This window comes from Dipteris shenzhenensis, chromosome 4 (genome assembly GCF_047967505.1).
Source record: "Dipteris shenzhenensis isolate YYH24624 ecotype China chromosome 4, Dip_SZ_1.0, whole genome shotgun sequence".
In the NCBI taxonomy this organism is placed as follows: Eukaryota; Viridiplantae; Streptophyta; class Polypodiopsida; order Gleicheniales; family Dipteridaceae; genus Dipteris; species Dipteris shenzhenensis.
In genome coordinates, this window is record NC_141599.1 from 24,704,258 (window position 1) to 24,848,436 (window position 144,179).

The following is a 144,179-nucleotide window of genomic DNA, read 5'->3' on the forward strand; positions in this document are numbered from 1 at the left end:
GGTAGGCAAGGAGGCAGGAGGGAGGAGGGAGAGGAGGTAGGTGAGAGGGAAGGGAGGGTACAGACAGGAGGGGGAGGCGGGAGGGAGGGGAGGGGGTCAACGAGAGGGCGCAGACAGGAGGGGAGGCAAAGAAAGAGGAAGGGAGAGGCGGGATGGGGGGAGGCGAGAGGAGAGGAGGGGGTTAACCCCAAACCTATTACACACGTAATAGGTTGGGGGTTAATCCCTCCCCTACCTTAAGCCCCCAAAGGGCTTTAAATTTTTATTTTGTTTTTAAAGACAAAAAAATAAATATAATTTAAATTAAAAAAGAAAAAAAAAGACGAAAAAAATTAATTAACTTAATTTATTTTAAAAAAATAAAAAAAGTTAAAATAAATAAAACCTAAATTTTTTTAAAAAAATTAAATTAAATTTTAAATATAAATATAAATAAATTAATTAAAATAAAATAAAATAAAATAATTGAAAAAAGATGAAAAATAAAATAAATTTAAGTTATTTTTAAAATTAAAAATTAATAAAACTTAAAATAATATTTAATTAGAAATTGACTTAATATTTTGAGTTTGAAAATCATTGTAATTCTCAATTTTTATATTTGATTGTTTTTCAGAAAACTATGGCTTCCAATTTTGGTTCCAAGGTGCCTTTCAAATACCTTGAACATGCTTGGTATTTTATGGAGCGCAAATCAAAGTATTTTTTGGTGATCACTACAGAGAATGTATCAAGCGTGAAATATTCTCCAAAGGCAGTAAGAAATGGTGGCATGGTCTCAAACATCAACATTAAAGAAAACAATTTGATAGAAGTTATGTGCAAAGGAAAGAATGATGAGGTGGTTTACAAGTTACGAGTTACGCACAAGCACTTCTTGAAGCCCTTACCAAATTCAATTGAGGGATCCCAAGAATTACTGAGTGCCTTAGAAGCATTGAAGAAAATGTGGGATGCATTTCCAAGTGGTGGTGTTGTACCTTCAGCAGCAGTAAGTGCAGCAGTAAGTATGCCATCTATAACATGTAACCCTTAAGTTGTTCTGCCAATATCTGTGGCGATAACTACGATAACTCTAGCAAGAGTAACTACAATATCTGCACCAGTAACTACAGTATCTCCAACTGTACCTACACCATCAAGTGCTACAACTACAGGAACAAGGAGTGATCATGGAGCAGATTCAGGTTCTATAGCTATTCCTAGAAAGAGAGCAAAAATAACTCCTACTCCACATGTAGATCGTTCAAGTGCAAGTTATTTAAAACCAGGCGAAAAATTGGATAGCGATGAACAGGAGGATCCGCAAGAAGAAGATACAAGTCTCGAAGACTTTTCTATAAGTGTGGCAGACTTACATCCTCCAGAGGATGAGGGGTACATTTGGGGATTTTCACAATTCAGCGTGGCCACAATGCTTATTGATCGAGCTTCATTGTTCACAAATCAAAGAAAGCTAAGTAAGACATTTGCATGCAAATTGTATGAAGATACGAGGAAAACAAGAACTCCAGTTGCCACTAATATCACTCTTCGTCCTATGGTGTTTAAGAGACTTCAAGAAGATGATCCTTCATTGCTTGATGTCACATTTCAAAAGCATGTGGACTTTCTTGATGCTTTTGAGAACTTTAGAAGGAGTGACTTTGTTCGTGGAGAGGCTTTGTACCAAAGCCAATATGGGATTGACATCAAGAAGAGATACATGCTGGCAAAGAATAGATTCTTGGAAAGATGCAGGTTTGAGCCCATTGATGGACAACACTTTTGTGAAGCTTGCAGGATTGCCCTTGATGAGGGAAGAAAAGGAAACTTGCCATAGATTGATTGGATGGAAAAGTTTCAATGGGTCATTTGTCATATATGCATATTTAACGATGACTCGAAGTACATTCTAGAATCAAAAAGGCTGAATTCTGCTCCATTTAGGTTGAAAAAAAGCTCTTCTCTTTCTGAGATCTTGATAAAGGCAAGGGAGTTATGGATGGGCTGTGGAAAGCCACAAACAATGAAGGGCAGGAGACCTACATCTGAGAACATGGCAAAGAGGACTTGGTTCTATAGATGCTTGAAAGGTGTTGTAAGTAATATGCAAGGCATACCAAGTAATAAGGTTGAGGCAAAGGATTTGAACATTGCCGTTGCAAGATACAGGGATGTTACCTTCTGAGATCTTGATAAAGGCAAGGGAGTTATGGATGGGCTGTGGAAAGCCACAAACAATGAAGGGCAGGAGACCTACATCTGAGAACATGGCAAAGAGGACTTGCTTCTATAGATGCTTGAAAGGTGTTGTAAGTAATATGCAAGGCATACCAAGTAATAAGGTTGAGGCAAAGGATTTGAACATTGCCGTTGCAAGATACAGGGATGTTACTTGCATTGTCTTCCACAAGGACTCAGTGTTTCAGAGCATGGTGGATGTTTGCCAAGCATATGAAACATGGAAGATATCCTTTGAGGCACCAGAGCACACTACAACTCAAAGGAAAGAAATAAAGAAACCGATGTCTATTGTTTGGTGGAGAGCATTAAGGTTTGTTCCAGATGCAATAACAAAAGAAGTATGCAACAAGATCCTAAGTGGTGACTGCTTCTTTGGAAAGAAGAGCAAGCATAGCAACTTGGATGAAGTGGTCACCCGAATGATTCAAAGTGAGGCTGCTCTCTCGGCACTATTATTTTGATTGAAATCTGATGATGAGTTAGCTGGCAAGTCAATTGATGTGGATAAGAAGAAAGCACTTAGCCTAGGTCAACTCCTTGATAAGACATGGGCTAGAAAGTGGTTGGCTTCAATGGATGCAGATGCCACCCCAACAAAGGATCTAAGAGCTAAAATGCCAAAGGTTGTTGAGACAGAATATATGGACATCAAGAAAAAGGCCTTGCCGTGCACTGCCCAAGGTAGAGTAATTGATGATTTAGATGATGGTTCTCCATTCAGTTTCTCCTATGATATCCTACTATCAGAGAATGCTACAAAATTTGCACACATCAATGGCATTGATACAGAGCATTTCATAACAATGAGTGGTCATGCTTGGGAGAAGCCATGTGTATTTTTCATAGATGAATTGCAAGACCTTGCAATGTCATGGATAGTTGAACTTGTGCGGTTTATCATAGAAGGTCCTATGGCAGATAAGAAAATATCAACGTTGGTCCTGTTTGTGATAGAATCACAAAGGGATGCCTTGCATGCGAGTTTGACATCTGCATTTGGGTATTTACTTTCAAAAGTATACCATGGTATAGTCCTACGCAATCATATGACTGTCTTGGAAGGCACTGCCATTCAAGTCTTGCAGCCTTTCTTGATGTGCTTCTTATCTAGGGGTGGTGGAAATCTAATCAAAATTCCTTTAAGGACTCTCGGGCTTCATTACTTTGAGGACAATAAGGTTAAGCTTGATGCAGCAATGGTGGATTATAGAAAGTCGATGGATCCTGATGTGATACTAGAGATGACAAAGAATTTACTGAATGATGGGTGGGAAGTAGCATTGTATCGAATGGGTTTTGCTACTGAGAAATTGCTATGCCAAGGTAGAAATGTAAATGTCATTGATACCCCCCATCAAATTGAGTTCTTTGACACATATTACAGTTGCACTACCTTCTTTGAAGAGGAAAATGTCAAAGAAGAGGGTAGTGAGAAAAATGTCGAAGACGAGGGTAGTGAGTCTGAGGGTGATGATTCTAGCTCAGGTGATGATGAGGATGAAAGCTTTGCATCCGATGACTTATGCCAAGAAGAAATCCACACAAAGAATAAGGGTGATCAATTGTCAACTAGAGTCAAGGAGGTTCCACTCATCATATGGGAAGGCTCGCGGTAGCAAGAAGTAGTAGTACAGCACATCACAGGAAAGGTAAGGCTAAAGAGGTGGAAGCACTTCCCTTGAAATTAAAAGTGAGGAAGGCACCCTTGATCTTGGGTGAAGGACATGCAAGTGGATCAAGCAAGGAAGCCTTACTCAAAGAAGGTATGGACGAGGAAAAGCATGACTAGGAGGAGCTACCAAGAGGCATAGATGGTTCTTCAACCATGACCTTACAGACTCTAGAGTAGCCTACTAGTCAGGAACCTAGTAGCCAGGTCCCTACTCACCAAGAACTTGGTCATGAGACTCTAGAGCAACTACTAGTCAGGTGCTTGGAACTGAAGAGCAAACTACTACTCAGGACCTTGATACTGAGACTCCAATCTTAGAGCAGCCTATTAGTCAAGACCCTGGTAGTCAAGGGCCTGGCATTGAGGACATTGGTACTGAGTAACATGATGGTTGGCAGCTTTGTAATCACAACTTTTGAACTTCTATGTAATGCGAATATCTAATAAAAAGTTTACTACTTTTTTTATTTCTTTACTCTCATTATTGTGTATAAAGATTGTTTATGAGGTGTACTTTATACTTAATGGTGTATTTTAAACTTATGTCAAATGTATTTTTATAGTTAAGGATGTTTTTTAATACCAAGTGAGGTGTATATGTACACCACTTACACATAAAAGGATTTATCTACACTACCTTTCTAAGGGGTTTATGTACACCACCTTTCTAAAAAGAAATGGTCATAAAGGTGTGTGCACACCACTTATACATAAAGGTGTTTATTTACACCACCTTTCTAAGAGAATTGGTCATCTATTATTGGTCATCTATTGATGTTCTTAGGTGATAGTAGCTCAATTCACAAGAAGTTATGAAGATGTTTATGTAGACCATCTTTGTAAGAGATTTTTGTGAAGTTATGAAGATGTTTATGTAGACCACCTTTCTAAGAGATTTGGTTATGCATTGATGTTCTTAGTACTTAATCATCAAATCTTTTGTTTTGGGTTGTCAAATCTAGTTCAAAAAACAACATTACTAGTATATTCAAAAATTTTGGACTATTTTTTAGTCCATTTCTCAAATTGTACTTTACACAAGTCCAAAAATTTTGAATAGTGTGTTATAGCAAGTGAGTAATGGGAAGTGGAAATGGGAGTGAGGAGGGAGGAGTGGAATGGGAGAGGGGAGGTAATAGGGGTGTATGATAATAAGTATAGAAAATATATTAATAGTTTACAAATGGCAAGTGAGTAATGGGAAGTGGAAGTGAGAGTGGGGAGGGAGGAATGGAATGGGAGAGGGGGAGGTAGTAGGGGAATAGGATAATGAGGCAGCGAAATGACTGAGGGGAATTAATAGGGGATGAAAAAGAGGAGGGTGAGATGGGGAAATATGGGATTTGGGAAATGGGAGGAGTATGGGACGTGGTGAAATGTGGGATGGGAGTGGTGGCAATGGGAGAGGAAGAAGAAATGGATGGGGGGAGGGCTAATGGAAGATTGGGATGAGGGATGGGGGTCCATGGGAGAGGGGGAGTAATGGGAGCCAATGGGAGAGGGGAGGAATGGAAAGCCAATAGGAGAGGGGAGGAATGGAAAGCCAATAGGACAAGAGGAGGAAAACTAGTTTTCTTATATATAGTCTTCCTTCTTCATTCATTCTCCCCTCATTTCATTCATTGAGCAAAAAAGCAAGGACGAGCAAGAAAGCAAGGAAGGGAGAGCAAGAAAGCAAGAAAGAGCAAACTTACAAATTTTTTCCAGGTACTTGTAAATTTTTTTGATTAATTCTTTATCTAAGTTTTGTAGATTTTTTTAAAAAAACTTGAAGAGAGAGAAATAAAGAAAGAGAGAGAGAGAAAGTTTAGAGAGAAGGAGAGGAGCCTTGGGGGCCATGGCCTCTAGGAGGAAGAGGGAAGTGGAGGGGGGAGAGAGAGGAGGAAAGGAGGGAGGGAGGAGCGACGGAAGAGGGGAGGAAGCAATGGAAGAGGGAGGGAGCGACAGAAGAGGGGAGCGAGCAGCGAGAGAGGGAGGGAGGAGCGGCGGAAGAGGCAGAGGTAGGGAGATGGAAGAGGGGAGGGAGCAGGGGTAGGGGGAGGCGGCGGGAGGGGGGAGAGGGGGTAGGGAGGTAGAAGGGGGGAGCGGGGGTAGGGGGCAGTAGGGTAGGGGGAGGTGGGAGGGGGTGTAGGGAGGCGGAGGGGGGGAGGTAGGGTAGGGGGTAGCGGGGTAAGGAGCAAGGGTAGGGAGGTAGGAGGGGGGAGTGGGGCAGGGGGCGGCAGGCTAGGGGGAGGTGGGAGGGGGGAGCGAGGGTAGGGAGGGGGGGAGGCGAGGTAGGGGTCGGCGGGGTAGGGAGCGGGGGTAGGGGGAGGTGGGAGGGGGGAGGCGGGGTAGGGGGCGGCAGGGTAGGGAGCGGGGGTAGGGGGAAGTAGGAGGGGGGAGCGGGGTAGGAAACGGTGAGGTAGGGGGAGGCAGGAGGGGGGAGTGAGGGTAGGGAGGCGGGAGGGGGGAGGTAGGGTAGGGGGCAGCAGGATAGGTGGAGCGGGGGTAGGGGAGGCGGGACAGGGAACGGGGGTAGGGGGAGGCGGCAGGAGGGTGAGGGGGCGACGGCAGGAGTGAGGGGGAGAGAGAGAGAGAGAGAGAGAGAGAGAGAGAGAGAGAGAGAGAGAGAGACGGGGGGGGTCCTGGCAACCGCGGCCCCCAAGTTCAGAGGGAGGGGAGGGAGAGAGAGAGAGAGAGGAGGGAGGGGAGGGAAGAGAGAGAGCGAGAGAGAGAGAGAGAGAGAGAGAGAGAGAGAGAGAGAGAGAGGGGGGGGGGTCCTAGCAGCCAAGGCCCCCAGGGTGAGAGGGAGGGGAGGGAGAGAGAGAGAGGAGGGAGGGGATGGAGAGAGAGAGAGAGAGAGAGAGAGAGAGAGAGAGAGGGTCCTAGCAGCCACGGCCCCCAGGGTGATAGGGAGGGGAGGGAGGGGAGGGAAGGGAGAGAGAGAGAGAGAGAGAGAGAGGAGGGAGGGGAGGGAGAGAGAGAGCGAGAGCGAGAGAGAGAGAGAGAGAGAGAGAGAGAGAGAGAGAGAGAGAGAGAGAGGGGAGGTCCTGGCGGTCATAGCCCCAGGGTGAAAGGGAGGGGAGGGAGAGAGAGAGAGGGAGGGAGGGGGGAGAGAGAGAGAGAGAGAGAGAGAGAGAGAGAGAGGGGGGGCGGTCCTGGCGGCCGCGGCCCCCAGAGTGAGAGGGAGGGGAGAGAGGGGAGAGAGCGAGGCGAGGGAGGGGAGGGAGAGAGAGAGAGAGAGGAGGGAGGGGAGGGGGAGAGAGAGCGAGAGAGAGAGAGAGAGCGAGAGAGAGAGAGAGAGAGAGAGAGAGAGAGAGAGAGAGAGAGGGGTCTTGGCGGCCACGGCCCCCGAGTGAGAGGGAGGGGAGAGAGAGAGAGAGAGAGAGAGAGAGGGGGGGGGTCCTGTGGCCACGGCCCCCAGGGTGAGAGGGAGGGGAGGGAGGGGAGGGAGAGAGAGAGAGGAGGGAGGGGAGGGAGAGAGAGAGTGAGAGAGAGAGAGAGGAGGGTGAGAGGAGGGAGGAGAGGGAGGGGACGGAGAGAGAGAAAGAGAGAGAGACAGGGGTCCTAGCAGCCGCAGCCCCAGGGTGAGAGGAGTGAGGAAAAGGGAGGGGAGAGAGAGAGAGGAGTGAGGGGGGAGAGAGAGAGAGAGAGAGAGAGAGAGAGAGAGGGGGGGGGAGAGGGGAGGAGAGAGAGAGAAGGGAGAGGGAGAGAAAGGACTCCTGGGGGCCACGGCCCCCAGGGATGAGAGGAGAGTGAGAGGAGTAAGGGAGGGAGAGGAGTGAGGGAGGGAGAGAAGTGAGAGGATGTGATGGAGAGGGAAACACTAGTAGAGACAAAAGAGAGATGAGAAGACTTTAGGGAGAGGGGAAGGTAAGTGACAAGAGAGAGAGGAGAGATGAGAAGACTTGAGCGAGAGAGGAAGGTACATGACTAGAGGAAGGTTGGAAAGGTATGCGACTAGAGAGAGACAGATATGTTCGACTAGAGAGGGAGCTCCATTAGAGAGAGAGAGAGCCACTACATAGAGAAGAGGGAGGAGTAGATGGAGAGAGGTAGAATTCTTACAACTAAGAGTAGAACGACCTTTCTTATTGAAATTTGTGTTCTAAATTTGAAAGAGAGATAGAGAGAAAGAGAGAGCTAGAGAGAGAGGAGACAGAGAGAGTGTGAGAAGAGAGCAGGAGATTAAGAGAGAAAAGAAGAAAGGAGGGAGAGAAAGTAGGAGAGAGAGAGAGAGAGAGAGAGGAGAGAGATTAAGAGAAGAGAAGAGGGCGGAGGGAGAGAGAGAGAGAATGAAAACTCAAAGAGTAAAAAGAGAGAGAATGAAAACTCTTGGCGGCTGTGGCAGCTAGAGGAGGGGGTTATTTGAGTAGGCATACAATTCTTTTAAAAATTAGTTTCTTATTTGAGCTTTTGAGTTCTATTTCAATTAGTTTTTATTGAAATTTGAGTTTGAAAATTTGAAAAGAGAGAAAGAGAGAGAGAGAGAGAGAGAGAGAGAGGAGGAGAGGGAAGGTAGAGAAGGAGAGAGAGGGAGGGAGATTAGGAGAGAGGGGAGGAGAGAGAGAGAGAGAGAAAGAGAGAGAAAGAAAGAAAGAAAGAAAGAAAGAGAAGGAGGGAGAGAGAGCGATTAAGAGAGAGATGAGGGGAGGAAGAGAGGAGTGAAAGAGAAGTAGGGAGAGAGAGAGATTAAGAGATAGAAGAGGGAGGAGGGAGAGAAAGAGAGAGAATGAAAAGGCCTTGCCGACAGAGGAGAGAGTAGAGAGTAGGGAGGGAGCTAGAGTAGAGAGTAGAGAGTAGGGAGGGAGTTCCTAAGGAGGGGAGAGAGAGAGAGAGAGAGAGAGAGAGAGAGAAATAAGAGAGGAATAGGGAGGGAGAGAAAGAGAGAAGGAGACAGGGAAAGAGAGAAATAAAGAGAGAGAAGAGGGGCTCTTGGTAGCCATGGCCGCCAAGGGAGAGAGAGAATCAGAAAGAGAGAGAGAATGAGAAATGAGAGAGAAGAGTAGGGAGGGAGAGAAAGAGAGAGAGGAGAGAGGGAGAGAGAGAGAGAGATTCAGGGAGAGAAGAGGGGCTCCTTAAATGAGAGAGAAGAGTAGGGAGGAAAAGAAAGAGAGAGAGAGAGAGGGAGAGAGAGATTAAGAGAGAGAAGAGGGTCTCCTAGCAGTCGTGGCTACTAGAGGGAGGGAGAGAGTAGGGAGGGAGAGGGAGACAGAGAGAGAGAGAAAAATGAGAGAGAAGAGAGAGGGAGACTAAGGGAGAGAGAAAGGGAGAGAGAGAGAAAGAGAGAGAGGGAGAGAGAGGGAGAGAGAGAAAAAAAAGAGGAGGGAGGGAGAGAGAGAGGGAGAGAGAGAAGTTTAAGAGAATGAAACTTCTGGCAGAGAGGAGAAGGGAAAGAGAGAAATTAAGAGAGAGAAGAGGGGCTCTTGGTGGGCCATGGCCGCCAAAGGGGAGAGAGAGAATGAGAAATGAGAGAGAGAGAAGAGTAGGGAGGGAGAGAAAGAGAGAGAGGGAGAGAGACATGAGATTCAGAGGGAGAAGAGGGGCTCCTTAAATGAGAGAGAAGAGTAGGGAGGGAAAGAAAGAGAGAGAGGAGAGAGGGAGAGAGAGATTAAGAGAAAGAAGAGGGTATCCTAGCAGTCGTGGCTGCTAGAGGGAGGGAGAGGGAGAGAGAGAGAGAGAAGAGAGGAGGGAGACTGAGGGAGAGAGAAAGAGAGAGAGGGAGAGAGAGGGAGAGAGAGAGAGAAAGAGAGAGAGGGAGAGAGAGGGAGAGAGAGAGAATGAAACTTCTGGCGGCCGTGGCTGCAGAGGGAGGGAGAGAGAGAGAGAGAGAGAGAGAGAGAGAGAGAGAGAGAGAGAGAAAAGAGAGGAGGTAGACTTAGGGAGAGGGAGAGAGAGAGAAAGAGAAAGAGGGAGAGAGAGAGAATGAAACTTCTAGTAGCTGTGGCTGCCGAGAGAGAGAGAGAGAGAGAGAGAGAGAGAGAGAGAGAGAGAGAGAGAGAGAGAGAGAATGAGACTTTTGGCAACCGTGGCTGCCAAGGGAGGGAGGGAGGGAGAGAGAGAGAGAGAGAGAGAGAGAGAGAGAGAGAGAATGAGAAATGAGAGAGAACAGAGGAGGGAGACAAAGAGAGATTAAGAGTGAGAAGAGGGACAGAGGAGGGAGAGAAAGGGAGAGAGGGAGGGAGGGAGGGAGGAAGGGAGGGAGAGATTAAGAGAGAGAATTGAGAGAGAGAGAGAGAGACATAGAGAGGGAAAGAATGACAAATCCTAGCCGCCAAGAGGATAGAGGGAGGGAGGTAGAGAGGGTGAGAGAGAGAGAGAGAGAGAGAGAGAGAGAGAGAGAGAGAGAATGATAAATCTTAGGTAGAGAGAGAAGAGGAGAGAGAGAGAGAGAATTACAAATCCTAGAGAGAGATCAAGAGAGAGAGCTGGAGAGAGAGAGAAATAATTACAAATCCTAGGGAGAGAGAGAGAGATGAAGTGAGAGAATGATAAATCCTAGCAGCCATAGGAGGGAGAGAAAGAGAGACTTGAGATAAACTAAGAGAGAGAATGAGTGGGATGAGGAGAGAGAGGGAAAGACATAAGAGTTGTTAGAGAGAGAGAGAGATTAAGAGAGAGAATGAGGTGTCTTGACTATGGCTACAGAGAGAATTAGGAGTCGAGTTAGAGAGAGAGAGAGAGAGAAAGTTTAGAGTAAAGAGAGAAAGTTTTATATATTTACGTGTTTATATTATACTTTTAAAAAATTAAAAAAGAGTGAATTTATGGTTTGTTTTGAAGGTGAGATAATATTTATATATATATTCATCTTTTAAATTGAAAAATGTTAGCTTTTCTTTAGATACTTGCACTTCATTTCTCTCACATGCAGGTTTAACCTCTACATCAAAACCCCTTTTTTTGCATATTTAAGCCTCTTAAACCCCAGCACATTAAAATGAACATAGAAAAAGAAATTATTTATTGCTTTTCTTCGCTTTGACGGTTGGTTTAGCATAGATTAGATTGCCTTAGAGGAGAGACAATTCTCCAAGTTGCCAATTGAAGCCATGCTCAAATTTTTCTAACTAGTTCCTAATCGTTGTCAGTCCCTTTGCTCACATGTAGTTTCACACTCATAACGTGCTATTAAATAAGACCTTTTACCATTTACCAAGAAGTTTATCAGTGGGTAGATTGCATGAGCAGATAGCAGATATCAGTGGACAGATTACATATATCAGTGGACATATTACATGTCGTGGGGCATATTGGAGCTTGATGATTATAGTAGTCATTTTATTTCATTGTAAATCTTTATTGGTTATTTTTATTGCATTTGTACAAATATTTAAGCTCATTTATTGTCATAAAAAACCTTGTAAAGCCTTCTAGGCTATTTTTCACATTTATTGCCATATGAAGCACCTTGTAATAAACCTGACCATTCACTATTTAATAAGTATCAGTGCACTGCATAAGTGGATATCAATGGAATAGTTTTTAGTGGGTAGATTGCATCAGTTGGGTATCAGTGCACAGATATCAACGGATAAACATATTTCATGTCATCACGAAGATTGAAGCTTTATCCTAGAGGAAAAATCAATGGATGGACAGATTACATGTCATCATGAAGATTGAAGCTTTACCACTAGAGGGAATTTTATTTCATTGTAAAGCTTTACTGGCTAATTTTCTTACATTTCTACAAATATTTAAGCCTTGTAAAGCCTTCTAGGCTGTTTCCCACATTTATTGCTATAAAATACTTTGTAAAGCCCTCTCTGCTATCGGTCACATTTATTGCCATATGAAGCCTTGTAAAGCCTTTTGGGCTTTTCCCACATTTATTGTATCAAGCATTGTATATTGTACTTTACTTGTATGTATCTAAATTCTTCATTATCTTTTCTTGTAGGATTATGGGGCAATCAACTAATGTGGGGGGGATGCGTCAATTTTACGAGCAAAAACCTATGAGCAGGTTTATCCGAGCGTGTTTTTCAAGAGATTTTTAAAAATGTTTTTCTTTAGGAAACATGGTTTTTACACTTTTATTTTCACTAAAACTAGATCCCTTTATCATAAAAATATACAGACCAGTCACTCATTCATTTTTACACAACATAATTTTCTTATTTAGAGACATCCCTTTGTACCCCTGTTATTACCTTAAAAAAGTGTTGATTCCTTTAAGAAACATTCCTCATAATCACTCTCAATGTAATAATACTTATTAACACATTTATATCATATGGCAATATTTTTTTAGTGTTTTTATAGCATATTTATGGACATGTTTCTAAAGAAGTCTAAATTACTATAAATAAGTATTAACTTGGGCTTATATATCACTCTCATAAAATACATGTAATATTTAATACTATATATGAAATATTTTCCAAAATATAACTCCATAGATGTGCTCAAATGGGGTGTTCCGATCAATTTGAGTGGTTGAATGACTATATTTGGACATTGGATATGAAAGTTATGTCACTTTTAAAAGTGTTGTCCAAGGTAGTTTCGCCAGCGAAACTACCTTGGGAGACTTGCTTCAAAGGGGTTTCACTGGCGAAACTACCTGGATGGCTTGCTTCAATGAGTTTTCTTTGAAGAAACTCTTTCATGAAGATAGGTTGAGAGAGGGTTTTCAATGTCACCCCCTATTAAGTAAAAGTTGTAAGAAGGATCATAAGGGAATTTTCATAGAGAAGTTTACTCTACATGTGGGTTTCTTCAAAAGCCATCCCATTATGCTCTCACCATTCCTACAGATTCACCTAAAGATTTTTGTATAAAATAGGCATTGCTATAATACTTTGCATATTTCTAAGTGAAACTATGTTTTCTTCTGATCGATTTTTGCCATATTTATGCATAGTTGGAAGCTTTTTTTTTCCTTTGCTTGGACGCTCGGAAGATTTCGCTCAGAAAATGCTCGTCCCCATGTGGGGGCTAGCCTAAATGACTCTGAGATTAGAACATGGGTCTCTAATGTTACTTTGAATTTGAAAGAAAAGGAATATAGCCCAAACGGCTTTGGTAGGTGGACTCGATATCACATGGGCAGAAAAGCTTGGTTTCTTCATCAAAAGGAAAAGAGACTCTTTCTACTTATGTCAAAAAGGGAGTTCAATGATGTCGATGATCCATGGGATGCTACATTCTTCAAAAAAGATATGACTTCAAGCCTTGTAGTAGGCATAATGATAGAGCCAAAAGAGAATTTTATGGATATTTTCACAAAGAGTTCAGATCCTGAAGTTGGCGGTCTTCATTTTGTTGTGTCAAGAAGAGACTCAAAGACGTTTGTGATGCCTCCTCCTCAACCATCAAAGTTTCGAGAGCTGGAAAGTGCATTGGAGGCTCTTGCATATAGTTGAGAGCAATTTCCTAGTGTGGTGGCAAAAAGGATGCATGCAAAGATTATGTTTGAGTACTTTCAGGATGCACAATATGCTCCTCAGATTCAAGAATCTTCACATGAAGGAGATCAAGCACAGACTTTGATGCAGGGGCAAGAAGAACATGCACACTGTCACAAATGTGTAGAACATGAGCGCAAACTTCTAGAGCAAGAAATGGTGGATGTCACTAAGGATGATAAAACACAAGCCTTGAGTGCACGGGAATTTAAACAAATTGAAGAAGATGAAGGTCGATCCACTACAAGGATGTGGAGGCCTATAAAGTACTTACCTAACAAGTATGCATCCATGGCAGCACAAAAACTTTTAAAGAAAGAATGGTTTTTTGGAAAGAAAGACAAAGACCACTGCTTGGAAGAATGCATCAATGTACAAGTAAGGCGTGATGTAGTGCATAGTGCCATTAAGTATTTGCTATCAGAGAAACAAATCACATAGTCATTGTAACATTGACTATAATGTGGTCAAGCATATAGCTTCTTTGTCAACATCCAAGGTAAAGCTATGGGCAAACAGGTGGATTAAAAAATGAAGATGGGTCAGAAATAGTAACCTCTTACATGAGAAGAGAAATCCCACAACAGGTGGTTACATATGTGGAAAGATTAATCAGCGAGATAAGGATGCCGACAGATATGCACCAAAGCTTTCAATTCAATGTAGAGGTTCCATCAGAGTCTGGAAAGCTTGTGAACTTCAGGGGAGTTTCAGAAGATGACTTCATCAAGAATGAGTCAGCATGGAACAATCCACAACTATTCTTCATCAATGAAGTTTCTAGCGATGATATCCATAACTTCATTGATAGAATAGTATATACCACCATTAGCAAAGTGGCAATTTGCAACATTGTCATTTTTGTTGATAAACAAGACAAAGAAGCCATGCAGGTTACTCTAGAGCGAGCATATTCATCAGATTTGAAGATCTATAGTGGTGTTCATGTAGCAAAGAGAGGCAAGAGAGAATGTGGCATAGCGATTCAATCTCTTGGATCATTCTTCTGGTGTATGCAGAGTCCCAACCCTGATCACTCCTTACAAAAGAACATAAGAGGGAATTCAAATAATTTGAGATTGATGCTAGAAGAGCAAGATATTCCTAGGTGCATACATTATCAAAAAAACAACTATGGAAGTCCGGCAAAAAGTGGGAGTCTCTTGCTTACCATGGTGGAGAATTTGCTACCGGTAGGTTGGGAGGTCACCTTGTACAGGATGGGATATTTATTTGAGGATCTCCTTAGAAAAGGGAACTCCACAAATATTATTGAAAACAAGCATTTCATGGCCTATTTTCAGCTTCAAGCAGATCTAACCATAGGCTATGAAAAAGAGGTAGAGCACAAGGAGACTGATGACATGGATGATGACCTTGAAGATCATAATGTCCCAGTTGAGGGAAGTAGCAAGCTAAGGGTGTCCACTTTTTGTTCACTCCCCAATCCTTAGGAGGTGGAAAAACAAGCTTTTTAGCACACAAAAATGCAAATCTCACCTACTTCCCTATGGATCTAATCTTTGAAGTCTTCAAACACAAAATCACACTTGATATTGTACACACAATCGTATAGTTTGATAAAAAATTTGATGCACACACAAAAAATTTCTTTGTGTCACACGGCATGGTTCTAGGGTGCTCACACCTTTGTCACGAACAGAGAGTGTAATATTAAATTCTAAATTTCTCATTCATTTTAGATTAAATGTTATTGCAACTTTGTAAGTGGTCTCTTTACATTATGTAGAGCTTAACTTTTTTTATTGGTAATTTTTTGAATGACTTATCTAATTATAAATAATTATTTATAAAAAATAAAGTCATAAAATACATGCATTTTAGTAGCACACCACATTTTTTTAGTATTTTGAATAATTAAGCAAATCCAATTCGATGGAAGGTTAGTAGGCACATAAGGGTGTGTGGTTGAATCATCAAATCCCAAATCCAACGGTTAGATTTAAGAAGATTGAAGTTTAATTTTTACTTTTACTCCTTAGAGGATCAATAAATAATAATAAAAATAAATCTAGTAATTCTCAAACATGACCAAACATTTCAAAAATGTCAATATTTTTAGTCCTCCAGATGATGAATAAGAGGAAAAAATTTTGGTTAAATTTGAGTAAGGGAAACATACGATATGGCCTCCAAGAGTGAAATCTCCCTTTTGTGGGGAAAAAGGGCCACCCAAGCCTAATACGAAGACAAGGTAGGCTTGGTATTAGGCTTGGTGAGGTAGGCTAGGAGCATCATCGACCCTAGTGGCAAGCTTTTGGAGTGTGCATGCTGCCCATGCGGAAGGCAGAGTCATCTATTTTTGCCTTGCAACCATGCCACATTGTTAGACCGCGTGGTGCCATGTCATCAAGGAGATGTGACATCACTCCTTGCCATGTCACCTTACATTGCCACACGTGCTGCCACATCAGCCACATGTGCCACCTCATCATTCCACATCATAGGAACTCTTGGAGCCATGTCATCACACCTTGCCACCTTGGCATACCTCGTCAACCTTGCCACATCACCAATCCCTCCACCTCAATTTGCCATGTCAATCTACCACCTCATGAATGCCACATCACATTTCCACATCATGGAAGAGACTCATATATTCCATGCCATATTGCCACATCATGACCATGCATGGTGCCACATCAACCACATGTATACACATCACGATGTGTGCAAGGCATAGAATACTTCGATCAAGGTTTACGACCGCGATGTGCGAGGCATAGAATACCTCGATCGAGGTTTATGAACTACATGAGGCATAGAATACCTCGATCGAGGTATATGACCATGGGGTATGTACCTCGATCGAGGTTTATGACTTGTGTGAGGCATTGAATACCTCGATCGAGGTATATGACCTAGGCATAGCATACCTTGATTGAGATATTTGGAGGTACAAAACTGAAATAAAATCAAACGATGCAAATATTCGAAATTAACGTTGGATTCCAGCGAATTAGTTTCAATCTTAGCACCTTCTCCACCAATAATAATGAAGAGCAATCTAAGAGCAATCTAGTGGATGAGTTGAGGCTCTCTATAAGACACCACGTTTTGGTTCATTTCACCCATTCTTAGCCATTCTTGCCTCCTCATCACTTTGTCACACCTTCCATCCTACTTTCATTGAGAATGGGTTCTCAAAGCCATAGAGCTAGTAGATGTGAAAGATGTAGGAACCCCCCCCCAAATCTCATTGACGAGGAGTGCAAGTGGAAGGCTCGTGAGTGCAAGAGAGCCTCTAGAGCTAGAGCTCGCGCTGCCACCACTGATCCACCTCCACCTCTACAGCCCACCTCCACCTCCACCTCCACCCCCACCCCCACCCCCACCTCCATTGTCCCCCCATCCTCATCCGCTCCCCTACCTCCAGCCTCCGCCCTTCCCCTAGCCACCTACATTTTGGCCTCCACCTCTACCTCTTCCCCCTCCACCCTCCCCCCTCCCCCTCCCCCTCCCCCTCTCCCCGTTCCCCTTGGTACCTCCCTTCCCCCCTCCACCCTACCATCTCCCATTGATCCCCTTGCCCCACCTTGCAATAGCAGTGTTGCTTCACGATGTGACTTGCCGAAGTCCACTACCCGACATGATTAGGAGGTAGAGTCTGGAGGATAGTGAGATTGATGCTCTTTGGGCTTCGAGTGGTCATGCACCTCGTAGCGATTCCACTAGTGAGATTGATGCTCTTTGGGCTTCGAGTGGTCATGCACCTGGATGATTCCACTAGGTCCTTCATACAACAGTTTTGGGAGGAGCATTGCAGAGCATCCCCGATGTTCAAGAAGGCATTGCAGAAGAGGGTGTCACACGATGTGTACATTGATCATGGTGCATGTTTTTTGGAGTGTACCCAGACTGAGTTGTACACTCAGTTTGTAGAGGTGCACCTGGAGTTCAGGATTGGGCAGAGGTCATTTGAGCGATGCAGGCCATGGTTTGTGCGATGCTCTCAAGAGCTGACACATGCTGTTGTCGCTACCATGTGGATTTTGGATTGATGTATGATGTATTCCACTCCCTTGATGGTCATAGGGGAGTGGTTCCTACTAGCCCTCGTGACTTCATTCATTCCATATTGTGTACACAAGATAGTGATGCTTTATTCCACTCCCTTGATTGTGTGGAAGGCAGGTGTACTTTGTGTGGTGACTTTGCTAGAGTGCCACGAGTTGCACTAGATATTTGTGATGTGCAGATGGTTCATTGGTAGTAGTATGAGTACCGTACCTTGACATTAGATGGTGGTGCACAATCGAGGAGGTTGCAGCTTGTGGGGAAGGAGACACCATGTGTTATATTCATTGATAGTTTTCGAGGGGAGGATCGTCAGTTCCGTGCATGTTTGAGGACATTTCCTACAGGGGTGGTTGTCTCAGTGGTGGACTTTGCGGAGAATTACACCTTTGGACCACAGTGTGAGATCCAATCAGAGTATTATTTCTCCAAACAGGTGACGTGTGATTGAGTATTGATTTTTTTATGGCCTCATTATATTGAATTATTTCAATAGTCATATTTTTTTTCAATGCCATATTGCAGGTTGCTATATTTGTGCACATTAGCTATCGTCATGCATAGGCTCATGTGGATGGCATTGATAGCACCATGGGCTCACACATCATTGTGCGAGAGTATCACTTCTACATTAGTGATGATCGATCACATGATGCCCATTTTGTGTAGCATTGCTTCACTTTGCATGATAGTTTCTTGAGAGATCATGGTATCACATGGCAGCGGCACTGGATCTGGTCAGATGATGGCTGTGGTGGTCAGTTCAAATCCACTAGATAGTTTTATTGGTTCTGTAGATGGTACCATGAGACAGGCATTCCGATCACATGGAGCTACTTTGAGACAAGGCACAGTAAGGGAGAGCATGATGGTGCAGGTGCTTGCCTGAAGCGTGCTTTGCATCGATACCAGTTGCATCACAGTGCCGATCGCTTCAAGGATGCACATGATGTGGTGCCATGGTGCAGCCATCACTTATCCACTAGTGCTATCTCCTCGTTTCAGTCACGTGACGATAGGGTGGTGAGCCGGTATTTTTGGTGCATGGACATTGGGAGTCTTGATCGGTCTAGGCCTTTTCATTGTCGTTCAGTGTGTGGCACTCTTGATTTCCATTCCATCAGGAGCATAGGTGAGTCTCACCCCGTGATCTTTTCTCGACGGTTTGCATGTTTTTGCTCTGCATGCATAATTTCATGATGATTGGGGAGGGTGCTCCATGATACCATGGGCCGATCCATGGGTACGGCGAGTGTTTTCTCCCTTCCAGCCTGGGAGGAGGTACATGATGACCAGGATGCGGTATTCAATTCCTCTAGAGATTATGACCAGCTTACAAATATGTTGGGTATTGGTGATATCTTCGTGGTTATTGCTTCGTAGGGCAATAAGGAGGGTGTGGATTATTACTTGTTGTGATGCTCTATGCTGAAGAGTGTGCTGAATGAGGATATAGTGGATGGGCATGGGATGCACTTCAATGCTCATAGCATGATCGTAGGTGGCCACTATTTTCAGTAGATAGAGAGGTGTGGTCGCTATATTGAGTTCTAGGAGTACATGGTAGATCAGGAGGCATACATGTATTCTCATATTGTTGTTGCGATCAAGATTACTTTGAGTCATGTTCACACTTGCAAGGCTATGTCCACTCCACAATGGCGACTTGCAATGGCAGATCACAAGAGCATACTTGCAACTATTGGCATGAGAGCTGATCCTGAGGAGTAGCACATTACATATCATATTGTTTGGGATCATCAGTTGATTAGATTAACTTTCATTAGGTATCACTAGTTGATTACACATTTTTGTATTCGATATGTATAGGCTCACTGTGTGACTGTACCATTGTAATTTTCATGGACTCATATTTTGTATTTCATTCTGATGGTTGTATACACATTCATACACATCATTGTATTAGATTCTATTTTATACATGATGTCCCATGTCTTCTCAATGGGATTTGTTGTGTTTGTAAAACAAAAAATTGTTTATTAGTAGCAATGTTGTAATTGTGTTTTGTGCTTTAGGACATTTTAAAGACGTGACTAAGAAAATTCACACACGTACTAACGAAATACGCATGTGGACTTATCTGTTGGTCCCTACTAGCACGACTACATATGAAAAATGGCGCACATACTAACGAAATATGCAGATGGACTTATCTGTTGGGGATGAAACTTTTTACGGATCTTAGGGCACCCTAGACATACATCCATGCAAGATTTGGTCTCCAACTGATTTGGTATGCGCCATGTGGAAGGTATAATGCGTACATTTTTACAATCCCTACTAGCATGACTATGTATGAAAAATGGCGCACCTACTAATGAAATATGCATGTGGACTTATCTGTTGGGGATTAAACTTTGCATGCTCTTAGGCTGCCCTAGACATACATCCACACAAGATTTGGTCTCCAACTGATTTGGTATGCACCACGTGGAAGGTATAATGCGTACATTTTTACAATCCCTACTAGCACGACTACATATGAAAAATGGCGCACGTATTAACGAAATACGCAGATGGACTTATCTGTTGGGGATGAAACTTTGCATGGCTCTTAGGCCACTCTAGACATGCATCCACATAAGATTTGGTCTCCAACTGATTTGGTATGCGCCATGTGGAAGGTATAATACGTACATTTATACAATCCCTACTAGCACGACTACGTATGAAAAATGGTGCACGTACTAATGAAATATGCAAGTGGACTTATCTGTTGGGGATTAAACTTTGCACGGCTCTTAGGCTACCCTAGACGTAAATCCATGCAAGATTTGGTCTCCAACTGATTTGGTAGGCACCACGTGGAAGGTATAATGCATACATTTTTACAATCCCTACTAGCACAACTATGTATGAAAAAAGGCACATGTACCAACCAAATACACGTGTGGACTTATCTATTAGGGATTAAACTTTGCATGGCTCTTAGGCTACCCTAGACATACATCCATGCAAGATTTGGTCTCCAACTGATTTGCTATGCGCCACGTGGAAGGTATAATGCATAGATTTTTACAAATCCCTACTAGCACGACTAAGCCTTAAACCATAAACCCTAAAAAACCCTAAATCCTAAACCCTAAACCCTGTTGGGGATGAAACTTCACACGGTTCTTAGGCTACCCTACACGTACATTTATGTAAGATTTGGTCTCCAACTATTTTGGTATGCACCACGTGGAAGGTATAATGCATACATTTTTACAATCCCTACTAGCATGACTAAACCCTAAACCCTACAAAACCCTAAACCCTAAACCCTAAAAAACCCTAAACCCTAAATCCTAAACCTTGTTGGGGATGAAACTTGGCACGGCTCTTAGGCTACCCTAGACTACATCCACACAAGATTTGGTCTCCAACTGATTTGGTATGTGCGACGTGGAAGGTATAATGCATACATTTCTACAAGCACTCCCTCCTAGTGATTGCATATGAAAAATGGTGCACGTACTAACCAAATACGCATGTGGACTTATCTGTTGGGGATTAAACTTTGCACGGCTCTTAGGCTACCCTAGACGTACATCCATGTAAGATTTGGTCTCCAACTGATTTGGTATGTGCCACGTGGAAGGTATAATGCATACATCCATGCAAGATTTTGTCTCCAACTAATTTCGTATGTGCAAGTGGAAGGTATAATCCCTATTAGTGACTATGTATGAAAAATGGCAAGCATTGATATATATGAAATTCAATATGATATTCAAAATGATAAAGTTCATAGCACGAGAGAGCTCTAGAGAGAGAGAGAGAGAGAGAGAGAGAGAGAGAGACCTTATACTTGAACACCTTTTCAATGCTTAATGTTTACAATTATGACACACGGCATTATTTTTAAAATACCTTATGTATTAGGTGTGTGAATTGAGATATCTGAAATTCAAAATCATACTCTTAATTTTAAATACGCACATGGGGATGAAACTTCGCACGGCTCTTAGGTTTAGTGTAATAATTGCAAGCATTGATATATAGGAAATTCAATATGATATTCAAAATGATAAAGTTCATAACACGAGAAAGAGAGAGAGAGAGAGAGAGAGAGAGAGAGAGAGAGAGAGAGAGAGAGACCTTATGCTTGAACACTTTTTCAATGCTTAATGTTTACAATTACTTCACATGGCCTTCTTTTTAAAATACCTTATGTATTAGATGTGTGAATTGAGATATTTGAAATTCAAAATCATACTCCTAATTTTAAATGTTTATGTTAGATTTGAACAAACTATAAACTGAGATAAACAAAGTAAGAAGAACATCATGAAAGTATAAAAATGCTCATACATCATAAAAGTAAGAACAATATCATGAAAGTACCAAAATGAATGTGTACATCATCATCATCATCATGTAGAAGTGCATCCCTAAACAAGAAATGTGTGAAGCCTAAACAATCATCCTGAATCAAAATCTGATAACTCCACATATGATCCTCTAGTCATCCTCTAACATGGCTCCTATATGATGCGCTGCCCAACCGTCCTGCCCAACCGTCCGCTGTGTGCCCTCAGGCAAAGCCGGCGGATCAGATGGGCCAACCTCATCTCCTGCATGAGATGGGCCAGCCTCATCCTGATGAAGAGGAGGGCATGCTACACAAGCCACCGCTACCATCTCTACCTCCCTCGCCTCCTCTATGTATGCGCATCTCAGCTCTCAAAGTCATGCATCTGCAAATACTCGTGCCTCAAATCCAGCGTGAGTAGATTGTCTCTACATGTAGAAGACACTGGTCTTGGCCCCGCCCAAGCTGTTGCTCCACCCAATGCTGCAATGATGTCTTAAGCTCTACCTCTCGCTCAATACGATGTGCCTTCTCTGCTCGTGCCTTGTCACTTGGCATGAAATCACCATATGAGAAGCATCACGGAACACACGTTGCAACCACTGATGTATCAGCACCCTCCTGCTGTAGCAAAGCTCTCTGTGCCTCCTCCCTGTAGTGCTCTGTCAAGACCATGCGGGCGAATGGATCAATGGCCTGACGATGACTAGGATACAGATCATCCATGCCTAGTCCTCTGTATGTGGCCACATCAATGTTAGCAAAGCATATAGGGCACACTGATCGTGCCACCATGTGGTAGGTCATGCAATGGAGATGTGCGATGTGGCCGCACCCTAGTCCAAACCACCCTACAGTGTCAAACTCCTCATGGCAAAGGACGCAAGTGGTAGTAGGAAGCCTGGCTATGATTGGTGCATCTATGGGTGTCCTAGTCAACACATCTACAAGAGGAGCGGGGTATAGGGCCACGCTGGGGTTGATCCTATAGTGAGATGGATCACGACTAATATGTCTCAACTGCAAAATATAGTGCTCCACACGATGGTATGCTATGCGTGTCCGAATCCTCTGCTCCTCCAAATCTACCTCCAATAGTCGTACACGAGACTCCATATCCTGTCGTAATAGATGTGCCTACAATGCAAACATATCGCATACATGGTGAGAATTAATCAAAAAGCTTCAGTTCAAAACACGCAACAAAAAAATAAACTAAAATAATCAGAATAACTAACCTCGTCCTAGACTCGGCCAACAATGCCTCCAACTCTGCAATCCATGCATCTCGACTCTCCAACTCGTGCTGAGGCGTCGGTGTAGATGTGGGAGGTGGTGTAGATGTGGGAGGCTCCATAGATGTGGGAGGTGGGGGAGGTGGAATCAAAAGTGATCTCGATAGGGTAGAGACCATGTCGTGGAAGGATGATGCCACTGAATGAACATCCCCCCTAATCAGTCCTCCAACAGCTTGCAATGCCAGTGCAGGGATAGTGTGCAACTCTGGTGCCTCGCATCAACACCGAACACTTGCAGTGTCTGATGCTCCTGATGCCCCATCCTACCATGTCCTGCTTCTGATCCTGGACGGGTACTAAGGTAGTCTACCTGATGACCAAGCACAAACTCAGCATATAGCTGCATGGCAAATGACATGGCTATCTGACGATTGTGAGGCAATCGACCACCATTCACAGCAAGATATCTCGGATAAATGTGTGTTGCTATGACGAGGTGCCTACAACGTAAAATATGCAAGGGCAGCCCTGATCGTGGTCGCATCGCCTCAGTGTGACCATCCCAAGACATATCCTCTAAGGCTTGCCTGTGAGGTGACTCACACTCAAACAACTCTCGAATGGCTCTCCAATCCAAGCCATGACCAGTGATCTCTGCCTCAGCTTGTGCCTGAAAGGTATCCACAATGTCTTCAACTATGTCCAATCGACCCAGAGCCTCAATGACTGAATCTAGACTCACAACCAAGTGAGGGGGTGCCCTAGCATCTTGCAGTGCCCTCATCTCAGCTCTCATAATCTCTATCTGCATACGAATAGTGGTGCCAGAACCTGTGCGCTGGCTAGCGCATGCACAAAAAAAACACATGGAAATTAATATTCTATTTGGGTAATGAAAATAATATTCTATTCAATATGACTTATAATCTATTTACGTAATGAAAACTATTTGTACGACTCCTTGATGAGGTAGGATGTCGTTGGGATCATCCTATGCACCTACCGGTAGATGGGCTAAATGTGTGGCTATGCCTACAACAGTGCTATGTTGCAAATTCAATTCGTATTTACAATTATTTACAAGTTCTTTACTTTAAAAAGTCGGTTTCTTCAAGCTCATTCTCCTAGTCTATACTACCCACCCTTGCTATAATTAATAGCAAATAGCTTTTGTTCTAGATGCTTCCTCCATTTTTTGAGGCTCTACACTACCATGGGCTCTACTAGCATGTCAAAGTATGTAGTAGAGGTGCATTTTTGGAAGAGAGATGTAAAGATACTGAGTGATAGAAAGAAAATGTTCTGTTCAATACATTATAATAAACTACAAGGAATAGATGCTAACTTGAAAGATATACCCCAAGGCAAGACCTGCATACTAGAATATTCCACATGAAGGTGGACAAATGCACCTCTCAATAATTGCAAGTGGAAGTCAAATTGCACCTCTAAACATATGCCAAACTAATGTAGAATAGCATCCTACACATCTAAACTGGTCTCCCTTTGAGGAAACTTCTATAACATCCCACATTGGGTGTAGGAGATTATCAAGAAAAGCCTTTTGTGTACCTATGTGGTCTTTGTTTTGTGGATAAAAATTGACTTAAAGAAGTAAATAAATACAATGTGTTGGAGTAAAGGGCAGTGTGCCCACCCACTTGTACAATGCCCATGTATACTCATATATATATGATAGAGGAATAAGCTAGAGTAGCTTTTGCTCCACCATATATGGTGTCTCTTATCCCTTTGTGTGTGCTCTCCTCTCCCTCAATTGGTATCAGAGCATGGAGGAAGCCCAGAGCCTGAAGGAGAGATTGGTAGATTACCGTGAGAGCTGAAGGTGAAGCTAAAGGAAGGCAAGGCTGCTATTGCCATTGTGATCTGCACAAAGAAGCAGGAAGAACTGAACGATTTCCTTACTCAAGAACTTGTTGGAGTGGCATTGGCTATAGACTATTGTAGTTTGAAGAGTACAGACCAACTCCAATGATATGCTATGGAGACACATTGCATACATTAGGCTTATTATCGACCTGCTTAGCTCTTGAATACCTCGAAGGTCTGTGGATTTCTACCTCAAGCTCAACATCATGACCAGTGAAGCATATGTTAATGTGAGGAAAGGGAAGATTATTGCGGGATATGATCTTGTTGATCTTGCTGTGGGGCTATTTTGGAAAGGTGAAGCTAAGGATGGGCATCGCAATAGCAATGCCAAACTAGAAGGGTAGGTAGAGCTTCTATACATCACTAATGAAAATGTAGATGAAGGGCCCGTAAGGCAGGGATTGCAATAGGTTTTTTTCTTCTGATACAGAATCTATTCGACTATTGTATCAAGTCATCATGGATAGTCTGTCTATTTCAGAAACGGAACTGCTATAACAAGAAGAGTGATTGCACTTTTGGGTCTTGCATCTCTGTCCGGTAAAACCAAATGTTGGCATAAGTGAAAGGAATTGCTATAAATTAAGCGACCCAAAGGTCAAAACTAGTTCTGCTTCATAGGCTATCATCTATTATATTCAAGAGTGCTTAAACTGTGTCAAGTTTTTTCTGTAAAGCAAATTGTGGGTGTTGGGGTTTTCCAACGTATACACTGCTTACATACCTGATTCATTCAATAAATGTTGGAGTTGCTAGGCTGCTTCTATGAGAGCTCCTTCCATTGCAATTTAGCCTATATTGTGGCTATGGTGGCACAGTTTGTGGTCAATGTTTGCTTCAATTGGAGAAACTTAGTTTCCTGTCGTGGAAGCAAATATATCTTTGATAAGGAAGCTACAGGAACATGTCATTTCTAGTGGGCGAGCTTGTGAGAACTCAGAGTGAACTATGGATGTGCTTGGATGCCGAGCAGATTGCCATTGATGCTATGAAGTATGGACATCAGCTATGGATACACTGATTTCAGGCTATTGCTTAGACACTTTGCGGGACTGGCCATATGCCATTTTGCAGTCTTGCACAAGGAGCTTTCGATCTGTAGGTACGTCACTTTGGCAGTGGTAGTGACACATGCTTTGACAGTGGTACATGCCTGGTTGAGATGCATTGACAATTTATTGGATGCATGGTTATTTGCCTATGTTAAATACATATGGTGGTACGGTGATGTATTGAGATCCTATCAGATTAGCATTATTTGGAGCTGTTTTAGGGCTGGTTTGTCAGCATTTTGGGACTGATTTGTTACCGTATTCGGGGTTGATTTTATGGCATTGTGTTTGCCATTGGTCAGGACATTACAATTGCTATTGTTGCTATTTTTATGGCAAAACAGTCATTTTCAGGACTGAATATCTCTTTCCTGGTGCAGAATTGCACTTTGTGCCAAACTGGAAAGTTGTAGTTCACAGAACATACTACAACTTTGCTTTTGGAAGCAAGTTGATCCGGTGTAAGCTGCAGGAGTTACAACCTCTGCAAAACCACAAAAAGTTGCAGTCTACTGTCTATTTGTGACCAATGTGCAGAAAGCTGTTTTTCAGGTGAGAATATCCGAGAATCCATAAGGATTTGGCTATTGAGGTCAACTGACAAGTTGTAGCTTTTCTGCTTACAGCTTTGGCATCCAGTCTTTTGGTGATATCACTGTTCAAAAACAAGGACAGCGTGTTATCCTAACCAAAGTGGATGTGATTTCTCTTGCACAACAATAAATTACAAAAAGTGATTGGGATCTCACTTCAGTCCAAGCACATTATTGGCATTTTGGCAAGTCCCTTTGGAACATTTGGCAAGTGGTGAATGCTTGATTTTGTTGCTAAAGGATTGCACACTTGAGGTGATGCATTGGTGATGTAGTAAATGCCATTTTGATGCATTATGGATTTGCATTGGTGGATGCCGCACTGGTGTTTATGGATACTTGAGCTGGGCTCCTATTGCCATTGGTTAACAGGCATTGCTTATTTGGTTCAGTGCATTTCTTACTTGGATTGCCAGGCATTGGCAAGTTACTGGGCTACATATATTCTTGTTTATGACTCTTTATGGCTGAGTGTTTTTAGCATTGGATTAGCCAATTTATTTGGAGACCTGATTGGTTTGTACAACACTATATTTTTTGGTCATTTGGGTTGCCTATTGCACTATACTGCTCTTTGGTTGTGAGCTATTGTGCCACAGATATGGCATCTATAGCTGGTAGTGCCCTCTTTGATATTGAGAGTTTGGATGGATCAATTTTTCAGTATTGGAAAGTGCAGATTTATGATGTGTTAGTGCAGAAGAGGCAACATAAGCCCATTCAATGCAAAGGTGTCAAGCCTAATAGCATTAAACAGAGTGATTGGGATGACATGGATGAGCAAGCATGCTCTATCATTTAATCATCACTTTCGAAGTCAGTCTACTTGCAAGTACATGATGGTGTATAGGGTGTAGACTGCCATGCATATGAGTTCTATACTCATATATGCCAGATGTATGACCATGATAGTGTTATCTTACAACATGATGGGTTGAAATGCCCTGATGTGCTGAAATACAGCCTTGATATGCACTCTAGAGGTAGATCTATTGGTAGAAACAGGTCATGTCCAAGGGGGAATTCCAAGAGCAAGTCTAGCTCTCGGACTTGTGTTAGATGTTTCTATTGTGGAAAGTATGACCACATGAAAAAGTACTACTAGAAATGGCTAAGAAAATGCAAGAAGAAGAGCAAGGTTAAGAATGACAGGAAGAAGGAGAAGAAGCATGTGGATGTTAGATCCATGTGCTTCATGTCATATGACCCCTCATAGGTCATGGTTCAATGCATATTAGGAATGCATTGTGGAGAGTGGTTTGATGGGCATTGATCATTCTATGGATGTCTATGGTTATGGGGATATCCACCTTCTTATGCCTAGTGGCTCTACTCTTGTTCTACAAAGGGTTAGACATATACCAGGACTTGCTACGAGCAAGAGAGGAGCAAGATCAGTACTGGACAGTTGGTTGAGGTAGGTTATCATGTCTCTTTGGGTGATCATGCATGGAAGATTGCTAGAGGCAATCTCGTTATGGCTAGGGGATCACGGGTTGGATTCTCTTATGCATTGCATGTATCAGGTGTCCAAGATAAGATACTTATGATTAGTAAGCAGCCATCAATTAGTTTATGGTATGCTAGACTTGGACATATGTCTACTATAGTTATGGAAGCCCTTACAACATTAAGATACATTCCTGTTATGGATGTCTCTCAAATTTTATGTCATGATTGTGATGATAATCAGTAGTCAGGATCCTCTTTTGTGAGGAAGACAGTCAATGAGAGGTATGTTGAGCCATTGCAGTTGGTTCATAGTAGTGCAGTTTGTGGGCCTATGCCTACTGTTTCACTGGGTGGCACCTCTTACTTTGTGACATTTATTGATGCTACTACAAAGTACATATGGGTATATCCGATTCATCAAAAGCATGATGTATATGATACATTTCAACGCTTCTTGGGTAATGCTGAGAATCAGTCAGGAAAGAAGCTATTGAGCTTGATGACTGATGGTGATGCAGAGTTTACCTCTCCTAGATTTCAGCATCTATGTGATACACTTGGTATCAGGAGAGTGTTGACCACTCCTCATCTTTCTGCTCATGATGCCTTGGCAGAAGGCATAAATCGGATTCTATTGGACAGGATTGGTAGCATGCTACGATATGCAGGTCTTACCGAATGCTATTAGCTTAATAGGTCACCTAAGAGATCTCTAAATGGTAGAGTGCCATTTGACTTCTTGACAGGCAGGGCACATGTTATGAGCATTTACGTGTGTTTGGCTGCGAGGCTTATGCTCATGGTTCCCAATCGAGGAGGTGTATCTTCCTTGGATATAGTGAGTCTAGTAGGGACTATAAGTTATGGGATTCTTTAACTAGAGAGTTGATACGCAGCCATAATGTCTATTTTAGAGAGGATGCTATGTTTAGATAGCCCAGGACTGTGGATAGCAAGAGAGTGGTATTCCAGGAGGTAAAGTGCACTGATACCTCCGAATTCTTTGCAGGGGCAGCCCATATCCCTTGGAGTGGGAGGTTTTTCCCATGGTGAGCAGGTTATAAAGTTGGGATAGCCACGATTACTTCCTGATTTTTGTCAGAGACCGTCAGATGTCTTGAGTATTCCACAGGTTTATACTCCTATGGAGATTGTTGATGCATCTTCTATGGACAGTTACATTTTACTCCTAGGATGTGGAGTGCCTCTTATAGATGAGGATGAGGCTATGCATGGTGAGGAGGATACCTTGGCTAATGATGCCCGGTATGATCCATTGGCTGGTTATGCCAGTACAGATGTGGTTTCTGCATTTATTGACTCGGGTCATATTGCGCATGGGCAGGAATCATTGATATGTTTGCTTCGTAAGTTCCTCCATGGCCAGAAGCAATCCCCTCGAGCTTGGCTTCATAGGTTTGATACCGTTATGAGAGCTCAGGATGTGATGTGCAGTGAGACAGGTTATGGTCTCAATATTCAGGAGGTTGCTATCCTTCTGAGGTTACTTGCCATATGGTTCCTTATGGACAAGGATGCTTTGCAGTGGGAGCTGCATGGTCTTGATGATGTTTGTAAGATACTTGGTTGTTTCACTATGGAGAGGGGGAAGTTACTGAGTACTCCATTGCCTACATTGGCTCCATACTTGAAACATAGCAAGTTTGACGATCACAGATCAGTTGAGCAAAAGTTATGGTTGATATGGCAGCCATAGTACTTCATGCATCCATGACTGTGTTGGGACTTGGTTCTCACATGTTTGCCATTGGGGTAACACTTCCAATTCTTGCTTCTGTTGTAGTGGGAGTTGGTAGGATGATTATGGTAGATTTTGGCAATAGGGAAGCGGTTATGGACATCAGGTCCTTATGCTTCTAGGAGCAACATGCAGGTGATGTAGGTTGGGTAGACCAGCAGAGGTCTATTGTAGGTCACGTGCTTATGGCTTGTACAGTGCCCATGTATACTCATATATATATGAAAGAGGAATAAGTAGCTTTTGCTCCACCATATATGGTATCTCTTATCCCTTCGTGTGTGCTCTCCTCTCCCTCACAATGGAGGGCATGAACCAAATCACATTGATAGATTTCTAATGGAAAGACTTAAACTTCATTGATGATTGAATATCAGACCTCATGTTCATCTCAAATGTATCGATAGAGAATGGATCAGCAAGAGGCCATTCTAGACTTCAAAGTTAGGAAGAGGAAGAAGACAGCAGATTCCATATCCACCATATCTTCATGGTACTTGGTCACATGCTTATAGAAAAAATCGGCTAAACTTTCAAAGAGGTAGAATTTTGCCCTAAGAACATTAACTCTCCAATGATTGAATAGAAAGCTTAAAATGTTCCCATGAGACTCTCCAAGTGCTGGGTTTTGACTTTTTTGGAAGGAAATGTACATGTACCTATTAGAGCTATATATAGCTTGCCCTAGCTCAACCTAGTCCTCCACATATATATGCCTGTGATCTATGAATAGAATTACTTCCTTGGGAGCAACTCTTGTGTCCGTCTCTCTCCTCTTTCTCTTCCTCTCAACACAATTCTTGTGTCTGTCTCTCTCCTCTTTCTCTACCTCTCAACATGGTATTAGAGCCTGGCTACACTCTAGTGTGGCTGTCAAGAGAAAGCGACATGTTTTTTGTCAATCTAGCAACGCAATCATTTGCAAAACGTTCTTTTTTATCGTTTCAACTACTTGATCGCTAGGTTTTGAGTTGATATGCAAAAGTTATCAAAGATGCATCGCAAATCAATGTTGTAGTCATGATTGATGAAAACAACCCATGATGGCTTATTCGAAGCATATGCGCTGGTTATTTTGACTGGCTCGATCACTATATTCTGATTCCACGTAAGAAAGTTATGGTTATTTCTTTTTGCTACCTGCTATCAATAAACTGGTAGAAGAGTGTTTGGATAGGAACATGAACACCCATAATCAGAGATAACTTGATCTAGGACATGAGGATGAAAAAGGTCATACTTTTATAAAATCAACAATATTTGAAGCAAAAGAAAAAGCAATGAAAATAGACCTAATGATAAGAAGCTTTCTAATATGGTGTCGCTCTCTCACTTTCAGTATCCACCAGTTGATCACACCAACCTGCACTTAGTTTTTGTGTTCCCTTGGATTTAACACACATTGGCATATCATGCTTTTATGTTCCCACATGGGGAAATAAGATGCTCAATCACATAAAGCAAACTTCTTTAGCTATAGGACTCCACAAAAATTTAGATGAAGAGGAGACCCAATACCCACTGGTCATATCCATAAAAACCAAGAGCACAGGATCGTTGTTGTAAGTGTAGTCAATCTTTAGGGATGAAGATCTTATCTAATCAATGCCAAGTAGAGTCTCAATCTAGTCATCAAGAGTAAGGCAACCCAATCTACATGCTTTTGCAGTGATAATTATAAATGTTCAACAGACCAAAAAGTTGATTGAGAAAATCACTTGGACAAAAGGTTATCTACCATATGAAAGTAATTTTTTATTTCTATTAGGTCATCAATGAAAACACGAGTTTAGCGCTTCAGCACTTATGGTTTCATGCTACTTTTGCAAAAGTAAAAGCCAATGATGCTTCACATATATTAAGCTAGTTTTTATCTAGTTCATCCTTTACTGGCCAACTTCTTATTTAGTTCATTGCTTGTTGTTGAGCCTTTGTGTAAGTGCTTTGATACTCAACATTCATAGAATTTCATTCAACCAAAGAGCTCTATTAATATCTATTCTTGGGTGCCTCACAAAACTTGATTGTTTTTTAGCAACCACTATGACATACATCTATGTGTTGGATCTTTTCTTTGCCTGTTGGGATAGATATAAACCAACTTTGTTTAATGTTATACATGATTGGGAACCATGATATCATCATGGTTCACCACAATGCTTTGTTCTTGATATTCCACTTGAAAGGTTATGTTATTTGTATTCCACTACATTCATATGCTTGGTGTAACACCTATTTCATTAATTTTGGACTGGTGCACTATTTGTGAGATAATTTTGGATAAAGCATTTTAAAAAAAGAGGCTCTTATAAAACAAAACTTTGAGTCAAAAAGTAAGATTTTAAAAAATCAAATTAGAAAAAATGACATGACATGTTATTAAAACTAGAGTACATTAAAAAAAGAGGACATCACATTGTTAAAAGAGACAAAAAGTAAGATTTTAAAAAATCAAATTAGAAAAAATGGAGTGACATGTTATTAAAACTAGAGTACATTTAAAAAAAAGCATGACACATTTGTACAAGTAGATCATATAACAAGTGGCAGGTACACTTCCAGTTCCACCCATACCCAGATGAAAAGAAAATACAGCTTGCAGCCGGCTTCATGTCAGGAAAGGCTTTGTTATGGTGGAAGGAACTCCAACCTAAGCCGGTAACATGGATAGATTTCGAAGGGGTCTTTAGGAAGGCGTTCCTGAAGAAGGAGGACTATGATATCGGGGGAGGTGGGGGTGGGGTGAGGGTGGGAGGATGGGAGTGGGAGTGGGAGGGGTGGCGAGTGGGGAGTGGGAGTGGGAGAGGGAGTGGGAATGGGGGAGGTGGGGGTGGGAGTGGGAGGGGTGGGGTGGGAGGATGAGAGTGGGAGAGGGAGTGGGAATGGGGGAGGTGGGGGTGGAAGTGGGAGGGGTGGGGTGAGAGGATGGGAGAGGGAGTGGGAATGGGGGAGGTGGGGTTGGGAAAATGGGCATGGGAGTGGGAGGATGGGAGTGGGAGGGGTAAGGTGGGAGGATAGGGGTGGGAGAATGGGAGTGGGGGTGGGAATGGGAGTGGGAATGGGGGGGGAGGGGTGGGGGTGGGAGGATGGGAGTGGGAGTGAGAGGTGGAGGTGGGAGGATGGGAGTGGGTGGGAGAATGGGAGTGGGAGTGGGAGAGGGAGTGGGAATGGGGGAGGTGGGGGTGGGGTGAGGGTGGGAGGATAGGAGTGGGAGTGGGAGGGGTGGGGTGGGAGGATGGGAGTGGGAGAGGGAGTGGGAATGGGGAAGGTGGAAGAATGGGCATGGGCGTGGGAGTGGAAGAGGGAGTGGAAATGGGGGAGCTAGGGTGGGAGGATGGGGGTGGGAGTGGGAATGGGGTGGGAGGGTGGGAGTGGGTGGGAGAGGGAGAGAAGATAATCTAATGGAGAGGCCAATGGGAGAGAAGATAATGATATAGAAGGACGAATGAGAGAGAAGCACTTAAAACCCTAGTTTTTCTTATATATACTCTCCCTCTCTCATTGTTTCTCTCATTTCAACAAGGAAGAGTAAGAGGAGAAGCAAAAAGAGGAGGAAGAGCAAAAGCAAGCACAAGCATAAATCTCAACTTTTTTCCAGGTACTTTTTTTAAAATTTGTATTCTTTGAAATTTTATTATAGAGAGAGAACTTAGAGAGAGAGAAAAGTGAAGGAAAGACTTTTAGAGAGAGATTATAAGAGAGAGAGTCTTGCTGCCTCGGCAGCAAAAGAGAGAGAGAGGGAGAAAGAGAGAGGAGAGACTTTTAGAGAGAGAGAAAGAGAGAGGAGAGACATTTAGAGAGAGAGAGGGTGAGAGGCAAAAGAGAGAGAGAGAGAGGGGAGGGCCGCACGAGAGGAGAGAGAGAGTGGGGCCGCGAGAGGAGAGAGAGAGAGAGCGAGGGAGGGAGAGATTCGCGAGACAGAGAGAGAGAGAGACCGCGGAGAGGAGAGAGATGTGAGAGAGATAGAGGGAGAGAGAGCGATAGAGGGCTACAGGAGATGGGAGAGATGAGAGGGAAAGAGAGGTGAGAGAGAGAAAGGGAGAGGGGAAAAGGAGAGAGAGCGCGAGAGAGGGAGGGGGAGAGAGAGAGAAAGGAGTGCCGAGAGGGAGAGAGAGAGAAAGAGAAAAGAGAGAGAGAGAAAGGAGTGCCGAGAGGGAGAGAGAGAGACCGCGAGAGAGAGAGGGGGAGAGAGAGAGAGGGGGGGAGGCGCAATGGGAAGGAGAGAGAGAGAGAGTGGGGAGGGAGAGAGAGGGAGGGAGAGAGTGGGGCGCGCTGTCGTGTCAGCGCACGAGAGAGAGAGAGAGGGGAGGGAGAGAGAGTGGGGAGAGAGAGAGAGAGGGGGAGACACAATACGGGGGGGGAGAGAGAGAGTGGGGAGGGAGAGAGGGGGGAGAGAGAGAGTGGGGAGAGAGAGAGAGGGGGGAGGCGCAGCGTGAGGGGGGGGAGGGAGAGGGAGGGAGAGAGGGGCACGCTACCACGATAGCACTCGAGAGAGAGAGGGGGCAGAGAGAGAGTGGGGAGAGAGAGAGAGGGGGGGGAGGCACAGCGCGAGGGGGGGAGAGAGAGAGTGGGGAGGGAGAGAGGGGGGTGCTACCACAGTAGCGCGCGAGAGAGAGAGAGGCACAACGCGAGGGGGGGGAGGGGAGGGAGAGAGGGGCGCACTACCATGGCAACGCGCGAGAGAGAGAAGGGGGGAGAGAGAGAGGGGGGAGGTATAGCGCGAGGGGGGGGGAAGAGAGGGGTGCGCTGCCACAGCAGCATGCGAGAGAGAGAGGGGGGAGAGAGAGAATGGGCAGAGACAGAGAGGGGGGGAGGCGCAATGCAAGGGGGGGAGAGAGAGTGTGGGGAGGGAGAGAGAGAGGGAGGGAGAGGGGCGCACTGCCACAGCGGCGCGTGAGAGAGACAGGAGGGGGAGAGGGAGAGTGGGGAGAGAGAGAGAGGGGGGGAGGCGCAGTGCGAGGAAGGGGAGAGAGAGAGGGGGAGGGAGAGAGGGGCACACTACCACGCTATTGCGACAGCGCACGAGAGAGAGGGGGAGAGAGAGAGTGGGGAGAGAGAGAGGGGGGGAGGCATAGCGTGAGGGAGAGAGTGCGGAGGGAGAGGGGCATGTTGCCACAACAGCGCGCAAGAGAGACAGGGGGAGAGAGAGAATGGAGAGAGAGAGAGATGGGGGGAGGCACAAGATGAGGGGAAAGAGAGAGAGGGGGAGGGAGAGAGGGGCGCGCTGCCACGGCAGTGCGCGAGAGAGAGAGGGGGGAGATGTAGCACGAGAGGGGGGAGAGAGAGGGGGGAGGGAGAGAGCGGCATGCTACCGCGGCACAGCGCACGAGAGAGAGAGGGGGGTAGAGAGAGAGTGGGGAGAGAGAGAGAGGGAGGGAGGCACAGTGCGAGGGGGGGAGGGAGAGAGGGGCGTGCTGCCATGGCAGCACGTGAGAGAGAGAGGGGGGAGAGAGAGAGTGGGGAGAGAGAGAGAGGGGGGGAGGCACAGTACGAGGGGGGGAAGAGAGAGAGGGGCGTGCTGTCGCAGCAGCACGCGAGAGAGACAGGGAAAGAGAGAGAGAGTGGGGAGAGAGAGAGGGGGGGAGGCACAGCACGAGGGGGGGAGGGAAAGAGTGGGGAGGGAGAGAGAGGGAGGAAGAGAGGGGCATGAGAGAGAGAGAGTGGGAGGAGTGGGAGAGAGAGGAGAGCGAGAGAGAGAGAGAGAGAGTGGGAGGGAGAGAGAGGGGCATGGGCACCGCGAGAGAGGGAGTGGGAGAGAGAGGAAGTGGGAGAGAGAGGAGAGAAAGAGTAGGAGAACGAGAGAGAGTGGGAGGGAGAGAGAGGGGCACGCTGCCACAGTAGAGAGAGAGAGAGAGAGAGAGAGAGAGAGGAGTGGGAAAGAGTAGAGAAAGATAGAGTGGGAGAGAGTAGGAGAGCGAGAGAGAAGAGAGAGAGGCACAATGCGCAAGTGAGAGAGATAGAGAGAGAAAAAGAGAGGAGAGAGTGGGAGAAAGAGAGAGAGAGAGAGAGAGAGAGAGAGAGAGAGAGAGAGGGGGGGGGGGGGGAAATGAAGAGGAGGGGAGAGACTAAATAAAGATGAGAGGAAACATAGACTAGAGGGGAGAGGAAATAAAAAGGAGAGGAAAGAGAGAGAGAGAGAGAGAGAGAGAGAGAGAGAGAGAGAGAGAGAGAGAGAGAGAAGAGAAAAAGAGAGGGAGAGGAGAGATGAGAGAGAGAGAAGCATACTAGAGTGAGAGAGAGAGAGAGACAAGAAGAAGAGAGAAGCGTACTAGCATGAGAGAGAGAGAAGAAGAAGAGAGGAGATGAGAGAGATTGACGAGAGATGGACGAGAGATGAAAATTTAGAGAGGGAGGGCACAAGAGAAAGTACGATCAGAGATAGAAAATCTTACCAATGAGGAGGAGAAATGAGTGGGCGACGATCAAGGAGAGATAGAGGAGAGATGTTTTGATGGAAGAATTTGGGAGCTACAATCAATGAGGCATATTAGAGGAGATTGGTGTGTGATTTAGTCGAAACATAAACAAACAAAACTATAAACCTTGGTGTTTGAAAAGAGAAACGTGTGGAAACTTGAATTTCAAATTTCCTGCCTTTTTTCAAACTATGAATCCTTGTGTTTGAAAAGATAAACATGTGGAAACTTGAAAATTGTGATAAAAGACAACCTTGTGTTTGAAAAGACAAACGTGTGGAAACTTGAAAAGTGTGAAAAGACAAACGTGTGCGAAAAGGAAAACTTGTGGAAACTTGAATTTTAAAATTTCCTTTGTTTTTAAATTTAAAATGAGTTTCACTTCCATTTTCAATTTACTAGTTTAATTTGTCAATTAAATTTTCTGAAATATAGTTTACAAAAATGCATTTTGTTTTGGAATATAGAAAGTATAATTTTAATTTTATTACATTCTTTAAAATTTTAAAAGTAGTTTAACTTACATTCGTTATTATTACTTTAATTTATTTCTTTTTAGGGAGAATTAATATATTCTTCTAGGTGAATATTAAATTTTTAATTTTAAGTCTTATTTTCTTAATTTTATGTTATTTTTTCATAAACTTTAAGTTAAATTGAATTTATTCATATTTTAAATTTTGTGATTTCAAAATTTTAAGTCTTATTTTCTTAATTTTACGTTATTTTTTCATAATATTTAAGTTAAATTGAATTTATTTATATTTCAAATTTTGTGATTTCAAACTAATAAGAATTTACTTTGTCAAAGTTTAAACTTCTTATGATTGTGAATTTTAGATTCTTATTAGTTTTAAGTTAAATTAATTTGAATTAAAAAAGAGTTTGGGGGTTTGGGTTTAAGGTTTGGGGATGAGGGTTTAGGGTTTCGGAGTCAGGGCTTAGGGTTTGGGGTTAGGGGTTAGGGGTTTACGGTTTAGGGTTTGGGTTTGGGGTTAGTGTTAGGGCGTTAGTATTTAGGGGTTAGGGTTTAGGGTTTAGGGTTTAGGTTTAGGGATTCAGGGTTTAGGAATTAGGGTTTAGGATTTGGTTGGGTCTAGGGTTTTGAGGTTTGGGTTTAGGGCTTAGGGTTTTGGGGTTAGGTTTTAGGGTTTTAAGGTTTGGGGGTTAGGGTTTATGGTTTGGAGTTTAGGGTTAAGGGTTTGGGTATTTGGATTTAGGATTTAGGTTTGGGTTTGGGGCTTTGGGTTTAGGGTTCAAGATTTGGGGTTAGGTTTTAAGATTTGAAGGTTTGGGTTTCGCGTTTAGGGTTTAGGGTTTAGGGTTTAGGATTTGGAGTCAAATTAAATTTGTGTTTTTTATTATTTAAATTCAAATTTATTAAGATTTTAACTTCTTATTAATGTGAATGTTCAATTCTTATGAGTTATAAGTAAATTAGTTTTTGAAAATATAAATTTTATCTTTTTTAAACTCACAGCCTGAGTGTATTAAAAAGAATAATGGAAAATAGATTATTTTTTACTTTTAATTCACAACCTAAGGATATTAAAAAGAACAATGGAAAATAAATTATTTCTTACTTTTCTTCGCTTCGACGGTTGGTGTAGTCTAGATTAGCATAGATTAGTTTGTCCTTAGAGGAGAGAACTCCAAAAAAACCAATCAAAGCCATGCTCAAAATTTCTCGACTAGTTCCTAATCGGAGTCAGTTCATTCGTTCACATTCGGTTTCACACTCACAACAACCCTACCATTTAAGCAACGATCAAGGTTTTTAAACTTTCAAGATGATTGAAAGTTATATCAGTGGACATGACAGATTACAATTGAATCAGTTAAGGGACTAGACATAGTAGATTATATTTGTACCAGTTATGGGAGTTGACAGAGCATTTGACACTTATATCAGTTACGGGAGTTGACAGAGCATTTTGCACTTATATCTGACAGACTTCAAATGTGTATTCGATTGTACTTTATTTCATTTTACACTATCCACGAGATCATTGTAAATCCTTATTTTTTTTCACATTTATGCATGTGTCTAAGCCTTGTAAAGCCTTTTAGGCTATTCCCAAAGCATGAAATTGACACTTATATGATTTGGAAGAATAAAAACTTGAGATGTATTAATGGGACTCATTGCACTTTTGATTTATCAAAGTAATTATAGTTTGTCAAAGTACCTAAAATTTGTGTTGTGCTTTAATATAGGATGGATCTTGAGGCTATAGCATTTGTCAATGGTATGACACTAAAATACAATGGAAGAATTTATGCCCCAAAGGACTTCACCAACTGGACCGTTGTTGACACAACAAAAAAAGCATGGTCCTTGATATTAAGTAAAGGAAATCTCATTCTAGTGATGACAAAGAGAGAGTTAGAGAAAGATGAATGTATCTTTCTCAAAGAGCAATTTGATTCAAGGGGGCACCTTACTAGAAATAAAAATAGCAATACAATGATGATTTACACAAAGTCAAGAATGAGCAATAGAAACACTTATTTCATTAATTTTGGACTCATATGTCTACTTTTGGACTATTCATTAAAATCCTTCCCAACTGAAAAGTTTACTTTATGAAACTGTCATTCGAGAATCAAAAGTTTACTTTCTGGCACTATCATTTTCACATAAGACATTTCAAAATATCTCTCTACAATGTTGTACAAATAATGCAAAAACTACTATTAAATCCTAAATTTGTATTTCTTGTTTATAAGAATCATATTCTTAAAATAAAAAATCCGAGTTATTAGTTTAAATCCATGAAAAACCATGCTATTGAGGATTCACAACATTGTAAAAATGTATACATAAGAGACCTGTAAGACTCTTTTTACTTTCAATGCAAAAAACTATAACACTCTTGAATATTCAAGAAATTAAAAGGTTTATATACACATGAGACATGATGGAAGCCTCTTTTGTACTCCAAAAAATAGCAATAGCTATGCTTGCAATTTTACATTATCATGTCATAAGTTTTACAACAAATATTGCTCTGGATGAGTCTTTGTACAAAGGATCTCCTGTGGCCTTTTCAATAATTTAATTTTTCCTTTACAATGAGTTTAGTATAAATGGGCGATCCAAACATTTGCTTGTTTGAATGTCCTTTCTATCATGATCACAGAAATGAGCGATCCAAACATTTGCTTGTTCAGAATGTCCTTTCTATCGTCACTTGTCGCTTGGGTGCCATCTTCATTCACTCTCATCTGACAACCACCACCACCTTCACTCTTTCTCGATATTTGAATGGTGTTATCATGGGCATTCTTCATTTGCACTATCTCCTTCTACTTCCTCCCGGGCGAGCATCTTTGTGAACTCTGTAATGTGCGTAATGATTGGTTGCGGTAATTTTATTTTGTCTTCTACATCATACCCCATGTGCTTCTTTGTTTTCTTTGACCTTGATTTCCAGGATACTATGACTGTCTCTGTGGAAAGTCTTGAAATTGCTTCATGGTTTGGGACCCATTTCTTTTTCAAACAACTACTATACAATGTACTGTTATCTTGGTTCTCCTTCCTGCCCCTTGGCTCATACCATACCGCTATAAATGTTGTAGCTCTCCCCCGGTCATCCATGCTCACATCAACTACTTTCGCAACCCAAAACTTCACGTTCTCATGTTCATCATCCGATGGTTGAACTGCAACAAAACAATGGACATCTATGTCTATTTGTGGCATAAACTCTCTCTTCTTGGGTCCACAATATGGACGTGGGAGCAACGATTCAAACTCATTTTCAAAGAGACCACATGCTGGACGCAAGTCATTACCAACATTTGGCCAAAATAAAGGCCGTTCTACCTTAATATCATCTTCTCGCATTTTTGCAAGGTCCTTTATCAATTGGTAGGTCTTGCTAATTACAACAGTAGTGTGTTCCTTCCAAGAGGGCTTCCAATCAGGAAATCTCCGGAGCATTTCCTCTTTGTATGCAATAAAAGCTTTTAAGCCTTCTATTTCATCTTTGGATTTCTCGCTGAATTCTTTTATAGGAGCCCATGTTGGATGCATTTCTTTGCTCGGGATTGAAGTTAAGAGAGAGTAAGGTTCTTCAGGTTCCCATTTTGTATCAAGAGAATAGTGTTGCCATTGCATCACTGGTTTTTCATCCTTTAAGAAAAATCAAAAATAGTGTGGAGCGCTATGACCAATCAGGGCATCACCACCTTTTTGTATGAAAGGTAGAATAAAGCTCTTCCAATCATACATCCTCTCAACCATTGAGCATATTGTTCCTTCCTTACGGCCACCAACTTGCCTCCCACATTTTCTTATCAAGTCATCCATTGTCTCCATGTCCTTGTGTTTTAGTTCTCTTGAAACTGTGCTAAATACCTGATCGATATCCTCATGTGTGTGCCCAACCAACAAAAACCCAACTTCAATCTCATTGAAGATTCTATGAGCGATTAGCATTGAGCAAAATGCAAAGAAGAGTACATTCTTATTCTCTCGTCCGCAATTGTCTGCTTGTATTCTGAAAGTTGCTAGTAGGCGACCTTTTTCTGCATGTACATTGTGAATTGCCTTCATAACGGATGTTACAACTTGATTGCTATCGTGTAGATGCAAGGAATCAATCCATATGTCTGCAAAAAACTTAAATCCGTGCACTAACACTCCACATAGATGTGTCTTTAAAAAGTATTTGCCTTGTAGCTTAGGTGGAGTGTTAACGAATCGAGGTAATGTTGTTGTATTTTGATCCATACCATCTACAATAATGCACATGTACTCATTTGGGTGAGCAATAGCTTGCTCCTTCCAAAATGCATATTTTATTCTAGAATGTCGAACAAGTCCATGATGAAATTCTCTCTTTCTTTTGTAAGCTTCTTTTTGTTCTGGAGATGTTGCACTCTCAAGTGCTCGCTTTAGATCATCACAGTCATTGCACTTTGACATTTTTTGCCTCTTTGGGATTTTAACATGTCCGAAGCTTTTTTTCCAAAGAGTATACAAAGTATGAAAAGATGCCGGTGCATGCCCTCTTTGCCTCTGTGTTTCTCCAATAGAGTTAAATACTTCTTTTTTGGTCAAACCTATCGGAAGATGCATTTCTGATAGGTGGGGTTGCGATAAAGCATTTTCATAAATGTAATCTTTCAAAATTGCTGTTGCCGCAACCGTTGAGGCTCTTGTTTTGGGCCTTCCTATGTTTCCATGAATGTTAAATTTAACTCCATACTTTGCTTTATTAGCCAAATTCCAATATGTGCCATGTGATAATCCTGTAATAATGCAATATGCATTATTGCAAATACTTTTTCCATTTATAAGAGGCCTTATTTGATGTCCTGAACTTCGCCTTCTCTTATCATTTACAAGAAAGCAAGACAATCTCGTGAGTAGGTATTCATTTCTTCTGCTTCCTTTCCTTTGCCAGACATGTTCTCTACAACCCTTGATGTCATGTAAGTTAATGGATCGCATACATGTATGCTTACAGCATGTAGATCGCATTGCTTCTAGCATAACATCTTCATTCATTACTCTTATTCTCTTTGGTTGCTTTTCTAGATCTGCCTGCACTCATTGTCTTTTCATGCATCTGTATGTCCGTTTTGGGACCTTCTGTACAATCTTATTTGGATTTGTGTAGTTCTCCTTGTAAGATTTATTTGTCACGTTGTTTTCATGAGATGTTGCATCCTTGATCTTATCACTCTGACAGTCAAATACTGAAAATTCCTTTGTTGATGTCATCCTTGCTTTTGATACATTCGTCAAACCATTTGTAACATTTACAGGTTCACAATCAAAGTCAAACACCGAATAGTCCTTTGTTGATCTCATCCCTACTTTTGATACAATCGTAGAACCACTTGTCACAATGGCATTAGAGTGTCCCAAATGATCTTCAAACTCATCTATTCCTGAGAGAACATCACTCATTGATGCACTTTCTATGGAATTCATAACTCCATAGTCAGTGGTGATAGAGTGTCCAGAATGATCTTCAAACTCATCTATTCCTGAGAGAACATCGCTCATTGATGCACTTTCTATGGATTTCATAACTCCATAGTCTTGAAACTCCTCTACTCCAGAGAGAACATCACTCATTATACTATCGTGCATGATTTCCATAATTCCATAGTTACCTGCTTTGACTCCAAGAACTTTATCAGTATCCATGAAGCCATCCATGCTTGAAGATATAACACTTTTGACATCTTTGCCCAAGTTCTCAGTGTGCATGAACTCATCCACCCCGGATAAGGCATCACTTGTGAAATATTTTTATTTCTCGGTACCAATGAACTCATCGACTTCTGATAAGACGTCAGTGCTATAGTTGAGTGCATTGGAATCATCCATCTCTGAAGGAATAAAGCTTGGTACATTGGCATATTCTTTCAATTCTTTGATGTTGTAGTATACATTATGTTTATCATTAAAAACCACATGCCGAGTCTTTCCAATCTTTAAAAATTGCATGCTCCATCTCAAATCCTTACCTACCTCATAGTAGGGACCATCCAATGACATTGAGTTATCATCCATACCATCATCAGTAACTTTTTGAATTCTCATCTGCGCAAATGTCCAGTGTTCAACTTGTTCAAATCCCAAGACTTGACCTTCTGCTACATACTTATTTGTAAATGATAACATTTGTAAAATATCTCCCACTCTAAAATCCAAAGATATGCACTTTGTATTCCTGATGACATGTGTTGGATAAGTCTCATCTCTGTCCCATGCAATAAATGCTTTGTTGGAAGTATTATAGGGCATAACATCTCCAAGGATTTCCATATCCCCACACTTATGCTTTAGCTCAACATGTGCACTAAGAATCCTTGATACGATAACCGCCACCTTATCTTCGCCAAGTCTTCTAAAGTGACAAATAGAATTTGGATCACTTTCATGGATTGTAGCAAATGCAACTACTTCTCTTTTGCAACATAAAATCACCTCCATCCCCGGAATAAATTTTGTAGCCATCTCCTTTGTGAGTTTCCTTTGCAAACAAGCTGTAACAACCATTATAAAGAACATTAGTCTCTTCTCAATAATCTACTTTATTAATGATTTAAAAATCCAGAACTTGTTTGAAAATTTAATCAGACACTAACCAATAACAACCGTAAACCAATAACAACCCTAAACCCTAAACCCTAAACCGTAAACCAAAACAACCCTAAACCCTCAACCCTAACCAATAACAACCCTAAACCCTAAACCCTAAACCCTAACTCCCAAACCCTAAACCCTAAACCCTAAACCCTAACCCCCAAACCCTAAACCCTAAACCCTAACCCCCAAACCCCAAACCCTAACTCCCAAACACTAAACCCTAAACCCTAAACCTTAAACCCTAACTCCTAAACCCTAAACCCTAACTCCCAAACCCTAAACCCTAAACCCTAAACCCTTAACCCTAACCCCCAAACCCTAAACCCTAAACCCTAACCCCCAAACCCTAAACCCTAAACCCTAACCCCCAAACCGTAACCCTAACTCCCAAAACCCTAAACCCTAAACCCTAAACCCTAAACCCTAAACCCTTAACCCTAACCCCCAAACCCTAAACTCTAAACCCTAACTCCTAAACCCTAGACCCTAAACCCTAAACCCTAAACCCTAACCCCCAAACACTAAACTCTAAACCCTAACCCCCAAACCCTAAACCCTAACTCCTAAACCCTAAACCCTACCCTAAACCCTAACTCCCAAACCCTAAACCCCAAACCCTAAACCCTAAAACTTAAACTCTAACTCCCAAACCCTAAATCCAAACCCCCAAACCCTAAACCCTAAACCCTAACTCCCAAACCCTAAACCCTAAACCCTAAACCCTAAACCCTAAATCCTAACTCCCAAACCCTAAACCCTAAACCCTAAACCCTAAACCCTAACTCTGAAACCCTAAACCCTAAACCCTAAACCCTAAACCTTAAACTCTAACTCCCAAACCCTAAACCCTAACCCCCAAACCCTAAACCCTAAACCCCAAACCCTAAATCCTAAACCCTAAACCCTAAATCCTAAACCCTAACCCCCAAACCCTAAACCCTAAACCACCAAACTCTAAACCCTAACCCCCAAACCCTAACCCTCAAACCTTGAACCCTAAACCCTAAACCCTAAACCCTAAACCCTAACTCACCAAACCCCAAATCCTAAACCCAAACCACGAAATCCTAAACCTTAAATCCTATGAGTGTTTTCAAGTAATATCATTTATTTAAGTAATAGTTTTAATTAGAATTCATAAGTAATAGTGGAATTGATAGTTGGGAGGGTGGTAGTGGGAGAAAGGGAGAGTGGGAAAGTCGAGAAAGGGAGTGTGGGAGGGTGGTAGTGGGAGAGGGAGTGGGAATGGGGGCGGTAAGGGTGGGAGGATGGGAGTGGGAGTGGGAGAGGGAGTGGGAATGGGGGAGGTGGGGGTGGGGGTGGGGGTGGGAGAATGGGAGTGGGAGTGGGAGAGGGAGTGGGAATGGGGGAGGTGGGGGTGGGGGTGGGAGAATGGGAGTGGGAGTGGGAGAGGGAGTGGGAATGGGGGAGGTGGGGGTGGGGTGAGGGTGGGAGGATGGGAGTGGGAGTGGGAGGGGTGGGGAGTGGGAGTGGGAGGATGGGAGTGGGAGAGGGAGCGGGAATGGGGGAGGTGGGGGTGGAAGTGGGAGGGGTGAGGTGGGAGGATGGGAGTGGGAATGGGGGAGGTGGGGGGGGTGGGAAAATGGGAGTGGGAGTGGGAATGGGGGAGGTGGGGGGGTGGGAAAATGGGAGTGGGAGAGGGAGTGGGAGGATGGGAGTGGGAGGGGTGAGGTGGGAGGATAAGGGTGGGAGAATGGGAGTGGGAGTGGGAATGGGGGGGGAGGGGTGGGGGTGGGAGGATGGGAGTGGGAGTGAGGTGTGTAGGTGGGAGGATGGGAGGATGGGAGTGGGTGGGAGAATGGGAGTGGGAGTGGGAGTGGGAATGGGGGAGGTGGGGGTGGGGTGAGGGTGGGAGTGGGAGGGGTGGGGTGGGAGGATGGGAGTGGGAGAGGGAGTGGGAATGGGGAAGGTGAAAGAATGGGTGTGGGCGTGGGAGTGAGAATGGGGGAGGTGGGGTGGGAGGATGGGGGTGGGAGTGGGAGTGGGAATGGGGTGGGAGTGGGAATGGGGTGGGAGGATGGGAGTGGGTAATCTAATAGAGAGGCCAATGGGAGAGGAGATAATGTTATAGAAGGACCAATGAGAGAGAAGCACTTAAAACCCTAGTTTTTCTTATATATACTCTCCTTCTCTCATTGTTTCTCTCATTTCAACAAGGAAGAGCAAGAGGAGAAGCAAAAAGAGGAGGAAGAGCAAAAGCAAGCACAAGCATAGATTTCAACTTTTTTCCAGGTACTTTTTTTAAAATTTGTATTCTTTGAAATTTTATTATAGAGACAGAACTTAGAGAGAGAAAAGTGAAGGAAAGATTTTTAGAGAGAGAATATAAGAGAAAGAGTCTTGCTGCCTCGGCAGCAAAAGAGAGAGAGAGAAAGAGAGAGGGAGAGAGAGGAGAGAAGGGGGGGGGAAGAGAGGGGAGAGAAAGGGAGGGGGGAGAGAAGGGGGAGGGGGGGAAGAGAGGGGAGAGAGGGGGGAAGCCGCGAGGGGGGGGAGAGAGAGAGGGGAGGGGGAGGCCGCTGCCGCGGCAGCGGAGAGAGGGGGGGAGGGAGGGGAGGGGAGGGGAGAGAGAGGGGAGGGGAGAGGGACAGGAGGGCAGGGGAGAGAGAGAGGGGGGCCGCTGCCACGGCAGCGAGAGAGGAGGGGGGGAGAGAGAAGGGGAGGGGCCGCGACAACGAGAGAGAGGGGGAGGGAGAGCTGCGGCGGCAGCAAGAGAGGAGGGGGGGAGAGAGAGAGAAGGGGGGGCCGCTGCCACGGCAGCGAGAGAGGAGAGGATGGGGAGAGAGAGAAGGGGGAGGCGCGGCAGCGCGAGAGAGGGGGGGAGAGAGAGAGAGGGGGGGAGGCCGCGACACGCTGTCGGGCAGCAGAGAGAGGGAGGGAGAGGGAGGAGGGGGAGGGGGGAGAGAGAGGAGGGAGGGGGCTGCCGCAACAGCGAGAGAGGAACGGGGGGAGAGAGAGAGAGGGGGGGAGAGAGAGAGAGAGGGGGGGCCGCTGCCGCTGCCGCGGCAGCGAGAGAGGGAGGGGGGGAGAGAGAGAAGGGGGGGCAGCGAGAGAGAGGGGAGGGAGAGAGAGAGAGGGGGGAGAGGGAGGGGAGGGAAGGGGAGAGAGAGAGGGGGGAGCCGCTACCACGGCAGCGAGAGAGGGGGAGGGGGGGGAGAGGGAAGGGGGGGGCGGGTGCAGCAAGAGAGAGGGGAGGGAGAGAGAGAGGGGGGGCCGCTGCCGCTGCCGCGGCAGCGAGAGAGGGAGGGGGGGGAGAGAGAGAGAAGGGGGGGCAGCGAGAGAGAGGGGAGGGAGAGAGAGAGAGGGGGGAGAGGGAGGGGAGGGGAGGGGAGAGAGAGAGGGGGGGGCCGCTGCCACGGCAGCAAGAGAGGGGGAGGGGGGGGAGAGGGAAGGGGGGGGGAGAGGGAAGAGAGAGGGGGGGGCCACTGCCGCGGCAGCGAGAGAGGAGGGGGGGGAGAGAGATAAGGGGGGGCAGCGAGAGAGAGGGGGGGGAGAGGGAGGGGAGGGGAGGGGAGAGAGAGAGGGGGGGCCGCTGCCGCGGCATCGAGAGAGGAGGGGGGGAGAGAGAGAAGGGGGGGGATGCGAGAGCAAGAGAGAGGGGGAGGGAGAGAGAGAGAGGAGGGGGGGCCGCTGGGGGGGGAGAGGGAAGAGAGAGGGGGGGCCGCTACCGCGGCAGCGAGAGAGGAGGGGGGGGAGAGAGATAAGGGGGGGCAGCGAGAGAGAGGGGGGGGAGAGAGAGAGAGGGGGGAGAGGGAGGGGAGGGGAGGGGAGAGAGAGAGGGGGGGGCCACTGCCGCGGCAACGAGAGAGGAGCAGGGGGGAGAGAGAGAAGGGGGGGATGCGAAAGCGAGAGAGAGGGGGAGGGAGAGAGAGAGAGGAGGGGGGGCCGCTGCCGCGGCAGCGAGAGAGGAGGGGGGGCAACGAGAGAGGAGGGGGGGAGAGAGAGACAGGGGGGAGGCCGCTGCCGCGGCAACGGAGAGAGGGGGGAGGAGAGGGAGGGGGGGGAGAGGGAGGGAGGGGAGGGGAGAGGAGAGAGAGAGGGGGGACGCTGCCGCGGCAGCGAGAGAGGAGGGGGGAGAGAGAGGGGGGGCCACTGCCGCGACAGCGAGAGAGGAGGGGGGGAGAGAGAGAGGGGGGGGCGCGGTAGCGAGAGAGAGGGGGAGGGAGAGAGAGAGAAGGGGGGGACTGCTTCCGCACCGAGAGAGAAGGGGGGGGAGAGAGAGAGAAGGGGGTGGGAGAGGAGGGGGGCGACAGAGAGAGAAGGGGGGGGCCGCTGCCGCGGCAGCGAGAGAGAGGGGGAGGGAGGGAGAGAGAGGGGGGGCCGCTGCCGCGGCAGCGAGAGAGAAGGGGGGAGAGAGAGAGAAGGGGGGAGGCACAGCGAGAGAGAGGGGGGAGAGAGAGAGAGAGAGGGGGGGGCCGCTGCCGCGGCAGCGAAAGAGAGGGAGGGGGGGAGAGAGAGAGAGGGAGGGGGGGAGAGAGAGAGAGAGAGGGGGAGGTCACTGCCGCGGCAGTGAGAGGGAGAGAGGGGGGGAGAGAGAGAGAGGGGAGGGGAGAGAGAGAGAGGGGGGAGGCCGCAGCAAGTGAGAGAGAGAGTGGGGAGCGCAAGTGAGAGAGAGGGAAAAGGTGAGGAGAGAGGGAGAGAGAGAGAGAGAGGGGAAATGAAGAGGAGGGGAGGGATTAGACTAAGATGAGAGGAAACGTAGACTAGAGCGGAGAGAAAAGAGAGAGAGAGAAGAGTGAGAGAGATGGACGAGAGATGAAAATTTAGAGAGGCAGGACACGAGAAAGTACGATCGAGATATAAAATCTTACCAATGAAGAGGAGAAATGAGTGGGCGACGATCGAGAAAAGATAAAGGAGCTACGATCAATGAGGCATATGAGAGGAGATTGGTGTGTGATTTAGTCGAAACTTAAACAAACAAAACTATAAACCTTGGTGTTTGATGAAAATTTAGAGAGGAAGGGCACAAGAGAAAGTACGATCGAGATAGAAAATCTTACCAATGAGGAGAAAAAATGAGTGGGCGACGATCAAGAAGAGATAAAGGAGGGATGTTTTGATGGAAGAATTTGGGAGCTACGATCAATGAAGCATATTAGAGGAGATTGGTGTGTGATTTAGTCGAAACTTAAACAAACAAAACTATAAACCTTGGTGTTTGAAAAGAGAAACGTGTGGAAACTAGAATTTCAAATTTCCCGCCTTTTTTTAAACTATGAATCCTTGTGTTTGAAAAGATAAACGTGTGAAAACTTGAAAATTGTGATAAAAGACAACCTTGTGTTTCAAAAGACAAACGTGTGGATGTGAAAATTGTGATAAAAGACAACCTTGTGTTTCAAAAGACAAACGCGTGGATGTGAAAAGACAAATGTATGCTAAAAGCAAAACTTGTAGAAACTTGAATTTTAAATTTTTCTTTGTTTTTGAATTTAAAATGAGTTTCACTTTCATTTTCAATTTACTAGTTTAATTTAGAATATAATGCATTTTGTTTTGGAATATACAAAGTATAATTTTAATTTTATTACATTTTAAATTAAAATTTTAAAAGTACTTTAACTTACATTCGTTATTATTACTTTAATTTATTTCTTTTTAGGGAGAATTAATATATTCTTCTAGGTAAATATTAAATTTTTAATTTTAAGTCTTGTTTTCTTTATTTTACGTTATTTTTTCATAAACTTTAAGTTAAACTTTAAGTTAAACTACTTTATAGTTTTTATTATTTAAATTCAAATTTATTAAGATTTTAACTTCTTATTAATGTGAATGTTCAATTCTTATGAGTTGTAAGTAAATTAGTTTTTGAAAATATAAATTTTATCTTTTTTAAAATGAGAAGCGGAAGGGAGAGAGAGAGAAGGGGGGGGCCGCTGCCATGGCAGCGAGAGAGAATGGGGGGGGAGAGAGAGAGAAAGGGGTGGGAGGATGGGAGTGGGAGAGGGAGTGGGAATGGGGAAGGTGAAAGAATGGACGTGGGCGTGGGAGTGAGAATGGGGGAGGTGGGGTGGGAGGATGGGGGTGGCAGCGAGAGAGAAGGGGGGGGAGAGAAGGGGGGGAGAGAGAGAGAAAGGGGTGTGAGTTTAAAAAAGATAAAATATAAATTTTATCTTTTTTAAACTCACAACCTTAGTGTATTAAAAAGAATAATGGAAAATAGATTTTTTTTTGCTTTTAATTCGCAACCTAAGGATATTAAAAAGAACAATGGAAAAGAAATTATTTCTTGCTTTTCTTTGCTTCGACGGTTGGTGTAGTCTAGATTAGCATAGATTAGTTTGTCCTTAGAGGAGAGAACTCCAAACAAACCAATCAAAGCCATGCTCAAAATTTCCCAACTAGTTCCTAATCGGAGTCAGTCCATTCGTTCACATTCGGTTTCACAGTCACAACAACCCTACCATTTAAGCAACGATTAAGGTTTTTAAACTTTCAAGATGATTGAAAGTTGTATCAGTGGACATGACAGATTACAGTTGTGGAAGTTGATAGAGCATTTTACACTTATATCAGTTGCGGGAGTTGACAGAGCATTTTGCACTTATATATGACAGACTTCAAATTTGTATTCAGAGATCATTGTAAATCCTTATTTTTTTTCACATTTATGCTCTAAGCCTTGTAAATCCTTTTAGGCTATTCCCAAAGCATTTATGCTCTAAGCCTTGTAAAGCCTTTTAGGCTATTCCCAAAGCATGAAATTGATACTTATATGATTGGGAAGAATAAAAACTTGAGGTGTATTAATGGGACTCATTGTACTTTTGATTTTTCAAAGAAATTGTAGTTTGTCAAAGTACTAAAAATTTGTGTTGTGCTTGAATACAGGATGGATCTTGAGGCTACAGCATTTGTCAATGGTATGACACTGAAATATAATGGAAGAATTTATGCCCCAAAGGACTTCACAAACTGGACAGTTGTTGACACAACAAAGAAAGCATGGTTCTTGGTCTTAAGTAAAGGAAATCTCATTCTAGTGATGACAAAGAGGGGGTTGGAGAAAGATGAGTGGGCATCAAATGTATCTTTCTCAAAGAGTAATTTGATTCAAGGGGGCACCTTAGTAGGAATAAAAATTAAAAAAGACAGCAGTACAATGATGATTTACACAAAGTCAAGAATGAGCAACAGATCGTTTCTTCTTTCTAAGAAAGATGCAATGCACTTTGTGATGCCGCCGCCAAAAGCTCCTAGATTTCCTGAATTGGTTCCTGCATTGGAGATCCTTCAACATGTGTGGGAGGAATTTCCCATTGAGGAAGCAAGAAAAATGCAGTCAAAGATTATCGTTGAATACTTTCAGGGTGTCATCCAACAAGGTTCAACATCATTGGAGGGACCTAAGGTGCAAGAATCCACACATGAGAAAGGAAGTGATGAGACGCGCCATGTAGACCTGGTTCATGGTAATACAAATGAGAGAGGAAGTGGAGTGGATGAGACAGAACACATTGTAGCAATGGATGAGGGTCTTGTACACGTGGATGCTTACAAGGGATCTACATCTGAGACAGGAATTGAATTGGTGGAGACCGGACATGCACATGCATCTCAGACAGAAATTGAATTGAGTGAGACACGACATGCATCAGATAAGATAGGACATGCACACACATCTCTTGTTCATGGTATTACTCACTTAGATGGTGTAACTCATGAAGTTGATGGAATAACAGAACAAGTGAAGCCCTTAAGTATACCTGAAGTTGAGGCAATAGAAGAAGAAGTAGGGCGATCTAAAGCAGTTCACATTGAGCCCCTAAAAAATAAACCTCGACGTCAAATGCAAAAGGCAAGTACTTCACGAGCTACAGTTCCAAGTCCTATAACTGGAAAAAGAGGTCGTTCATATACAAAGAAAGGGCAAAGAAGAGAAGAGGAAGAACATGAAGAGGATGCGGAGGGTCTTGAAATGGAGTCAGATCTAGAAGCAGAAATGTTATCAATGAAGAACCTAAATCTTCGCTTGAATGAGGCTGTGACAGATGAGGATCCAGGATATATATGGGGCCAAAAGACTCAAGTTATACATGCTTCAAGAGTGGTCAAAGCAAGTGTCTTCACCAACAGCAGGACCTTAGATACAGCCTATGTTGAAAAGATTTTTCAGACTTTGATTGATGGAAAAAAACTAGTTGTTTCTAATTTGGTACTCCGTCCAAGAACATTTTGGCCAGTCATGGGAGATTATAGTCAATCCATCAATTTCTCTCAGCCTATAGATTTTGAGATGCAATTCACTAAGTTCCTCGGAAAACAAGTTCCCTCACTTCAAGAAGGACAGAGTTCAGTGAATGATCCAGAACGACATATAAGGGATGCCAAGAGAAATTTCTTAGCTCATTGTACATTTGAGGCAATAGATGGTCAGCACTATGCCTATGCTTGTAATGAGCGCTCTAGAGATGCATACAAGAAAGGATCAAACCTTCGCGAGTGTGCCTCAATTTCACTACTATTCTGCATGCATCTGTATCTTCAAGAATGAGAAAAAATATTTGATTGAGTCGGAAAGACTTAATCATGACATTTATGCACTATGAAAAATCACCTCCACTTCAGAGATGTTGCTCAAAGCTAGGATCATATGGAAAACTTTTAATTCTCCTTTGACCACTCTCAAAAGAACTGCAACTAAAGTGGAAGCGGATAATCTTGTTGACTTCTACACATGCTTGAGTGCCATTGTACCAAGGGGAAAGCAGGAAAGAGCAGAGGTGATTACAAGCTTCAAGATAGTAAGGGATAGGTATCAAGACTACACAAGCATACTTTTCCGTAGTGATGAAGTTTTTCAGATCAAAGACGTGTGTCTTGCATGTGAGAAAGGAGATGTTACATATGAGGCTCCATCATTGATTAAAGAGAAGGCAAAGAAGATTCAGAAAAAAGAGATGACAGCTTGGATGTGGAGGCCTTTAAGAAACCTACCAGACAAATACGCAAGCCTTGCTGCAGAGAAATTAATGTCCAAAGAATGGTTTTTTGGCAAAAAGGATAAAGATCATTGCATGGAAGATTGCATCATCCAACAGGTCAAGCGTGATGCAGTAAAGAGTGCAATTGAATATTTATTGGGAGAAAAAAATATGCCAATTAGCCAATGTAAAATTGATCATAACATTGTGAGGCAGATGGCATCAGCTTTACCGTCAGCTAAACAGAAGGCTTGGGCGCATAAATGGGTGAAGGTAGAAGATGATGGATCTAAAATTACTCCCTCTATGAGAAGTGACATTCCGGAAAATGTGTATGCATATGCACAAAAAGTCATCAATAACCACACTCTCAGAAAAGAAAAAACTTTAAACAAGGGCTTTTATTTCATACATGAAATCATTTCAGAGTCTGGAAAGAGTGTTGAGTGCAAGGGAGTTTCATTGAATGATTTTTTGTCCGACGACACTGCTTGGGAGAGACCTCAGCTTTTCTTTGTCTATGAAATATCACCGGATGACATCCGTCAACTCCTTGACAGAATATTACATACCACCATTGGTAGAGTGGGACAATGTAATATAGTCATATTTGCTGATAAATATGACAAGGAACAAATGTCTGCTACCCTAGAAAAACAATATGGCAATGAGCTCAAGATTTACAATGGGATATACTCAAGAAAAAGGGACAAGAGAGAATGCGGTCTCAAGATACAGAGTCTAGAAACCTTTTTCTTGTGCATGAAGAGCCCTTACAATGATCACTCCTTACAAAACAATATAAGAGGGAATGCAAAGAGATTGCAACTACTGTTGGAAGAGCATGAAGCTCCAAGTCCCCTCCATCGCAACGCAAATCACTATGAAAGGCCAGCAAAAAGTGCTGATCTTTTAATTAGTATGATGGAATTTTTGCTACCGTCCGGATGGGAAGTCACATTGTGCCGAATGGGACATCTGTTTGAAGCTCTTATCAGAAAAGGACACAATGTAAATATTATTGAGAGCCTTGCTTGCTTGGAATACCTTGATACCGTGGCTTCTCTCACAATAAAGTTTGATAAGAAAGGTCCGATCTCACATGAAGAGGATGACATAGAGATGATCATGTATGATGAGAGAAAGAAAGATGATGAAAATGATCAAAGCTTTGGATATAATAGTGAGGACACCAGCGATAGCAAGGAAGCAGAAGAAGATGGATATGACACTGACCTTGCCTCTCAAGGTTACATAAAAATACCACGAAGATATGTAGAGGTATGAAAACTTATGTTTAATTTTCTTTATTCATTTAAAGGTCTTTTTAAATTTATAATTAATTTAAAATTTTGAATATCATAATTATTTTATCCTTTTATAGTTGAAGGGAGAGGAGGAGGATGAGGAGGACATAGCTGGAGCAGAGAATATAGAAAGCTCATCTCAAGAAAGCAAAGCTGCTCTGGCTATCCGTCGGATGACTCTAGAAAATAATCATACATTGCAGCAAATGGAGAAGTCATTTCAAGTTAGGTTTCAAGTTCGAGAACAACCTCTTACTTTTATATTCGATGAAGAGGACATTTCAATCGTCATAAACTTCAAGAAAGAGGTCAATGACAAGGTTATAATAGCCATCCTCAGGTTTGACACAAACTTTTTACTGACTTTATGTTTTTGTATTTCCATTGGATCAAATGAACTAATATTCTTTTCTTTTTATTGCAGTATGGTTTTACAACAGCTTCCGCTATATATACAAAGATGTGCATATATGGTCGATCCTCTTGTTTCTAGTGTACTTAGCAATAAGCAGAAGACCATAGATGATGTTTTTAAGTGGTTGCAACCTATTGATTTGACTGCGGCGTGAGTTATCTTTACTGCATATCACGAGGAGTGAGTATCAATCCCTACCTAGCTTATCTCTTACATTGTGGAGGATTATATCAAATAATAATTATTCTTAATTGATAATGCAGCTTGCATTGGAGCTTGGTAATTGTGGACATCTTAGCCAAGCAATGCTTCTTTGTCAATTCAATAGCATCTATCCATGGCAGTGTGTCAGAGTAAGTATAACCTACTTGTGTCATAATTATGTCAATGAGATGCATCCTATGCAATGCGCACATTCATTTATGTTTTCTATTTTGATGTGTAGATCTGCTCGAAAGTTGGTAAGTGCTATAGATGCACTTATGCAAATGGAGGGTGACTTGGAAGATCAAATAGAGTATGTAACATGCCCTGCAGCGAAGCAGAATGATGACCACAGTTGTGGGTGGAGAGTCGGATATAACTGCTTTTTGCTCCTTGCTCAAATTTTTAATTTGAGAGGCGGTGAAACCTCATTGTCCACATATACAGACTTGCATCTATATGCATTTACGTCATCTATCATTAAGGCATTTATTGATAACGTGGTGGAGCATCCAGAGGAAACATTGGTTGCTACGCCCATAAGTTGTCCTGATGTAACCGCTGTATTGGACGAAATGGGGAGCTCTTCTGAGGTTAAGGTCATCATTAGCAAGCAACCTCGTGTTTTGACTTTTGGTAGCGAGGAAGTTACAATCCTCTCCGACCCTTTAAAAGAGGCTAATGACAAAGTCATGATGGCCATCCTCAGGTTTGATATGAACATCTCTTGGCTTGATACTTCAATCATTTGATTCAATCTGCTTCTAACATTTGTTTATTTATTGCTGCAGTACGGTTATATATCATTTTCCTAGATCAGTACAGAATCGCGTCTGTATGCTCGATTCTCTTCTTTCAGCTGTACTTAGTGATACCAAGAAGACAGTAGATGATGTTTGTTCAATTCTACAACCTTTAGACTTGGATGGCATACTACTTGTCTTTATGCCATACTATGAGAAGTAAGTATGGTCTCAATCTTTCTTTTACTCTCTTATTTATAATATTGTGTCAATTAATACTTAATATTGTGATAAATCTTATCGCTCTTTATTGGTGATGTAGTTCACATTGGAGCCTGGTAGTATGGGATCTTGATGACAACCATTGTTGGTTTGTCAACTCAATTACAGGCTTTCACGGGGTGTTCAGGTAAGTGTTCTTTTATCATATCATTATGAACATGCATCTTACTATTTACTACACAAATTCACTTTGTCATATGTCATGATGGACAGGTCTGCAAACAAGTTAGTTTCTACGATTATGAAAATCAGGGAGCATCAAGACCAACCAAATTTCCAGACACGCCTCGCAGTGGAGAAAAAAGACATGTTTAGTAGTGGGTGGAGAATTGCCTACAACTTCATGTTGTATCTCAATGAAATTTTTGAACATGTCTCCATAGAAGCATATACCAAGCTCGAGCTATAAGATTTTGTGGCTAAGACTGTTCACTATCTAACTACTATCATTGGGAAGCAACATGATGGACTCAATGAAGAACCTGAGGGAGCCAAAGAAAAAGAAGAGACAATTCAGTCTCCTTCTATATCACAGCCTCAAGTAGAAGCATTACAGTCTATACTTGAATTAGAGACTCAATGCATTCTTCCTACACAAGAAGTGGAGACTCAATGTGCATCTACAACATCACATCTTGTAAAGGAGGAAGAGATTAAGTCTATCCCGATTGCACCAGAAGTAGAATCTCAATGTACACCATCCACACAAGTAGAGACTCAATGTACTCTTAGAGAATCACAGCCTCAAGAGGACTCATCAGACTCTATTCAGTTGTAAAACATGTAGAAAGAAACATGAGTCCTTGAAGATTTTTATCTTGTTTGTATTGATTAATGATAGTGTTTTTAAAACTTATGTTAAATGTTGCAATACATTAGGATATTTTATGATATTTATTCATTACAATACATTAGGTTTTACTTTTTTGAAAGTCTAATTTATTATGTACAATAAATATCTTATGATGAGAATCTAATAATTATATCATTCTTATGTTCCATCACTTTATTTTATAGATTTCAATGTACTCAAAATCTATCATTTATTATGTACAGCAAGTCTAACTTATATTATATTAAAAGAATATCTCATGATGAGATTCTAATAATTACTAACTTATATTATATTAAAAGAAAATCTCATGATGAGATTCTATTAATTATATCATTCTTGTGTTCCATCATTTTATTTTATAGATTTCAATGTACTATCACTATCTTACATGTCTCAAATGTCTCCCATTACGGTCTTGCATCCCATCATTTTATTTTATAATGTCTTGCATTACGATCTTGCATCTAGTCATCTCGCATTACGGTCTTGCATCTGTAGTTCTGTAAATTCCCTAGTAGTCGTTCATCTTCTATATCTCACCCACAGTAGACACTTCTTCCACTTTGCTCTTCTTACCTTACTCCTCTCCTCAAGCTTGCTCCTTCCTCTCCTCAAGCTTGCTCCTTCCATCTTGCCCGCAGCCTTGCCTCCTCTTCTCAAGCATACTCCTTCCATCTTGCCTTACCTCCTCTAGTTACCTTCCTCACTCTCATTACCTTCCTCATCTCGTTCGTCTTCTATATCTTTCCTCACTCTCGTTACCTTCCTCACCTCGTTCGTCTTCTATATCTCACCCGCAGCAAAAACTTCTTCCACTTTACTCTTCTTACCTTACTCCTCTCCACACTTCTTCCACTTTACTCTTCTTACCTTACTCCTCTCCTCAAGCTTGCTCCTTCCATCTTGCCCGCAGCCTTACCTCCTCTTCTCAAGCATACTCCTTTCATCTTGCAGCCATTATGGATCTTTTTAAGGTAATCGATTCTGTCGAGCAAGCCATTAGCAACCTCAAAGAATGGATTGCCGAGAACCAAGGAAAGAGAGAGGAGAGAAAGAAAAATCCAGCTCCATTAACCCAGTACGAGAAGGATGACTTTGCTTGTCAGAAGGGCTTAGAGAAGGAAGAGGAAAGAAAAATAAGTATGGCTACTACTGAAATAGATAAATTGCAATCATATAGGAGAGAGTTGATAGACTTTCAAAGTGAGATATCTTCGCGTGTGGCTCGTTATGGAAGATTTTCCCCCGAGGAAGCGCAAGCCATTCGGAATAAACAAAGTGTTATGCAGGAGAAAATTCATCAATCCTTACTTCTCTTCTATAATTTTAACTACATCGATGAGGAAGCGATGAGCTCAGTTGAATGGGTTGAATTTAGGCTAAGGACTTGAAAATAGAAAATTCATCGAATTGAATGGCTGTAGTCTTGAAAATCTCAGGCTTAACTTTTGAAGGTGTTTATTAACACCATTAAATATTAAGAGAGTTTACAACAACCGAATCTTATTTTTTCATGTAACTTATGTAGGCTGCGTTAAATTTTATAATTTTAGTTTCATGTCCTTAAAAAATATATAAAAAAATGCTTGTTTTTATGTTTTTATATGTGCTTTGAAGATTGGGTTTTTCTTAAATTTTATCTGAAAACTAGTCCAAAAGTATATGTAAAAACGAATTTGTACATTGACAAGTCCAAAATTAATGAAATAAGTGTTTAGATTGTTTCTTCTTTCTAAGAAAGATGCAATGCACTTTGTGATGCCGCCACCAAAAGCACCTAGATTTCTTGAATTGGTTCCTGCATTGGAGATCCTCCAACATGTGTGGGAGGAATTTCCCATTGAGGAAGCAAGAAAAATGCAGTCAAAGATTATCCTTTAATACTTTCAGGGTGTCATTGAACAAGGTTCAACTTCATTGGAGGGACCTAAGGTGCAAGAATCCACGCATGAGAAAGGAAGTGATGAGACATGCCATGTAGACCTGGTTCATGGTAATACAAATGAGAGAGGAACTGGAGTGGATGAGACAGAACACATTGTAGCATTGGATGAGGGTCTTGTACACGTGGATGCTTACAAGGGATCTACATCTGAGATAGGAATTGAATTGGTGGAGACAGGACATGCATCAAATGATACAGGACATGCACATGCTTCTTAGATAGAAATTGAATTGAGTGAGACAGGACATGCATCAAATAAGATAGGACATGCACACACATCTCTTGTTCATGGTATTACTCACTTAGATGGTGTAACTCATGAAGTTAATGGAATAACAGAACAAGTGAAGCCCTTAAGTATACCTAAAGTTGAGGCAATAGAAGAAGTAGGGCAATCTAAAGCGGTTCACATAGAGCCCCTAAAAAATAAACCCCGACGTCAAATGCAAAAGGCACGACATGAATTGAGTGAGACACGACATGCATCAGATAAGACAGGACATGCACACACATCTCTTGTTCATGGTATTACTCACTTAGATGGTGTAACTCATGAAGTTGATGGAATAACAGAACAAGTGAAGCCCTTAAGTATACCTGAAGTTGAGGCAATAGAAGAAGAAGTAGGGCGATCTAAAGCAGTTCACATTGAGCCCCTAAAAAATAAACCTCGACGTCAAATGCAAAAGGCAAGTACTTCACGAGCTACAGTTCCAAGTCCTATAACTGGAAAAAGAGGTTGTTCATATACAAAGAAAGGGCAAAGAAGAGAAGAGGAAGAACATGAAGAGGATGCGGAGGGTCTTGAAATGGAGTCAGATCTAGAAGCAGAAATGTTATCAATGAAGAACCTAAGTCTTCGCTTGAATGAGGCTGTGACAGATGAGGATCCAGGATATATATGGGGCCAGAAGACTCAAGTTATACATGCTTCAATGGTGGTCAAAGCAAGTGTCTTCACCAATAGTAAGACCTTAGATATTGTCTATGCTGAAAAGATTTTTCAGGCTTTGATTGATGGAAAAAAACCAATTTTTTCTAATTTGGTACTCTGTCCAAGAGCATTTTGGCCAGTCATAGGAGATTATAGTCAATCCATCAATTTCTCTCAGCCTATAGATTTTTAGATGCAATTCACTAAGTTCCTCGAAAATAAAGTTCCCTCACTTCAAGAAGGACAGAGTTCAGTGAATGATCCAAAACGACATATAAAGGATGCTAAGAGAAATTTCTTAGCTCATTGCACATTTGAGGCAATAGATGGTTAGCACTATGCCTATGTGTGTAATGAGCACTCTAGAGAGGCATACAACAAAGGAGAAACTACTTATCAAACCTTTGCGAGTGTGCCTCAATTTCACTACTATTCTATATGCATTTGTATCTTCAAGAACGAGAAAAAATATTTGATTGATTCGGAAAGACTTAATCATGACATTTATGCACTACGAAAAATCACCTCCACTTCAGAGATGTTGCTCAAAGCTAGGAACATATGGAGAACTTTTCATTCTCTTGTGACCACTCTCAAAAGAACTGCAATTAAAGTGGAAGCGGATAATCTTGTTGACTTCTACACATGCTTGAGTGCCATTGTACTAAGGGGAAAGTAGGAAAGAGCAAAGGTCATTACAAGCTTTAAGACAGTAAGGGATAGGTATCAAAACTACACAAGCATACTTTTCCGTAGTGATGAAGTTTTTCATTAGATCAAAGACGTGTGTCTTGCATGTGAGAAGGGAGATGTCTCACATGAGGCTCCATCATTGATTAAAGACAAGACAAAAAAGATTGAGAAAAAAGAGATGATAGCTCGAATGTGGAGGCCTCTAAGAAACTTACCAGAAAAATATGCAAGTCTTACTGCAGAGAAATCAATGTCCAAAGAATGGTTTTTTGGCAAAAAGGATAAAGATCATTGCATGGAAGATTGCATCATCCAACAGGTCAAGCGTGATGCAGTAAAGAGTGCAATTGAATATTTGTTGGTAGAAAAAAATATTCCAATTAGCCAATGTAAAATTGATCATAGCATTGTGAGGCAGATGGCATTAGCTTTACCGTCAGCTAAACAGAAGGCTTGGGCACATAAATGGGTGAAGGTAGAAGATGATGGATCTGAAATTACTCCTATGACAAGTGACATTCCGGAAAATGTGTATACATATGCACAAAAAGTCATCAACAAGCACACTCTCAGAAAAGAAAAAACTTTGAACAAGGGCTTTTTTTTCAGACATGAAATCATTTCAGAGTTTGGAAAGAGTGTTGAGTGCAAGGGAGTTTCATTTAATGATTTTTTGTCCGACGACACCGCTTGGGAGAGGCCTCAACTTTTCTTTGTCTATGAAATATCACGAGATGAGATTCGTCATCTCCTTGACAGAATATTACATACCACCATTGGTAGAGTGGGACTATGTAATATAGTTATATTTGCTGATAAAGATGATAAGGAAAAAATGTCTGCTACCCTAGAAAAACAATATGGCAATGAGCTTAAGATTTACAATGGTATATACTTATGAAAAAGGGACAAGAGAGAATGCGGTCTCAAGATACAGAGTCTTGAAACCTTTTTCTTGTGCATGAAGAGCCCTTACAATGATCACTCCTTACAGAACAACATAAGAGGGAATGCAAAGAGATTGCAACTACTGTTGGAAGAGCATGAAGCTCCAAGTCCCCTCCATCGCAATACAAATCACTATGAAAGGCTAGCAAAAAGTGCTGATCTTTTAATTACTATAATGAAATTTTTGTTGTCGTCTGGATGGGAAGTCACATTGTGTCAAATGGGACATTTGTTTGAAGCTCTTATCAGAAAAGGACACCATGTAAATATATTGAGAGTCCTGCTTGCTTGGAATACCTTGATACCGTGGCTTCTCTCACAATAAAGTATGATAAGAAAGGTTTAATCTCACATGAAGAGGATGCTAACATAGAGATGGTCATGTATGATGAGAGCAAGAAAGATGATGAAAATGTTGAAAGCTCTAGATATGATAGTGAGGACACCAGTGATAGTAAGGAAGTTGAAGAAGATGGATATGACACTCACCTTGCCTCAGAAGGTTACATAAAAAGACCACGAAGATATCTAGAGGTATGAAAACTTATGTTTAATTTTCTTTATTCATTTAAAGGTCTTTTTAAATTTATAATTAATTTAAAATTTTGAATCTCATAATTATTTTATCCTTTTATAGGAGAAGGGAAAGGAGGAGGATCAGGAGGACATAGCTAGAGTAGAGAATATAGAAAGTAATTACGTCAATGAGATGCATCCTATGCAATGCGCACATTCATTTATGTTTTCTATTTTGATGTGTAGATCGGCTCGAAAGTTGGTAGGAGCTATAGATGCACTTATGAAAATGGAAGGTGACTTAGAAGATCAAATAGAGTATGTAACATGCCCTGCAGCAAAGCAGAATGATGATCACAGTTGTGGGTGGAGAGTCAGATATAACTGCTTTTTGCTCCTTGCTCAAATTTTTAATTTGAGCGATGGTGAAACCTCATTGTCGACATATATAGACTTGCATCTATATGCATTTATGTCATCTATCATTAAGGCATTTATTGATAACATGGTGAAGCATCCAAAGGAAACATTGGTTGCTACGCCCATAAGTTGTCCTAATGTAACCGTTGTATTAGACGAAATGAGGAGCTCTTTTGAGGTTAGGGTTATCATTAGCAAGCAACCTCGTGCTTTGACATTTGGTAGTGAGGAAGTTACAATCCTCTCTGACCCTTTGAAAGAGGCTAATGACAAAGTCATGATGGCCATCCTCAGGTTTGATATGAACATCTCTTGGCTTGATACTTCAATCATTTGATTCAATCTGCTTCTAACATTTGTTTATTTATTGTTGCAATACGGTTATATCTCACTTTCCTAGATCAGTACAGAATCGCGTGTGTATGCTCGATTCTCTCCTTTCACTTGTACTTAGTGATACCAAGAAGACGGTAGATGATGTTTGTTCAATGCTAAAACCTTTAGACTTGGATGGCACGCTAGTTGTCTTTATGCCATCTTATGAGAAGTATCGTCTCAATCTTTCTTTTACTCTTTTATTTGTAATATTGTGTCAATTAATACTTAATATTGTGATAAATCTAAGTATCGCTCTTTATTGGTGATGTATCTCACATTGGAGCCTGATAGTATGGGATCTTGATGACAACCATTGTTGGTTTGTTAATTCATTTACAAGCTTTCACGGGGTGTTCAAGGAAGTGTTCTTTTATCATATCATTATGAACATGCATCTTACTATTTACTACACAAATTCACTTTGTCATATGTCATGATGGATAGATCTGCAAACAAGTTAGTTTCTGCGATTATGAAAATCAGGGAGCATCAAGATGAACCAAATTTCCAGACACGCCTCGCAGTGGAGCAAAAAGACAAGGTTAGTAGTGGGTGAATAATTGCCTACAACTTCATGTTGTTCCTCAATGAAATTTTTGAACATGTCTCAATAGAAGCATATACAAAGCTCGAGCTACAAGATTTTATGGCTAAGACTGTTCACTACCTAGCTGCTACCATTGGGAAACAACATGATGGACTCAATGAAGAACCTGAGGGAGCCAAAGAAAAACAAGAGACAATTCAATCTCCTTCTGCATCACAGCCTCAAGTAGAAGCATTACAGTCTCCATTTGAATTAAAGACTCAATGCATTCTTCCTACACAAGAAGTAGAGACTCAATGTGCATCTACAACATCACATCTTGCAAAGGAGGAAGATATTGAGTCTATCCCAATTGCACCAGAAGTAGAATCTCAATGTACACCATCCACACAAGAAGTAGAGACTCAATGTACTCTTAGAGAATCATAGCCTCAAGAGGACTCATCAAACTCTGTTCAGTTGTAAAACATGTAGAAAGAAACGTGAGACCTTGAAGATTTTTATATTGTTTGTATTGACTAATGATAGTGTTTTTTAAACTTATGTTAAATGCTACAATACATTAGGATATTTACTTATGATATTTATTCTATTTGTATTATTATTGTATTAGCAATTCTAAAAAAATAAATTGTATTAGCAATTCTAATATGATCTACTCAGCCCTACCAGACTTGTTGCAGAGAATACAAAACTATTACAAGCCATAGAGGCCAAGATCACACTAGAAGATCTCATAATTAGTATCTCTTATCTTCTCAACAATCCAATCTTCCACAGACTCCACGTCCATATCCTTAACATAATTACAATGAAGGAAGAAATTCAAGCAATCATGATGGACAAGCCACAGACTCCACATCCATATCCTCAACATAATTACAATGAAGGAAGAAATTCAAGCAATCATGATGGATAGGTCACAAAGGCCGAGATCACACTAGAAGATCTCATCATTAGTATCTCTTATCTTCTCAACAATCCAATCTTCCACAGACTCCATTTCCGTATCGTCAACATAATTACAATGAAGGAAGAAATTCAAATAGTCACTAGACAGGCCACAGAGGCCGAGATCACACTAGAAGATCTCATCATTAGTATCTCTTATCTTCTCAACAATCCAATCTTCCATGGACTCCAATTCCGTATCGTCAACATAATTACAATGAAGAAAGAAATTCAAACAGCCACAGATTGTTTGTTTATAATCTCTTTGGGAGGCCTTTATTGTTCTTTCAGCATCCCGATCAAATCGGCCATATCGAGTGCTTCGATAACGTAGGTTGCTTAAGAAGTCCAAGGGATCTTGTCGTGCTTTTATAATACATTGTAAAAGTCTTTCGCTCTCTGCTATCTTCTGAGTCTCCTCCCTCTCTATCCACCTCTGTGCATCGAATTCCTCTCTCTCCATCCATGTGAGTGGAGAGCCTTGTCGAATTCTTGCATCACTCCTTGCTCCTTGGTCAATAACCCATTGTTTGAGACTGTCGATTCCAGACTTCACATCTCCAATGATGCCAAGGACATCCATGGTGGGTGGAGAGATGATAAATTAAGAGTGATAAACGAAGAATGTGCTTGTAGAAGGACTAGAATGGACGAAAGAAGGGAGTCTAATTATATTATTCTTGTCTTCAATCACTTTATTTCATAGATTTAAACTGATTCAAAATCTATCATCTCATGTGTCTCTCACATTTATGGTCTTTTATTTTTTACTTCACTTAATGAACAACTCACCTCTCTAAATTTATTAAATTGGTTTTACTTTTTTGAAAGTCTAATTTATTATATACAATAAATATCTTATGATGAGAATCTAATAATTATATCATTCTTATGTTCCATCACTTTATTTTATAGATTTCAATGTACTCAAAATCTATCATCTCACATGTCTCACATTATGGTCTTGCATCAGCAAGTCTAACTTATATTATATTTAAAAAATATCTCATGATGAGATTCTAATAATTATATCCTTCTTGTGTTCCATCATTTTATTTTATAGATTTCAATGTACTAATCACTGTCTTACATGTCTCAAATGTCTCGCATTACGGTCTTGCATCCCATCATCTTATTTTATAGATTTAAATGTACTCACTATCTTACATGTCTCACATGTCTCGCATTACGGTCTTGCATCTGTTACTTCAGATAATCTAGCCATCTCAGCCTCTACCAATTCTTTATTCTAAATCTTTCATCCCACATTATGAGTCTGTAGTTCTATAAATCCCCTAATAGTCGTTCGTCTTCTATATCTCACCCGCAGCAAACACTTCTTCCACTTTACTCTTCTTACCTTACTCCTCTCCTCAAGCTTGCTCCTTCCATCTTGCCCGCAGCCTTACCTCCTCTTCTCAAGCATACTCCTTTCATCTTGCCTTACCTCCTCTAGTTACCTTCCTCACTCTCGTTACCTTCCTCCTCTTGTTTGTCTTCTATATCTCACCCACAGCAAACACTTCTTCCACTTTGCTCTTCTTACCTTACTCCTCTCCTCAAGCTTGCTCCTTCCATCTTGCCTGCAGCCTTACCTCCTCTTCTCAAGCATACTCCTTTCATCTTGCCTTACCTCCTCTAGTTGCCTTCCTCACTCTCGTTACCTTCCTCCTCTCATTTTTATGGATCTTTTTAAGGTAATCGATTCTGTCGAGCAAGCCATTAGCAGCATCAAAGTATGGATTGCCGAGAACCAAGGAAAGAGAGAGGAGAGAAAGCAAAATGCAGCTCCATTAACCCAATACAAGAAGGATGACTTTGCTTGTCAGAAGGGCTTAGAGAAGGAAGAGAAAAGAAAAATAAGTATGGCTACTACTGAAATAGATAAATTGTAGTCATATAGGAGAGAGCTGATAGACTTTCAAAGTGAGATATCTTCGCATGTGGCTCATTATGGAAGATTTCCACCCCAGGAAGCGCAAGCCATTCGGAATAAACAAAGTGTTATGTAGGAGAAAATTCATCAATCCTTACTTCTCTTGTATAATTTTAACTACATCGATGAGGATGAGATGAGCTCAGCTCTTGAATGGGTTGAATTTAGGCTAAAGTCTTGAAAATAGAAAATTCATCAATCCTTCTCTTCAATAATTTTAACTACATCGATGAGGATGAGATGAGCTCAGCTCTTGAATGGGTTGAATTTAGGCTATAGTCTTGAAAATAGATTTGCCTTCCAATGAGAGGCTTATTGTAACTTTTGGTGTTTTTCAACACCTTTATAAATATTGTGAGAGTTTGCTACTTCCACTTGTAACTTTTGGAAGTGTTTCCTAAACACTATTATAAATATTAATAGAGTTTACAATTACTGAACCACTGTTTTTTGTGTAAACCACTAATTGTAACTTTTGGTGTTTGTCAAATTCTATTATAAATATGGTGAGAGTTTCTTTAATACTGTAACTTTTGAAGGTGTTTATTAACACCATTAAATATAAGAGAGTTTACAACTGCTGAATCTTATTTTTTCATGTAACTTATCTAGGCTGCATTAAATTTTATAATTTTAGTTTCATGTTCTTAAAAAATATATTAAAAAATGCTTTTTTTTATGTTTTTATATGTGCTTTGAAGATTGGGTTTTTCTTAAATTTTATCTGAAAACTAGTCCAAAAGTATATGTAAAAATGAATTTGTACATTGACAAGTCCAAAATTAATGAAATACATAGTTTCTTACCACTATGGAGTCATCATGCTCAATCCCTTCCTCTTTGTCAATGAAAATGGATCCAGAGGTGTCCTAGTATCTGGAGTGAAATGTGGAGGCTTCTTCTGGAACATCAGGTAAGTCAGAGTAGATTGATGTCTCTGCATCTTTGATTTGGGCCAATGTTAAAGCAAGAACCTCTTCTATTAAGTCATCTACTCCCAAAAACCTAGGTTCTTGCATAGTCGTGTCCACCTCATATCCACACAGGATACCAAGACCTTCATCCTCCCGGAGACCAAACAAAACCTCTTTGTCATGGAGAAAGAGGTAATGTTCTCCATCGACAAGAAGGGGAGCAAGAAACCATATCATTGTTGTGGGGTCAATAGAGGTGGTGCTCGAGGTGGATGGAATTTGAGAAGTAGAATGGGGTTCAGGAGGTCGCTGGAGCACTTCCAGGGCCAATGTAGCTTCCTGCTCCTCAGCTTCTTCATCTATGGGCTCTTCATTGTAGATGTTGGGCTCATCTACAGAAATAAGAGGATCAGAAAGGGCAGGGGCAGGGTCCGGGGGTAGGGTCCGGGGCTTGAGGTTGAGGCCTCCTCTTCCATTTGTCCCTCCTAGGGAAGAAAAATAAAGGTCATTTCCTAGGATAGGAACCTATTTCCTATGTTTTTGATGACTCCACATGCTAGGAGGTCATCAGTGTCCACCTCCCTAAACCCTAGGGGTGTGAGCTAGGCCCAAAAGCCATCTAAATGCTTCATGAACCTAGGTTCTGGATTGAACAAGTACTTCAAATAATCAATTGGGACCCATCTTTTTGTAGAATCGTTAAGTTGATATGCAAAACTCGCGATGTAGTCTTGCATGTACTTGATGAGGTCTTCAAAATCATCTCGCGCTCCCAAGTAGGTGCCTAGGACATCTATGCTCTTATCAAAGACTAGAAATAACTCCTCCTCTCTAACAATTAATGGAGTACGGGAGATGAAATCATGGCAGGTAGACCTAACAGAATCCATGGTAGTTTGGTAGCTAGGAGAACTATGGCTATAATAATGAAACTTTGAAACTAAAATATATACCTAAATGTTCTAAATATAAAAAATAAAAATAATTATAAAATTTTTGGGAAAAACTTGACATTGACATGAAACAAAACCATTCAAAACATCAAAATTAATTGCACCACCATTAATTGGAAAATGTCAAGATCCACAATGTTCCACCCTACATTTTCTAGATGATCTTCAATATTGCAGGAGGGATAAGAGTGGCACTATGCATGAGATTCTCTGCACGCTTTCCTAACCTTTCACCATTTAAGGTAAAGTGAAAGGACTCAGACATGCCATCCTCCATGACTAATAGGTGTTCCCGCATGTCCCTGAGAGTCCACTATGATGTGACAATCACATTCTTGACATCTCCTAAATGAGAACCAATACATAAACTTACCCCTGTATTATCATCATCGTTAGAGTCAAGGGGGAGCCAATTGCCACCTTTTTTCTTCCAGTGCCTACATTGGAAAGCAAAATATAACATTTGGCGAGAGATGTGATACTTGACAACCACATTGTCCTTACATACATGGCATTGAAACATTATATCACCCTTTTGTTCACCTAACCTACTTCCCCAATTCACCCCAAGAAATTCCTCAAGGGCATTCTCATGTAGGCACTTGCATGACCACATGGTTTTTGTTATGTGCATCTAGATATTATGAAAACAAGAAGCAAAAATGTGCAGAGGCATAAACCAAGACAACCTTACCCATTTAGAGCCAAATATAAACTTCATGGCCATGCCCACATCCTTTGAAATATTTTCCTTGTATGATTGCATTGTTCTTGTGTCCACCATGCTGCAATCCATGTCTTCAAGTTGTGGTGTTGCAATGCATTAAAGATGGCCATAGCCTGATGCCATCCTTGGAGTAATGTACTTGGCATTATACCAATAGATATTTCTCTATTTCAAAGAAGAGGACTTCTCTCTAGCATGCATTTGCCTTCCTAAATCCTCATGAATGGCAGTAAACTTACCTAAGAAGCACTCGACTGGTTCCCTCTCCTCAAAGTGTGAAGGAAATACATCTGCTATGCACAAGTGCTATTTCAAAATACAATTTCAAACTGACTCATTACACTAGTTCTATTTCAAAATGCAATTTCAAGCTGACTCATTACACTTCAAAATCTTACACAAAATGCAGACTTACAATGCGATGGTATTGTCAATTGATTGCTTGACGGAGGAAGGCGCATGTCCTTCCCCATGTAGATGTGTTGCACCTTTGCAAGCAATCCTTTCTTCCCAAGCTTGAACTTCACAATGCAGCCCTTCCATTCATGCAAAAGATCACCTCTTTTGCTCTTGGGAAGCTTATGTGGACCCTTGGCAGATCCTCTCATGACTATCCAATCATTCAAGCTATAGGTGCAAGGCACCCATTTACCCAATGCATTTTTGCTCCTGTGGGACATAGAGTACATGTATGGTCTCCTCACCATGCTTGTACATAGGTCACAATAGCAATAGTGGACTAGAAAGTGCAGCTTGGAGGGAGAGAGTAGCTCCAATACAGGGAGAGAGAGGGAGAAGTTATGGAGGGTGCAATTGAAGGTTGAGAGAAGCTCCAAGAGGTGTTGTAGCTAGGAATGGAGGGAGAAAGAGTAGAGGGGGATGAGCAGCTACTCCAGGAGATGTTGTAGCTAGGAATGGAGGGAGAAAGAGCAGAGGGGGATGAGTAGCCACTACAGGAGGTACTGTAGCTAGGAATGGAGGAAGAAAGAGCAGAGGGGGATGAGAAACTGCTGCTATAGGAGGTGCTGTAGCTAGGAATGGAGAGAGAATCAGCAGCTACTACAGGAGGTGTTGGAGAGGGAGAAACATAGTGGACCAGCAAAGCAGGAGGGGGCAGAGAAGATGCCAAATGAGTTCCCACATCTGAAAAATGGAGGGAGAATGGACTAGAGAAGAGGAGGGGCAAGGCCTATAACAAGCTGAGAGGGGGGAAAAATTTACACAGAAGGGCCCATCGCCTCTTGAATGACTTGTAGGTTTGTTTGGGGGAGGTGCATATGGGAGAAGGGTCAAGCATGGGTTGAGGGGGGGGGTGGTTTGAGTGGTCCTAGGTGTAAGAGGAGTAGCCAATAGGGGTTGTTTGCAAGTCTGCCTACCCTCCACCTCAACATGGCATTGCCCCACAAAAAGGAGCACTCCCGTTGGTACACCTCAAATACCTCACTAATCCCTTGAAATTAGGAAACACTAATTGGGGCTCGGGGGGGTCACTATGTATAAACCCTCTATATCACATGCATTCAAGGACTATTTCTAAAATCCCTTATTTGTAAAATTTTCATGAACAAAATGTACCCTTTTTCTATACAAATTTGTAAATTTTTCCTAAAATTGTTTTAAATACTCCCTTATGTAGATTAACTTTTGTAAAAATTAGATATTAAAAATGTCCTTCTATTGAAATCACATGATAGGGTTACATATGATGAGTGACCCCCTCGAGAATTAGAGGCCCTTTGGAGACCCCAATTCTCCCCTAATGCTTTTTGAAATAGAAATTTTGTAGCAAACAAGGTTGTATATACTTCAACATGTATATGCTTTTGTCTATCGGCTCATTTGAGCATTTCTAGGAGCTTCTTCACGACTTTAAAAAACTCCCATGCTCTAGCCAATCTCTACTCCACTAGTCCTTGGTGCCCATCTGCGACACAATATCTTGCCTCGACTCCAACAGAGATTAGCGGGCGGCGACTCCAGCAACGCCTCTCCTCCTAGGATTGCTCAAAGTCTTCATAGTTGACCCGACTCTCCTGGTTCATGCAATGAGCCATGACTCCATTGACCCAACTCTCCTAGTCCATGCAATGAGCCACAACTCCATTGACCATTTACAGCCTCCACGGCCCAAAGCACAAGCCTCACAGACGGAAGCTACTCTGAGTCCATGCAGCGCCTTCTAAATGCTCGGCTCCAACGAGGAGCTCTCTTGCAAAGACACTCTCCAACCTTCATAGTGGCTCCAGCTTCTTAGCCCGTGGCTTATGTCATAGGCTTTCATTATGCAAGTAGAAATCTCCCTCACCCCGCCACTGGGCCATCGACACGACGGACATTCATTTCCATTTCTCTTCCAAGGATCTCTGTTCCTTGACACATGGCATTCGAGTTTGCCAACCACAATTAGGTATATTTTACCTTGGTTCAAATAAGGATAAGGCTGGTTAAGTTAAGCTACCTTGGTTAGGTTTAGCCATGGTCACATTTTGTTAAACATGAGTTAGGGTAGTTGGTTAAGATTGAGCCACATGGCAACCTTATCCACATGTGCCATGTCATCAGCATTTTGCCCAATCAGCATCCATGTCAGCAGAGTGTCTCCTAGGGACAGTTCTCCACACAAGCACACTTTTGCATTTCTACATGTCACACACATTGCCACATCACCATTGTGACACCTCATCCATTTGGATCCCCTCCTTGGACAAAGTTTGTCCTATCCTTTTGAGAGCCATATCTTTTGATCAGGGAATTTGGAGGTGATCCAAAAAGCAAAAATTCTCACCAAATTGTGCTCTACGCGTTGAGCACCTTAGATCTGATATTTGACATTTCCACAAGCTAGCATCATTAATTCCTCATCATCGGACCACTCTTGATCCTTTGCAATGCACCAAACACTTAAAATGAATTAAGATAAAATTCATTTGCTGTATTTTGTGCATCAACATGTAATCTAGTTGTAGACTAGCGCTGCCATAGAGGAGATCCAACTCCACCAATCTAAGTAATCCATTGCCACATTACTCGATTAGTCCCCACCGGCATCAGTCCATGTGGTTCTATCATTGGTATTCACTTTCACACATTTGACACCACTTCAGTTCTCTTGGCATTTGGTACTTCATCACTCAGTGTGACACTTGGCAATGATCTTCCTCTCAAATTCAGGATTGTTGCATTCTTTTTGCATGCACACATGCAATCCATGTACAATCACATTTGTTGACTAGTTTTGGCATTGGTTCCTACACATTCACATCAACCTTGTACAACCTATTGGCTACTCCCGACACACAGTTGTCATCGTTAGCTTATAGGCATGATCCTTGGCACATTGCAGTTCTTCTACCATGACTTGGTTCTGACAATTTAGTGTAATCCCCCCAGTGGAAGCTCTTTTACAGTGTTCTCATGGGTAGACATTCTCATACAGTACATGGATAAGCTAGTTGCACAAAGCACTAGACCATCTCCACCATGAAGTTATCCACATCACACAGTTGATAATAAACTAATCATGATTCTGGGCGAGATCCATGAGTGGAAAGAGAACCTTCTTTGACCATTTATTACCACAGGGTATAGATCAACACAGTCTAATTCTAGTGATGTACAGCCATCACATTCATGCATGGATCCAACTCCATTTACTGTCACCATTGATGCACATACTTAGCAAGAGTTCACCTACGATCATGCAGTTCTTCAGCAGGTAATTCCTTAGTATAAGGCACTCACATCTTCTGCCGTATGCAGATATGTGCCCTAATGCATCCAGCTCTTTAGGTGACTCCATTCCAGCATCCATCATTGACGCTTTCACCTTTGACATAGAGCATACCTTTAGCTCAGTTCCCTTCAATAGTTCAGATCAGAAGATCAGTCTTTAGGACATTCCAACATCGGCTTAGTTATGCTGCATTGCATCCTTGGATCCAGTTATGACCACCACTTTTGATCAGCAGATCATTGCTCAGCACAAGGATACATATGGAGCAATGTGGTCTTGCCCTAGTGCAGTAGATATCATCAGGTTCAGCCATAGCACAATGTGGGGAGACTTAGTGTTTCATCATGCACTTATGGATGTCGTGTATAGTCCATACTTGATGCAAATTAGTGGTTGGATCCACGATTATAGATCAGTCCCTATATTAGCATTTGGCACCTCATTTGCCTCAGGAACATCTTATGTTTTTACATTTGTACTCCAGGCTTCTAGGCCTTTCTACTATCAGCTCCTTCTCGACGAGCCTATGATAGATGCTACATCTCAGGCTGATGGATGTTTAGCTATGCACACACCAGATGACCTCCAGCTCATGACAGTTGAGCATACAGGTTTGATAGGTTACCATACCATGTTAGTTTTATGGGCTTCTTCTTCAGTAGAGCAGCGTATCATACCTGCACCTTTGGCCCTAGATTTTTAGCCCCTAGATCACTTTGTCCACACCGATTATGTGGTCTTCTTTGACCCCACATCATTCGATAGAGATTACACTACTACAACATACCTCTCACTTTGCTGTCAGTTCTTTTGGGTTGGTGACACTCTTGTATGTCACAACCTACCGGATCACATCTCCATCACTACATTGACTAGCGTCACATCCAGATGCCACCTCTTCCACAGGTCAGCTACATAGTCCACGATGACTCATGACATGTTCATCTTTGACATGTTCGGTATGCAACCATACACACAGTTCTCCATGCAATCATCTTTTGATTAACTAGTTTTTCATCTAGGTGGACTTGACTTTCTACATATTTCCTTCCTCTTCCCTTCGGCCTATCTTTTGGGTTTTATTCCCAAAGTCGAAGGATGGCCCACAACTTAAGAGGGGGAAATCCATGATATGTATAGGATCGTAAGTTGTACTCATCGTACATGCTTCTACTATGTAGTCATTGAGCTCACGTACGCACATACTACTCTGATTTCTTTTCAGTATTGGATGCTATCATATGCACCAAATGAAATTCACAAACAAGTCTTGTACATGCACCCTCTACTTACCTTGGGGGGGTCACTATGTATAAACCCTCTATATCACGTGCATCCAAGGCCTATTTCTAAAATCCCTTATTTGTAAAATTTTCATTAATAAAATGTACCCTTTTTCCATACAAATCTGTAAATTTTTCCCAAAATTGTTGTAAATACTCCCTTATGTAAATTAAATTTTGTAAAATTTACATATTAAAACTTTCCTTCTGTTGAACTCACGTGATAGGGTTACATATGATGAGTGACCCCCCTAGCTACTTACCTAGTGCAATTTAAGAGGGGGTGTTAAAGATAGTGTAAATTGCACTATCCACATAGGGCATAGGGGCAAACCCTAACCCTAACCCTAAGGGGTTCACATGTATATCTTCATGTTCATTGTCAATACACTTACTGTACAGGTAGCTATATAGTGTGCACTCCTCTCTCTCTCCCTCTCTCACTTCCATTATCAGAACCCACTTCAATGTCTCATGGCACTCTTTCGGAGTCTCAAATGATGCAAGCCACCATATATCTTTCTCTGATTGCACTAAGAAATTTTGATCTACTTCCTCATTCTGTTGAACAAAGGCTAAGGCTTTATTCATAATGTAGATGCTCACTCTCTCTAACTTGTGTTCTTTCACCAATTTATCTTCATCCATTTTGATGAAAAATATGAGCTTTCCATTACATTCTATACAACAATAGAGAGAAATCATTAGGATAAACATGATATAGGAAATGAACTAAGTAAAGTGCAATAATGTAATGGATTTCCTCTTACCATCTTCTCTCATGCCATAGATATTCACCATTTTTTATTACAGTTCCTCAACATCTAAGTAGACATTGTTGAAAGCATTCATCTCAAAGGTTTGCAAACTAGATTTCTTTTTACTCTTCCAAGGCATTGTGCCCCTTACGCAATGGTACCGTCCAAGTGATATCTCTTACACGTTGGTTTGTTTTGCGTTGTGCACATCTCACAGACCTGAGGTGTGGGTAGGGGCACTATAGACTTCTTTTACTTTCCCAAAATAGTAGACTTGAAAATTTTGAAAATAGATGTGTAAGCTTCATGACTTACACTAGTAGTATCATAAGCTGTAAGCTCCTTTGCACCCACAATATATTTGAAGTCCTTGATTAGCAACTTGCACACATAGGCGCTTGTGTCTTGGGTCCCTTAGTATCCCAACTTGCACACATAAGCACTTGTGTCTTGTGTCTTGGGTCCCTTAGTGTTTGAATTACATCGTTTGCCTTCAATAAACTAGCTAGAGGATATGAATAGTCAATATCATCCCCATCCGTTCTTCCCATTACATCTTCCATGAACTTCTTGATAGAAAAAGTGAGAGAGTGAGATAGAGAGGAGTGCACATGATATAGCTACTTGTACACTAAGTGTATTGACAATGAACATGAAGATATACATGTGAACCCCTTTGTTTAGGGTTTGCCCCTATGCCCTATGTGGATAGTGCAATTTACACTATCTTTAACACCACCTCTTAAATTGCATTGTGTAAGTAGAGGGTACATGTACAAGACCTTTTTGTGGATTTCGTTTGGTGCATATGATAGAGATATGATAGCATCCAAAACTGAAAAGAAATCAGATTAGTATGTGCATATGTGAGCACAATGACTACATAGCGGAAGCATGTACAATGAGTACAGCTTATGTGGTCTTGTACATAATGTGGATTTCCCCCTCTTAAGTTGTGGGTCATCCTTCACCTTTTGGAATAAAAACCAGAAGAGAGACCGAAAGGAAGAGAAAGGAAATGCGGGGAAAGTCAGGTCCACCTGGATCAAAGACTAGTCGATCAAAAGATGACTACATGGAGAACTGTGTATGGCTGCGTGCTGAACACATCATAAGTTAACGTGGACTAAGCAACTACTCTATGGAAGAGGCATCTAGATGTGAGGCTAGTCAATGTAGCTATGGCAATGTCGTCCGGTAGATTGTGACATTCAAGAGTGTCACCAACCCAAAAGAATTGACATCAATGTGCTAGGTATGCTATAGTAATGTAATCTTTGTCGAATGATGTGGGGTCAAAGAAGACTACATAGTCGATGTGGACAGCGTGATCGAGGGGCAAAAAATCTAGGGCCAAAGGTGCAGGTATGATACATTGCTCTGCTAAAGAAGAGGCCCATGAAACTAACAAGGTATGGAAAACTATTTCAGAGATACTCACTCGAGGTCATTCACATTGGGTTTTTGCTACTCATGAGAGTGAAGGTGCTTGAAGTTACGTGAAGAAGCTAGAGCTGCCAGAGAGCATGCCATTGGAGAAGTTGGGAAGGCCGTTGTTGCATGCACGCCTCACTTGGCATGGGTGTTGGTGGCTGAGAGGGTAGCTGGAGGTCGTTAATGGAGGTGAGGCACTAGGCGAGTTGGAGAGCTCATCGCAGGAGCTTGTGCTTTGGCTTGCATGAAAACTTGGGTCCTCATTGAGGTGAAGGAGTTGGCAGGGCTTTGCCCTCCATAGCTAAAGCACCAGATGCCTTTTTTATGCCGAAGTCCTGATCTCTGTCTCTCTAGAAAGAAGAGGAAAGGCTATGCCAAAGTAGCGAAAAACTCTCCCTCTTTCTCTCGATAGAGAATCAACATTAGTCTGCTAGATACTCAGAATACTACTCCCTCTATCTTTCAAAAGATCTAGCAATAGAATATGGAGAGCTCTCTCTCAATAGAGAACATCAAAGAAACCCTCTAAGCTTCAAAACACCATAAAATGAGCTCCAGATAACAGATCTAGGAGCTTTTTTAAGCAAAACAAAGATAGAGAGGAGATCTACAAGATGAACTCTTCAAGAGAAGAAGATGACTCAAATTGAGGGCTTGTTGCCTTGATGAAACAAGGGCTTAACGCCTTGATGGAACAAGGGCTTAAGGCCTTGACGAAGCAAGGGCTTGCTCTCTCTCTCTCTCTATAAACCGAAACCTCATAAAGGAGGGCTTGACACTCATGAAGGGAGTGGGAGCACCATCGGCTCTAATACCATGATAGCAGAAGTGAGAGAGGGAGAGAGAGAGAGAGGAGTGCACATGATATAGCTACCTGTACACTAGGTGTATTGTCAATGAACATGAAGATATACATGTGAATCCCTTAGGGTTAGGGTTAGGTCTTTCTCCTATGCCCTATGTGGATAGTGCAATTTACACTATCTTTAACAGTTCCTAAAGAAGAACACAAGCAAAACTTAGTCACAAATAGTGTAGCACAAAAGAGTATAATTTCATTGGAACCTCGGGGGGGTCACTCATCATATGTAACCCTATCACGTGAGTTCAACAGAAGGATATTTTTTATTTCTAAAATTTACAGAAATAAATATACATAAGGGACTATTTAAAATAGTTTTGGAAAAAAATTACAGATTTGTATAGAAAAGGGGTACATTTTATTAATGAAAAAATTACAGATAAGGGATTTTAGAAATAGGCCTTGAACGCACGTGATATAGAGGGTTTATACATAGTGACCCCCCCGAGATTGGAACATTTAATAACCAACCTTGTAGCCCAAATTCTCCTCTTTCTAGCACCATCAGTGGGTGCCAATGCATCCATGTTATGTAAGTACCTTATTTTCCTATCCTTCAATCCCAAAGGTGTTTCTTTCATCTTTTGTACTCATTCTTATTTCTTCTCTCGTTCCTTCTCTGTGGCTCATTGAACTTGATTGTATATAGATCTTTCCAAGCCTTTTTTGGTTTCAGCTAGCTTATAGAGTGACTCTTGTAATTTTTGTCACTCCAAGTCCAATGCTTTGGCTTGATCATGTTTGCTTGGGTGTATCCAATCACAAAACTATTTTTGGGGCCATTTTGGGGTTGCGACGTGATGCGCTTCTCACAAAAAATTGAATTGTGTGGACCCGTGCCCTTTGAGACTTGCATGGCAAGAAGCAAACCAATGTATAAGAGAAATTCTTGGAGGCTAGGTCATTGCGTAAGGGGCACAATGACTTGGAAGAGTAAAAAGAAATCTGTTTTGCAAACCTTTGAGATGAATGTTTTCAACAATGTCTACTTAGATGTTGAGAAACTACAATAAGAAATGGCAAAATTCTATGGCATGAGAGAAGATGGTAAGAGGAAATCCATTCCAGCATTGCACTTTACTTAGTTCATTTCCTATATCATGTTTATCCTAATGATTTCTCTCTTTTGTTGTACATAATGTAATGGAAAGCTCATATTTGTCTCAAAATGGATGAAGCTCAATTGGTGAAAGAACACAAGTTAGAGAGAGTGAGCATTTGCATTATGAATAAAGACTTAGTATTTGTTCAACGGAACGAGGAAGTAGAGTAAGATTTCTCAGTGCAATTAGAGAAAGATATATGGTGGCTTGCAACATTTGAGACTCTGAAAGAGTGCCATGATACATTGAAGTGGCTTCTAGATAGAACAAGAATCCCATCGACGATCCAAAGACAAGAGGAAGGGAAAACATGCCACCTAACCACTTTTCATCACACAGTCCTCGGGGGGGTCACTATGCATAAACCCTCTATACCACGTGCGTTCAAGGCATATTTCTAAAATCCCTTATCTGTGTAAATTTTCATTAATAAAATGTACCCCTTTTCTATACAAATCTGTAAATTTTTCCAAAAATATTTTAAATAGTCCCTTATGTATATTTATTTCTGTAAATTTTAGAAATAAAAAATATCCTTTTGTTGAACTCACGTGATAGGGTTACATATGATGAGTGACCCCCCTGAGACACTGTCTTTGCCACTTGTCATTGGGCACCACACCCATGCATATCATTAAAATTGAAGGTTGGCTTCAAGAGACTACCACACTACTTCTTGGCATGATAATTAGATGCAATCTATCATTCTGAACATTGCCGCAGTGTAAGACCATATTAGGAAAATTGGGAATATCCCAAGTTCCACTTTTTTTAGGACTCACAATTTCAGTCAAAAAAATGATAAATTTTAAAACATATTTTCTTAAAAAATATGTTGTTGTCATCTCACAAATTTATGAAAAAATACCATGTTCATGAGTACATATTCAAGTTAGTAAGGCTAATATATACCTCATATTGCCAACAATCTATGGAAAATTTGGCTTGAATTCTGCCTATTTTTTCTGCATTAAATACTACAATTCAAACATGCTTCACCATTGCATTTAATTTTCTCTATTTGTATGTGCTCATATAAAAATTTATGAAAGTAGATAGATCTTTTTTATATTGATAATGATCTCATTTCACATCCATATACAATCATTCTTTCCTTATTTTTTAACCATATCATTTGTGAAATAATGCAAAGGGCTATCTTGAGACAAATTTTCCTCATGCTATATGGCATCAACTTTTAGCAACCTATTAAAAAAATACAAAGAGGTACAAATACTACTCAAGATATGGCATCAATATTAGCCACTTCTAAGAAAATTTTGCATTCATGAGTACATATTAAACTCAATATGACCAATGCATACTTCATCGTGCCAAAATTTGATGAACAAATTGGCTCTAAATCCTTGATCAAGGTCGATTTTCAATTTGATTATACTAGAATTCACTTGTATTGGCTTGTTTTAAAGACATTATATATTGAAGATATTGCTTAGATGCTTTCAATGTTGCATTAACAACTTCTCTTTCCAAGATTTGGTTTTGTATATCCTCTTCAATGTTGCTATAAGTTTGAAAAGTATGTTTGAAATCATTTATTATTTCCAACATTTTTAATTTGATTATACTAGAATTCACTTGTATGTGCTTCTTTTGTACTGAATTATTGCATGTGCTCATATACAAAATTATGAAAATTAAAAATTTTCTGTTGAGCTCCTTTGTCCACCCTATAGCCATAATGTCATGTTTTCCTTTATCTATTATTGAAAAAGGTCATCTAGAACTCGGGGGGGTTACTCATCATATGTAACCCTATCACGTGAGTTCAACAGAAGGATATTTTTTATTTCTAAAATTTACAAAAATAAATATACATAAGGGACTATTTAAAATAGTTTTGGAAAAAATTTACAGATTTGTATAGAAAAGGGGTACATTTTATTAATGAAAAATTTACAGATAAGGGATTTTAGAAATATGCCTTGAACGCATGTGGTATAGAGGGTTTATACATAGTGAACCCCCCGAGATCTAGAAATATCTAGAACAACAAGTCATTAAGAATCTGATGGGATATAAAGAAAAAAACAAAACAAATAAACAAGTATGGAAATGGCATGCATATTCCTAGAAATAACACTCAATGAACCTTGCTTTGAAGAATCATGATACAAAATTTCCCTCAAAAGGGCATGAGGCATGAGCACCAAAATTGGCTCATGGGGACATGAATGTATGACTCCACAAGAAGATATCTCAAGAAGGGTATACAACCTCATACTATATAAAACAAAAAATTGAGACCTACATTGGTCTTCTCAATCTGTATCACTGTTAGAGACTAAACTATCCCATTCTCATTCGCACTCCATATCTCTTACTAGGATTTCATCCCTAGCATGCTCCAAATCCCTTGTCCTCTCCAAAGCTATCACCCAAGTTAAGCCTCATGCAAAATGGAAAAGTTAATTAAGTATACCAACATTACATAATTTAAAAGAAGCTAGCTAAATACAAAAGTAAGAGTATTCAAATATCTATCACAAATGCATTAACTGGTGAGATAGTAAGTAAGATACTTACAAAATATGTTCTAAAGTGACCCTTGTGACTACTCCCAAGGGAGAGGGTCTACTATTTTTTTGCTAGGAATGTGTCACTTCTCGATGGTGGATCCATCTCAGGGTCTCTCTTGATCTCTTCCTTTGTTGATATCCTCCTTTCCAAAGCACCAAACCTCCAAGTAACTGACATAAAGATCAACTAGACAAAAGAATGACTAATTTAACCTTTCATTTTTAAATTATGAACATCCACAAGCTATGATTTACAAAAGTCCATTACTAGACTTAGTGTCACATCATTGCTCTATATTATATTTATGTAAACATACCATTACCTACCTAAAAGCACTTATAACATCAATGTTAAAGGTTGTTTCCCACCCAAACGTGTAGTACCCATGTCATAGTATTTAGTTCTATACACTTGAGTGAACAAAGTTATTAACAATGTCTACCATACTAGAAATTCCACACCCTTCCAATGTATTTCTTTCTTTTATGTCTTATTCAAGGTTCTTCATTGCAAGTCATTTAGTCATGTTTTCTCACCAAGGATTGCCACTTTCCAGCTATGTGGGATGAAGCAATATCTGAATCAAGAATACTGATCAAGCATTTGTAATTGAGTCTATTAAGGTCTCTACCTACTGCATCAACCCATCCTTTGAAATCATTAGATCACTGGAGTACTGGAATAGTAGGCCAACTTGGGTTATGGAACTGTTCAACCAAAACATCCAGGGTCAGAAATGAATTTGCTTGAAAGTCTCAAACCAAGGTCCAGGTACATATTCCCATATCATTGAGCCCTCTCACCAAGGGCTGGCTTATTTGAACTAGAGCTATATGAGACCACTTACTAATCCATATGTTAAGCCCCAAAGAGGAGTAACATAGTTGCTCCTTGCTAGTGGCCAGCCACATTCGCCAATAGCTCGACACCAAATTGGTATGATCTTGGCTTAGTTTGTAGCCCTTGGTCTTAATAGCGAAGTCACATAGTAGAATCTCCCTCCAAGATAATGATCCATGTGAGAAGCTAATAACACTTGCTGTTTAAATCTAGTATCAAGCTAGTCAAGCCCACGGTTGTGGTGAATACAACACCATAGCTTTTGGAAGTATTTTGTAAGAGGCATTTAACATTGTCAATGACCTCAAATAACCAAGTTTCATACAATTTGTAGATTTAGGAGTGAATTTAATCACTTCTTGATTCACAAGTATTGGTAGAGCATTCTCCGTTGAGCAATGTTGTGAACTCTGTACCACAAAGGTGCCAATAATGTTTAAAAAAAGTCAGTTGGGAAGCCATCAAGGCTAGGGGCCTTTGTTGCTACCATGGAGCAAAGAACATAGTGAATCTCTTCCCGAGAGAATGGTCACAGAACATAAAGAAACTCATTCTGAGAGATATGCATGCTATGTGCAGCATCTGATAAAATAACATGATATTTGAAAACCAAAAATAGTTTAAAACATGCTCAAAATGTTTCTCAAAATCACAATATGAAATTAAAAATGAAAATGACTGCATTATCACTAAACTACAATAAATGACTTTGAAAGGCCTATCGCTTTGCAAAAGGGTGTAACATTTTCCACCATCAAAAGAACATATTCTATTGAAACCTAACTCTTTAAAAAAGATATAAAGGATCATTTTAGAAAAACATTGCATTCTCTTTAGTCAATAGTGAGTTGTTGTATGTTTAGAGAAAGAAAAATGCACATATATGATGAAATGCATGATAACATGATGAGGGCACAAGAAAACTATTTGTGTACATTATGAATGCATAAATGCATCCACACTCACAATTAAAGGTTTAGCATTGTACTCTACCTTCATGCAATCATTACTTGTTTAAAGATGAGATTCATAGTACATATCAATTGCTTTGAGAATTATGGCAAGTATTTTACCAATGTGAGTCATAAGAAAGCAAAGCAACAGAGGAAATGCCACATCCATGAGCTTTTTATTTTTTGAAATTTCACGACTATGAGGAGATATAGCATGATAGAAAGTGAACCAAAGATGGAAACAAGGAGATATATGGTGGCTAGAGCCAAGTTGTTTATTCTTGAGCATGTGACTTATATCCATTTGTAGCAACACCTACATGGTCATTGCTAGAAGGGCCAAGGTGCACAAAGAAGGATGTTGCTCTCATTAAGGCCTAACGGCCATTCCCATAGCACACACACACATATGCTAGAGGAATCCTGATGCATATATATTAACAATCATGCACGATGCATGGTAAGAGTTATGGGTATACACATGCCAAACCATAAAAATGATGTCCATTCTACATAAACCTTTGCAAGAATAAGAATCATACTCTCATTAAGGCCTATGCAAAGTATCATGCCTATTGCACATGCATACATATGCTAGAAGCACACTGATGCACGTTTTTAACATCATGCATGATGCATGGTAAGAATTATGTAGATACTTATGGATGACCATGAAAATGATACCTAATACGCATACAAACTTTTCAAGAAAAACGATATACCCCTCATTAAATCCTTACAAAGTATCATACCCATCCAACACACATACATATCAATACAAGCACATTGATGCACATTTCTAGCACTCATGCATAATGCATGGTAAGAATTTAAGAAATGTGAGAATGTGCATGCCGAACCATGAAAATAATATCCGATCCACATCAAAGCTATGCAATAACAAAGTTCCTATTCTCATTAAATTCTACACAAAGCGATGCATCATAAGAATAATAGAAATACGCATACCCAAATATGAAAATAATTTTTTATTCTCATTAAATTCTACACAAAGTATCATATCCAGACATAGACACATATGCTAGAAGCACATCGATGCACAGTTTTAGCACTCTTATATGATGCATGATAAGAAATGTGAAAATGGGCTCCCGTACGATGCATCATAAGAATAATAGAAATACACATACCCAAATATGAAAATAAATTTTTATTCACATCACACTTGCAAGAACAAGGATCTTCGTAATCTCATTAAAAGCTCTGCGAAGTATTATACCCATTAAACACACACACACAAATGTGCTAGAAGCACACTGATGCACGTTGCATGGTAAGAATTGTGATAATACACATGCTTGACCATGAAAATGATAGCTAATCCACATAAAAATTTGCAAGAACAAGGATATACCCTTGTTAAGTCCTATCTAAAGTATCATACCCATCAAACACACACACATAGGTTAGAAGCACATCGATGCATATTTTTAGCACTCATGGATGATGTATGGTATGAAATGTGGAAATACATATGGCTAAACATGAAATTGATATCCTCTCAACATCAAAATTTATAAGAACAAGGTTTGCATCCTACTAAGGCCTGTGCAAAGTATCATATATATATTGGATACGCATACACATATGCTAGAACCATAATAATGCTTATTTTTAATAGTTAGGTGCATGGAATGAATTGTGAAAATACACATGGCCAAACATGCAAATGATATTGGAACCACGTAAAATTTTGAAAGAGAAACTATACTACAAGACTTCATTAAGGCCTATGCAAAGTATCATACCCATGAAACATAATGCACATATGCTAGAAGCACATCAATGCATTTTTTTAATCCCCATGTGCAATGCATGATAAAAATTATGGAAATATGCATGCCTGACCATGCAAATGATTCGCGATCCACATTAAAACTTTCAAGAACAAGGATCTTACCTATCATTAAGGGCCATGAAAGTATCATACCCAATTCACACACACACACACACACACACACACACATGATCATTTACATGTTAAGGCATGTGTATTGCCACATTTCTTGTTGTGCATGAGTGCCAAAAACATGCATCAATGTGGTTCTACCAATCCAATTTAAATCAAACTTTTTAAGCACAAGGTTCATTAAGGAATGTGCAAAGTATAATACCCACCATCAAACACACACACACACACATTCTTGAAGCACACAAATGCATATTTTAAACACTCATACATGATGGCATGGTAAGAATTATGAAAATATGCATGCTCAACCATGATTTCTGATCCACAGAAAAGTTTGCAAGTAAAACTATGTTACTCTCATTAAGGCCTTTACAAAGCATCATACCCATTAGACAAGACACACGCACACATATGCTAAAGCACATTGATATATATTTTTATAATTACTCATGCACAATGCAAGAAATGGTTGCCATTGGCAATCAAGAAATTGTTGTCATTTTGTGATGCCATTTATTCCTAAGAAATGGAAAACAAGAAAAGGTTGTTGTTTCCTACTGCCATTTCTTCCTAAGAAATGACATTTCAAGAATTTGTTGCCATTTCTAGCTACCATTTCTACAAATATATGGCCCATTGAGAAATGGTTGCCATTTCATACATGAGAAATGGCAAAATTAAAATTGGGTGCCATTTCCTACTGCCATTTCTAGATAAATTTCTTGTAGTGAATTTGACCAGATTGAACTTGGAAATTACAAGCTCTCCTATTCAGATGAAGAGCTCAAACATCGAACTTGAAGATCTCAAGCCTTGATTATGCATCATCACTATGTCAAACAAGTTGACATTTTCAGGCAAAGTTTTCCATTTTTCACACATACTTTGCACTGCATCATGTAACAAACATAGTGCCTATAGCACTAACACAACCTAGTCCTCAACTATATATATGCCTATGATCTATGAATAGAATCACTTCCTTGGGAGCAACTCTTGTGTCCATCTCTCTCCCCTCATTCTCTTCCTCTCAACATATAGCTCTAACAAAGGAGTGGGTGAGTAATAACAGAAGCAAGGGAAAGCATTTGTAAGGAGAGGGGAGATGAAGGTAGAGCAAAGATGCTGTAGGTTGAGAGTATAGATGTGGGAGAAGGGAGTGGTTAGGGACTAAGGGAGAAATTGTATGGAGTGGGGAGGGGAAGGCGGACAAAATTATCGGTGCTTGAGAGAAAAAAGTGGTGAATGAAGGTGGTAGGGAGCATAGGTTGAGGGGTAAAAGGAGCAATCATGTCACAAAGAGAAATGAGGGAGACATGGAGAAAATGTGAGGGAGTAGCTATGAGGAGAGGGGAGAGGGAGGTAGAGCAAAGGTGAGGAGGCTAGCTTGCAGGAATAAGGAGATGAAGGTGGAGAGCAACTATGCAAGGGCGTGGTGAGCAGAGAAGTGGGGTGGAGGGAGAAGCCACAAGGAGAGGGGAGGTGAAGGGGGGTGACGGAACAACCACGAGGAGAGGGGAGGTGAGGAGGGGATAATGAACTAGAGCGGCAATGAGGGGTGCAACTATTGCCAGGGGGTGAAGGTCATGAAGAGAGGGAGACTACCGGCAAGGTGGGAGGTATCATGAAGTAATGAGGCGAATTTAGCGAGAGGTAGAGAGAAAAGGGTGTGAAGAGATCTAGGAAGAGAGGAAAGGACAAAACAAAAGAGATGAGAGGTGGCCACGAGCTTTAACATCATCAAGGGCAGATATCAAGGCTATACTTGCCTCATCTTTCATGAAGTTGAAATGTTTGAGAAAATAGCTAATGGAATGTTTGAGAAAATAGTTCATTTTAGTTTGGCATGTGAGGAACCAAACATTATGTATGAGTCCATAGCTTTAGTGGGTGAAAAAACAAAAGGGTGGTAAGAAATCTTCACCTCGTGTTTTTTAAATACCCTTTAGCAAATTCTGAGTGCTACAAAATTAGGGTCTAATTGCGTGTTAATCGGATGCGAGGATGAGAAGTTCCGAATGACTTTAATTTTCTCGACGGGGTTTGAATATTTGGAGAAAAAGATAATGTGATGAACGGAAATCGGGGTCGCCGTGATGCACTGTTCAAGAGTCGGTCACAACACCGCCCATAAAATGGGTCTGCCGCAGTTTCTGATTCACTCTAAAACTATCAGCTCTCCTGCAGACTCTCTTGTAAACTCTGATCGCCTCACTCCAAACTATGAGCTCTGCTGCAGACTATTCTCCTGCAGACTATTTTTTACCACTCTCTCCTGCAGACTCTGTTTCTGATCCGGATCAGTGGGAGTTTCCTAAGTCAGTTCAAGCTACCATCTTGAAGGTTTTACTAGGCTGCGTCGCCGTATGTTTGTTTAGCCTCTTCATACTCTGGTACCGGAGCCGTTCTCGACCAGTTGATCTGCCGCCCTCACCCGTTCGGATCAGCTATCCGTTCAGCATTTATCCTTTCGATTCCCCTCCTATACGCCACACAGTACTTGATATAGCAACAATCGAGGCAACGATACCGTCCACCCCGTATACTTTCGACTCTGGAGCGTCATCCTGCGGCGTTTTCCTGGGAACAGACTGTGTAATCTGTTTGAGCGTTTTCGATGAAGGGCAGCCCGTAAGAGTACTGCCGGGCTGTAATCACGGCTTTCATCGTGGCTGTATTGATTCGTGGCTGCTTACTACAGCATCTTGCCCCTCCTGTCGAAAAAAGGTTGACGTGTCGGCGACTGTAGAATCTAGATAGGAAATGTGAAGCCTAATTAGCCACTGAAACTGTGGTAAAGCTGACCCCAACGCAAGGAAGTATAGCGCCAGGCCAATGAGCAAATTGGAAGTCACTGAAAAACGTACGAACTCTGGGCATGAATCACCGCATACTGCTGTTGCGGTTCTGAGTTGTGATTGTTCAATGCCGACGCAGCATATCGCTTGGGAGCGTTGTAATGAATCAGCCAAGAAGGATGTACGTGCCCACGCTGGATTAGGCTAAATACAATCCGTCACTTCAAATGCTCCTGGAATCGGCTCTGTTGAAATGGGTTGCAGCTGCTCGCTAGCGGCATCTCCTCGAATCTGCCCGCTGTCAGAGTTCTTCTCTAAAAGATGTGTTCGAAAGTCATCCTGCGGCTCCATGCTGATTTATCGTCACAAGAGGCATCTTGCATCACAATGGTAATTGGTACGTGCAAAGATTGCGGGCCGGAGGCAAAGAGTAGCGTATTTCCTTCCAAATCGGTTGTAAAAGAGGTATCTATGTTCGCTCCTAAACATCAAGGATTTCGGTTGACTCAGTGATGTTAGCGGTGAAGATAAAGGAAAGAGAGAAATCGGGAGAACATCACCTTGAAGATAGGGAAAGAGACAAATCGGGAGATTGGAGCCAATCTCTTGCAACAATCTCTAGTCCTGCACGATCGTGAGTTTCTCAGGACGTTAAATGCCAGGAGCTTCCACGCTATGGCCGTTTTCCATAAGCTGCTTCCGCACTTTCAACCTTTTAAGTTTTTCTCAGTTATAATGCAACGTCCAACTTTTGGTGGAGGGTAGGTCTAATTGGAGATGCTTGTTCTCAAGAAGCTAAATTGGAATTTTCAATTTCCGAAATTCACTTCTCTGCTAGTTTCACTTTGGAAATCCTCCATTCTCTCTCTCTCTCTCTATTCACCATGGTAGTTTCATTCGATTCTCTAGTGCTCGCTCGACTTCGACAACATGCACAAGAGATAGAGGATTAACTAGCTAAACTCATTAGTTTATAGGAATGCGTTGTAAAATTAGACATATACATATGGAATTGATGAGTAGAAAGCTTCTACCCTTTCAACCAAACCCAAAGTTGTAAATTAAGAAAACGAGAAAAGTAAGAAAATTATGTTGTAAAACCAAAAAAATGAAATCCATACATGATGCATGGGGAGAGGTGGTACACTTCCTCTCCGGTTATTTATAATATGAGAGAGCGTGCGGCCCATGGATTTTTTCAGTATGTTTTTTAAAAGAAAAAAACGTATTTTTTTATTTTAAAATGCTTGTGGACGTTCAAAAGGCAAAAAACATGTTTTTAATAATCGGTCAATGTACATCGGTTGATCGGCTAAATACCACTCGATGTATCACAACAACGTGCGGTATTATGCTAAAAATATCACATAGTGTAATATAACACTGCACAGTAAATAAAACATAGATCGGTGAACCCCTACGCCGATCGGTATCAAATACACCGATCGGTGAACCCCTACACTGAGGATTGCACTGATCAGTGTAGTATTACACCAGTGGGTGTAGTCAGTCATTGGCGCATGACATGCATGCATTGGCTGAATACATTGATCGGTGTGGTGACATACCAGTCGGTGTGTTGAGTTAGGTCTATAAAAGACAAGGTTCGCGGTATTTTTTTTCACTTGCATCGAAATTTACCATTGCTTTTAGCCTTGCTTTTGTTTCTAGTCATGGCTGGGTGATGGCTCGCTTTGGCCGGCCGGATTCACCTCGCCTCAGCCAAGAGAAAAGAGAGAGAGGAATATGTGATATGTTTATGTTTGCTTGCTTTTGTGTGTGTGCATGTATGATGTGTATCACTTAGGGTCGGATGATGACTCGCTGCAGACGGTTGGATTCATCTCGTCTCAAGTGACATTCTATTAGGTAGTATCATGATCAAGGCTGAGTGATGGATTACCTCAGCTGGCTGGATTCACCTTGCCCCAATTGAGAGAGGAAAAGAGAGAGGGAAAGAGAGAGAGAGGGCAAGTAAGAGAGAAATATGTGATGTTTATGTTTGCTTGCTTTTGTGTGTATGCATAAGAAGTGTAAGACAAAAAGTAAGCGGCCCTAGAGGCCTGCTTATTCACATAATCTCCAAATATATCTATGGCAGACAACCTCTCTATCAAAATGATCTTTTCCTTTTGCCATGAAAGAACATGTCCACCTAAAGCCCTGGACAAACATTTTAGGAAGTAAACAATGGCTTCTCCATTGTTGCTCAACTGCCTATGGTAAATCAAGATCTTGGCACTTCCTAGATCATGAATATAATGAGCTAGGCCTGACATTTTGCGAAACCCAACCTGCCTGCTTCCACTTGATCTCTGGAGGAATGTGTCATCCTCAATTTGTAGCTGCCACATATCAAAGGATTGGAGTGAGACAATACACAACCTACAAAAACAAAGTTAAGCAGAAGTCAAAGTATTTGATTTGAAGTACCTTCTCATTTTCATCAGCAACAAGCAGTTCATCTTTCCAAAGATTTATCCCTCTCCCCTCTTGTCCAGCCTCTTCTTTAGGCTTTTCTGTGTATAGTGCTGAAAGATTCATAGCTTCCTGTGTGAGCTGGAAGGCAGCTTCATCTGGCTCTTGGAACTTTTCAGCCTCTTTGAAACAAAATGAAAGGGCCTCTATAGGATCAAACATTGTTTCCAAAGCTAGTAGTGAATGGTCATCCTCTATGCCAACCTCCTTGTGAAGCCTTGAAGCCTGGGCAATAAGGAAAATGACATCGTCCTCCCTCAAATCAAACATACACTCTATATCATAGAGGAAAACATAATCCTTTCCACCAATCAACACACCTGGAAGCATGGGCATTGCATAGTTGCTGCTCTGAACATCAAAATCTTCAACTGGCTCTGCTCCCCTCAGAGTTTTTGTCCTTAGTTGAACAAGGTCAAGAGCAGCCACTTGCAGCCCCTCATCCTGAAGGTTGATATCTTCTTCTTGCTCTGCCATTTCTGTGACCAAAGAAACATCCTCCTTTTCCTCTGCTTCAGATGTGTCTTCTTCTTCTATTTCCTACCCTTGTTCATCCAAAGACTCCTGACTGAAGACAATGTACATAAGAAATGCCATGCTTTCCTCCAGCACTCTACACTTTCTGGTGTGCAAAGTACAGTTGAATTTATAGTGATCAGGCAGGCTATCAAATCTTCTGTTCACATGGTACCTCAGCCTGTCATTGGAGACAATATGATTTATGTGCACAAAAACCTTTTCTCCTTCCACAATTCTTCCTGCCTCTGTCAGTTCTTTGAAGGTATCCCAATAGTCTGAAAGAAAATCTTTGTGCTGCTCCAGTACAAAGCTCATTGTGAACTCCATGTTGAAAATTCTGTGGTATATATGGAAGTTACTCTGAGCCTTGCATTTGTGAAGAAACTCAAATAGGAGCAAATCTGGAGAATCGTCCTCTTCTGGTTCCATTTGTTTTTTGATGGAAGAATCAACACTCTGCTCCAGTCTCTTCTTTTTGCCTGTTCAAAAACTTATATACTATGAATTCTATATGCTGACATATGCAATCAGTGAATGCATTGTATATCACCAGATAATGCCTTCATGACATCTCATGACTCACCTGGTGATTGCTGTGGTCTAATAATAGTAGCAAAAAAGTCCAGCTTCCTCTTCAAAGGTGGGGCCTAGGAGCCAGCTGTTCCAAAACAAAAACATTTCTCATCATCAAGGAAGATTTCCACAGGGCTAAAGATAGCAAATTAATGAGGTAGAAGTGAGAACCAAATCAGACACAGGAATTTGCAGCAAAATGCGATATGGGCTGTTTAGAGAATTATAAACCGCTCTCCTTGCATTTTGTTGCAAATTCTCAAGTTATGTTCATGTGCATGTCAAATCAAGCACTGGGTTCATCTCAGTGATTCCTGGACACTATGATCTCATATGCAAGAGAAATAATGGAATGAGTGAAACTTTTCATGAGGAATGTGTCAACAACAGGAATCTGCAGCAAAATGCGATATGGGCTATTTAGAGAATTATAAACCACTCTCCTCGCATTTTGTTGCAAATTCTCAAGTTCTGTTCACGTGCATGTCAAATCAAGCACTTGGTTCATCTCAGTGATTCCTGGACACTATGATCTCATATGCAAGAGAAATAATGGAATGAGTGAAACTATTCATGAGGAATGTGTCAACAACAAGAATTTGCAGCAAAATGCGATATGGGCTGTTTAGAGAATTACAAACCACTCTCCTCGCATTTTGTTGCAAATTCTCAAGTTCTGTTCATGTGCATGTCAAATCAAGAACTTGGTTCATCTCAGTGATTCCTGGACACTATGATCTCATATGCAAGAGAAATAATGGAATGAGTGAAACTTTTCATGAGGAATGTGTCAACAACAGGAATTTGCAGCAAAATGCGATATGGGCTGTTTAGAGAATTATATACCACTCTCTTCGTATTTTGTTGCAAATTTCTAGTTTCTATTCACATCAACCTACAATCTAATTTCTGGGTGATTTACCACATTCTTGAACAGTATAAATTGAAAATGTAACAAGAAGGATGGAGCTGAGTGAAGACATTGGGACATCAAAAATCCAATGGATGGAAGAAATAAATGTTAAAAAACATTGAAACCAATCTAGAATTCTGACCTTTTTTGTCCTTTTCCATGTTGATGGAGTTGCACTGGTAAATCTCCTGCTCTTTCTCTAGCTTGAACTTTGCACTCTAGGTAACCTGGAGATCTAGCAGTAGTAGTAGTCTTCAGGCAGGTTGCAGTCTGGATGGAGTGTGCTGGGTAGGAAAGGATCAGAGAGAAGGAAATGGAAGATGCGAGGGTCATGGCAGGGATGAAAGATTGGGAGACAGGGGAGGGAAAAGTGGTTGTGGTATTGATGATGAAATCATGAATGGCACAAGTTCCAAGGCATAAAGTGTACTTTCACACGTGCCAAATTTCAAACTCCAAGAGATCTAGGTCCCATCCACACGTGTGAAAAACGACTACATTCCACACGTGTGGGATTTAGAGATTCTTTATTTCTATTTGCACTTATTTGTGGTATCCTGTTTTAGACCTCTTGCCCTCCAGTCTTTACTCTCTTGCCTCCCTACCTCCATACTCTGCAACATCAGCATCCTGTCCAACAGCACAGGTTCATCCTCAGCACAGGTTACTCCTCAGTAGCACAGCACATCCACAGATAGATTCCAGGTCAGTAACAATGGGTTCTCCCCTTAGTCTCTGCAATCTTCTTGCCTAAAATAGAAAAAATCCATCCTGCATGGAAATGCATAGACTCAAGTCAAGGCAGAGAAATCACTGTAGGAATGCAGATCTTCAAGTGTGATATTTGCATGTGAGGGTAAAATTGTACTTATGGGTTCTCCCTTCAGTCTGTGCACACTTCTTGCCTTCCATAGACTCAATCCATCCTGTATGGTTATGCAAACACCTTCAAATGACTGAAGGCATATTCCAGCATGCTGCCTCATGAATTTGTAGCAAAATGCGAGGAGAAGGCATTAGGAATTTCAAACTGCTAAATCGCGTTTTGTTGCAAATATTGAAATATTGCTTCATCAACCCCTGTCATTCTGGTTTTGTGACTTCCATAGCTGTAATCTTCTTGCATAAACTCCATTTATACTGTATTTAGTTGGAGAGACATAGAAATCACTGTAGGAGTGCACCAGCATGTCATTTCAAAAATTTGCAGCAAAATGCGATGTGGACCTGTTTGAAATTCCAAACTGCTCATATCGCATTTTATTGCAAATTTCTCTATATGGCTTCATCCACCCCTGTGATTGCCTTTTCTTTGTTAGTCGAACATGTTCTCCATGTATGTGATCTCTTTCCAATCCTTTGTATGCAGTTTTTCAGAGTGATGGCAAGAACCAAGTCAACTGCAAGGAAAGTTGGCAAAGGGCCAGGGCTTGCAGCAACAGCAGCTGGGGCAGGTACCAAGAAATTTAGTGTGCCTCCAAAGGGAAGAGCTGCACATGGCAGGAAGGGTAAGCCAATGAGCTTGCTCAAGCAAAAGGCCAAAAGATTGAATCAGGGTGCAGGTGTGCTAAGGGAGATCAGGAGGCAACAGAAAGCTATAGGCTTTGCAATACCCAAAGCACCCTTTCAAAGACTGGTGAGAGAAATTTGTGATAGTTGGAACCTTGGGTTCAGGTGGAATAGAACTGCCATTCTTTCCTTACAGGAAATGGCAGAGGATTACTTGGAGAAATATTTTGAAGATGCAATGCTTGTAGTAGCCCATGCTCACAGAGGGTGACTTTGATGGCCAAAGACTTCAACACTTTGTCCAGAGTGAGATGGAGGTATGACAAGCTTGTTCATCATGTGGAATGGCAGGACATCAAAATGAGAGACATATTGCTAATTCCACCTACAAGGAAGTTGAAGGTTGATGAGGTAAAGGTTGTTGAGGTAACACACTCAAAGAACACCAGAGGGAAGGCTGCTTATGAGGACTCACTGAAGCAGCAAATAAAAGAAACAAAATCTGTTATAGATGTGGAGACTGGAAAGAAGGAGCTACAGATACATAGAAGGTTGAAGGAGCTGGGCCCTGATGTAGTTGTTCATATTGAGGATGAAGTTTCAGTGAATGATTTTGACTTGACAAAACAATGCTTAGTAGCATTGGCTCATAAGAATGAGTATTGCTCAGATACTATCATTCTTGCAATGCTCTGCCCCTTGGGTGCATTGACTCCCCATTGTCTTATTGCTCAATGTGATAGTCCCTTGCCAGGTGCCATCTGCATTAACTCCCTATTGTCTTGGCAAGCCTTGACCCTTGGGTGACATCCAGTGCATATTTTGACTCTCATTTAACATAGGAGGTGATGACTCTGATTATAATTGTCTTTGGATTAGCAAAGTCAACACTAAATTAGCAAAGTCAATGCTCAATTACTAATTTAATGCATGTTGAATCAGATATGGCATGTTGAATTATCAAAGTCAATGATAAATTAGGAAAGTCAATGTTGAATTATAATTGAGTGGAAGTTGAATTAGCTAGCCCCACCTAGCCCTGATAATTTTTACCTAACTACCATGTGGACATTCAATGCTGATAGCTAGCATGTCCACATTTGGTCAATGTTAAATTAACAAAAGTCAACACTAAATTAGCCTTAATTTAATGCCATGCTAAATTTTTAGTAGATGCTGAATTAGCAATTTAGCAGATGTTGAATTAGCAATTCAATAATAGATGTTGAATTAGCAATTCAGCAACACTAGATGTTGGATTGCTAATTCAACACACATTGAATTAGTAGCATGATGAATTAGCTCTGGCAAAGTCAATGTTAAATTACTAATTCAATGCATGCTGAAGTACTAATTCAACACACATTGAATTAGCTCCTGAACCAAAAGTTGTCCAATTGAAGATCTAGACAAAAATGATGAAATTTCCATGCAAATTACATTGAAATAAACCCCATTTTTCAAAAAAATCACAAAGCCACAAGGGGCTGCCACCCCTTGACTGCGTGTTGAAGTAGACTCAACCTAGAATTGGAGTCTCAACTATTCAAAATAACACATGCACTTGAGATCAGGAAGAGTTCAAAGAGCTAACCTTGAGCCTAAGGATGCCTCAAATGCCCTCTTGTCGACCTACACACCTAGCTTTGCATTCTTAGGGTTAGCAAGCTCAAAAGTTAGTTCTTACACTGTGCACGAACACCACAAGGTGACCTATCTAGCTTGGACGAGTCTATGATCCTAGATGGAGACACCCTCTAATGTTGGAGCCTTAGTAGCCTCGAACTCCGTCCTTAATGACCCCCAAGATCTTACCCCTTCTACAACTAGATTAAGGAAGACCTTTTCCAACATGATGGGTAGACTTGGACTAACTGAACTGACAAATATGTTAAACCCATTTGCTAGGCAAAATAGGGCACTTGTAGAACTTTAGGTGTCATCCCAATCATCAGTGTCGGAAGTAACATATATGGAACCAAGTCTTATCGTAACTACTGGCAATCAACCACCAACCTATCCATTCTTTGATAAAAGCTAGCCATATAGGGGTGAATTTAGCCCTATAAATTTTACATTTTTTGCAAATCAATCCTCCTTGTACCTCATTTATAACCTACCCTAATTATTTTCTGATCCTATGCAGCATGATGAGAAGCTGGCTTCACCCCTCTGTACAACATACAGTCCATATTGTTGATCCAGCCATTTCTTCTAAATTAAGAGATGCAAAGGAGACTCCCATGAGTATTTCCAGCTGGTTCAAACACTGCAATTTTGAAGTAATTGATGTTTTGCTACTTCCATACCATAGCAGGTATGTGGGTGACTACTTCTTTTAAGATTCTTCTTTAATATTGCGAACTCTTGTAGCCTTTGATTTTCTTATGCTTTTTTCCTTATGCAGTGACCACTGGAGTTTTGTGTCTATTGACATCCAGCAGAAGCAATGCTTTCTATTCAACTCTCTAAAAAACACACACAGAGAGCTGAAATTGTAAGTGCTGTGTGTGCTTTTTGAACTTAAAACTTCATTATTTTGATATCATACTAACTAAATTATACATATTGCAGTTGTATTAGAAGGCTTTTAGATGCATTGGATCACTGTCCTCCAAATGTCTCTCTTTTGGATTTAATAGAGCCAATAAGTCTAGAGGTAAAAAGTCTATTAAATGCTATGTCTTTGAACTTATTGAATAATTTTGTTTTGTGCTGATGCTAACAGTTTCTAACATATCTTTCTAACTGTACAGACACCACAACAAAATGATTCAAGTAGCTGTGGATGGAGGGTGCTGATCAATGCAAAATATATACTTTCAAGCTACTTTGAGAAGGAACAGCCAAACCTGGTAAGGAAAAATACTTTTCATTTAGCTTGAAGATAAATCATAATGATACAAAGTGTTCTAAATTATCCTTTGCCATTGCAGATGAAAGAGGATAGCTTCAGCTCCAACTATGTACATAATTTTAGAGCTCATACAATTTGGAGGTTTTTGAGCTATGCCTCCCCCAAACCTATTGTACCAGCTACTGTGGAGCTGGGTGAAAGCTCTAAAGTACAAGAAGGTGTCATACACCTTGATCCCACAAATAAAGCACCTAATGCTAAGGACCAGAAGCCACAGGAGCAATCACATAGTGCTGAGGAGGAGCACACATAGGAGCAAAGACCTACTGCTGATGTTGAGGAGAAGGTGGAGAAGCAGCAAAGAGAGGCTTCTGGGGCAGTGGAGGAGACAGGATGGAGCACGGACAAGATGGAGCAGCAGAGAGAAGATCCTCCAGAAAATGTAGAGCAGCCTCTGGATCAAGCTATACATAAATAGAAAATGGATGTCAGAAATATGTTCTACAGATTCAGCTAAACAGTTCTGTACAAAATCTTACTTGATTGAATACAAAACCTTTGTTTATGGAGTCTCTGTTATCTCAATTTTTAAATTTTCTATTTCTTTGCATTTTATTGAGCTCTCTCTTCTTTTGAATAATTGCAAAAAAGCAATATGAATTAGAGTGGTAAATTAAACTAATAGCAATGCTTAATGAGACTAGGATAAATCAGATGGTGTACCTTTCTGTTGTTGTAGATAAATAAAAAGTTGTTTGAGATAGAACCTTCAGTCTCAAACAGAATGTCACTGCGCAATTGAGCTAGGGAGCAACATTCTCTTAATGAGATATTGACTAGCATATCACCATTCTCAACAACATCAATATCAATAAGTTTATTTTCTGCACCAAAAGACTCTTCATCTTGATCCATTGGGACAAGCTTTGTAATAAAAAGAGAAAATAAAATTTTGTGATGCAACCATGTACTTCAGTTGCATAGAAGGTTGGACCACCTCACAAAACATTGAACTACATGTCTTCTTATCCCAACCTTTATCCAAAAATTGTGGCATGCATGCCGAATTTGTTGCTTTAACTGTGAACATTGTTTTTGAAACCTTCACTGGAAAGGTATTAAACAAGTCCACAAAAATTGTGAGAGGCATGCACAAAGAAATTTTTACTATCCTAGTGGCAATATTGGGCCTCAAAGCTTTCTGGCGTGGAATTCAGTGGATTGGCCTCACCCACATTCTAGTGTTACAGAGGCATATAGGGCAAAGCTTTTTACAGAATCTAGCCAACCATGATCCATTTGCATGACTTTGCATCCAATTTCCTACAATGATCATCATGTATGTGGGCATATGCTATGCAACCAAATATGCGAGGATGCCCAATGTGTGGCTTATGTCTAGTGAATGCTTTATAAGGAGTCATACCCTGTAACGGTTTGGTAGGAAGTAGATTAAGCAAATAGTTTGCAGTGGCTATTGCTTTTGCCCAATACTGATTTGGAAGATGCTTTTCACTAAGCATTGCTCTAGCACTGTCTGCTAAAGTCTCATTCTTCCTTTTAGCTCTTGCATTCTACTAAGGAGTATCTGCACATGTGAATTGTCTTTGAATGCCATGAATTCTATAAAATTTCATGAATGCTGAAGACATGTATTCACCTCCTCTATCTAATCTCATGACTTTGATCTTTCTGCCTATCTGATTTTCTACCATAGCGTTGAATTCTCCAAATCTGGAAAACACTTCAAATTTTCTTTCAGAAAGTAGACCCAACAATATCTTCTATAGTCGTCGATGAAAGCCAAGTTGTGAAGTGAACTATTAATGCTGTGGGTCAGGGCATAACCCCATACATCTATATGAATCAAATCAAGAATACCTTTTGCACAAGAGGTACTTCTATCAAAGTTGGTTCGCTTTTGTTTGCCAAAGCAGCATGCTTTGTAAAATTTTCCAAGAAACTGTAGCTTAGGAATCCCAACTGCCATATTCTGATTCCTAAGATCTAGCACAAGTACTTGAAATTGACATGACCATATCTCTTGTGCCATTTTGCACATAGTGGCATCTGTTGTGGTTGAGATGACATGGCATGCTTACCTGGTACTGTAGCTAGTATTCTATACAATCATCCTTTCTTGATACCTTTTGCTACTAGCTGACATCTTATGGATTTATCTCTGATAGTGCATTCATCTTCATCGAAGATGACTCAGTAGTTGTGTTGGCAAAGTCTTTATCTTCTACCACAAAGTTTGATTCTTCATTTGTTGATGGAGTCTTTCCTTCAGTAGGATTTTCCTTGTTGTTGATGTAGATATTCTTCACATGAAATGCTTCATTCTCTTGGGAGTGATTCCTATCCTCTTCTTGGGCTTGTCTCTTTAAGAACAGCTGTAGAGAAAACCTTTTTAGGTGGCAATACTCCATAGTATGATTGGGTACTCCATAGAAGGCATATATCTTTTTCTTGGTGTCCACCTTGATAAAATATTCATCATTATAGGGATTTACTCTCATTCTAGGCTTCTTTTGGAATGCTTTCCTTTGAGATACATAATCAATGTTAGAGGAACTATATGATGAAGGCATGTTAGGAAGGTTTGACCACTAATGTGGCATGTTAGGAAGGTTTGACCACTAATGTGGCAGTGTTTAGACTGGAAGTCGGAGGGTGCAATTGAAGCTGAAGATAAAAGCTTTGAGAGGGATTTAAAAGTCAAATGGAAGCTCTTACTGAGGACTACTTCCACAAGAGAGGAATGACAAAATTTTCCGTTGTCGTCATTGAGAGATGCGCTTATTTTGACTGGTTTTTTTGTGTTTTCTCCTTACTCTAGCAAGAGTTGGTGCTCAAAATTCATCATCACCTTTCTTGTAATGTTGCCCATCTTGTGCTAAGAGAATTTGAGTAGTGGATACTCCTACAGGCCAAATTATGCAAAATTTGTCAGATCGAGAAGTTGTCGGCGTGCATGATTGGCATGCGTGATTGGAGTAGTATTTTCTTAATTGCTTGGACTTGAAGATTAGGCCTAACCTAAGGAAGCTATAGCTCAGAGGGATTGGGAAATGATTGCCTACAGAGGGAGAACAAGGACTTGGAAAATTTTGGGAAAGAGGTGGAAGAAAGCATGAAGAAAGAGAGAGATGGGGAAGATGATGACATGGCAGCTTTGGAAGCTCTAGATGCTCATGGAGGTTAGAGTGGCCTTGATAAAAAAAATGCTGGAATGTGGGAGAGAATAGAAGAATTGTGGCAAGAGGAGTGAGAACACAAAAGATGTAGCAATGGGTGTTCTATTGATTTGAGACGGAAGTCCCTCTTTTATAGAATGGGAGAGAGGATGGCCTAAATCAATGGCACCTCTCTTACATCAATGGAGATAACTCCTAAATCATAGGAACTCCACAATCATAGGCATTACCCCATGTGGGGGCCTTTACATTACATCCTCACCTGTGTCATGGCCTATGGCACTAAGTGTGCCTCTTCTACACACACACACACACACACACATACACACACACAAACATGGTAGTGGATGCACACATGCACTATTAACTAGAAAAGAATTTGAGGCATGATGCTAGATGCAAGGCATGGCGACGCTTGAGGGCCATAGAGCAAAAGGGAACGTGAGGGAAGAAGCATTAACATAGGTGGGGAAAAAGGATTAAGAGGGGTGGGAATGAAGAGAGGGACTATGCCACAAGGGGGAAGGGAGAGGGGGAAGAGGAGAATGTACATGATGGGATGAGGAATGTAGAGATGGAGACATCAAGGGACGAGGGTCATGCTTTATTTGAAAGGAAAGATGGGCGGAAGAAATCAAAGTACTAGCTAGATGGCTTTACAAGAATGAGCGTGTCCATCAAGGAATAGCTCCCTCCGTTTATAGCCAAGAGAGGGGGTCTGTCCCACATGCATGGTGTGTGTGGAAGAGTGTCCCATGTGGGTTAGGTGGTTACGCGCTCTCAATTGTATGCGACAACCCTTTGCCTCATTTTTCCACATACATCAACCCCCATGTCCCAAGTCTAAGATACTCCCTTGGCCTCTTCCCAACTTTATAATACGTTCAAACATCTAGGAGGACAAGTGGAGGGTTGGCACAACGAATCTTGCCACCTCATCCTACTTTCCCATTATTTAACTTGCATTCTTGGACTTTATACACCCCCCTCCACATGGGCCTATCCTATATGGAGAGAGTAATCCAATATAATATTCATCTCCATCTATTTTATATTACTTCTCCCATGGTCCTTGGGCCATATCTCACTAAATGCAGGTGTGGGACTACCTAGGTGGAGGGGTTGTGCACGGAGGACCCATGCCACCTTATAATTTTATATTATTACTACCATGGATTATGTACAACACACCTTATGGGTCCTCTTACATGGAAGGGTGGCACATGGTCTTGCCCTACCACCTCAACCCTGGGCCTTATACACACCATATTTTATTATACTATTACCACACATACAAGCACACACACATATTTATGCCTTTTAGTTTGGTCAAATTTATCCATAACAGTTCCCCCCCCTAGGCAGGGAATGCATAGCATTTCCATGCCTGAGACCATCACGCACAAAGAAGGGCTTGAGATAACGCTTGTTGATCACCTTCTTGCCATATGGCTCTTGCAGCTGCTGAACTTGTACAGACCCATTGCTACATTCCTTAATGACTTTGTATGGACCAGTCCACAGTGGGAGGAACTTTTTATCCATCTAGTGGTCCTATCTATTATCAAAGCATATCACAACATCCACCTCAACAAAGTATCTTTCCCATCCCTTTTGAATCTTAGCATCCATGTGGGCCTTTTGTTGGTTCTTTTGGATCTCTGTTTGATGGAGTGCAAGGTGTCGGGTTTCATCTAGATTCTCAAGTTGTACCAACCTGGTCTCTACATGTTCATCTTCTATCATCCTCTATTCTTGTGCCATTCTCAAGGCCACAATCTCTATCTCTAGTGGTAAAACTGCCTCGATACCATACACCAACTCAAAAGGAGTGTGGCCTGTAGACATTTTATGAGTGATGCTGTAAGCCCACACAGCTTCAGTGACCTTTTGATCCCACTGGCTCGTGTTCCCTGAGGCCATTTTTACCATGGATTTACAAAGGAGGCAATTGGTCCTCTCCGTTTGTCCCATGGATGCTCGATGATAGATGGTAGAAGTGCGGTGATCAATACCCATGCGATCCATGAGCAACTCCATTGCTTCATTTAAGAATTTACTCCCATGGTCAGATACTATTTCCATGGGTGTCCCAAACCTTGTGCAGATACGTTCCAATATGAAATTTGAAACTGTCTTACCATTTGTAGTAGGGAGGGCAATAGCTTTAGCCCACTTAGTGACATATTGAGTGGCTACCAAAAGATACTTCTTTTTGCGGGTAGTCATGGGTAGGGGCCCAACAAAATCTATTCCCCACTTCTAAAACAGAAGGATGGACATCATTGGGTGATGTTGCCCAGGACACAAATCCTTCCTACCAAAGAATTGGCATGGTTCACAAGTTTTGCAATACATAGTGACATCCTTGAACAAGGTCGGCCAATAGTACCCAACATGTAAAATCTTCTTAGTTGTATAGTCACCGGCATAGTGGCCTCCACAAAATCCATCATGATAATGATTCAATACCTTAGGTAATTCATTTGCATCAATGGCCCGTCTTAGTACCCCATCTTGGCCTTGACAGTATAATACCCCATCAAAGAGAGTGTAGCACCTACTATCTCTACGGATTTTCTTTCTCATAGCTAGTACTTTTTGGAGGAAAGGAAAAAGTGGTCGAAAACCTATGGATTCCACCATGCCAAGGATCCCCAACTTCTATGGCTGCTATAAGGGTTACATCGAGGCACTCCTCTAAATCAATCAAAGAATTCTTCAAGTTGGAACAACCCCCTTTTACAATTTTGAAAGAAAAATTATTTTCTTGTAAAACTGCCAACCATTTGGCCGACCGGCCCATGGGATTTGGTGATTGAAGAACCTGCTTTGCAAGACCATTGCTACATATTATAATGAAGGACTTTCTAGCAACATAATGCTTAAATTTCTCAATGCAGAATACCAAAGACAAAACATGCTTGTCAGCCTCATAGTAGCATCATTTAGTTTCGAGCAATTGTTAAGAAGCAAATCGAATGGGATACATGAACTGATCCTCCCCTTGCTGGAGAAGAATACTTGCCAGAGTGTGCTCACCAAACCCAAGATTGATATAGAAAGTCTTTGACCAATCAAGATTGCATAGAATGGGTTCTAAAGCCAGAGCACTCTTGATTTGTGCAAACCCATGATCACAATCCTCATCCCAAGAGAAATCAACTCCATCTTCTAATAGCATAGTCATGGGTCACCTCAAAGCAGCATATTGATCAATGAAGCGGTGATAGTATCCTACTAGATTGAAAAAATGAGCTAGCTGATGTTTTGTTGTTGGTAGGGAGAGCTTGAGGATCTAGCTTCTACCTTCTCAGGGGCAAGCTTGACACCCTTAGATGAGACAATATGTCCACTAACCTCCCTTGAGTGGCTCCAATGGTGCATTTATCAGGGTTGAGGCTGCCATTCGCATCATTGACCCTGTGGAAGGCCAACCTAACCTTCATGATGTGCTCCTTATGTGCCGAGAATATACAAAAATCATATAAAAACACCTCCAAGAAAACCCCCAAATAAGGAGCAAACACCATCTACATAAATCTTTGAAAGGTAGCAAGAGCATTGGTAAGGCCAAATGGCATTACTTTGAATGCAAATTTCTCCCAAGGTGTAGCAAATGTGGTTTTAAGCACATCCTCCTCAGCAATTCTGATTTAATAAAACCCGGAGTAACCATCACAGAAAGTGTACATCTCATGACCACTTACCTTCTTTAGAATGAGGTCTTGGAAGGGAAGAGGATGATGGTCCCTCTTGGTGGCTGCATTGAGTTTCTTATAGTCGATGTAGACCCGCCACTTGTTGTTTTTCTTTGGGGTGACTACCACTGGTGAAACCCATTCAGTACTGTGAACTGGAACAATAAACCTAGCTTCTATAAGTTTTTGCAACTCTGAGTGCAAAGCATCGGTCTGTAGGGGCCCTAATCTCCGATACTTCTGAGCCACAGGCTTTGCATCAGGATTCAGCTCTATCTTGTGCTCTATGGCAGTCACATGGCCAAGGTGGCGGTAGCTAGTTGCGAGGGGGTCAAGGAAATCTTGAACATTTCTAGGAACTCATTTGGAGTGAGGTCTAGGGAAAGCATAGATTCAAGCTGTTGAGGATAGCTATTACCTTTTCTGTAGGTGGCGGGGTCGAAGACACCCCCATCATGTAAACTTCCTCCTCTAAGAACTCCTCCCCCCTGTCTGATTCTTCCATTGATTCAGACACCGAGGATGAAAGAGTGTCTTGCTCCTCTTCTTTTGGTTCAATGGCACTTGGTTGCACTGGGATCTTCTCCTTAGAAGCACCAAAAGACGTGTCCTATCTTCCAATAGCTGACTGCATCAATCTTTCTCAACCATGGTCTCTCAAGTATGGCTAGGTAATTCCTCCCTGTATCTTCAATGTCCACTACATAGAAATTGACAGTGGTGGTCAACCCATTGACAGTGATGGGCAAATCCTCAATGACTCCCAGGGTGGCAAGTCGTCGACCATCTGCCACCCTTGATTTGAGTGGAGGAACGCCTTGTGCATTTCAAATTCAATTTCTTAATGATACAAGGCACCATGATATTACATGCAGCTCCCCCATCTACACACACACTTTTGACACGACTATTATCTATGATGACATCTACTATATGTGGGTGCCGATCAATTTCTTCAGAGATAGAAGAAACCTCTCATACCTTTCCCTTTTTCTTGCTCCTCCTTGTTAAGAGCCCTTGCTGCACCTCACGTCTTACCTTAGGGCTTAATGCTATTAGTTGAGGGAGCGTGATGCTCGAATATTGATGAGCAAGGTCTTGAATGACCGAATAGTCCTCTTGCCTCGAGCCATTGGGAAAATCCGAGGGCAACCACTTACTCCTGCAAGATCTTTTAGTCTTCTCTATTGGTGGGTTTGCCATCTCAGCATCTGAGGGCTCTGAGAAGGACACCTTCTTCTTAGGGCGTCCCGGTCCACGGTTTGGAGAGGGGTCCGAGGTGGTATGACTTCTTTTCCCAAGGTCAAGGATCTCTACATTAGAATCCTCGGTGCATGATTCACTTAGAAGATTCATCCTTGGAATATTGGGACATTCCATGCGATAATGACCTTCTCATGGCACTCGTAGCAGACAACATTGGCACGTTCTCTTAGAGGGTGATTGGCTTGATTTCTAATGCCCACCATCTCAAGCCGAAGATCATTTAGGGCCTTGGCTAGGTCATTGACTCCAAATTCTTTAGCAAGAGGGGCCGAGGGAGTAGGAAGGAGGGGGGCTCATGTGCGAGGCTGGGGAAATCTTCTAGGCGGAGGTTGAGGATATACTCCTTGTTGAGGGTAAGCCTTCTAAGGGAGGACCATACATTTGAGGTGGAGGTAGTGGATACATCCCTGATGAGGGGTGGGGGTATGCCCTTAAGTTAGACACCCTAGGTTGTTGTTGCAGACTGAACTTTATCAAACTTTTGAGCAATCTCATGTGCTAGCCCCATAGTTTCTAGATTCTCCCATTTAAGCTTGAGGCGGAATTCGTCACTTGCTCTTGCTACAAGGTAGCCCAGCACATGCTGAGTCATTCTAGCTCAAAATCCAGCATTCTCCTCTTGTGTGGCAATTAAACGGTCCAAGAGCATGGCCGCTCAATCCACATATTGACGTGCCATCTCACCTTCTGACTGCGTCAAAATTGCCACCTGCAAGTACACATTCTTTGGCTCCTCTTCTTTGCTAAAATACTCAATCATTGCTGTTGTTAACCTTGGCCAGCTTTGGCAAACTTTGTTGGCGTGCTTCTCATACCACACTTGAGCCAAACACTCTAGAAATGTGGAAAGAACCAATAGCCATCTATCTTCAGTAAGAAAATTGGGAGAAACACAATGGCGATTGAAGGCCACAAGATACTCATTTGGATTTTCTTCAACCCATCCACAGAACATGGGAATGTCAGCCATGCTTGAAAAATGGAAAAGAGAGAGTCAAAATGAGGCTTATCTATTGGCAAACAATGGAAAGAGGTAGCTTGAACTGAAAATCAGGTGAAGATACATCCACAAAGCACACATATGCAGGGTAGGGTGTGACTAGTGTATTGTAAAATACTACACAAGAAGAATCTTGAGCATAGAATAGCTCGTAGACAATCTTAAAAGGACCAACTCTCATGATATCACATCCATCTTTACAAGCAAGGGTTAGAGACACGGCGCTGCATGAGGTTGTTCATCAAGGCAAACAAAAATGCCATGAAAAATGTCAATAGTTAGAGAGCTTGCACATCACCTTTAGCTTCTTCCAGTTCTTATAATTGCCATGCTATTTCTTCATGGGGTGTGTGGTCTAGCATCCTTCTTTTGAGCAATGTTTTTTAGGACCTTTTTGATGATCTTTTAAAGTCGGTAAACTCGTATCAAATATGCCCAACACTTAGTTTCATGATGACCACAACCTTTGCATTCCTTACAAATGATCACCCTCCTTCATGGCTTGTGGCTTTGTTGGGGCGGTGCATCCACTCGCTTCATGCATGATTGAAGTTATATTTTGAGCTCGAGGTATATGCTCAATTTTTACCTCTTCAAATTGTTTGCAAAATTCCAATTCTTGTTGATGTCATGCAACCAAGCCTTCGCTTCGGACCTTCCACCTTCCATTAACTTGTTCACACACGAGTTGAGATTATCCTTGCTCCTCAAGTTGCTTGATGCAATGTTGTTGTGCCTTTTGTAGCCCAAAAATGAGTGCCCAATACTTAGCTTGGTTGCAAGTACTTGCTGGTGTAGACTTGCTATAACAATACACCTCACCCCCTGGTGAAGTGAGCTTCACACCCACACCAATAGCCTTGGTCAAAGGTTTGTATGCGCCATCAAATTGGAGGAGCCAAGATGTCATCACACCAATCCAGACATCCCAAGTTTCTCGGTAGTCCAAGATAGGTAGAAGGAGAGGGTGGGGAGAATTCAATACTTGAGCAAGACGTTTAGCACTAAATAAACTTGCAATCCTTTGTTGATAGTTTATCTTTAGACCAAAAAGAATTACAACTTGAAGCTCAAAATGAGGCACAAAAGTTTGATTAGTTACAAAGGGATTCCTTGGTCGAAACATTACCAACCATAGCCGAGCCCTTGGCTTCTTTCCAATTTTATAATACATTTAAGCATCTAGGAGGACAAGTGGAGGGTTGGCACAAGGAATCTTGCCACCTCATCCTACTTTCCCATTATTTAACTTGCACTCTTGGACTTTCTACACCCCCCTATCCTACATGGAGGGAATAATCCAATGTAATATCCATCTTCACCTATTTTATATTACTTATCCCATGGTCCTTGGGCCATATCTCACTAAATGCAGGCATGGGACTGCCTAGGTGGAGGGGTGGTGCATGGAGGACCCATGCCACCTTATCATTTTATATTATTACTGCCATAGATTATGTATAACATACCTTATGGGTCCTCTTACATGGAAGGGTGGCACATGGTCATGCCCTGCCACCTCAACCCTGGGCCTTATGCACACCATATTTTATTATACTATGGCCACACATACAAGCACACACACATATTTATGCCTTTTAGTTTGGTCAAATTTATCCATAACAGCACCTAGCAAGCCCTTAATCACACATATCCAAATAGGTATTGTATGTGAAAAGTAACGTGCTCATTGGACATATCTATGTTCAAATAACACACCTCTGAGCAAATTTTTTGATGGTTGTGCATGACACTTGGTGAAAAACACAGTTTAATATGGCTCCATCCATGCAAACCATATCTAATGGCATGATACTTTGAATGTGCCTCAACATATGTGGTATTTATGTGTGTGAAAAGTGTCATTTCCATCAAATATGTAAACTTTCAAATAACACACCTCCGAGTGTGTTTTTTAACCGTTGTGCATGAGACTTGGTGAAAAATAGGGTTTAATGCAACTTCAACCATGCAAACCATATCCGATGGGCGCAATAATTTTAATGCACCTAATAATAAATGGTATGAATGCATGTTCAAATTATCATGGGCATTGGATATGTGCTCTTTTGAATAACACACCTTAAAGCGTGTTTTTTGATGATTCTACAGACACTTGATGAAAAACATGCTTTAATGCGACTTCCACCATGCAAAGCATATCTCCATGGGAGATATGCTTTGCACATGCCTTAACATAGGGGGTATTAACATTCATTCAAATTATTGTGCCCGTTGTATATGTGCGCATTCGAATAACACATCTCCAAGGGTGTTTTTTAATCGTTGTTGTTGAAAAATAGGGCTTAATGCAACCTCAACCATGAAGACTATATCCAATGGGCACAATATTTTGCAACCCTATCAAGGTTTAATCTATTGATACATGTGCAAAGTATGATTCCCATCGGATATGTGTGAGGGTGAATAACACACCACAAAGTGTTGTTTTTGGTGGTTGTGCATGATACTTGGTGAAAAGAAGGGATTAATGTAACTTGGACCATTCAAACAATATATGATGGGCATAATACTTTTCACGCACTTGAAAATATATCATATTGATTCACGTTAAAGTTTCACATCCATCGTATATGTGCATGTTTAAATTACATGGCTCAAAGTATGTTCTTTGATGGTTCTGCATGACACCTGGTGAAAAACATGCTTTAATGAAACTTCAAGCATGCAATGGATATCTAGAGGAATTGTACTTTGAATATGTCTCAAAATAGGTATTAGTCATATGTGTGAGAAGTATCATTCCATAGAATACATGCGTGTTTGAACAATAGACCTCCAAACATCTTTTTTGATGGTTGTGCATGAGACTTGGTCAAAAAAAGGATTTAATGTGACTTCAACCATGAAAACCATATCTTATGGGTACCAAACTTTGCAAGTGCCTGAAGGTAGGTTTAATTTACATGTGTGCAAAGTATCATGCCAATTGAACATGTGTGCATTTGAATAACACAACTCAGAGTGTGTTTTTAGATGGTACGTTGTGCATTTAAGACTTGGTGAAAAACACGCTTTTATACGACTTCAACCATGCAAAGAAGATTTTATGGGAACGATACTTTTCACATGTCTCAAAATAGGTGATATAGAAATGCATGAAAATTATCATGGACATTGAATATGTGCGTGTTTGAATAACACACCTCAAAGCATGTATTTTGATCATTACGCATGAGACTTGGTGAAAAACATGGTTTAATGCGACTTTAGTCATGCAAACCATACCTGATGGGCATGATACTTTGCAAAACTTTGAAGGTAGAATTTTTGATGCATTTGCAAAGTATCATGCCGATTAGACATGTGTGCATTTGAATAACACACCTCCAAGCATGTTTCTTGACCATTGTGTAGGAGACTTGGTTGAAAACTAGGTTTAATGTGACTTCAACAATGCAAACCATATCCGATGGACAACATACATTGCACGTTTCTCAATAAATCTATAATATATGTGCATGAAAAATATGGTTCCCATCAAATATGTGCAAGTTTGAATAATACACCTTAGAGCATCTTCTTTTACAATTTTGCATGACAATTAGTGAAAAGAATGCTTTAATGCATCTTCCACCATGTAAAGCATATCCGATGGGCCCTATAATTTTCACATGACTCACCATGCCCATCCTATATATGTGTATTCTAATAACACAATGCAAACACACTTTAATGCAACTTCGACCATGCAAAGCATATCTGAAGGGTACTATACTTTGTAGTACATGCCTCAACATAGGTGGGTTTTTTGTGCATGAAAATTATCATGCCCATCATATATGTGCCCGTTTGAGTAACACACCTCAGAGCATGTTTTATTATCGTTGTGCATGAGACTTGCTGAAAAACAGGGTTTAATGTGACTTCCATGAAACTCGGTATCTGATGGGAAGATACTTTGTAAGACCCTAAAATTAGGTTTTATTGATGCATGTGTAGTTCCCATCCGGCAGGTGCGTGTTTGAATAACACACATCTAACCTATTTTTTGACCATTGTGCATGACACTTGGTTGGAAAAAAGGGTTTAATGTGAATTCAACCATGCAAACCATATCCAATGGGCATGATACTTTGCACGTGCTGCAATAAAGGTGGAATTGATGCATGTGCAAAGTATTATGCCCATACGATATGTGAAAGTTTGAATAACACACTTGCATGTCACTTTGTGAAAAACACACTTTAATTCGACTTTGACCTTGCAAAGCATATCCAATGGACCCTATACTTTGACAATGCCTCAACATAGGTTGCATTTACATTGATGATAATTATCATGCCCATCGAATATGTGTGCATTTGAATAACACACCTACGAGCATGCTTATTGAACCTTGTGCAAGAGACTTGGTGAAAACCAAAGTTTAATGCAACTTTAGCTGGCTTGCAAGAAATATCCAATGGATAGGATAATTTGCAAGAATATCAAGGTAGGTAGAATTTATGTGTATGAGAACTATCCTGGCCACTAGATATGTGCCCATTGGACACACCTTAGAGTGTTTTTTAAACTGGTTGTGCATGAGACTTGGTGAAAAACATAGTCTGTCTCATCTCGTAATGGTGAGTTTAGCCAAATTAGAGAGAACCAAATTGAATCCTTTGCACAAAAGGAACCCATCTTCCTTGAGAACCCTTCCATCTTAGGTAATAACTCATTGACTCCCAAGTTGCCTACATACCCTTCCACAAGTTTGAACCTTTAGCCACACATTCTTCTCTGCCAAAAAGGATAGTACCCATCCGGATGTGATTCCATTGTCTGCATCTTTGAAGCTTAACTCTGATGACATTCTTGATAATCATGAATTCCACACCCACCTTGTAGATGCCAAAAATTGTGCTGATATTACCAACTTGAGTTACATGTTTGGCAATACCGAAAGCTGTGCCCCCTCTTCCTTCTTCATGGTTTGTTGTGATCCACATTCTCTAGTCATCAATCTGATTTAATTGCCATCTTAACTTCAATCCTCCTATTTTTACTGCTTGAAGAGCTAAGAAGTCAGGAATCAATTTGTTAGCTCTCATGCATCTTTTTATTGATGTGTGTGAAAAGTATCATGTCCATAGGACATGTGTGCATTCGAGTAATATAGCTTTTAGTGTGTTTTTTTGATGGTTGTGCATAAGACTTAGGGGAAAACACACTTTAATGTGACTTTGACCATGCAAAGAATATCTTATGGGTACTAAAATTTGAAGGTACCTCCAAATAGTTGGGATTGACATGTGCAAAAATTATCATGCCCATCGAATGTGTGCACATTCAAATAACACACCTCAGAGTGTGTTTTTTTATCGTTGCACATGAGACTAGGTAAAAATAGGGTTTAATGTGACTTCAATCCATATCCAATGGGAATGATACTTTTCAATACTCTCAAAGTAGTAGACATGATATTTAAATATTATATTCACTTGACATTGGATTGCAAACACGTTTTGGAAGTTTGGCTACCACGGATCTGGCGCTTGTCACACATGGTTGCTGATGTACTTAAGCATTTGAGGGAAATTCCACTTCATGAACAAGCACAAACTTTGCATATAGCATCTTTACAAAGTATTGGGGAATATCACAACAACATTTCTTTGCAAAAATTATCTCCGAGATGGTGGCTACATTCTCTTTGATGGCTTGGTTATTATGACACTGCAAAATGGGCCATCGTCCGTGCTTAGCGGTAACTGAGGTCAGATCCCATATAGCCACTAAATCGTCATTTGAGAGGAGGGACTTTACAACTACACAGTTCATTCCTTTAGGGTTGTGGAAAGGGCAAGCAACAGCAATTGCCTTTGTTTTCTCTCTCCTGGCCAGTTGCGGGGTGGCATCAACCATGTCCATCATGAACTTCATCGCTTGAATATAGCGTGTGTGTTCATCTTGGGATTTGTACTCGGCCTGTGTGGATGGTCAAGAGGGTGTTCTTGATGATGATGCCATTATTTTGATACGTGAACTATGATGGTGGAAATGCTAAACCTAATAGCAAGATATGAGTTCAAGAAATGAGACATTCATACATCCCAACATTTGCTTCTCTTACAACTGTTGAAGATTGTTTCCTAGAAATATCGAACCATAAACCCTAAACAACCAATGATGTTATCCAACATCCATTTCAAAACAGTGCAAAATATGATTTAGGAATATTTAAAAAGTACATGACTTATAAACGAAAAATGTTTGCAAGCCATCTAGCAACTGCCAAAATCATTCTATGAATACTAAGCTATCCACCTTCACTACAAGGCACATGCCATTTTCTAACTAAAATATCAACCTTTTTTACACTAAAAAGTTTTTGTAAAGATGCATAAAGGTCGGTATTTGCATTGCTATTACGTCAGAAAAGAAATGTTGCTATATAGCAACTCTAGTAAATGTTGCTATATAGCGACACTGGTAAAGCATTGCTATATAGAGACCCTTAAAACAGAACTAAAGACGACATTGGTGGGCCTAAATCTCGAGGGCGTCACTATGTATAAACCCTCTATATCACGTGCATTCAAGGCCTATTTTTAAAATCCCTTATCTGTAATTTTTTCATTAATAAAATGTACCCCTTTTCTATATCTGTAATTTTTTCATTAATAAAATGTACCCCTTTTCTATACAAATCTGTAATTTTTTTCCAAAGCTATTTTAAATAGTACTTATGTATATTTATTTTTGTAAATTTTAGAAATAAAAAATATCCTTATGTTGAACTCACATGATAGGGTTACATATGATGAGTGACCCCCCCGAGGGCTAAATAGGGCCACAGTAATCCCTCTTTGCCCCACAAATGTTTTTTTTAAAGTAATTACAAAAGAATGTTTACAAGCACACAAGCAAGATAAAACTCTCAAACCTGGGAGAGGGGAAAAGAAGAAAAGAAGGAAAAAAGAGAGGGGAAAAGAAGAAAAGAGGGAAAAAGAAGAGAAGGAAGAGGGAAAAAGAGAACGCCAAAAGAGAGGGGAAAAGAAGAAAAGAGTGGAAAAAAGAGAGGGGAAAAGAAGAAAACAGAGGAAAAAAGAGAGGGAGAAAGAGAGGGGAAAAAGAGAGAAAGCATATGCTTATGCTTATGCATGAACATATGAGCATATGCTCATGCATAAGCATAGCATCTACTTGAGCATCTACTTTAGCATATGCTCATGCATGAGCATAAGCATATGAGCATATGCTTATGCATAAGCATAAGCATAAGCATATGAGCATAAACATATGCAAATGCATATGCTTATGAAAAGAGATAAAACAGGAAGTGAGAGAGGGGAAAAGAAGAAAAGAGAGGAAAAAAAAGAGGGGAAAAAAAGAGAGAGCATATGCGTATGCTTATGCATGAGCATATGAGCATATCATCATGCATAAGCATAAGCATACATAAATGCATATGCAGATGAAAAGAGAGAAAAGAGGAAGTGAGAGAAAGGAAAAGAGAGGGAAAAAGAAGAAAAGGAAGAGGGGAAAAGAGAATGAGAAGAGAGGGGGAAAGAAGAAAAGAGAGGAAAAAAAAGAGGGTAAAAAGAGAGAGACCATATGCATGAGCATATGGGCATATGCTCATGCCTGAGCATAAGCAAAGGAGCATATGCTCATGCATAAGCATGAGCATATGAGCATAAGCATACGCAAATGCATATGCCTATGAAAAGAGAGAAAAGAGGGAGTGAGAAAGAGGAAAAGAGAGGGAAAAAGAAGAGAAGGAAGAGGGAAAAGAGAAGGAAAAGGGAGAGGTGAAAAGAAAAAATTAGAGGAAAAAAGAGAGGGGAAAATAACAGAAAGAGAAAAAGCATGTGCTTATACTTATGCATGAGCATATGACCATATGCTCATGCATAAGCATAAGCATGCGCAAATGCATATGCTTATGAAAAGAGAGAAAAGAGGATGAAAGAAGGGAAAAGAGAGGGAAAAAGAAGAGAAGGAAGAGAGGGAAAAAGAAGAGAAGGAAGAGTGAGGAAAACAGGGGAAGAGGAGAAGAAGAGGGAATAAGAGAAGGGAGGGGAAGAGAGGGTCTCTATGCCCATCACTGCAGTTGGTGCTTAAGGTGCAAGCTACAGTCCAATGCAAATCACAGAAATAAAAATAGGAAAAGAGATGCACTTTCTTGCCTGGAAAAATCCCGCTCAGCGTTTCATGGACTGGCCCTACAAAAGAGAGGAAACATACCATTTTTTAGATAACTAGTTAGAGAAAGGAGGAGTTTGGAGAAGCAACTTTCCAAAGGGATTGCATTGAGGGGACAAAGCATAAGCCTATAGACAAGGAGAAAGCACGAAAGGAAGGGAAAGAGGAGGAAGAGAAATACCAAAAAGAGAAGAGGTGAGTCTTCTCTCTTTTACCAAATCTCATTTTTTGTCCAACTCTAAAAATCAAGCATGAAAATTAGCACACAGGCTTAGCAATGCAAGGAGATACATGCTTCAACACTCACAAAATAAAATTCAACACTCACGAAATGAACTCTCACAAAAAATGAACCTACATTTCTTAAAGAGACACACCTTCTTGAAAAACTTCCTTCCACACGAGCAGAGAGGGAGAAGGGCAGAGAGGGATCACAAGTGCTAGGAGAGGGGCTAGGTAGGGGTGAGGAGTGTGGGGAAGAGGTTGAAGGAAAGCAAGGTTGCCGAATATAAGGTTGGAGCAGAGATTTTTGCTTTTCTTGCAATAGAGTTGTGAAAGAGGATGTCACATGGGGTTTCAGGTTTTAGCCCCAGGCGTCGCTATATAGCAATGCTAGTCAGTCTCACTATATAGAAATGCTATATATCTTAAAAGAATCGCTATATAGCGATGGTTCAGAGCACCAAATATAGCGAGAGAGGGATGAGTGGAAGCTCATTAAATGATGTGCCAATGCCTGCGAGCACCACTTGGGGATGTATGGGGAGGAGCCTGCACCAGTACCCACCAATGGTGGTGCATGTGGTGATGGATCATCGGTAAGTCAATGCTATTTGATTTCGTGATTAATATGACATGCGTACACGACACAAAGCCTTAAGACAAGATCTTATATTTACACAAAACCTTGAGACAGGATGAGGAGGGTGGCGAGGGTGCACGTATATCTTCACACTTTGAGTAGGAGGATAGTCTCTCAGATGTGCCAGATGATGACGAGTGTATGGTGGACATGATGGATTCTATTTTTAGGGGCACTACATCACATGTACATATAATGTTCGACGAGTCTGAGGCCAATAGGTGCAGACAACATTGAAAAATGGGCATTAGTATTAGTGGCGAGAGGCATGAAAGCTAATGTGTGAGAGGAAATTTTGTATGAGACTCGATTAAGCTAAGAGAAGGGGAAGTGAATTAAAGAGGCTCGATTTCTGGAACATTCTACAATACACTTAAAAATCTCACCTTGTTGCCTATCGCTCCAAAAAATCTGCTCTCCACCTTTGAGGATCCCTATTTTCTCTCCTCCTTCGAGTTCCTCTCGCTCCAACAATGGATTGAGCCTTCGAATTGCCTTAGCCTTCTTGCTTGCTCCCCCTCCATTGGCAAAATCCTACCTCTCTTCTATCCCCATCAAGCTGCTTAAGACTAGAATCTACTCTTTCGACTCTTTCTTATCAGCATTGCAAGTAGTTTCATTTCCCTTGGAGAAGGGGGTGGACCATGCGGGATGGGTGATGTTGAGGGAGAGATGGGGAGGGAGGACTATGTGCGAGGAGTGCGGTGAGTGGAGTGAGAGATGCAGATGGAGAGATGGAGGAAGAGATTAGAGTGCGGAGACAGACATTGACGAATTAGATAAGGTTGATTAAAAGATAGCTTAGGTTAATGTAACATGCAAGTATTATATTAATTGACCCTCTCTCTCATTTGTGTCATAGAGCAACCTCTCCACTCAAATCTATGAAGCACCCCCCAGAATTTTCTTCACAAAATTAAGTATTGGATGCAAGTGATTCAAGGTGAGAATCGCCATTAGAGTGATAGACACGATTTTAAGAAGCAAGAGGAGCCAGTAGTAGGAGCATCAATAGTAGGCCAATATGTGAGAGTTGCAATAAATAGGCTCGCCATGGATGGTGTGAAACCTTTCGGGTTACGCTCGTCATCTTGGTTGACATGGCCTATAGTCTTTGTGAATTACAATATCCCACCATGGCTAATAATAAAGAAGGGACACCTCATGCTTGCACTGCTTGTGCCAAGGAAGTACAAGGCCAAAAATATGGATGTGTACTATTAACTAGAAAGGAATTCGAGGCATGATGCTAGACACAAGGCATGGTAATGCTCGAGGGCCATAGAGGAAAAGGGAACATGAGGGAAGAAGCATTAACATAGGTGGGGAAAAAGGATTAAGAGGGGTGGGAATGAAGAGAGGGACTATGCCACAAGGGGGAAGGGAGAGGGGGAAGAGGAGCATGTACGTGATGGGAGGTGGAATGTAGAGATGGAAACATCAAGGGAAGAGAGTCATGCTTTACTGGAGAGATGGGAGGGGGAAATCAAAGTACTAGCTAGGTGGCTTTACAAGAATGAGTGTGTTCCATCAAGAAATAGCCCCCTCCCCCCAGGGGATTCACTCTTCATTAAAGGGGGACGTCACGTGCGTGCATGAACTTCAAGAAAACCCCCTATTTAAGATCCACGTAGGATAATAAAACACCCCTATTTAAGCTTAAATAAGAAACCACCAAAATTCTATTGTCTTCCCCTTTCCTTAAATCTACGTTCTTTCTCAAGAATTTAGATCACACAATAAGAAAATTTAGATTACTTTCCCTATGACTATTTAAAACCAAACTTGTTTGGACTAGTTACCCAAGGTAGCCTATACTATGTCCCCCCCTCTCAAATGTGGCATGGCCCCCCTAACTTAAATTCAATATTAAAAAAACATAAAAAGGGCCCCCACCCCTAATGTATAAGCTTATGCCTCATTTCAAAAAACCTCCCTATTATACACTCACGTGATATCATAAGTTTCCCCCTATGAATCCCCCGGGCCCCCTCCTTTTATAGCCACGAGTGGGGTTCCCTCCTAATAAATGCATCCTCCCACATGCATGGTGTGTGTGGAAGAGTGTCCCATGTGGGCTAGGTGGTTATGCACTTTCAATTGTGTGCGACAACCCTTTGCCTCATTTGTCCACATACATCAACCCCCATATCCCAAGTCTAAGATACTCCCTTGGTCTGTTCCCAATTTTTGAACGTAGGAGGACAAGTGGAGGGTTGGCACAAGGAATATTTCCACCTCATCCTACTTTTCCATTATTTAACTCACATTCTTGGACTTTCTACACCCCCCTTACATGGGCCTATCCTACATGGAGGGAATAATCCAATATAATATCCATCTCCACCTATTTTATATTACTTCTCCCATGGTCCTTGGGCCATATCTCACTAAATCCAGGCATGGGACCACCTAGGTGAAGGGTTTGTGCATGGAGGACCCATGCCACCTTATCATTTTATATTATTACTACCATGGATTATGTACAACACACCTTATGGGTCCTCTTACATAGAAGGGTGGCACATGGTCATGCCTTGCCACCTCAACCCTAGGCCTTATGCACACCATATTTTATTATACTATTGCTACACATACAATCACACACACATATTTATGCCTTTTACTTTGGTCAAATTTATCCATAACAGTACATGGCACCTTTGATAGAGGAGTTACAGATCTTATGGAGAGGAGTGCCGGTCTTTAATATTACTAGAGCTCCTAGACATAACAATGACATTTTAGTTAGGTGAATCTTGATTTGGAACATTCATGACTACCCAGGATATGGAGAGTGTCTTTAGATGTATAATATATGATTATGTGTTTATGACTCTCTTTCGCACACATGTCTTATACTAACACATTCATGCATGCATGTAGGACTTGTTACAAGTGGTTACCATGCTTGCCCTATTTGTGGGTTAGGTTTGAAACCACTTCCATGATACTCCAAACATATGAGGAAAATTGTTAATGGTTATGCTCGATACCTTCTGCTGGACCATCTCGCGCATGGAGGCCAGCTTGATCCACCACCACCATATTTGAAGACAAGTGACTGGATTCAAGCTTGGAGGGCAAATAGAGAGGAGACTCCTCGTGGTATGAAGAGGTTAACCATCTTTCACGAGCTTCCTTATTGGGGTCAGTTACAAATCAATCATCTTTTGGATCTCATGTATATCTTCCAGAATGTGGGGGCTACTATTTGGGCACACTATTTGGGCACACTTGGTTGGTTCCAAAGACTCCAGAGGAGTGCGAGAAGACTTGCACGTTATGAATAGGATGCCTTGTTTCTGAGTGCATGTTTGTAAAGTTGTCCTCTCGAAAGCAACATGGATCCTCTCAAAGAGAGAGGAGGCAGCAATCAAGGCAGACATTGCCTCTTTTTGAACACCAATAGGGTACATGCGTTACTTGAAAGGAGCATTTTCAAAGGACAATAAGCTTAGTGGGCTCAAGGCCCATGATTGGCACAAGGTCTTACAGGTATCATCTGGATGTATGATGCATCTAAGTTTCCTACCTATTGATGAAATTAAGTAGTTATTGGTAGCAATACACGCTATAAAATAGATGCATCCTCATTGTTTTAATGATGCTCTTTTGCAGTACAAAAAGTATAGCACATTATGGTCATACGGATGACATTTGCACATCAAACACATCAATTCAAAGAGAGTCACATATGATTCTGGAGTCATGGCTAACTTCACACAAGATAGCCAAGCAAGTGCTTCAGATGCCAATATTCTCTCCTCATAGTTGGATTATTGTGGGACCATATGCAAAATCTATGAAATTGATTTCAGACGATTTAGTATTTTTGTTCTTGATGTAAAATGGTTCATAACTATTTACAATGGTCCCCATGTGAGAGTGAGGAAAGATAGTAGTGGCTTCTTTGCAATAGACTTCACCAAAATTTGGACCAATGAAAGTGATACTTTTGTTCATCTCAAGCATTATGAGCAGGTGTACACCAATGATTTACATTAGGGAAATTTGAAGCTCATTTTGGGGCCCTCTAAGAACTTCCTTTGAGAATGTTCTCTGAAAAAAGGGTGGCATGGTTAATTTTTTGCAGATTAGCTCAAAACTTGTCGGACTTGGCAGTTTTAGAACCTACTCTTTGAGAAACTGCCAAGTCCGACAAGTTTTGAGCTAATTAGCAAAAAATTATCCATGGCCCCCTTTTTTCAGAGAACATTCTCAAGGGAAGTCCTTAGAGGGCCCCAAAATGAGCTCCGAATTTCCCTAATGATTAATCGAAGCTTTTGTTTTTAAAGATCAATTGGTACATATACTCAAGCATAATTTCATGTAATTGATGGCATTTGGCACCCATCTTCAATATAGGTGGCTTTTCATCCGGATCATTCTGATCCAAGATGGTGGTACGTGATCCAAGTTGCACCATGAAGTAAGCAAATTTTTAAAGATAGAGATGTGGATATGGAGATGCCGCTACCAATGCCAGATCCAATTGATCCAAATGGACCTAGCGAAGAAGATGAAGATCACATTATGAGCCAAGAGGAAGATGCGCATAATGACATCATATGGGAGGAAGATGGAGATCATGATATTAAGAAAGAAGATGACATCGATCATCAAGAATCACCCAACTTTATTGAAGAATATGATCAAGTCTTAGGTGAACGTACGATGCGAGAGTACGATGATGATATAGGAGATGAACTTGGTATAGAGTTGGTGATAGACTTGTTTGGCATGCTAGACTTGGCTTAGGATGAAGCTGTTGATGTAAATGCTCCTAATTGATTTTTTTCATCTCAAACTTGGACATGAATATATGAGCTTCAAACTTGATGTACATGCTCTTGTACTTTTATTCTTTCGAAGGATCAAACAAGTATGAAAAGAAATTTTTTTTGTCATTGGGAAAAACTATCTTTAAAGGTTGGTATGGGGAAAAACACTCTCTATAAAATGTCACTATAGGAAAGTGTCTCAAAGTCACTATATAACAACCTTTTACAAGTCTACAAACGTCAATGTATAGCGACACTTTTTTAAACCCACTTTGCTTATTGACAATTAGCATCGAAATAGGCCCGTGTGTAGTAGTGCTTTCGTTTTTAAAGATCAATTGATACATATACTCAAGCATAATTTCATGTAATTGATGGCATTCGGCACCCATCTTCAATATAGGTGGCTTTTCATTCGGATCATTTTGATCCAAGATGGTGGTACGTGATCCAAGTTGCACCATGAAGTAAGCAAATTTTTAAAGATAGAGATGTGGATATGGAGATGCCGCTACCAATGCCAGATCCAATTGATCCAAATGGACCTAGCGAAGAAGATGAAGATCACATTATGAGCCAAGAGGAATATGCGCATAATGACATACTGCATGAATCCCCACTTGTGCATTGCTTTCACTACACTGGCAATAGCTGTGCAAATGGTAAGAGCGTTCTCATAGAATAAACGTGCTCGCATTTGAATCCGCGTTATGCCATGCATTTCAAGGTTGCTTGTGGGGGTTGCCTCACCTTGCCCAGTTCGGATAATCATGATACATGGAAGGTAGACTCATGAGCATGTCATGAATACAAACTCCATTGAAGTATGGATTGATTAACCAAAGATCGCTAACATGTGTGTAACCAATTGCGCGATATATAGCCCTATGCATTACAGTCAGTGCTACCTCTATCTTCAATGAATTATGTGCATGTGCAGTATCGTGCCTCAACTTCTTGCCATCATATGATAGGGTTGGCTTGAAACCTGGCACACCTTCTATCTTAATCGAATACAATTTTCCTTCCACTCCCCCATCCAATTCCTCAAGAATTGTCAATGCAACTAGTGGGAAGTGTACTTTTGTGGAGCACATGTTGGCAAACTTTTGCATAGATCTATTTGTGCCTTTTTGTCTTGACTTATCATGTCTATTCTTTCTAAGGAATGACTAGCAATCTGAGTATAAGATTGCATGGCGACTTTCGATAGTCTACCGGTTGCCTCTTTCTCCTTTTGATTTTTTTAATTAATGGTAGCATGAGATTATTTTCATTCTATGAGCCACCTATCCAGCTTTGTCCTTGTTGCATTTGTCAAGGGCTCTGATTGCTTTATCATTTCCCATTGAACAACTATATCACCCAATACTCTAGGTAGGAAGTTTAGTACATCCTCTTTCTCCTCTATCCGCTCCACCTCTATGGTCAAATTGAGTAGGTATGCGATGTGCCTTTCATCTAGAGTAGACTTGGTATAAGGAATCTCTCTTATTTGCTCTCACTCAGTGTAATAATATGTTGAACACACACTTTGTGGACAAGGTGTTGCAACTCGATTCTCCAAGTGTCTCTCTCTCTCTTTGAAGGGGTGACTGCCACACAAGAGGAAAGCAGAGGTATAGATCTAATTTACACAACAATCATTATGTAAGCACTCAATCGGTTCTGCTACCATGATGATGTGTAGATATGAAAACCAATGTAGAAGCAATTAAGTAATTCACACGTCTCCACCCAATCATAATGCATTACATTAACACTCAACCATTACAAAAACAAAAGTGAAAAAATCATGTAAACAACACAACAATCTTTGCTATAATATGATGAAAGCAAAAATCAAATTAAACGTACAAACACATAGAACACGCACAATACAATTTCTTTAGAAATGAAATTGATATCTATGCACACATGCTCACATGAATTTTTAATAGATAATTTTAGCGTGGATCCTATAAGCAATTTAGCATGGCTCATACAAACAATTGAGGTGCAAGCAAAATGTAGGTAAGCTGTAATTGGTCCAAGAAACCCTATTGAAGGAGGATAGGCTATAAAAGACGAAACAAGAAAACATATAACAACAATCATGATTCAATGAACCAAGATGATCTAGATCAGCATTGTGTGATCACACATCTTGAGCTCATTGAGAAGTCATCATCGAGATGAATCCAGCTAGCCAAAGTGAGCTATCATCCGGACAATGACCGGCTCTATTGACATCTATGTACAATATATATGAATATATGATAGTAGACCAAAGCGAGGTGAATCCAGCTAGCAGAAACGAGCGTCTTGATCATGATACTACCTAAGAGAACATCAGTCAAGGTGAGATGGATCCAACCAGCTGAAGCAAGTCATCATCTAACCCCAAGTGATACACATCATACAGCTAGAGACAAGGAGCTTTCATGACAAACATATTCCATGCTAGATCCACATATTATTGCATGGAATCACCAACAAAACTTCAACATATTGCCAAGAAAGCAAGCAACAACCCAATGAAAATTCAATAGTGTAGCCCATGAAGTCAATGAGTGGAAAACATGAATTAGCATGTGGTGTTAAGGAGCCCAAATATCTGGAGGGCTATGGAAAACACCAGCTCGTAAGGTTTCGAGAGCCACCCATGATTGCATCAGGCCACACAGTCCAAGAAGAGGAACAGGTGGAGAGAGCTGAAGAAAAGGATAAAGAGACAGTCGACATCAAGCCAATAAAGAAGAAAAAGACTCCAATCAAGATCAAAAAGAGAGTTCCGATCGGCAAGCCCTGGGAGAAACAGGATTTAGTCATCGAATATAGCACAAACATTATATTAAATTTGAACTGATTTGTATAAAGTCTTTGATATCTGGTATGATCTTGTATAAATGATTAATAAGTTGATGATGAAATGATTTGTACATTTACATAGAGTGGTGTCGTTAAATATTAAATGAACAATATATTGAAATTGTAAACAAATTGTATTAAGTTCAGATCATATGTTTCACAAAAGAAATACTTTTCATGCATAACACCAAGAGTCACTTGTTCCACTAAAAAAATTTCTATTGAATGAGTTTGAAAACATGTGGACATAACACCAATAAGTTACAAATGAGTCATATTCATGTTTACTTGTCCATTTATGGTTTCTAAATATCTTCGATTCCCTCCATTGTCTATGTCTCTCTGTTGCAATTGAATTGTCTAGTGCTTGTCTTCGTCTTTGCTTTTGGGCTAGAAGAAAAGCAAGCTTGATTTTGGAGCTAGCAACTTTTCTTTTAGCATGCAGCCTCTGTAGTATGCCTCGGTAAAACCATTGGAAGACTTCCTTTAGACTATTTGCCTTCTGACTCCCTCCATAGTGTTGTATGTGTCTAAAAAATGCATTACGTGCCATGTAGTGAGACTTCTCCATGCCTTGGGTAGGCCAAATAGCTGGGCATCCATACTTTTTGACAAAATAGGGAAGGTGGTGGTATATGATATGCTGTAAGACATAAGAATGCATAGTAAGTAATAAAAAAAAAGAGGCTCACACTTAAGTAAAAGAAAAAGACATAACCTTACCATGTAGTGAGTTATATTGCAGGCTGTCCATGCGTCTTTCATTGACTTTCCAAAATGTTTAATTGCCTCCTCAAAGTTCTTGTAATCACTCTTTGTCCATGTTACTTTGTCACAGAACATGAAGAGTTGATCAAGAGACCTCCACACCTCTGCCTTCCTATTTCGTGCTTCCCCATCTGCCTCATGATCTTTCATAGCATTATGGACTTGCTTCCACAATCCATAATTAATCTTTGAAACTGTTCTACCTTGCCTTACTTGCTTACTATGTTTGGGTCGAGACAAGAATCTTCTTGCCTTAACACCACCAATAGAGGGCTTGATTGGTACCTCCTTGCCATTGGTAGACTTTTTAAAATCCTTTGTGATTTGAACATCTCCTCCATGCAGACCTATATCGAATAACACTTTTTCCAATGCTTGAAGAGCATCCTTTCTATTTTTTTCGGGACAGAGTTTCCAAGCAAATCCAATATATAAAAATACCAATTTCTCAATAATTTGACATAGACCATGCAATGTGCAGATGTGAACATTACATAGTGGAATGTCCAAAATGGCCTTGAAGTTAGGGTCAACTTTATCTCTATTAGGTGCTCTCTTCCACCATTTTGAATCCATTACTTGAGCTGATTCTTTGCAGTAAAGACAAGGAGACTTTGAGTTGCCTCCTTTACTAATGTTATACATGCACTTAAGTGTTTTAAGATCCCCGGCCATGTGCCACTCTACTTGAAAATCACCTTTTCCTGCAACATGGAGATTCTCGCCTTGCACTTGTCTTTTGATTATTCTTGGTATTTCCGTGTGGTGAAACACCCAATCTAGTGTTTCATGGTCTTCGGTCTTCACCTGCGAGATTATAGAAAACAAAAGTATTACTATATCAGATTTGAAAACAATGACCAAAATCAAGTATAAAACAAAAAATGATCATACCTGGAACGAGCCTAACCACCATATGTGTTTCTCTGACTGCACACTAAAATACTTCGAACTCGCTTCAGTCAATGATGTATCAATTGCTCCATTCATCAATGTAATAGTAACTCTTTCCATTTTCTTTTCCTTTACAACCTCACACTCATCTAGTTTGATAACAAATTTCAAAATGCCTTTGCACTCCTCAAATGTTATTCCATAAAGCTCGACCATTCTTTTTTGAAGTTGTTGCAGATCTAAAAATATATTGTTCCAAGGATCATACACAGTGGTTCCTTTAACACCATGAAATATTTCTGACAAAAGATTATCTTATTCCTTTTTGAATTGATAGTTCTGTAGTCCTTACTGATAGTTCTGAGCCAAGTTTCCATATTTTACTATTTTTGAGGTCTTTTAGGAGAGAAATAAATCAAAAAATAGTGAATTTCTTACAGGGCCCCAAAATGAGTTCCCTTTTTCCCTAATGCTCTTATGACTACCATCATGGCTACAGAAGAGCCAGTGTACTTCGACGACGTAGTAGACAAGCCATAATGGCAAACTACTATGAATGAAGAAATGGATGGATTGTATAAGAATAATACTTGGGAATTATGTGATCTTCCACCAGGAAATAAGACCATAGAAATAAAATTGGTGTGAAGTACAATCCAAATGGAAGTATTCAGAGATACAAAGCATGCAAAAGGGTTTTCACAGCAATATGGTGAGGATTATGATGAGACTTATACTCCAGTAGCAAAGATGGATTCCATATGGTTCTTGATATCACTAGCGACACTCAATAGATGGAATGTGTACCAAATCAATGTCAAGAATGCATTTCTCAATGGTTATCTAGACGAGGAAGTCTACATGCAACAACTTGTAGGTTATGTTGAACTAGGAAAGGAGAAAAAGTTTTGCCATCTCAAGAAAAGTCTCTATGGCTTACACCAAGCACCCAGAAGTTGGTATAGCAGAATTGACAAGTATTTTGCTAATCTAGGATACATGAAGTCCGAATGCAAATCATACTCTCTAATACAAAGTTCAAGGGGAAGACATTACAATTGCACTTTTGTACATAGATGATTTGATTGTGACAGGAAGCAAGGAGTGGCTTCATCAAAAAACTAAAACAAGAGTTATCTATAGAGTTCGACATGAAAGATCTTGGACTTATGCACTATTGTCTTGGAATTGAGTTCTAGAGAGATTCAGATAGCACATTCTTGAGTTAGCTCAAGTATGTCGATAGCCTAGAGCTCTTGAAGCAGTTTTATATGGCAAATTACAAGATTGCAACCACTCCCATGGAACAGAGTTTGAAACTTACTAAAGATTCATAAAAGCCCATAGTCAATGACAAGTACTACAGGCAGCTCATCGGATCTCTTATATATCTAACTATCACTCAGCTAGATATTTATTATGAAGTAATCTCACTAGCACAATTTATGACAAATCCAAAATAGTCTCACTGGAATGCAGCCAAAAGAGTTTTGCAATACATCAGAGGTACAAAATAGTTTGGGATAGAATACAGAGGAAGTCATCCATAGTTGCATGGATACTCTATCAGTGACTATGCTAGAGATCATGAGACCAGAAGATCGACACAGGGATATGCATTTTTCCTTGGTCAAGGTGCTATATCATGGTTTTCAAACAAACAACCAACTGTTTCTTTGTCTTTGATTGAAGCAAAATGTAGAGCACTTAGTACAGGTGCATGTGAGGCTATATCGCTCAAAAGACTATTGTCAAAAACAAATTACTTTGATGAGTCAAAGCCAACAACAATATACTGTGATAATCAATTGGCTCAAGCACTAGCCAAGAATCTAGTATACTACTTCAGGACAAAGCACATTGATGTTAGAAAGCACTTCATTAGAGAAATAGTATTACTTGGTGACATCACACTGCAACATTGTGATAGCAAAGAGAATGTTGCAACCATCTCTACCAAACCACTCGGTAAAGAGCTTTTTGAGAAACACCGATTAGCTTTTGGTTTGATGCAAAGGAAGGACATTCCCATTAAAGGGGTGTGATGGAATGTAATGCTCAGTCCTTCTTCGATTCTCCAAAATCATCATTTTGAGAGGCCTACTTCATGATGTTGATCTTGAGGGAAGGTGTTGAGAGTTCTCGCTCAACATCATGTGATCATGTGTGCATAGCACCATCATGTTTACTGGAAGGGGGTAAAAACTGTCATATGAAAACAGACTGTCAAACACAGAGACTCATAACTTTTTGCATCAGTATCTGATTCAAGATCTGATTATATAGGAACATGCGCCTTGAAGAGAGCTTCGCGCTGATATAAATTTCATTACAATTGGACTAACGAGCAAAAATTTATGAGCAAAACACTAACAGGGGGTCAAACTATCATGAAAACTACCCTCCACCCAGGCTAATTTCGCCTGAGCAGGATGCTCCCTCAAGACTCCACCTTTATCAACGATTCACCTCTCATAGATTTTGCCTAGAAGAGGGGAAGAAGTTTGCATAGTGGCTCGGGAAACAAATGAACCATGTGTGCACAGTGAGCAGCCGAATAGAAAGAACTTTTAAGGCTTTGAAAGAAAGAAAAGGGAAGAGACACTCAAGAGAGAGAGAGAACCTGAAGTGACCTTCATTACAAATAGAGTGAGAATCCACCTCAACACTACAAACACAAGGGAGAAGAAGAGGTTTCATACATACAAGAGGGAGTGGAAGCTCCAAGACTACTCATAGAGAGAGAATAAACTAGAGAGAGAAGGACTCAAGAGTCTACATAAGAGAATATCTACAAGAGGAAGAGAAGGCTCATGGAAGAGGCTTGGGGAGACGAGAACTATAGCAACATAAGGCCCAATGGTGGAAGAGATCCTGATGAACAAGGGAGAGGAGGGCTCCTTTTATAGAGATTTTGTTACCCTCCTTCACCCATTTACAATTACTGCCTGTAGATTCCTTTCCCCATCAATCACATAAGCACGTATGTCACCATCCATGTCCTTTTTGGCTACTCTTGCCATGTGTCCCATCAAAAGATGCTCAAGACTCTTAAAATATTGAGAGAGTCAACAGTCTCCTCACATGGAGCCCATAGGGACCCTCTCTTTTCGACATGTCCACATCCTCCTTATTCCACATAGGAGTTCTAGAAGGATTCCTCTTGACTTCACACTCCTCCACATGCCTCTAAAAAATAGGAAGAGTGAGTCATATAAAGAGGTGGGCTCATGTCCATGTGTTCCAATAATATAAGAGAGGCCACATGCCAAGCGTGTGGAAGGCATGTGGAGGAGTGTGAAGTCAAGAGGAATCCTTCTAGAACTCCTATGTGGAATAAGGAGGATGTGGACATGTGGAAAAGAGAGGGTCCCTATGGGCTTCATGTGAGGAGACTATTGACTCTCTCAATATCTTAAGAGTCTTGAGCATCTTTTGATGGGACACATGGTAAGAGTAGCCAAAAAGGACAAGGATGGTGACATACGTGCTTATGTGATTGATGGGGAAAGGAATCTACAGGCAGTAATTGTAAATGGGTGAAGGAGGGTAACAAAATCTCTATAAAAGGAGCCCTCCTCTCCCTTGTTCATCAGGATCTCTTCCACCATTGGGCCTTATGTTGCTGTAGTTCTAGTCTCCCCAAGCCTCTTCCATGAGCCTTCTCTTCCTCTTGTAGATATTCTCTTATGTAGACTCTTGAGTCCTTCTCTCTCTAGTTTATTCTCTCTCTATGAGTAGTCTTGGAGCTTCCGCTCCCTCTTGTATGTATGAAACTTCTTCTTCTCCCTTGTGTTTGTAGTGTTGAGGTGGATTCTCACTCTATTTGTAATGAAGGTCACTTCAGGTTCTCTCTCTCTCTTGAGTGTCTCTTCTCTTTTCTTTCTTTCAAAGCCTTAAAAGTTCTTTCTATTCGGCTGCTCATTGTGCACACATGGTCCATTTGTTTCCCGAGCCACTATGCAAACTTCTTCCCCTCTTCTAGGCGAAATCTATGAGAGGTGAATCGTTGATGAAGGTGGAGTTTTGAGGGAGCATCCTGCTCAGGCGAAATTAGCCTGGGTGGAGGGTAGTTTTCATGACAGTTTGACCCCCTGTTAGTATTTTGCTCATAACTTTCTGCTCGATAGTCTAATTGTAATGAAATTTATATCAGCTTGAAGCTCTCTTCAAGGCGCATATGTTTATATAATCAGATCTTGAATCAGATCTTGAATCAGATACTGCTGTAGAAAGTTATGAGTCTCTGTGTTTGACAGTTTGTTTTCATGATAGTTTTTACCCCCTTCTAGTAAACTGTCCATATCTCTTCAACCGTCTGTCTGTTTTCAATGAAACTTATATCAGCGTGAAGCCCATCTTAAGGCGCATCTCTTTGTGTACTTGAATCTTTGATATCATGTCTCTACTGAAAGTTATAGGCCTCTGTGTCTAATGACAGTTTGTAGAGTGTTTTGAGCTAAGTATAAAGGTATCTATGAAGGGGGTGCAATGTTTCCTCGGAATCTACCCATCCGACCTAATCAGCCCCTTCAAACTCCTCAATATATATCAGTTCATGTCATGTTGAGCCGTAAGATCTTCTTTCAACAACGTATCGCTCTTCTCTTTGGTGCAGACCGGCTCGCTGAGATTATGGCCTCTGCTGATCCTTTCCTTCTCCCTATGCTTGACTACAACATCACTTGGGATGTTACCATCTTCATTCTCATCTAAGGGAGGAAAGTATGGTGTGGTATCTTGGCATAAAAGCTTCTTTCTAATGTCTCATTCTCAATGATAAGTATCTTTGGTAGTCAGTTCGAATGCTGCAGGAAGTGAAGAGGTGCGTGAAGTTTATTACCCCCAACTTCATGTCACATCTTTTGGTGGAGATGCCGGGTACGTTTGGTATTGGATTCATCCCACCTTACTAAACGGTCTCGGGTGTACTTGATTGCATGTTATGCCTAGAAGAGGCATGTGTTTGTATGAGATAAAGAAGATGCCTGGAAGAACTCCGTTAGAAGAGATTGCAACCCGTTTAAGAGAACTTGAAGATTGTGAAGGTGATGCTCAAGCTATTCGAACAGTCACCATGATCATATCCTTTATGTTTGCATTGTTGAATATGTTGGTGAATCGACAATGCCGGCAGCAGGCACAATGATAGATTGGGGATTGTTCCATGCACTGGCAGCTTGGTGTGAAGAAGAGTTGAGTCTTTGGGTAGTTTTTGACTATAACAATGGAGTGGTGATTCTTAATGCTTTCGACTTGTTTTGCTATCTTGAAGCTTTTATGTGCACTTCCTATTGTGAGAAGGGTGATTCTAGAATGCATGTATACACGATGTTTTCATGGTGTTGGTTGGTCACTTATTTTTGAAGATTTTGTTGAGGATCACATTGTGGAGGGTTTTCAACAAGTGGTTATGCATAATAAGTTGGTCTTGGTATACTAAGGCTCTGCGGGATCTTGTTCGGATCTTGTCTGGGATATTATTTGGATCTTGGTGTTTTCTTTTTGTGTTTCATCATGGTGAAGATTCCAGTGTTTCGAGGGACCCAAGGGGAAGACCCGGAGTCTTATCTTCAGGATTTTGTTCGAGGATGCCGGCTTTCTAGATGGTCCATGAAGGATCGGGCGGAGATTTTGCCTGATTTTCTTGAAGGTGTAGCCTTGAGTTGGCATGAGACCTTGCCAGACTCTACCAAGGAGGACTGGGACCAAATGGTGGCAGCAATGAAGCAGAGATTTGGGGCAGTGGAGTCGCCAAATGCTTTGATGTTGTAGTTGGACCGGTTCTGTCAAGGAGAGGGTGAGTTGGTCTCTGCATTGGCAATCCGATATGAAACTTTATGGACAAAGTATGAAAGGGCAGCTTTGCGAGCTGTGGCATCGGAATCATCGGCCCCTCAAAGTCTCTCAGGGATGGAGCACTTAAAGATGAGCAAATTTGTTATGGCTTTGGAGCCTCGTCTTCGTTCAAAGGTAATGAGTAAAGATCCAACAACATACGTGGAGGCGCTTCGCATTGCGACCAAGAAAGAAGCTTCTCTTAAGATCGAATCCTCTTTTGTGTCTTCAACAGCTTCAACTTCTAAGGTGGAGGTAATGGGCACTCCTCAGGTACCAAAATCCTCTGAGTTAGATCATAATATCTCCCAATTGATGGCAGAGTTTGCTGATTTGAAATTGCATTTGGTTAATGCACGATAACCTAGAGCACCAAAGAGTGAAGATAGGCCTCGAGATAGGAGTGGGGTCACTTGCTATGAATGTAATGAAAAAGGTCACTATCGCCCCGAGTGTCCTAGATTGAGAAAGAAAGAAGAAAAACAAGTATCCTTGTTAGAAGCTTCTTCAGGGGATGAGGAAAGAGAGGTAATGATGGCTAAACGGGGGCGTGGTAAAGCAAAAGAAGAAGAAGAAAGCAAGGAAGAAGTAGATGAGGAACATCAGGAAGAGGAACACTGTAGTAAGAAAAAGAAGGCATCTAGAAGGAGAATTAGCCAGTCAGACTTTCCTTTAGGACAAGGAATTCAAAGCTATGACTTGTTGTCCGACCTTAAAGAAAAGGAAGCTCATATCACCTTTGGTCAATTACTTGCTTTGTCTCCAAAACTACAGAAGGAATGGGGAAAACTAGCAAGCACAAGGGTGTCAAAGAAGAAAAAGAAGAAAAGTGCCAATCCTGTTGTTCAAAAGGTAGATATAAATGTTGGTGATGATGTACCTGTGGTTGATGTGATCATTGATGGTCAAGTGATTTCTAATGTGTACATTGATGGAGGTGCATCGATTAATGTCATGAGTGAGAAGACCATGATTGATGCTGATTTAAAATACTCTAGTACTACCTCTCCTTATCGCATCAAATTGGCTGACAACACTAGGGTTAAGACCTTGGGAGTTGTGAAGAATCTAAAAGTGGATGTATGTGGAATTTTTGTGCCAACTACTTTTCAGGTGATCCCTACCAAGCCAGATGCACGTGCCTATCCATTGATTTTAGGAAGGCCTTGGCTACGCAAGGTGAAGGCTGTTCAAAAGTGGGATACTGGAGAATTGATTTTGCAGGGAAATGATAAGAAGGTGCGCTACAACATCAGAAGCCGCAAAAAGGAAGTTGTCAAGGAGGAGTCTTCAACATCAGAGTGTTCAAGCTCTGACTTAACCGATGAAGAAGAAGAGACAGGGTGTAGCTCCGAGGAGTCCAACTCAGAGGGTGAGGTGGAAGGAGTTGCCTTTGGTCTTTGTCTTGGTGCTGATCGGGATGAGTCAGGAAGGAACAAGGTGATGGTGCAAGAAGATCCTGTAGAGACACTTCATGTGGAGGATGTGGAGCACATTAAACGACGCCAATGCAATGAAGAGCTTCTTGGTGATTCTCTATCAGGTAGTGAGAAGCTCCGATACTTAGATATGCTAGATGATTTTCCATGTCTCTTTGCAACAAGCTACTCACAGGTTCGGAAAGTCTCTCTTGTGGAGCACAAGATTGAATTGAATCCAGAAAGCAAGCCAGTTGTGCAACGCTTAAGGCGATTGGGGGTGATCCAAGCTGAGGCACTAAAGAAAGAGGTAACACAACTACTTGAGGTGGGATTCATCTTTCCTGTTGATGATTCAGAATGGATATCTTCTGTAGTTGTCACACCAAAGAAAGGAAATAAGTGGCGAGTTTGTGTGGACTTTCATCCTTTGAATGCATGCACTAAGAGGGATCATTTTCCTTTGCCATTCCAAGACGAAATACTAGACCAAGAAGCAGGGCATGAGATGTATTCTGTATGTGATGGGTATTCTGGGTACTTTCAAATTCGTATTCGGGAGGAAGATCAAAAGGAAACATCATTTGTCACACCTTGGGGAGTTTTTGCTTACAGAGTGATGCCTTTTGGGTTGACCAATGCACCAGCTACATTTCAAAGGTTCATGAGTCAAGTCCTGGAGCCTTACTTGGGAAAGTTCATACGGGTGTTTTTGGATTATTTTTGCATTTATTCTCGGCGCATAGATCACATGGAGAAGTTAAAGATGGCCTTAGCTAGATTAATGAAGCAAAAGGGTGTCTAAATCCTAGCAAGTGTCATTTGGCTCAAACAAAAGTAGTCTTGTTGGGGCATATTGTGTCTCAAGAAGGCTTGCAAATGGATCCTGACAAGGTTCAAGCAATCATGGCATTGCCAAGTCCTGAGAGTGTCACTGGTGTTCGTAGAATTCTAGGAAAGAGCAAGTATTATCAATGCTTTTGTGATGATTTCACAGAGATAGTGCCTCCCATGAACTTGTTGACAAGAAAAGGAGTTTCTTTCCAGTGGGGTATGGAGCAACAAGAGTCTTTCTAGCAACTTAAGGAGGCCATGAGTAAGGGCCCAATATTGAAGCCCCCTGATTGGTCTCAAGACTTTTATGTAAATCCAAGTGTATCTTTGCATTCAGTTGGTGCTGTATTGCTACAAAAAGGAGAGGCAGGTAGAATGCAACCCATCTATTATGCCAGCCGACAGCTTATAGATGTGGAAACAAGGTATGAAGAAATGGAGCAGCAAGCTCTCTCTTTGGTGTTTTCTGTCAGAAAGTTTCGCTCCTATTTATTACCTCGACCATTTTTCTTCCTTACCTCTCAGTCTGTATTAGCATATCTAGTTCGCAAGCCTAATCCTGGGGGGAGATTTGCAAAATGGTTATCAGAGCTTCAAGAGTTCTCTTTCTCTTTTGTCACTGAAAATACCACTAGGTCCACTATGGCAGATTTGCTCACACGGCGGGAGGATCTAAGAGAAGAAAAGAAATGTAAGGAGAACATTAAAGATGAAAGGGATACACCACCAACAGCTTTTGTTTTGTATTTTGATGGGGCTTTTAGTCCTTCATGCCAACAAGGAGCCGGGGGGATAGTCTTGATGAATCCTGAAGGTCAAGAGGTATGGGCAAGAGGACAAGAGCTTCCAGGTATCACAACTAACAATGCAGCTGAGTATAATGCTTTGATTCTTGGTTTGGAGGGTTGTCTTCAAAGTCAAGTTAAAGAATTGGAAGTAAGAGGAGATTCTCAGCTTATTATAAAGCAAATGCAAGGGCATTACCAGACAAGAAGTCCTCATTTGAAGGAGCTTAATCAAAAGGCTATGGCACTATGTAGTCAATTTGATTTTTGCAAGTTTGTTCATATAAACAGAAAAGAAAATAAAAGGGCAGATGAGTTAGCTACTCAAGCCATTGTAGTACAAGACCGGGGGGTGGTTTCTTTGGTAGACACTGGATGGCCAGAACTGCAAGATGTTCAGCAATATGTGGAAGAAGGCATGTTTCCTCAAGGGTTAACTCCACAACAGAAGCAGAGATTGGTAAGGAAGGCTTGTCCCTATACCATTGTTGATGACATTCTTTATAAATTGGGAAAAGATAAGGTGCTCCATCGGGTGGTCCATCCCATGGAGACTAGGAGAATCCTATAAATGTGTCATGAATGCTCTGGTCATTTTGCTTCAGCAAGCACAGCTAGGAGAATTCTTAATGCAGGATACTTTTGGCCATGCCTCCATAAGGATGTATATGAATGGTGTCGAAGTTGTAAAGTATGCCAAAAGTTTGCAAGGCAACAGTTGATTCCTGGGCCCTTGAAGCCTATTCCAGCATATGGACCATTTGAGAGGTGGGGGTTGGACTTTGTGGGACCACTCCCTCGCTCATCTCAGGGAAAGCATTATTTATTGGTGGCCACAGATTATGCCACTCGATGGGCAGAGGCCAAGGCCACAGTCAATAGCAAGGCAAGCACAGTTGCAAAATTTCTCTTTGATTAAATTTGTTCACGCTTTGGTTGTCCTTTGGAAATTCTCACTGATGGAGGAACCTCTTTTAGAAATGAACTAATTGAAGATGTGGTGCATAAGCTAAAGATAAATCATAGCATGTCCACGCCATACTATCCTCAATGTAATGGCTTGGTTGAGAAAACAAATGGATTGTTGTGCAATTCAATGGGAAAGCTTGTTGACACCAAGAAAAGGCATTGGGATAGGCACTTGGCAGAAGTTTTATGGGCTTACAGAACCACACACAAGCTAGCTATTGGGTTTACACCATTCCAACTAGTGTATGGAATAGAAGCCATTTTACCCATTGAATTGGAGGTACATAGTCTTCGCACAGCTGTTGCAAGAATAGAAGGACAGGAGGATGCCTATGCTCAACGCTTGGTACAACTAGAAGCCTTGGATGAATATAGATTACAGGCCTTACAAAACTTGGAATCTTCTCAAAGAAGGCGCAAGGCCCGTTTTGACACCAAATTACGCAAGAAGAAAGATATTGCAGAAGGAGATTTGGTAATGAGATTTGATAGCCGTCTGGACAAGCGGCTAAACAAAAGAAGTTCACGAATGGAACCTTTCAGCTTGAGGATGTTGATGGCATGGTAATACCCGGACGCACCAATGAGTATCGCCTTAAATTTTTCTATGCTCGACCACCTTGAGGGCCAGCAGACCCTCTCTGTACTAGAGAGGATCTGCTGGGGGGGGAAAGATGTGACGCCAAAAATTGATATTTTTAACTTGGCATTGATATTGTTTTTCTCTATGCTTGATAAGGGTTTGAGTATCAAGTGATAGCCTAGCGGCTCTCACTTATTTCATTCCACTCATCCTCTCAATCCCATACAATATCATAGAAAATAGAAATAAGTGAGAGCTGCTAGGCTATCACTTGATACTCAAACCCTTATCAAACATAGAGAAAAACAATATCAATGCCAAGTTAAAAATATCAATTTTTCGCATCACAACATCAACATCATGTTATCATGTGCCACTTGTGGATGTATAGGGAGAAGTTCGAACCAATACCCACCATTGGTGTTGCATGTAGTGATATATTATCAATAAGTTAATGTTATTTGAGATCATGGTTAATATTGGATACCATTATGACACGAAACCTTGAGACAAGATCTTATATTTACATGAAATCTTAAAATAGGACGAGGAGGGTGACGAGGGCGCACATATACCTTCACACTTTGAGCAAGAGTATAGTCTCTCGGATGATGATGAGGGTATGGTTGATATGATGGATTCTATTTTTAGGGTCACTACATCACATGTACATGTGATGTCTGAGTCTGAGGTTAAAATGTGAGAGTTGCAATCAACACACTTGTACGAGGGTGCTAGGATGTCTAAACTACGTGCTTGTCTCTCAATCTTGAATTTGCAAGCAAAGTATGGGTGGTCAGATAAAAGTGTCTCGGCCTTAATGAGGTTAGCTCCTGCATTAATTTGACTCATTATTTGGATATTGTTTCTTTTGAGAATCATCATGTATGTTTGAGAATCATCATTATTCGAAGCCTTGTATCCCCACTTTTTCTCTTTTCACTCTCTCTTTTTCTTTCTTATCTCCTCTCTTTTCTCCTTTTTCTCCTCTCTTTTCCTCTCTTATCTCCTCTCTTTTGTCCTTTTTCTCCTCTCTTTTTCTCTCTCATCTCCTCTCTTTTCCCCTTTTTCTCCTCTCTTTTTCTCTCTTATCTCCTCTCTTTTAACCTTTTTCTCCTTTCTTTTCCTCTCTTATCTCCTCTCTTTTTATCTCTTATCTCCTCTCTTTTGTCCTTTTTCTCCTCTCTTTTTCCTGCTCTTTCCTCCTCTCTTTCCTCCCACGTGAAGCTTCAATAGCCTACTATTGAGCAAACAAATACAAACTTTTGTCACTCTAATTCAAAGAATGCAAGAGTCTGTAAATTTTTGCTCAATGTTAGGTTGTAAGATTCTAAGCTTACTCAATATCTTATAGGGATTCCAAGCTGTAGGATTAGTGTATCGAATCATCATTATTCGAAGCCTATGTATGTTTGAATTGTGATAGGTTGCTCAAGAAGATGTTGCCTGCACCAAATACCATGCCCACATCAAGAGATGAAGAGAAGAAGATGCTAATAATGGTGGGTATGGATTATGATACCATCCATGCTTGCCGTATTCTCTTTCGTCCTGAGCATGGAGATTTGGCTAGTTGTCTGAAGTGTGGGGAATGCTTGCCGTATTCTCTTTCGTCCTGAGCATGGAGATTTGGCTAGTTGTCTGAAGTGTGGGGAACAATGATATAGAGATGACTTGCAGGGTGAATAGATACCGATAAAGTTCTTGAGACACTTTCCCATCATTGCAAGAATACAGCACATGTTCCGATGCAAATCCATAGCAGAGTTGATGACATCGCATGCATCTCATTGGTCCACTAATGACACATTAAGGATTCCCACAGATTGTGCAGCTTGGAAGCACATAGAAAATTAGTGGCGACTTTGCGAGGGAGCCACACAACTTACATCTTGGGCTCACCATGGATAGACTGAATCCTTTCAAGTTACCCTCGACATCTTGGTCGACATGGCCATAGTCTTGGTAAATTACAATATCCCACCATGGCTTATAATAAAGAAGGGACACCTCATGCTTGCACTACTTGTGCCAGGGAAGTACAAGGCCAAAAATATGGACGTGTACATGGCACCTTTGATAGAGGAGTTATAGATCTTATGGAGAGGAGTGTGGGTATTTGATATTTCTAGAGCTCCTAGACATACCAATAATATTTTGGTTAGAGTAATCTTGATGTGGACCATGCATGACTACCCAGGATATGGAGAGTGTGTAGGTATGTGGTTGTATCTTTACATGTATAATATAGGATTATGCTTTTATGACTCTCTTTCGCATGCATGTCTTATACTAATACATTCATCCATGTATGCAAGACTTGTTACAAGTGGGTACCATGCTTGTCCTGTTTGTGGACCGAGTTTAAAATCACTTGCACGATACTCCAAACATATGAGGAAAAATGTTTATGAAGGTCATGCTCGATACCTTCGGTTGGACCATCTCACACGTGGAGGTCAGCTTGATCCACCACCATCATATTTAAAGGCAAGTGACTGGAGGGAAAATGGAGAGGAACCTCCTCCTGGTATGAAGAAGCTATCGATCTTTCACGAGCTTCCTTATTGGGGTCAGTTACAAATCAATCATCTCTTGGATTCCATGCATATCTTTTAGAATATGGGGGCTACTATTTGAGCACACTTGGTTGGTTCCAAAGAATCGAGAGGAGTGTGAGAAGACTTACTTGCGCGCTATGAATAGGATGTCTCATTTGTGGCCCCAAGTGCATGCTTTGGGAAACGCTATCCTCTTGAAAGTGACATGGATCCTCTCTACGAGAGAGAAGATAGTGGTCAAGGCAGACATTGCCTCTTTTCAAACACCCACAGGGTACATGCGTTGCTTGAAAGGAGCATTTTTAAAGGACAATAAGCTTAGTGGGCTCAAGTCCTGGGCTCAAGTCCCATGATTGGCACAAGGTCTTATAGGTATTCTTAGATGTAGGATTAGTGTACCGATAATCGTGATGCGTTAGCATAATTATGATTATGTTATATTGTTGAGATGACTTCTTTGTTGCTTTGATAGTTCATCCTCCCAATTACAATAAAAGGGTGCTTACAAAAAGATGTTAGAAATGCTATATTCAAGATCAGTGGTATTGTGAGGTATGCTTACTATCAAATCGCATTGATTGCATTTTTTTCAATTTAAGCTAAATAATCTGTAGATTGATTATGAATCTATCTTACATGGGCATGTGAAATAGGTGGATATCTAAAAAAGAGATCTCCATATCGAGCATCAAGAAGGCTAGGGTGGAATCCATCGAAGCCGTATGCTTGCTTGAGAAGCACTTTCCCTTGAGCATTATGACAGCTCAAGTGCACTTGCTTGTGCATATAGTTGATGAGGCCATTGCAAGTACCGTTCATAGTCGGTGGATGTTTTTTCTCGAGCGGTTTATGAAAACTTTAAAGGGATTTGTAAGACAAAGAGCAAGACCAAAAGCAAGCATGGAGAGGGATGGTTTGTGCAAGAGTCATTAGTATATATCACGGAGTTTCTTGCATCCATGGATCCCGATATGCCGCAAGCTTGGCATAACAAGGATGATGATCGCATTGTTGGCGAGGTTTCCCAAGGAAAAGGGATTGAAAGAAAGATGAGTGAAGAGCAAATGGAGAAACTCAATAAGTTTTGTATCCTCAATAGCAAGGAGATGCAGAAGTGGATTGAGAGATATGAAGCAATCAAAGTAGAAAGAATAAATGCAAGGACGAGATTGAGAGTAATGTACAGGCAATCACAACCATATCCACGAGATCTAGCTCTTCTTCCCACTCACATGTCACTTGATTGGCTACAACTAGCTCTATGTAAAGCCGAACATGATGGAGAGAATAAACTAGCACGAGTGAGAGTTATCATCTGGATGTATGATGCATGTAAGTTTCTTACTCGTTGACGTAATTAAGTAATTATTTGTGGCAATATACGCTATAAAATAGATGCATCTTCATTGTTTTAATCATGCTCTTTTACAGTACAAAAAGTATAGGCATTATGGTTATATGGAATGCATCGATTTAAAGAGAGTCACGTATGATTGTGGAGTCATGGCTAACTTCACACAAGATAGCCGAGCAAGTGCTTCGAATACCAATCTATTCTCCTCACACTTGAATTATTCTGGAACCATATGCAAAATCTATGAAGTTGATTTCAAATGATTTAGTATTTTCATTCTTGATGTAAAATGGTTTAGAACTATTTACAATGGTCCCCATGCCATAGTGAGAAAAGACAATAGCGGTTTCTTTGTAATAGACTCCACCAAACTTTGGACCGATGAAAATGATACTTTTGTTCTTCTGAGCATTGTGAGCAACTGCATACTAATGATTTCATTAATCGAAGCTTTCGTTCTTAAAGATCCATTGATACATGTACTTAAGCATAATTTCATATATATAATTGATGGAATTTGGCACCCATCTTCAATATAGGTGGTCTTTCATTTGGATCATTCTGATCCAAGATGGTGGTATGTGATCCAAGTTGCAACACGAAGTAAGCAAAATTTTGAAGATAGAGATGTGGATATGGAGATGCCACTACCAATGCCGGATCGAATTGATACCAGATGAATCTAGCGAAGAAGATGAAGATCACAATATGAGCCAAGAGGAAGATGTGCATAATGACATCATACGAGAGAAAGATGGAGGTCATGATATTAAGGAAGAAGACGATGATCATCAAGAATTGCCACACTTTATTGAAGAAGATGATCAAGTACTCTTAGATGAACGTATGATGCTAGAGTACAATGATGATGTATGAGATCAACTCGGTATAGAATTAGAGATAGACTTGTTTGGCGCATTAGACTTGAAACGGTTGATGTAAATGCTCTTCATTGAATTTTTTTCATCTCAAACTTGGACATGAATATATGAGCTTCAAAGGCTTGATGTACATGCTCTTGTACTTTTATTCTCTCAAAAGATCAAACATGTATGAAAATTTAAAAAAAAATGTCATTGGAAAAAACTATCTTTTAAGGTTGGTATGGGAAAAAAAACTCTCTGTAAAATGTTGCTATAGAAAACTATCTTAGTGTCGCTATATAACGACCATTACTAATCTGATAAAAGTCGATATATAGCGACTTGAGCAAATGTCGTTGTATAGCGATGTTTGACTAAAGTCGCTATATAGTGACCCCTTAAGGAACCCCGCTTTTGATACCGACCATTAGCACCACTCGCACGCTAAACATCGGTACTTAATGTTGGGATAAGTATGATCAAGGGCTTGCTCTGTGGTGCATGTGTGCATCTAGGGAAGTCACATGTGTGTTTGTATGTGTTATAAAGGCATATCAAGTGCTATGATGTGTCCAGTGTGTGACCTAAGTGATGATGTAAGCCAAAGGCCCCCACATGGGAGGTTCCTTTGATTTAGGCTAGTCCCACTGATGTAGGGATTGATTCCCACTGATGGAGGGGATAATTGCCACTTATGTAGGGAAGGTATTACCTTCTCCCCCTTTCTATAAGAGAGAGTCCTCTCTCTCACAATCCATAATAGAGAACTACCATTTTGTTTCATTGTGCTCTCACACCTCTTTCAAGATGCATCTATTCTATCCTACGGGATTCTACACTTGGTATCAGAGCTTTAGGTTCTAGATCTAGCCTAGCCTAGCATTAGATGCTTTCTCTAGCATAAAGTACTAGTTTTTTCAAAGCCTCTTCATCTTCTCCATTTTGCTCTTTCTTCCCCAAACCTGTGAGAGCTCAGATCTCCCATTATATGCGACCATTGTTGAAACCCTTTGAGCTGTAGATTCTTAGTGTATGGCGACCTTCCAACTGCAAGCAATTAAGGAGATTCCCTCTATATGTGCAACACCAACATGAAGATTTCTCGCCAATCTTTCGCATAACGCCACCTCTGTGCTTACTCATCTGCAAATTCCTATGAGCCCGAGCTGCACAACACTACAAGCAAGCTACTGATGAAATTTGAGCCCGTTTGGTCAAGAAATAGAGGTGCAACAGACCAAAAACCAGTCGGTTTTCTCAAGCTTGGCTATGGCGACCTGGCGCAAAATTGTGCCCTTCCTTGGTGGAGGACTTTCTCTGGTATAAGGCCTTTCTTCTTGCATAAAAATCCCCTTGAATAGAGCCATGAGCTATGAGAATTGCACTCTCCAATCTACTCTGATCTCTATTGATAGAATTTTGCATATTTTGGTTGAAAGGTGTTGAGTAATCACCATATGTTTGGGGCTTTCATTATTTACTGCAGACTTTCATTGCTTTGATTGTACTTGAGTAGTAGAACTCAATCGTGGAGCTCATAAGTGTCCTTCTACTTTTCATTTAGAATGATGACTATGTCATTCTCTTTGATGAGTACTTGAACTATAAACTTGACTAAACCCAAGCAAGAAGAGAAGTTGCATGGAACTAGTTTCCATACTTGGCAAACAAAGCTGATTTTATGCTTATGAAAAAGAAGATATGGTATGTTGTGAAATATGGAAAGAAGTCTACAAAAGAAAAATCTGATTGGTTGATCAAAGACAAGATGGCTCTTGCTATCATTGCTATGGGATTAAGTGGCTCATACGTTCACCACATTGATGGCTTTGAAACTTCACATGAAGCTTGGGATCATCTTCACACAGTATTTGGTGCACAAGGAAAATGCTTCACATATATCTTGCTCCTTTACCTACAAAAGGGAATGTGTTATTCCATGAAGAACAACAAAGAGAATCAAGCATTTCTTATGAAGAAGGACTACTTAAAACAACAAAGCAAATCTGCTTGAAGGAAGAACTCCATCAGCAAATGAAGATAATAAAGACTATGCCTTTTAAGCACTTTGTGTTTTGAATTTTTATTTATCATCACTTGGTCAAATTTTGAGATTCTCTGCCTGGAGTAGTACTCCAAAAAGAATATCATATGTTATGTCTTTTGTAAATCACCTCTGGTCACCAAATGATGTAGACCATGTGATATGTGTTTTGACTATCCCATTTCTGTGAACCTCACACCCTTGGGAACCCTTGCTAGCATGAGATCCTAGCCATAGATTTATCCTTGACCACCATGAGAAGGCATGAGAAACTATGAGACTAGATGTATCCTTGACACTGCAAGAGGAAACCCCTTGAGGGGGGTATGTTGGGATAAGTATGATCAAGGGCTTGCTCTATGGTGCATGTGTGCATCTACAGGAGTCACATGTGTGTTTGTGTGTGTTGTAAAGGCACATCAAGTGCTATGATGTGTCTAGTGTGTGACCTAAGTGATGATGTAAGACAAAGGCCCCCACATGGGAGGTTCCTTTGATTTAGGCCAATCTCACTGATGTAGGGACTGCTGACTCCCCACTGATGTAGGGGCTGATTTCCACTTATATAGGGAAGGTATTACCTTCTCCCCCTTTCTATAAGAGAGAGTCCTTTCTCTCACAATCCATAATAGAGAACTACCATTTTGTTTCCTTGTGCTCTCACACCTCTTTCAAGATGCATCTATTCTATCCTATGGGATTCTACACTTAAGCGTCGCAATAGGATCCATGTGTAGTAGTGATTCTAGATGCATGAAATATAATACATAGATATTAGAAAAATTTAGGAAAATGGTAGAGTAAACATAAGTGCATGAAATGATTTACTTTTAGAATAGTTTAGGTTTGTGTGTATGATTTTCTTACTTTTAGCATATGTATTTATTTATAAGCATGTAACTATACGTAAAGAAAAGGTCAATAGGCCAGTTGGAGGTTCACTTAAGCCGACCTGTAACAACTCGTTCATTGATGAATAATATTATACCACGTGCCAGATGGAGGTTCACTTAGGCTGACCTGTAACATCTCGTATGTGGTTAAAATTCATACTTTATATTATTGAAACTCTACAAACTAGTATTTAAAAGTGATGAGGAAATATTTGACTTTGAGTCGGTTGTGAGCTCGCTTATGCGGCCGTTTGCATCTCACTCGAAGTCTAACTAGTTGTGGAGCTCACAATTGCCGGCTCATAGCAATTCGCAAAATTATGTTGCCTATGTGTGGAAAGATAGTGGTATACATAGGTTCACTATCCTTATGTTTTATAGACTATTAGGTGAAACAAATTAGATATGAATATATTACATACGTTTTAATTTGTAGCATTTATCAGAATGCAAATACCATAGTACATATATACATACAAAAAAAAATATTGATTATTGAGGATATTAGGTTAACAATTTCTCCTAGCTTAGAAAGTAGTAGTAAAACAATTTCTCATAGCTTAGAAAGTAGTAGTAAAATTATTTATAAGTACTTATTTAAGTGATGCTAGCTACTACTGCACTAGTATGTGTAAAATACCGACATCCATCAATAGAGCATATTGTTGCGGATGACCATGGTGCAGATAGATGCTTACTTGAGAGAGAGTGGAATTCAGGAAAAGGAAAAAACCTACATTGGAAGAGAGTTATGGCATTTGTAGCAAAGGCAAGTGGGTCCAGGCTTTATGTTGCCCAGTTACAATGCTATCTGCAACAACTACCTGGATGCATACAATGAGAGGATGAAACTAGAGGTGGAGCAAGTAGTATACGATGGTATTGAGAGAACAGGATGTACCATTGTTAGTGATGGATCAAAAAATATCACCAAGAGGCCTCTTATCAATATCATGGTAGTGATATTTAAGGGGGGGGTTTTTCATCAATCCATCGACACAAATGGTACTGCCAAGACAGGTGAATACATCGCTGAACAATTGAAGGCTCCAATCCTAGATGTTGGGGAGCATAATGCCATTCAGATAATCACCAATAATGCGAAGAACTGTAGGAAAGCTGGAAAATTTATAAATCAGAAATATCCTATCATTTGGGCATCACTGTGCTCTTGCCATTGCCTTGACCTTGTGCTTGAGGATTGGTATGAATCAGCAGAGATTGTGTGGTTCAAAGCCACTGTACATGAAGGAAAAAGATTGGTGTTATACTTCCTCAACCAGGAGAGATTGTTGGGCATATTTGAAAACCACCAACTTGTAGAACATCCACTAGAGTTTTTGAAACTTGGTGAAACACATTTTGGAACAAACTATATAACATTGGATCATTTTCTCAAGCTACCGGGAGTTGTAATGGAGACATTATTCAGTGTCGAAGCTAGCGAGTCGATAGCTAATTCAACCACACAAAACGCTACATTGAATTCATAGAGATGAAGCAAATGGCTCACACTGCTAGCATTTGGAAGAGAATAGCTGATGCAACTGGTGTAATGAGGCCGGTATGGTTTGCCATTTGGAAATTAGATGTGAAAGGTCCAAGTTTAGGCAATGCTTACATGGCATGTTGGACTACCAAACGAGACCTCTTAAAGGAAAATAGAATATCCATAGATGACAACATTGCCTATAGCGCCATTCATCGTGCCACTTTGCAAACAATGTTTTGAAAGCGATGGAATCATGCTCACAATGACCTCCACTATGCTGGCCATATTCTAGATCCGCAATGGTGGGAGTATCATTCAAAAACATTGGAACATGTAATGTAGCCTTGGCATAATATCTTGGGACTATTTTTTGAGGATGTATGTGAATATGCTGCTGCTATCAAGGAATTATCCACTTTTTGAAATAGGGAAGGTTTGTTTGCATATACAAGAATACGAGACCTTGAAGAGGAGATGCTTGCATGGAGATGGTGGGAAGAGCGTTAAGCTTTGACACCTCATTTGCAAATGTTGGCATTGAAAGTGCTATCCCAGCCTTCTAGCAATTCGTCGAGTAACCAAAATTGGAGTAGTTACAAGTTTGTTCATTTAGTCACAAGAGATCGCTTGAAGATAGAAAGAGCAGAGAAATTGGTATATGTTTATGCAAATGGTAGAGTTTTGGATGATGTTAAGGGAGACAGTAATGATGGAGATTTAGCCAAGTGGGTACATTGTGATGTCCCAAGTCCCGTTGCATGATCCTCCCAATGTAGGACAATTGCAAGTCATAGCAATAGCCGGAGCAAGCTCTAGCGATGAGGAGAATGAGGATGAGAAAACTTTGTAATCACTCATGAGAAATCATTCCCAGGCTTGAAATACTATATACACTATTGATTATGCTTACATTCTGACTTATTAAATATTGTGCTAATTGATTGACATCATACCAATTTTGTTGATTGATGTCATACCTATTGGAAATTATGCTAAAGCATTTTTTTGTTTGACATCCACATCAATTTTTTTAATTGATGTCATATCAATTGAAAATTATGCTATATCATTTAGATGGTATTACAATCATGCTCACGTTCTGTTAAAATAAAATTGATGTACATTGAAGTCATCAATTTTGTTGATGGATATCATACCAAGTTCAAGTACTGCTACATTATTTAGATGGTATTACAATTATTTTGCTTCAATGTTCAAACTTCAAGCATATTATCCAATTGCTTGCAATCTTAATTGACTTTGTAACTGAAGCTATCTGCTACACTAGTGTGTGTAAATTATTGACATTTGTCAATAGAGCATGATGTTGTGGATGATCATAGTGAGATAGATGCTTACTCAAGAGAGAGAAGGACATAGGAAAAGGTGATTTGCCATCCCACGCCTATTTAAATAGGTAGATTACCATGTTTATAATGATTGAACCACATTGGGAGGGGGCACAATAGTTGGATGATTTCTTTCTCTTTCGATCTAGCAAGCTTGCATGGAGTACTCACATCTTGGAAGCTAGGTTAGAAATGCATTTCAAAGGGATAAATTATTTTTTATGATTACAAAAGCAATTGAATTAACTGAACTCCTTAATTTGACAGCACTCAATGGCTCCAAAGAGGAATGGAGGTTCAAAATAGCACGCAACTATCTTACAATGATAGCAAGAAATCATCGGAGATGTGATATCTACCATCAAGAATTTCGAGGCTCACCGGCAAGGATGTTATGGCACTTTATGGGAGATGTTAATAAGACAATGCCACAGTGCAAAGGCAATGGTGCACAAAGAGTGGCCACCATCTTTGCTACTATTGACGTTGACATAACAATGCACTCTATAGATGCGGGTGAAGTTGTTGCAAATGTGGAGAATAATGTTACGATGCTAGACGGTGGATGATGGAGATGTAATATCTATCATTAGACATACATTGGCTCTCGCTTAAGAAGGAGGTTGCATTTTTTGAGTGGTGCATGGAAGAATTTCAAAATTCAAGGGACTAAGAGATTAGGGCCCTGCAAACTCTTGTTGCTACCATTTTGGGACTTGTTGTCCAACATTACTATTTTGAGGCATTGTAAATAACCTTTTTAATTTTCAATTGACGTATGGTGAAATTGATTTTGCAAAGGGTGAATATGGTGAAACTAACATTGAATTTTTATTTCACTTCAAATTATTCTCATAATAATTACTTCAGC